Genomic DNA, 140856 nt, shown 5'->3' on the forward strand with positions numbered 1-140856 from the left:
CAAGACCCCCCCAATAAAGGAGTGTTTCTGCAGGTGGGGACCACACTTCTCAGTTCCTGTGCTTCCTGGCTGATGTTTTGGCGGTGCTTTCACTCTAGTGGTAGCCTGAGACGGAGTCTACAACCCACACAAGTGGCTCAGGTAGTGCAGCTCATCCAGGATGGCACATCAATGCGAGCTGTGGCAAAAAGGTTTGCTGTGTCTGTCAGCGTAGCATCCAGAGCACGGAGGCGCTACCAGGAGACAGGCCAGTACATCAGGAGACGTGGAGGAGGCCGTAGGAGGGCAACAACCCAGCAGCAGGACTGCTACCTCCTCCTTTGTGCAAGGAGGAGCAGGAGGAGCAGGAGGAGCACTGCCTGAGCCCTGCAAAATGACCTCCAGCAGGCCACAAATGTACATGTGTCTGCTCAAACGGTCAGAAACAGACTCCATGAGGGTGGTACGAGGGCCCGACGTGCACAGGTGGGGGTTGTGCTTACAGCCCAACACTGTGCAGGACGTTTGGCATTTGCCAGAGAACACCAAGATTGGCAAATTCGCCACTGTGCTCTTCACAGATGAAAGCAGGTTCACACTGAGCACGTGTGACAGACGTGACAGAGTCTGGAGACGCCGTGGAGAACGTTCTGCTGCCTGCAACATCCTCCAGCATGACCGGTTTGGCGGTGGGTCAGTAATGGTGTGCGGTGGCATTTCTTTGGGAGGCTGCACAGCCCTCCATGTGCTCGCCAGAGGTAGCCTGACTGCCATTAGGTACAGATCTTCAGACCCCTTGTGAGACCATATGCTGGTGCGGTCGGCCCTGGGTTCCTCCTAATGCAACACAATGCTAGACCTCATGGGGCTGGAGTTTGTCTATGGACCGGCCCGCCTGTTCCCCAGACCTGAATCCAACTGAGCACATCTGGGACATCATGTCTCGCTCCATCCACCAACGCCACGTTGCACCACAGACTGTCCAGGAGTTGGCGGATGCTTTAGTCCAGGTCTGGGAGGAGATCCCTCAGGAGACCATCCGCCACCTCATCAGGAGCCCAGGCGTTGTAGGGAGGTCATACAGGCACGTGGAGGCCACACACACTACTGAGCCTCATTTTGACTTGTTTTAAGGACATTACATCAAAGTTGGATCGGCCTGTAGTGTTTTCCACTTTGATTTTGAGTGTGACTCCAAATCCAGACCTCCATGGGTTGATACATTTTTGTGTGATTTTGTTGTCAGCACATTCAACTATGTAAAGAAAGGAGTATTTAGAGATTATTTCATTCATTCAGATTTAGGATGTGTTATTTTAGTGTCCCCTTTATTTTTTTGTGCGTCCGTGTGTCCGTCAATCTGCAATAACATCCCCAAACGCTAGTCGGCAGTAGCGCCACAGCGTCCGCTGTGTTGACTTTTACCAGCCAAGCAGGCTAACTTCCGGTTTAGCGCTCCGCTAACGTGAATAGGGGTAAAATTGTGAACGTGCGGCTGGTGTAGCCTTTTCAAATGTTATCGACCGAGTGGATCACAGTCATTTCGCTCGGGTTGTGACGGTCAAATATATCGATCCACCGTGTTACATCTGCTGTTTTGGCCACTAGTAAATATTACTTCAAAGCACGAGGCACTTCCTGTCGGCTTGGAGGCTTTGCTAGGCTACTCAGCCGACCAATCACAGAGCTTACGGGCTGCGTCGACTTGACATGTAGTTACGTTTTTGAGGAGGTGCACGTCAGGCTACACCATAGGTGATGGCGTAGGGTAGGGGGCTACGCAGAGGCTACGCCATCGATTTGACGCAGAAGTGCACTTTACCCCGTTAAACCTTCAGTAACCCCTCCGCTGGGTGTTTGGCTTGTTGTGTTGAAGTATCCTGACACACACACACACACACATATATATATATACACACTACTGTCTTCAATACCAGACCATGACTGTCCCCTACTTGTCCTCGGTGACATGAACATCCACTTAGACAATTTGAACTCAGCAGACTTCCTGTCTCTGATTCAGTCCTTTGATCTAGAATAGAATAGAATAGAATAAATTCACTCGTTGCATCAACTCCAGTACAAAAACAGAAGCAAACAGTAGACAACTAAAATAGACATTAAATTACTATAAAAGAAGTAAAATTGGAGTATATATGTACGCTATTTACAGATGCAGGACCGGGGTTAAACATTGCACAGATTGTGCTAGATAAAGTGCAGTAGTGGTGATGAGTATTGCAGTTGGTGTATAGCAGACAAGCATACAATACTAAACAGTAGTGCAATATGATGGTCACATTGTGTTGCTTCCGAGTTAAAAAGTCTGACTGCAGCTGGAATGAAGGACCTGCGGTAGCGCTCCCTCTTGCACTTTGGGTGCAGCAGTCTGCTGCTGAAGGAGCTGCTTAAAGACACCACTGTCTCATGCAGGGGGTGGGAGCTGTTGTCCCTGATGGACTTCAGCTCGACTAGCATCCTCCTCCCACCCACCTGCTCTGTGGTGTCCAGAGGACAGTCCAGGACAGAGCTAGCCCTCTTAACCAGTTTATTCAGTCTTTTCCTGTCCCTCTCTGTGCTGCCGACTCCCCAGCAGACGACGGCGTTGAAGATCGCAAATGCCACCACAGTGTCAAACGTCTTTAACAGTGTCCTGCACACACCGAAGGACCTCTTTGTCCCTTCTTGTACAGGACATCTGTGTTGGTGGACCAGTCCAGTTTAGTGTTGATGTGAACCCCCAGGTATTTGGGTTGTGGTGGCAGCCTGGCTGACGGTTAGTGTCCTGTTTTTTCTCCTTTTCATCAGTTATTCTGCTTTTTCCTTGGTTTTCTCTGTCCCCTGCCTGCCTCCCTGTGTTTCCTCCCCTGTGTGCACTCTCTCCCTCTGCTCCTGAGCCCAGCCTACAACCCGCACCTGCACCTCATCAGCCACCTCGTCAGCCTGCCACACCTGCCAGTAATCAACCTCATGCCTGCCTGTATTTCAAACCCGGTTCTCCACACCATCCTTGCTTGATCGTCGTTGCTCCACACCCGGTGCCACCTCTGCATTCAGGTTCTCATGTTTTTTGATTTCTCTCAATTTCCCTGTGCTTTGTCGCCTCTGTCACTAACCCTGTCTCTTTGTCTGCTTTCCACCCAGGTTCACTCACCCTCGTCCTCCGTTCAGTCGGCTGGGCTCATCCTCCGGTCTTCTCCTCCTTGGACTTCCCCCACAGCGTCCTCCCAGTTCTCCTCCGCTTCCTCTGCCCCAGTGTTCCTCGGCCCTCTGGTCCCAGTCTCCTCGGTTCCCCTGTGTTTCCCCGGCATCCACCTCTCCCTCGACTCCAGTCCCTCACCCCCTTTTCCCAATAAAACCTGTCAAAACTGAACGTTGCATTTGGGTCCACTCCACATTTTGTCCCCACACCACACCACCCATAACAATTTGTATGACTCCACCGTGTCAATGTCCACACCCTGGATGTTCACTGGTGTAATCTGAGGGCGCGTCCTGCTGAGGTCAACCACCATCTCCCTTGTTTTGCTGGCGTTGATGTGGAGGCGGTTTAACCCACACCAATCAACAAAGTCAGCGATGACGTCCCGGTATTCCTGATCGTTCTCCTCTGAAAAACCCGCCCAACAATGGCAGTATCATCGGAGAACTTCTGCAGGTGATCGCTGATTGTGTATCTGAAGTCCGATGTGTAAAGGGTGAAGAGGAAGGGAGTGAGCACTGTCCCCTGTGGTGCTCCTGTGCTGCAGACTACCACATCAGACATGCAGCCTAGGAGCCTCAAATACTGTGGTCTGTCTGTGACGTAGTTGAGTGAGAGTCAGCTCCAGCTCTGAGTAGCTTCCCCCTGAGTAGTGATGGTTGAATTGTGTTGAAAGCACTGCAGAAGTCAAAGAACACGACCCTCACAGTGCTTCCGGTGCTCTCCAGATGTGAATAGAGTCTGCATTAGGTAGGTGACAGCGTCATCCACCCAATGCCCGGCTGGTAAGCAAACTGAAGGGGGTCCAGCTCTGAGCTCACCAGGTGTCTCAGGTGTTTAAGTATGATCCTCTCCATGGTCTTCGTCAGGGCTACTGGTCTGAAGTGGTTGGGCTCCCTGGGGTGTGCGCTTTTGGGTACTGGAACCACACAGGAAGTCTTCCATAGGACTGGGACTCGCTCCAGACTGAGACTCAGGTTGAAGATTTGCCGGATGATCTCACTGAGCTGATCTGTCCTTCAGCAGTCTGGAGCTGATGCCATCTGGACCCGTAGCCTTTCTCACTTTGATCTTTTTAAGTTCCCTCTGCACCTGTCAGATAGACAGAGAGAGAGAGTTTGCATGGGGGAGTTGTGGTGACCCATGAAGCAGGAGACGGGGGAGGGTTGGGGGTCTGACACCTCTATGTCAATGGAGTGGACAGTGGTGGAGAGGTGTGAAGAGGGTGATGCTAGTGACCCATCTGCTCTGATGGGGAGGGGGAGGATGTGTGTCGGCTGAGGAGGGAAAGGTTGAGTCACCGACAGGTCTGAAAGCTGGTTGGAGGTGGAGGGAGGGGGAGCAGATTCAAATTTATTGAAAAACAGATTTAATTCATTTGTCCTGTCTCTGTTACCAGAAACCGCCCCCCCCTACACTGTCTCTGGCATGTCCAGAGATAGTTTTCAGTCCCCTCCAGACCTCCCTTGAGTTGTTTTTTTCCGGAGGTGCTCCTCCAGCTTCCTCCTGTAGCTGTCCTTTCCTTTCCTTATCTCCCATCTGAGTTACCTCTGCACCCTCCTCAGCTCTTCTTTATCCCCAGATCTGAAAAGTCTTTCCATTCAGCAGGGCTTTGAGATCAGCAGTCACCCAGGGTTTGTTGTTGGAGGAACACCGAACCTTTTTCTAGGGCGAATGCTAACAGTTAGCAGCTCAATGTCTTTAGCTCATTGCTGTTCTTTTACATTAATGTGGCCCAGGTTACACCATCTGTTGTTAACAAACATCGCTACTCCCCCACCCTTCCTCTTACCACTTTCGTTTGCTCTCCTGTCCGCTCTAACAAGCTGAAAACCTTCTAGTGAAACCAAAGAGTCTGGGGTCAGTTCATTCAGCCACGTCTCCGTGTAGCACATGATGCTACACTCACGATACTCCCTCTGCAGCCTGTTTAGCGCCATTAGCTGTTCCATCTTATTGGGGAGAGATCTCACATTCCCCACTTTATCCGAACTCCTGACCCATAGCCGTCCAACTACATGCCCACTGGACCCGATTCCTACGAATCTCCTCCAAGCCATATCTCCTACTGTGGTCCCGGCAATCACTCATGTGATAAATACTTCTCTGGCTTCAGGAACCTTCCCGACCACTTTCAAAAGGGCTCAGGTTACACCCTTGCTCAAAAAGCCCTCACTCGACCCAACTCAAGTTGAGAACTATTGGCCAGTGTCTCTTCTACCATTTTTATCCAAAACTATTGAACGGGCAGTCTTCAAACAGGTCTCAGATTTCCTCTCAGGGAATGACTTCCTAGATCCATATCAGTCTGGTTTTAAGAGTGCCCACTCTACTAAAATGGCTCTTCTGTCTGTAACAGAAGCCCTAAGGTCAATTACCCTCCTCCCACTGCCTCCTCTTATCAGTTCCTGCAGGTTTTCTGGCTCTGGAGCTGTGGAGTCTGGATCTGTGGTTGCGGGTCACCTGCTGCCCCCGTGTTCCTGCTGGACACCCTCAGCTGCAACGACTATTGTTACTAGTCCTATTATTATTATTGTTATTATAATCATTAACATTACGACTGTTATCATTAACACTACTATAAATATCTGTACCATTTTTCATTTAGTCTATAGCAACATTACCTTTACTGTCTGTACCTCTGTGTGGATATTGTGTAGGCTGCCTCCCTCCCCTCTCTCTCCTTATATCCCTCTCTTTTTCTCTCTGTTCCTCTCCTGCCCTCTCTCTCTCTCTCCCTCTCTTGCTCTCTCTCTCTCCCTCTCTCTCTCTCCCTCTCTTGCTCTCTCTCTCTCCCTCTCTCTCTCTCTCTCCCTCTCTCCCCCCCCCTTCTCTCTCTGTCCCTCTCTGCCCACCCTGAGTCATGGTTCTGCTCGAGGTTTCTGCCTCTTAAAGGAAGTTTTTCCTTGCCTCTGTCTCCTAGTGCTTCTTTGGGCTTCTGTAAATAACATAGAGTACGGTCTAGACCTGCTCTTTATGAAAAGCTTTATTGAAAGCTAAAGCTGCAGCCCAATCCTCAGTTCTTATCCTGCTTGACCTATCAGCTGCCTTTGACACAGTCAACCACAGCATCCTGCTATCCGCTCTCTCAGCAACGGGCATCTTGAGTAAAGCACTCCTGTGGGTTGAATCCTACCTCTCGGGGCGTTCCTATAATGTTTTGTGGCAAGGACAATTATCCTCCTCCCACTGCCTCTCCACAGGGGGGCCCCAAGGCTCAGTGCTTGGGCCCCTTCTCTTCTCAATTTACACCACCTCACTGGGGCCGATCATTCACTCGCACGGCTTCTCTTACCACTGCTACCTATCCTTCCCACCAGGCGACCCCACCATTTTTGCGCGGAACACGGACTGTCTATCGGACATATCTGCATGGATGAATAATCTATCCACCACAACATCAAACTACAAATTGGCTCCTCAACCATCACTCCAACCAAGGTGGTGAGAAACTTGGGTGTCATGATTGATGACCAGCTGTCCTTTTCAGACCATGTTGCTACTGTCTCTCGGTCGTGCCGCTTTTCTCTATACAACATAAGGAAAATCAGGCCCTACCTCACTCAGTACGCCACCCAGCTTCTGGTACAGGCCATGGTTATCTCTCGCATTGACTATTGCAATGCCCTCCTAGCAGGTCTTCCAGCTTGTGCGGTGAAACCCCTACAAATGGTTCAGAGCACAGCAGCGCGTCTGGTTTTTAATCAGCCCAAAAGGACTCATGTCACTCCATTACTCAGTGACCTCCACTGGCTCCCCGTGGCCTCCAGAATCAGGTTCAAGTCACTAATGCTGCATACAGAGTGACTACTGGGTCTGCACCCATCTACCTAAACTCCATAATACAAACTTACGTTCCTTCTCGGCCGCTACGCTCCTCCAACGAACGCCGCCTGGCTCTGCCGTCCCTTCACACAAAGCAATCCCAGTCCCGGCTGTTCTCATCTGTGACACCACGATGGTGGAACGAGCTACCGCACGCCATCAGAGCAGGGGCGTCCCTCTCTAACTTCAAGAAGCTCTTGAAAACTCATCTCTTCCGAGAACACTTCCACTGATAACACCTAACATGCACTTCCTGTGCTCTTCTTCTTCTATCCTCTTACAATTGTCTTGTATTAATAGCACTTTTTTGTTAACTCTTACTTCCTTCCTACTAGGTATTTACCCCATTGATGTGATATGTACTGTGAGCTCTTACTAGTGTTTATTGCTGCTCTTACTAGTATGTATTGTCAGTTGTAGATCTGTAGTTGATGCTCTGTTGATGATTGTATGTTGTTCCTCAAATGTAATTTGCTTTGGATAAAAGCGTCTGCCAAATGAGTAAATGTAAATGTAAATGTCTCAGACAATCTTTGAGTTCAGCTCAGGATGAATGGGGGCAAAAACAAAAGTGTTGTGTTTTACGTTTAACGTAGTATAATTTCATTAACAGTAAGATTAGAACAGCTCTGTAATTTCACTTTTTAATATTAGCACACAGATGTTTCAGAAAAGACGCCTTTCTTTGGCAGGGCCGAGCCGGGACGACTGAAACACTTTAAACCTCCTTTTAAATGATAACATTAAAGACAGAAACTGTTTTTCGTTCTGATCAATAACTCACACGTGTGTTCGATCAATCCCAGGTGCTGTTCTGTATAAATGTGAAACCACCACACCTGCTGCTGCTTCAAAAGCATAATTCAACCCAACCTCCAACCTGTTATTTCAACATACTCACTTTATTCACAAACAACACCTCCCACCGCCAACCTCACTGACCTCAACAGGAAAGCGATTTTAAAAAAGAAAGCACACACCATCAGTCATCCTCCACTCATCAGGACGTAGAGACAGATCTATGTAGCAGGAGCTTTATCTCCTCTGCCAGAGCACTGCTCGCTGAGTTAGAAAGTGCATCTGATTGGTGTACAAATGTCCTGTCGGATGTAAGCTATATGTTTTTAGGTGTGTTCATGTTGTTTATATCTGAGGCTATTTATGTCTAGATGGTGAAAACAAATTCCCTGAAATAAAGAATGGAATCTAAAACAACTTCAGTTTAATTTGACTTAGAACGGAAGGTCAGCATCGTTTCTCCTGTCTAGATCTGCCGAGATGGATCTGTATAAATTTAAAATGTTTGTTTTTCTTTTTGTTATTTAAAATGCAAAAACAGTGTTCTATAATAATAATAAAATATCAACATCAAACAATCAATGCGGATTTGGATTTCTTTCAGACCTATGCAGATCGGCCTAAGTGGATTTGTTTAGTTAAATGTATTTATGACTTTATGAATATTATAAATGTTGATGCAGGAAATGAATTGTGTGGTGGTGTGTTGTGGCCGACACTTCTCTGGGGCTCTTGGCTGCCGTTTGTATGTGCAACCTGTTGGGCTGGTCCACTTTGAAGACCTTGTTATCTGGCTGCCAGGATCCTGGTGGTCTAGCCTGTAGCCAGGTGGACTCTTGATTTTATTTTTATGAGGTATTGCAGTTTGGGTAAAAGACGGTGCCTCTGACCTGATACAAACAAGCTCAGTGGCTCCGCACGCTGGATGTCCATCCACACCGGAGCAGGAAGTTTGGATCAAATTGGCGTGTGCAGTCTGTCAGCCTAAAGCTATGGTCTAGAGTTGATACAGATTTCCCAGCCTTCTGCTGAAAGTTTGTACCCTAACTGATTGCGTGTAAGGCATATTTAAGTAGTGTTGAAGATGTGTCGTTGTTAATGTAATATTTCAAAGGTTTAATGTGTCTTTGTTTATTTTTAGTTTTGTGGTGCTTGATGGAAAATAAAGATAAAATATTGCACCGGTTTAACTCTACGCAGGTTTATTGATGCCAAGGACCTGCTACAGTAAGTACTGGGTTCCATCAGTACTGGGTTCCATAATACTGGGTTCTGTACCTGCTGAGGTAGTTTGGCAGATCAGACTTGTGCGGATTCGAAGGAAACTTCTGTGTTTTATTCGTCCCGTGTTTCTATCTTCCTGCCACTCCCCTATATTTTGAAATACTTAATAAATTGACACATTATATTTCTACACTGTGGTATTTCTACGTTTACTTAAGTTCTTCCAGCACTCGACTGCATTTCATTTGTACTTCCCCTTAGTGCTCGATGTTACGTTACAAACGAGAGAAAGTGGTGCAGAGCTTCAAATGACTGTAGTTCTGGTGCTGCAACAATCACCTGAGCCAGAACCACAGCAGCTTCCTGTCCCCACTGAGTTTCAGCCGACCCCTGAACAAGCAGGAAGCTTCTGGTCTGAGAAGCGAAGTGAACGCAGAAACACCTTAAACCTGCATCCTCTCTAGCAGCCAGCAGGGGGCGACTCCGCCGGCTGCAGAAAGAAGTGTGATTGTATAGAAGTCTGAGAAAATGTTTCTGCTTCTCAGCTGATTTATTCCCTCAGTAAACACTTTCCTGATGAGTTTATGGTCTCAGTCGCTAGTTTCAAGTCTTCTTCAACACAGCATGATGTTCATTTAGTAAATTATGGTCCCATTTAGAGGAACAGAGACCAGGAAGCAGGGGAGGCTTTAGGGCGGGGCTACAAGCTGATTGGCTACAATCAGAATAGAGGCGACTCGTATCCGCTGCTCTGTGTACATTTAACCAACGCTCAGGAGACAGCTGTTCATTTTTCAGTAAGTAAGTTTTGTTTTAAGCCTGTTTGTCGCTAGCCAAAATTAGCATCCAAGCTAATATCACAGTTAATGTGAATTACTGATGCACCTGCTAACCAAGCTAGCTAGCTCCACACGGAGCCATTGGCTCCATCGTCTCTTCCGGTGGTTGCAAAAAATCAACATGGCGGCACCCTAATGGTCAAACTCAATGGGTGACGTCACCATGACTATGTCCTCTTCTTTTATACAGTCTGTGCCACTCACACTGCTGAGTGAAAGTGCAGCGTCTTCCTGTCCTTGCTGAGTTTCAAACAACCCTGCTGAGTTACGGAACCCCCCCCTGACGCATCCATACATCAGCCACAGAACTGCATCAACCTTTGTTTGTCCCTGATGTGGTTCACCTGCTGGTTCACCCGGCCTGTCCTGTCTTCACCAGAGCGGCTTCCATTCATTCTGTTCCTCTTCTGTGGGTGGATTTACATGTCATGCTCTGTCGTATTTGGATTCTTGCTTTGTTTTGTCAGTGGACTTCGGGACATTTACCTGAATCACCTTGTTCTGTTCGGACCTCCTTGGTTGTAAGTGTTCACGTTGTGTTCCGGGTCGGGTCCTAAAACCAGTTTCAACCCTGACAGTTTTTTATTTCAGTTTAGTTCTCACACTCTGAATCCAAACAATAACAATACCCAGATCTTAATCACACCTTTATTAGTGTATTACAGTGTGTAATGATTATTGCTTTGATTGACAGAATAGAGGTTTCAGATATTATAACACATTACTGCCGTGATTTCACTTCCTGTTCTGACTGCAGCGGCTTCATTCACATCTAATTAAAAATCTAAGGTCAAACATCTGAGTTTATTGATTAAAACTCATTTTAAATAGATTTAAATGTTAGAAACTGTCATTATTCTCACTAAAATGAATTTTCACAGATGCACAGAAAAACGATTCAGCAGTCTGATTGGTTGAGGTTCAGTCCAGCTGTCATTGGCTTCGTAGGATTGGTCAGAGGATGTTAAGTCCAGTCCCTTCTGCTTCCTTGAGATCTTTTAAAGCCACACCTTCAGTTGAGACCACGCCCCCATCATCAGGTGCCCTGCCTTCTTTCAAGGATACACCTTCTTCCTGTTGGGGGGCGGGGCTTTCTCCAGCCCTTCACACAGATATTTTTCAGTTAGATATTCATTGATTAGTTATTAATCAGGTTTTAATAACCAAGACCAGCAATGTAACTAGCATTAGAAATACTAATGAAAGCTTCTAATGAAGCTAAAGAACTAGTTATTCACATAATTTCAGTGGGGAATGCTAATGACGCTAATGCTGCTAACATTAGCCGTCAATCAAGTTAGTCATTAGCTCACCATTTGATCTCCACATCCTCAATGGTGTCGGGCAGTGGCCTGTTCAGCGTCTCTGGCAGGAAGCAGGCAAAGCACCCGGCCAACACAGCCGCTCCCCCATACACTATACTGGGGAGAGCAGGGAGTACCTGGGAAATGCAGTCCATCAGTAACAGCATGGTTATTCAGTAACTTCTAAAACTAAATCAGATAAAATGTCTGCTGAAGGTTTGACCATCGATGAAGAATAAGATCCACCACTATGCCAACGATGTGATGTTATATATCCAAAGCTGCAGCTTTGGACCTCACATTTACCACAGACTGCTCTTCATCAGCTCTTATAGATACTGTAACACAGCTGTGTCTCTGGCTGTCAGTGTTGAACTATTGTTCAGTCTGTGATTAAACTAAAAATCATGATCAAGACAGAATTACATGTTTATGAAGAACTCTGTTTAAAATGTTTAAAAGACCTACACAGATGGAAACAGAGCCCAATAATTTTGATGGATCATGTAACCACCATCCATTTGAAGGTTTCTCACTTTTCATTTTATAGACATGTGTAAAAAGTATCAGAGCTCAGATTCAGTGCGGACCTAAATGAAGATCAGTTAATTTGTATTTATGTCTTTATTCTTTGATAGGTTGACCTTTCATAATTATGTAACCACGTCATTGTGTTTAGATTGATGACACGGGTTATATGAATAAAAGTATAAAAACACAAATGATTAATTCATGAAGAAGGTTAATATGTAATTTTGATCACCTCGTCCAGGATGAGGACAGCGGGGGCCGCCATGCTGCCGACTCTCGCCAAGGTGGAGACGAAGCCCATTCCTGTCTGCCTGAATGCACAGCACACATACACCATGTGATCAAAACACTCACAGATCAATATACAGTATCATCTGATAATCACGGTGTGACTATAGTGACATCAATTGAAGTGTTTTTCACATTAAAGGTCTGAATTCTATTTTCATCTTGAATTCAAAGTAAAAAAAACTGGTCTTCATCCATCAAATGAACAAAATGATTAAATTGTGAAATAAAATGATTATTAAATGATTAATTAAGCAACTACAGACCAGACGATAACCAGACTTACAGCGGGTGAAATAAGTATTGAACACGTCACCATTTTTCTCAGTAAATATATTTAAAAAGGAGCTATTGACATGAAATTTTCACCAGATGTTGGTAACAACCCAAGTAATCCATACATACAAAGAAACCAAAACAAAGAAGTTCAGAAATAAAGTTATGTGTAATAATGTGAAATGACACAGGGAAAAAGTATTGAACACGCTTACTGATATTTATTCAATACTTTGTACAAAAGCCTTTGTTGGTAATGACAGCTTCAAGACGCCTCCTGTATGGAGAAACTAGTTGCATGCATTGCTCTGGTGTGATTTTGGCCCATTCTTCCACACAAACAGTCTTCAAATCTTGAAGGTTCTGTGGGCCTCTTCTATGAATCTTGATCTTCAGTTCTTTCCATAGATTTTCAATGGGATTTAAGTCAGGTGATTGGCTGGGCCATTCTAGCAGCTTTATTTTCTTTCTTTGAAACGAGTTGAGAGTTTCCTTGGCTGTGTGTTTGGGATCATTGTCTTGCTGAAATGTCCACCCTCGTTTCATCTTCATCATCCTGGTAAATGGCAGCAAATTTCTGTCAAGAATGTCTCTGTAAATTTGCCCGTTCATCCTTCCTTCAATTATGTGAAGTTTGCCAGTACCATTTGCTGAAAAGCAGCCCCACACCATGATGATCCCACCTCCAAACTTCACTGTTGGTATGGTGTTTTTAGGGTGATGTGCAGTGCCATTTCTCCTCCAAACATGGTGTGTATTATGGCATCCAAACAGTTCAATTTTGCTCTCATCTGACCACATTATATTCCCAGTATTTCACTGGCTTTTCCAAATGCTGTGCAGCAAACTTTAAACGAGCTTCAACATGTTTTTTCTTCAGCAATGGAGTCTTGTGTGGTGACCCTGCATACAGGCCATGGCGGTGGAGTGCATTACTTACTGTTTTCTCTGAGACAACAGTACCTGCTAATTGCAGGTCTTTTTGAAGCTCTCCACAAGTGGTCCTTGGCTCTTGGACAACTCTTCTGATTATTCTTTTCACTCCTCTGTCAGAAATCATGCGAGGAGCACCTGGTCGAAACAAATTTATGGTGAAATGATTGCCTTTGCACTTCCGTATTATGGCCCCAACAGTGCTCACTGGAACATTCAGAAGTTTAGAAATGCGCCTATAACCAATGCCATCATTGTGTTTTGCAACAATTAGGTTGCGAAGGTCCTGAGACAGCTCTATGCTTTTACCCATCATGGGATGTGTCTTGTGTGACACCTTGGCAAAGAGACCTTTTGGTATGCCATCAGTTGCCATCAGTTGGGACTGAACCAGCTGATATTAATTTGCACTGACAAGGGTCTGGATTGCTTTTTAATTACTGATAGTTTTCAGCTGTTGTCTTGGCTTTCCATGCCTTTTTGCACATCCCTTTCTTCATGTGTTCAATACTTTTTCCCTGTGTCATTTCACATTATTATTTCTGAACTTCTTTGTTTTGGTTTCTTTGTATGTATGGATTACTTACTGAGAAAAATGGTGAGGTGTTCAATACTTATTTCACCCGCTGTATGAAGAAATGTCAGGTTTCGGACGATAATTATCAGAACTTCTCTGTATGATTTGATTTTTGGAATGGACTGTCGGATTGTTTTTACCATCTGAGGAATCTTGTTCTGATCTGTTCATTTCTGAGCTTTACACACTGAATCTGAAATCTCTTTTATTTTTTGACTGTCTCCAGTAAGTTGCTGTCTATTTTAACAAAGATTCTTAAAGTGGTGAAGACAGGCTTTTCAAAAGTACTTGTATGTATTGTATATGTTAAAACAGTACTGCATAAATACTGTGCAAACTTTTTTGATGACTTTGGTGAACTGCTGTCTATAATCTGTATTGACTTTGACTGTGTGGTTATTGTTGCTGATTTTAACATCCATGTTGACAACCCCCAGGACAGAGGGACTAAAGAACTGTGTTGTGTTCTTGATAATTATGGACTGACTCAACATGTGACGAGGCCCACGCACAATAAGGGGCACAGTTTGGACTTGGTCATCTCCAAGGGTCTGGACATTTCCAAGGTTGTGCTGACTGATGTTGCTCTCTCTGATCATTCCTGTGTTTTCTTTGAGAGTGCTATCTGCGTGCACACAAATGTTAAAACAGAGGTGATCACAAAACGGCATATCACTGAAAACACCCGCCCTCTCACGGGTCTCAGTCAATGAGCTTGTAGATAATTTCAGTTCTAAAATTACAAATGTTATTGATGCCGTTGCACCAGCCAAGGTGAAGGTGGTCTCTGGTAAGAGAAGATCTCCATGGAGAACCACGCTCGTTAGAACTCAAAAAAGAGAGTGTCGAAAAGCTGAACGCAGGTGGCGGAAAACAAATCTCCAGGTTCATTATGACATCTATAAAGAGACTTCGCATTTATAATTTAGAGCTGAGAAATGCAAGGCGGTCCTTCTTCTCTGACATCATCACCAAAAACACTTATAATTTACGTGCCCTGTTTGCTACTGTGGACAGGCTAACCAACCCTCCTGTGTCTGCAGCCTCTGACCTTCTATCCACCAGGGCCTGCAATGAATCTGCCTCCTTCTTCACAGACAAAATTCAAACAATTAGACAAGCAATCAGTGCCTCCAAAGCAGTAACAGGATATGTCTTGTCCCTGAGTCCACTTTAAAACAATTTATATAGCATGAGACAATTTGATTCTATTAACCATAAAAACCTGGAGGACATAAAACAACATCTGAAATTCTCCTCATGCTGCCTTGATATTCTGCCAACAGGTTTTTTCAAATATGTGTCTAAATGCATGGCTTCAGATTTACTACAAATTGTCAACATGTTTCTCCTCTCAGGTTTTTTCCCACAGGCCCTGAAAACTGCAGTCATTAAGCCACTCTTAAAAAAGAGCAATCTAGACAGGTCACTAATGAACAATAATAGGCCCATATCCAATCTCCCCTTTCTAAGTAAAATCATTGAGGCTGTTTTTCAACAGCTTAGTGCTTTCTTGGCACTAAATAACTGTTTTGATGTCTTCCAGTCAGGTTTTCGACCACACCACAGCACTGAGACGGCTCTTGTTAAGGTCTTCAATGACAGAATTTCAGTCTTAGTATTATTGGATCTCAGTGCTGCATTCGACACGGTCGACCACAATGTATTACTAGACAGACTTGAAAACTAGGTTGGACTTTCTGGCACAGTACTAAACTGGGTTGAATCCTACTTAAAGGACGGGGACTACTTTGTGTCTATAGGTAATTACACATCTGAGCTGACAAAAATGACATGTGGAGTTCCCCAAGGCTCCATTCTGGAAACTCTTTTGTTTAACATTTACATGCTTCCACTGGCTCAGATTATGAAAAACAACAAAATATGTTACCATAATTATGCAGATGACACACAGATTTACATAACCATTTCACCAGGGGACTATGATCCCATACAGGCGCTGAGTAACTGTATTGAGCAGGTCAACGATTGGATGTGCCAGAATTTTCTTCAATTAAACAAAGAGAAAACTGAAGTTATTGTTTTTGGAGCCAGGGAGGAACGACTGAAAGTCAGCGCTCGACTTCAATCTGTAATGTTAAGAACCACAAATCAAGCCAGAAATCTTGGTGTAGTCATGGACTCAGACCTGAATTTGAGGAGCCACATTAAGACAATTACAAAGTCAGCCTACTATCACCTGAAGAATATATCACGGATTAAAGGACTTATGTGTCAGCAGGACCTGGAAAAGCTTATCCTTGCATTTATCTTCAGTCGACTCGACTACTGTAACGGTGTCCTTACAGGGCTCCCTAAGAAATCCATCAGACAGCTGCAGCTGATTCAGAACGCTGCTGCTCGAGTCCTCACTAAGACCAAAAAGGTGGATCACATCAGTCCAGTTCTGAGGTCTTTACATTGGCTTCCTGTATGTCAAAGAATTGATTTCAAAATCCTGCTGTTAGTTTATAAAGCACTAAATGGTTTAGGGCCAAAATACATTTCCGATCTTCTGCTTCGTTACGAACCATCCAGACCTCTCAGGTCGTCTGGGATCAGGTCTGCTTTCTGTCCCCAGAGTCAAAACTAAACAAGGAGAAGCAGCGTTCAGTTATTATGCTCCGTATATCTGGAACAAACTCCCAGATAACTGCAGGTCAGCTGAAACAGTCAGTTCTTTTAAATTAAGACTGAAGACTTTTCTTTTTACCACTGTCTTTAACTAGTAGATTGATAACTTACACTGCACTGTAACTGTTACTGTCCTGTTTTCTTTTTCTTTGTTTTTAGCTTTGTATTATTTTCCATTTAACTCTTTTAACACTGATTGTAACACTGTAACTTTTATTATATTTTATGTTGCTTTTAAACTTTTATATATTTCCCTGTTGCTTTTATGTTTTATGTAAAGCACTTTGAATTACCTTGTTGTTAAATTGTGCTATACAAATAAACTTGCCTTGCCTTGCCTTGCATATATGTGATGTTTTCATAGAATGAAAACAAAGTGCAGACTGGTGAACATGTTAACCAAAGATAGTTTGAAGGGGTCAAGACGGCAGATGTCAAACATTTACTTTAAACCTTTTTCCTTATTTTTACAGAGAACAGACCTCACCCAAACCCTAAATCATTTCACTGAAGAGCTCCAGATGTTTTCGATGATATCAGACGGACAGCGTGTAACATTCTGCCTGTCAGCCATGTCTAATGTGCACTTTATCTCTTATTTAGTCTGTTGTGTTTTGGTTTTCAGTCTTGTCTGTCTGTGGTCTTGTATTTAGTCTTCTTGGTATCTGCCTTAGTTCTTGTTCTGTTCCATGTTTAGTCGGGGCGGCTGTGGCTCAGGAGGTAGAGCAGGTTGCCCGTTAATCGGAAGGTCGGCAGTTCAATCCCTGGCTGCATGTCGAAGTGTCCTTGGGCAAGATACTGAACCCCGAATTGCCCCTGGCGCCTGTTCCGCCAGTGTATGAGTGCGTGTGAGTGTACTTAGTTTCCGTTTGAGCACTTAGGCTCAGCGTATGACTGGTGAATGCAGATGTAGTGTAAAAGGCGCTATACAAGTACAGAGCATTTAGTGTTGTCCTGACTTCTGAAGGAGGCGCCGCTCAGGGCAGCCATGGTATTTTATTGCTCTCTGTTTGTTTTGTTTACGTTCGTTAACTTTGCATTCTGCTGTGTTACCCGGAGCCCTTTCACCAGAGAAGAGCTCATAAACATCAGGGGAACAACGCCAGTGAATTCCAACTTTTCTTGTGTCATCAGTGGAATTATTGGACATTCTGCTCAAGGCTTCACTTTCCGCTGTTCATGTGGTGAGACGCCGGAGGAGGGGGAGGAGGTCCGGTACGCTGGTGAGACTATGCCGAAGAGGACACCGCACGCCGCTACCGGGAATATTTCTCTCCAACGTGCACTCACTGCGCAATAAAATGGACGAACTTCGGCTACTGGTGGGGAAAAACAGAGACTTTTATTCATCTTCTGTTCTGTGCTTCACGGGGACGTGGCTGTCTGGATCAGGACTCCGTGCTGCAGCTTGCTGGCTTCCAGGTCTACAGTGCGGACCGCAACATGGAAGTCTGGCAAAACAAAAGGTGGAGGTGTCTGTTTTTACATTAACAGTGGCTGGTGTAACGATGTGACAGTGATTCAGTAGCACTGTTTTAAGCCATTCTACTCCCCCCGTGAGTCTGGTACGCTGCTGCCACTGCCAGGGACAAGGGCAGGCTGCAGCACATCATTCGCTCTGCAGAGAAGGTGATTGGCTGCAATCTTCCTTCTCTTCAGAACCTGTACGCCTCCAGGACTCTGAGGCGAGCAGGAAAGATTGCAGCTGACTCCTCCCACCCCGGACACAAACTGTGTCAGACTCTCCCCTCTGGCAGGAGGCTGCGGTCCATCATGACCAAAACCTCTCGCCAACAGTTTTTTTCCGATGGCAGTGGGCTTCCTCAACAGGGTCCGGGACGCCACTGTCAGTGACTCTCATGCCCACCCACCTAAACTCACAAACACTCATACACTCTCCTGACCCCACACTTTACAACAACGCTCATCTGTGCTTTATGCTCATGTTGCCAACTTTTGTTCTGGGTTAACTGTCTCTCTGCCGGCCTGCCTCTCTGTCACCCCCGGTTGTCTCTGCCTTCCTCGTTAACCTGATCCCGGTCACCTGTGTTTCTCCCTCCCAGCTCGTTAACCCGTGTGTGCATGTATACTTGTTTGTTTCCTCAGTCTGTGTCTGGTCATTGTGGTGTGTTACACTCAGTCGTGTTCGAGGGGAAGGGTGTTCTGTCAGCCTGTTGGATTTTCCCGTCTACTGCCTGTAAGCCTGCTAACCTGTTTTTCATTTGGAATAAAAACTGTGAACTGTATCACTGCTTCAGTGTCTTGAGTTTGGGCTCATCTCCTCTGCGCTCACCCACGGAATCCTGACACGGCGAGCGTTCACTATCAGGAAAGGACCTCAGTAAAAATGATGGAAGGTTCCTGTTGTTGGGTTAGGGACCCAACTTTTAATGTCTGGATGGCGATGGGAGAGACCTGGGTTTGATTCCCACTGCGACACATCCAGCGATGTGTCCCTGAGCAGGACACTTTTCCCGTCTGACATATCCAGCAGCTGTAGGTCTCTTTGGATCAAATGAGTAAACGTTAACGTCTCCTGTTCCTGGAACCAGCAGCCTCACCTGATGACGGTGGGGTAGAGTTCTCCGGTGTACAGGTAGACGGTGGTGAAGGAGGCCGAGGTGAAACCTTTACCAAGACACGCCAACGTGGTCCTGAGGGTCTGCATGTCTGGAGGGGCAGTTTAGATTAGTGTGTGTTAGTGTGTGTGTGTGTGTGTGTGTGTGTGTGTGTGTGTATTGGTGTGTGTGTGTGCGTGTGTGTGTATTGGTGTGTGTGTGTGTGTGTGTGTGTGTGTATTGGTGTGTGTGTGTGTGTGTGTGTGTATTGGTGTGTGTGTGTGTGTGTGTGTGTATTGGTGTGTGTGTGTGTGTTGGTGTGTGTATTGGTGTGTGTGTGTGTGTGTGTGTGTATTGGTGTGTGTGTGTGTGTGTTGGTGTGTGTGTGTGTATTGGTGTGTGTGTGTGGTGTGTGTGTGTGTGTGTGTATTGTGTGTGTGTGTGTGTGTGTATTGGTGTGTGTGTGTGTGTGTGTGTGTGTTGGTGTGTGTGTTTGTGTGTGTGTATTGGTGTGTGTGTGTGTGTGTGTGTGTATTGGTGTGTGTGTGTGTGTGTGTGTATTGGTGTGTGTGTGTGTGTGTGTGTGTGTGTGTGTATTGGTGTGTGTGTGTGTGTGTGTGTGTATTGTTGTGAGTGTGTTACCTGTGGGGACGAAGATGTTGGCGAAGATGATGATAGCCGACAGGAAGAGACAGGTCGCCTGGGAGACCCTCCTCCCCAGGTAACTGAGCATGCCCACAGCCAACAGTTTGGCGGGAAAATCAACGGCTCCAAAGATGATCTGCATCAGGTAAATACTCACCTGGAATAACCAACAGCCAATGTGAGGAGAGCTCAGTGTGAACCAGCCAATAGGAGGAGAAGAAGGGTTTAACCCGACCGGTAGACGTTTAAACTGGTAGACGGGTAAACTGGCACAAAGGTAAACTGGTACACAGGTAAATTGGTAGACGGGTAAACTGTGGCCTGTACTACAAAGCGAGTTTTGGCTTATCCAGGTAACTTCAGATGTTTAATGAATTTTTTGATTGACCCGTACTACGAAAGGTGGACAGGTGTTACCCAAGGTCTGTTGCCATGGCAATTTACGCTGCATCTGTAAACTGCTCCAAGCAGGTTTCGTTCGTGGTTAACTCTAGGTTACCTTGTATGGACTACACACCGTATCTGTACTCAGTGTAACTGAGGTGAAGTATTAATACACACCGTATCTGTACTCAGTGTTACTAACGGTATACGGGTAAACTTGTAAATGAGTAAACTGTCAGATGGGTAAACTGGTAAACGAGTACCCTGGTAGACGAGTACCCAGGTCGACGGGTAAATAGGTCGACGGGTAAACTGGTAGACGGGCAAACACGTAGACGGGTAAACTGGTAGACAGGTAACCACGTGAACGGGTAAACCTGTAGACAGGTAAACCTGTAGACATAAACTGATAGAGGGGTAAACTGTCAGATGGGTAAACTGGTAGACGGGTACACAGGTAGACGGGTAAACTGGTAGATGGGTAAACTGGTACAGTGGATAGAAAAAGTCAACACACCCCTGTTAAAATGCCAGGTTCTTATGATGTAAAATAATGGTCAGAACCTTTTCCACCTTTAATGTGACGTATAATGTGAACAATTCAATAGAAAACAAAATGAAATCTTTGAGGGGGAAAAATGAAAAATAAAAACCCTCAAATAACCTGGTTGCATAAGTGTGCATACCCTTAGACTAATACTTTGTTGAAGCACCTTTTGATTTTATTACAGCAGTCAGTCTTTTTGGGTAGGAGTCACATCTTGACGTGGCAATATTTGCCCACTCTTCTTTGCAAAAGCGCTCCAAATCTGTCAGATTGCGAGGACATCGCCTGTGCACAGCCCTCTTCAGATCACCACACAGATGTTCAATTGGATTCAGATCTGAAAAATCGGCCCCAAAGCATGATGCTGCCACCACCATGCTTCACTGTGGGTATGCTGTTACTTGGGTGATGTGCATTGTTGTTTTTGCGCCAAACACTTTTTGGAATTAGGGCCTAAAAGTTCTACCTTGGTTTCATCAGACCATAACCAATTTTCCCACATGCTTTTGGGGGACTTGATGTTTGTTTTTGGTGTGCTTGGATGTTTTTCTTTGTAAGAAAAGGCTTCAGTTTTGCCACCCTACCCCATAGCCTATTTATATGAAGAATACAGGAGACAGTTGTCACATGTACCATACAGCCAGTACTTGCCAGAAATTCCTGCAGTTCCATTAATGTTGCTGTAGGCCTCTTGGAAGGCTCCCTGACCAGTTTTCTTTTTGTCTTTTCATCAATTTTGGAGGGACGTCCAGTTCTTGGTAAAGTCACAGTTGTGCCATATTTTCTCCACTTGATGATGACTGTCTTCACTGTGTTCCGTGGTATATCTAATGCTTTGGAAATTCTTCTGTACCCGTCTCCTGACTTATGTCTTTCAACAATGAGATCTCTCGCTTTGAAAACTCTCTGCGGACCATGGCTTTTGCTTGGAGATGCAACTAAGAAAATATCAGGAAAATCATAATAGAACAGCTGAACTTTATTTGTGATTAATCAGTCACTTTAAATAATGGCAAGTGTGTAATGACTTCTAGTTAACCTGAGTTTGAATGTGATTGGTTAATTCTGAACACAGCCACATCCCCAGTTATAAGAGGGTGTGCACACTTATGCAACCAGGTTATTGTAAGGTTTGTATTTTTCATTTTTCCCCCTCAATGATTTCATTTTTTTTTTCTATTGAATTGTTTACATTATAGGTCACATTAAAGGTGGAAAAAGTTCTGACATGATTTATCTTTGTCTCATTATTTTACATCTTAAGAACCTGGCATTTTAACAGGGGTGTGTAGACTTTTTCTGTCCACTGTAGATGGGTAAAGGTGACTGACCCCAAACTTCTGCAGGTCCATTGCCAAACCGTAGTACGCAAAACTGGTGGAGAACCTGCAGAAAAAGACAGACAGGTTGGCAGGTCCAGGTGGAACATGGAAGACTATTCTATGATCTATTGTGGTCTGGATTGAACCTCTTTCGCTGTCTCTGATTAAATGAATAAGTCAATTAACGAATATGAGGAAATCCAGGTGAATGAACACAGATATGGTAAGGGTAAAGCAGGTGTATTGTCTGACCATACGGCCATCAGACAGATGGAGATCCGTCTCATCACTCTGGTCCTCAGCAGGTCGTATGCCGTGAACGTTGAACGGCTCGACTCGATCTCCTTATTCATGTGAGAGTTCAGCACCTGCAGATCACATGGGACTGACCTCAGCTTCTGACACACTTCTATGTACCAGACAGACGGGTAGTCAGACAGACAGTCAGACAGGTTACCTCCAGTGTTAACTTGACAGTCAGACGGGTAGTCAGAAAGTCAGACCACTAGTCAGACAGTCAGAAAGGTAGTCAGACAGACAGAGAGACAGTCAGACAGGTAGACAGACAGACAGTCAGACAGGTAGTCAGGTAGTCAGGCAGGTAATCAGACAGTCAGACGGATAGTCAGACAGACAGTCAGACAGTTAGACAGGTAGTCAGACAGACAGAGAGACAGTCAGACAGGTAGTCAGAAAGACAGAAAGACAGAGAGACAGTCAGACAGGTAGACAGACAGTCAGACAGTCAGACAGACAGTCAGACAGTTAGACAGGTAGTCAGACAGACAGAGAGACAGTCAGACAGGTAGTCAGAAAGACAGAGAGACAGTCAGACAGGTAGACAGACAGTCAGACAGGTAGACAGACAGTCAGACAGTTAGACAGGTAGTCAGACAGACAGAGAGACAGTCAGACAGGTAGTCAGGTAGTCAGACAGACAGTCAGATAGGTAGTCAGACAGTCAGACGGGTAGTCAGACGGGTAGTCAGACAGATAGTCAGATAGGTAGTCAGACAGTCAGACAGGTAGTCAGACAGACAGTCAGATAGGTAGTCAGACAGACAGAGAGACACTCAGACAGTCAGACAGTTAGACAGGTAGTCAGAAAGACAGAGAGACAGTCAGACAGGTAGTCAGACAGTCAGACAGGTAGTCAGACAGACAGTTAGTCAGACAGTCAGACAGGTAGTCAGACAGACAGATAGTCAGACAGTCAGACAGGTAGTCAGACAGACAGATTGACAGTCAGACAGTCAGACAGCTAGTCAGAAAGGCAGTCAGATGGGTAGACAGACAGAAAGAGAGACAGTCGGACAGTCAGACAGACAGTTAGTCAGACAGGTTACCTCCAGTGTTAACTTGACAGTCAGACGGGTAGTCAGACAGTCAGACCACTATTCAGACAGTCAGACGGATAGTCAGACAGACAGTTAGTTAGACAGGTAGTCAGACAGACAGATTGACAGTCAGACAAGTAGACAGACAGAGAGACAGGTAGTCAGACAGACAGTTAGTCAGACAGTCAGACAGGTAGTCAGACAGTCAGACGGATAGTCAGTCAGACAGGTAGTCAGACAGACAGTTAGTCAGACAGTCAGACAGTCAGACAGGTAGTCAGACAGTCAGACGGATAGTCAGACAGACAGTCAGACAGTCAGACAGACAGAGAGACAGTCAGACAGGTAGTCCGACAGACAGTCAGATAGGTAGTCAGACAGTCAGACGGGTAGTCAGACAGACAGAGAGAGTCAGACAGACAGTTAGTCAGACAGTCAGAAAGGTAGTCACACAGACAGTCAGACAGGTAGTCAGACAGACAGAGAGACAGTCGGACAGTCAGACAGCTAGTCAGAAAGGCAGTCAGACAGTCAGATGGGTAGACAGACAGAAAGAGAGACAGTCAGACAGACAGTTAGTCAGACAGGTTACCTCCAGTGTTAACTTGACAGTCAGACGGGTAGTCAGACAGTCAGACCACTAGTCAGACAGTCAGACAGGTAGTCAGAAAGACAGAGAGACAGTCAGACAGGTAGTCAGGTAGTCAGGCAGACAGATAGGTAGTCAGACAGTCAGACGGGTAGTCAGACAGTCAGACGGGTAGTCAGACAGACAGACAGACAGTCAGACAGTCAGTCAGACAGAGAGACACTCAGACAGTCAGACAGGTAGTCAGACAGTTAGACAGGTAGTCAGAAAGACAGAGAGACAGTCAGACAGGTAGTCAGACAGACAGACAGTCAGACAGGTAGTCAGACCACTATTCAGACAGTCAGACAGGTAGTCAGACAGACACTCAGACAGGTAAATGTAAATGCTCCGTATTCTCCATCCTTTTCGACCACTCAAAGCGCTTTTTACACTACATCTGCATTCACCAGTCATACACTGAGCCTAAGTGCTCAAACGAAACAGCCACCAGGGGCAATTCGGGGTTCAGTATCTTGCCCAAGGACACTTCGACATGCAACCAGGGGGAGCCAGGGATTGAACCGCTGAACTTCCGATTAATGGCCACCCCGCAGACAGTTAGTTAGACAGGTAGTCAGACAGACAGATTGACAGTCAGACAGGTAGACAGACAGAGAGACAGGTAGTCAGACAGACAGTTATTCAGACAGTCAGACAGGTAGTCAGACAGTCAGACGGATAGTCAGTCAGACAGTCAGACAGGTAGTCAGACAGACAGTTAGTCAGACAGTCAGACAGGTAGTCAGACAGTCAGACGGATAGTCAGACAGACAGTCAGACAGTCAGACAGACAGACAGAGAGACAGTCAGACAGGTAGTCCGACAGACAGTCAGATAGGTAGTCAGACAGTCAGACGGGTAGTCAGACAGACAGAGAGAGTCAGACAGACAGTTAGTCAGACAGTCAGAAAGGTAGTCAGACAGACAGTCAGATGGGTAGTCACACAGACAGTCAGACAGCTAGTCAGAAAGGCAGTCAGACAGTCAGATGGGTAGACAGACAGAAAGAGAGACAGTCAGACAGACAGTTAGTCAGACAGGTTACCTCCAGTGTTAACTTGACAGTCAGACGGGTAGTCAGACAGTCAGACCACTAGTCAGACAGTCAGACAGGTAGTCAGAAAGACAGAGAACAGTCAGACAGGTAGTCAGGCAGACAGTCAGATAGGTAGTCAGACAGTCAGACGGGTAGTCAGACAGACAGACAGACAGTCAGACAGTCAGTCAGACAGAGAGACACTCAGACAGTCAGACAGGTAGTCAGACAGTTAGACAGGTAGTCAGAAAGACAGAGAGACAGTCAGACAGGTAGTCAGACCACTATTCAGACAGTCAGACAGACAGGTAAATGTAAATGCTCCGTATTCTCCGTCCTTTTCGACCACTCAAAGCGCTTTTTACACTACATCTGCATTCACCAGTCATACACTGAGCCTAAGTGCTCAAACGAAACAGCCACCAGGGGCAATTCGGGGTTCAGTATCTTGCCCAAGGACACTTCGACATGCAACCAGGGGGAGCCAGGGATTGAACCGCTGAACTTCTGATTAATGGCCACCCCGCTCTACCTCCTGAGCCACAGCTGCCCCAGGTAGACAGGTAGTCAGACAGGCAGTCAGACAGATAGTCAGACAGTCAGATGGGTAGACAGACAGAAAGAGAGACAGTCAGACAGACAGTTAGTCAGACAGGTTACCTCCAGTGTTAACTTGACAGTCAGACAGACACTCAGACAGTCAGACCACTATTCAGACAGTCAGACGGGTAGTCAGACAGACAGAGAGACAGTCAGACAGGTAGTCAGACAGTCAGACGGGTAGTCAGACAGTCAGACCACTAGTCAGACAGTCAGACAGGTAGTCAGAAAGACAGTCAGATGGGTAGTCAGACAGACAGAGAGGCAGTCAGACAGTCAGACAGCTAGTCAGAAAGGAAGTCAGACAGTCAGACAGGTAGTCAGACAGACAGATTGACAGTCAGACAGGTAGTCAGACAGACAGAGAGAAAGTCAGACAGGTAGTCAGACAGAGAGACAGTCAGACAGAGAGAGAGACAGTCAGACAGGCAGTCAGACAGGTAGTCAGACAGACAGTTAGTCAGACAGTCAGACAGGCAGTCAGACAGGTAGTCAGACAGACAGATTGACAGTCAGACAGTCAGACAGGTAGTCAGACAGAGAGACAGTCAGACAGGTAGTCAGACAGGCAGTCAGACAGACAGTTAGTCAGACAGTCAGACAGGTTACCTCCAGTGTTAATTTGTCAATTATCTCTGACTTTCTGTTGATTCGAGCGACTCGGTGGAGACACTTTAACGCCTCCTCAGACCGACGGTTCAGAACCAGCCAACGAGCTGACTCTGAGAACCACCTGACCAATCAGAGAACAGAAAGATCAGAACCAACTGACCAATCAGATCATTAAAGACATTTGTTTTGAATGTCTACACTGACCAGCAGTAGGTGAAGAATAGGAACAGGGGGGCACAGGCGACCAGCTGGAGCTTCCTCCAATCTCTCAGCCAATAGGCGAGCCCCGCCAGGATCATCTGACCAAAGGTGAAGAAGAAGGAGGTGAGCGTGCCCACTAACGTCCTCTCTTTGGTCGGGATCCACTCCACCTCTGAGACAGACAGGTTGATCAACCTCAGAGGACACACCATCAGTTTGTTTCCACAGAAGAATAAAGCAACAGAGACAATGACACACAGACAGACAGACAGGTAGACAGAAAGTAGACAGGTAGACAGACAGGTAGAGAGGTAGACAGTCAGACAGACAGACAGGTAGACAGACAGACAGACAGGTAGACAGACAGACAGACAGACAGACAGACAGACAGACAGGTAGACAGGTAGACAGACAGGTAGACAGATACTCAGTGAGACTCCATTCAGGATGATTCCGGACACCGCCATCCCACTCAGAAATCTAAAAATACAATAGGCAGAGTAGGAAGGAGAGAGGGCAGAGCTACAACCGAGCACGCTCAGCTGCAGGTATGACCAAATAAGGACAGACCGCCTCCCAAACCTGAGAGAGAGGGACAGAGAGAAACATTCTGATTGGTCTCATTTTAGTGCACACCTATGACAGGTGCATAGATATTACGAACCAAGAAAATGTAACATGAACACTGTCACATTAATGAAACCATTAATGACCCAGCAGGGGCTCTATGGAAAACACCAAGCTTTAATGGTTATATGTATGTGACCAGTGTGACCAGCTCACCTGTCCGACAGGCCGCCGAAGATGATGGCTCCTGTTAAAACTCCGCCCATATAGATGGTTTGAATCATTTGTTTCAGAGGACGCAGAGAACAGACCAGCTCCCACTGACAGAGAGACGGGGAGAGAGACACTGTGATCAAGGACCACTGCTGGTCACCACCACTACCAATACATCCTTCTCACTACTAAGGATCACTACTGCCTCTTAAAGGATCACTACAACCTACTAAAGGATCCCTACAATTTTCTAAAGGATCACTACTGCCATCTAAAGGATCACTACTGCCTTCTAAAGGATCAGTACTGCCTTCTAAGGTATCACTACTGCCTTCTTAAGGGATCACTACAATTTTCTGAAGGATCACTACTGCCTTCTAAAAGATCCCTACAATTTTCTAAAGGATCACTACTGCCTCTTAAAGGATCATTGCAACATACTAAAGGATCACTACTGCCTTCTAAAGGATCATTACAACATACTAAAGGATCACTACTGCCTTCTAAAGGATCCCTACAATTTTCTAAAGGATCCCTTCTGCCTCATAAAGGATCACTACTGCCTCTTAAAGGATCATTGCAACATACTAAATGATCACTACTGCCTTCTAAAGGATCATTACAACATACTAAAGGATCACTACTGCCTTCAAAAGGATCCCTACAATTTTCTAAAGGATCACTACTGCCTTCAAAAGGATCCCTACAATTTTCTAAAGGATCACTACTGCCTTCTAAAGGATCATTGCAACATACTAAAGGATCACTACTGCCTCTTAAAGTATCATTACAACATACTACAGGATCACTACTGCCTTCAAAAGGATCACTACAATTTTCTAAAGGATCACTACTGCCTTCAAAAGGATCCCTACAATTTTCTAAAGGATCCCTTCTGCCTCATAAAGGATCACTACTGCCTCTTAAAGGATCATTGCAACATACTAAAGGATCACTACTGCCTTCTAAAGGATCCCTACAATTTTCTAAAGGATCACTACTGCCTTCAAAAGGATCACTACTGCCTCTTAAAGGATCATTACAACATACTAAAGGATCACTACTGCCTTCTAAAGGATCCCTACAATTTTCTAAAGGATCACTACTGCCTTCTAAAGGATCCCTACAATTTTCTAAAGGATCACTACTGCCTCTTAAAGGATCATTGCAACATACTAAAGGATCACTACTGCCTTCTAAAGGATCATTGCAACATACTAAAGGATCACTACTGCCTCTTAAAGGATCATTACAACATACTAAAGGATCACTACTGCCTTCAAAAGGATCCCTACAATTTTCTAAAGGATCACTACTGCCTTCAAAAGGATCCCTACAATTTTCTAAAGGATCCCTTCTGCCTCATAAAGGATCACTACTGCCTCTTAAAGGATCATTGCAACATACTAAAGGATCACTACTGCCTTCTAAAGGATCCCTACAATTTTCTAAAGGATCCCTTCTGCTTCATAAAGGATCACTACTGCCTCTTAAAGGATCATTACAACATACTAAAGGATCACTACTGCCTCTCAAAGGATCATTACAACATACTAAAGGATCACTACTGCCTTCTAAAGGATCCCTACAATTTTCTAAAGGATCACTACTGCCTTCTAAAGGATCCATACAATTTTCTAAAGGATCCCTTCTGCCTCATAAAGGATCACTACTGCCTTTTAAAGGATCATTGCAACATACTAAAGGATCACTACTGCTTTCTAAAGGATCCCTACAATTTTCTAAAGGATCACTACTGCCTTCAAAAGGATCCCTACAATTTTCTAAAGGATCCCTTCTGCCTCATAAAGGATCACTACTGCCTCTTAAAGGATCATTGCAACATACTAAATGATCACTACTGCCTTTTAAAGGATCATTACAACATACTAAAGGATCACTACTGCCTTCTAAAGGATCCCTACAATTTTCTAAAGGATCACTACTGCCTTCAAAAGGATCCCTACAATTTTCTAAAGGATCACTACTGCCTTCTAAAGGATCCATACAATTTTCTAAAGGATCACTACTTCCTTCTAAAGGATCCCTACAATTTTCTAAAGGATCCCTTCTGCCTCATAAAGGATCACTACTGTCTCTTAAAGGATCATTGCAACATACTAAAGGATCACTACTGCCTTCTAAAGGATCCCTACAATTTTCTAAAGGATCCCTTCTGCCTCTTAAAGGATCATTGCAACATACTAAAGGATCACTACTGCCTTCTAAAGGATCCCTACAATTTTCTAAAGGATCACTACTGCCTTCTAAAGGATCATTGCAACAAACTAAAGGATCACTACTGCCTCTTAAAGTATCATTACAACATACTACAGGATCACTACTGCCTTCAAAAGGATCCCTACAATTTTCTAAAGGATCACTACTGCCTTCAAAAGGATCCCTACAATTTTCTAAAGGATCCCTTCTGCCTCATAAAGGATCACTACTGCCTCTTAAAGGATCATTGCAACATACTAAAGGATCACTACTGCCTTCTAAAGGATCCCTACAATTTTCTAAAGGATCACTACTTCCTCTTAAAGGATCATTGCAACATACTAAAGGATCACTACTGCCTTCTAAAGGATCATTACAACATACTAAAGGATCACTACTGCCTTCTAAAGGATCCCTACAATTTTCTAAAGGATCCCTTCTGCCTCATAAAGGATCACTACTGCCTCTTAAAGGATCATTACAACATACTAAAGGATCACTACTGCCTCTTAAAGGATCATTACAACATACTAAAGGATCACTACTGCCTTCTAAAGGATCCCTACAATTTTCTAAAGGATCACTACTGCCTTCTAAAGGATCCCTACAATTTTCTAAAGGATCCCTTCTGCCTCATAAAGGATCACTACTGCCTCTTAAAGGATCATTGCAACATACTAAAGGATCACTACTGCTTTCTAAAGGATCCCTACAATTTTCTAAAGGATCACTACTGCCTTCAAAAGGATCCCTACAATTTTCTAAAGGATCCCTTCTGCCTCATAAAGGATCACTACTGCCTCTTAAAGGATCATTGCAACATACTAAAGGATCACTACTGCCTTTTAAAGGATCATTACAACATACTAAAGGATCACTACTGCCTTCTAAAGGATCCCTACAATTTTCTAAAGGATCACTACTGCCTTCTAAAGGATCCCTACAATTTTCTAAAGGATCACTACTGCCTTCTAAAGGATCCCTACAATTTTCTAAAGGATCACTACTGCCTTCTAAAAGATCACTACAATTTTCTAAAGGATCACTTCTGCCTCATAAAGGATCACTACTGCCTCTTAAAGGATCATTGCAACATACTAAAGGATCACTACTGCCTTCTAAAGGATCCCTACAATTTTCTAAAGGATCACTACTGCCTTCTAAAGGATCACTACTGCCTCATAAAGGATCACTACTGCCTCTTAAAGGATCATTACAACATACTAAAGGATCACTACTGCCTCCTAAAGGATCACTACAATTTACTAAAGGATCACTACTGCCTTCTAAAGGATCCCTACAATTTTCTAAAGGATCACTACTGCCTTCTAAAGGATCCCTACAATTTTCTAAAGGATCACTACTGCCTCTTAAAGGATCATTGCAACATACTAAAGGATCACTACTGCTTTCTAAAGGATCCCTACAATTTTCTAAAGGATCACTACTGCCTTCAAAAGGATCCCTACAATTTTCTAAAGGATCCCTTCTGCCTCATAAAGGATCACTACTGCCTCTTAAAGGATCATTGCAACATACTAAATGATCACTACTGCCTTCTAAAGGATCATTACAACATACTAAAGGATCACTACTGCCTTCTAAAGGATCCCTACAATTTTCTAAAGGATCACTACTGCCTTCTAAAGGATCCATACAATTTCTAAAGGATCACTACTTCCTTCTAAAGGATCCCTACAATTTTCTAAAGGATCCCTTCTGCCTCATAAAGGATCACTACTGTCTCTTAAAGGATCATTGCAACATACTAAAGGATCACTACTGCCTTCTAAAGGATCCCTACAATTTTCTAAAGGATCACTACTGCCTTCTAAAGGATCATTGCAACATACTAAAGGATCACTACTGCCTTCTAAAGGATCCATACAATTTTCTAAAGGATCCCTTCTGCCTCATAAAAGATCCCTACAATTTTCTAAAGGATCACTACTGCCTCTTAAAGGATCATTGCAACATACTAAAGGATCACTACTGCCTTCTAAAGGATCCCTATAATTTTCTAAAGGATCCCTTCTGCCTCATAAAGGATCACTACTGCCTCTTAAAGGATCATTGCAACATACTAAAGGATCCCTTCTGCCTTCTAAAGGATCCCTACAATTTTCTAAAGGATCACTACTGCCTTCTAAAGGATCACTACAATTTTCTAAAGGATCACTACTGCCTCTTAAAGGATCATTGCAACATACTAAAGGAACACTACTGCCTCTTAATGGATCATTACAACATACTAAAGGATCACTACTGCCTTCAAAAGGATCCCTACAATTTTCTAAAGGATCACTACTGCCTTCAAAAGGATCCCTACAATTTTCTAAAGGATCCCTTCTGCCTCATAAAGGATCACTACTGCCTCTTAAAGGATCATTGCAACATACTAAAGGATCACTACTGCCTTCTAAAGGATCCCTACAATTTTCTAAAGGATCCCTTCTGCTTCATAAAGGATCACTACTGCCTCTTAAAGGATCATTACAACATACTAAAGGATCACTACTGCCTCTCAAAGGATCATCACAACATACTAAAGGATCACTACTGCCTTCTAAAGGATCCCTACAATTTTCTAAAGGATCACTACTGCCTTCTAAAGGATCCCTTCTGCCTCATAAAGGATCACTACTGCCTCTTAAAGGATCATTACAACATACTAAAGGATCACTACTGCCTCTCAAAGGATCATTACAACATACTAAAGGATCACTACTGCCTTCTAAAGGATCCCTACAATTTTCTAAAGGATCACTACTGCCTTCTAAAGGATCCATACAATTTTCTAAAGGATCCCTTCTGCCTCATAAAGGATCACTACTGCCTCTTAAAGGATCATTGCAACATACTAAAGGATCACTACTGCTTTCTAAAGGATCCCTACAATTTTCTAAAGGATCACTACTGCCTTCAAAAGGATCCCTACAATTTTCTAAAGGATCCCTTCTGCCTCATAAAGGATCACTACTGCCTCTTAAAGGATCATTGCAACATACTAAATGATCACTACTGCCTTCTAAAGGATCATTACAACATACTAAAGGATCACTACTGCCTTCTAAAGGATCCCTACAATTTTCTAAAGGATCACTACTGCCTTCTAAAGGATCCATACAATTTCTAAAGGATCACTACTTCCTTCTAAAGGATCCCTACAATTTTCTAAAGGATCCCTTCTGCCTCATAAAGGATCACTACTGTCTCTTAAAGGATCATTGCAACATACTAAAGGATCACTACTGCCTTCTAAAGGATCCCTACAATTTTCTAAAGGATCACTACTGCCTTCTAAAGGATCATTGCAACATACTAAAGGATCACTACTGCCTTCTAAAGGATCCATACAATTTTCTAAAGGATCCCTTCTGCCTCATAAAAGATCACTACAATTTTCTAAAGGATCACTACTGCCTTCTAAAGGATCCCTTCTGCCTCATAAAGGATCACTACTGCCTATTAAAGGATCATTACAACATACTAAAGGATCACTACATCCTCTCAAAGGATCATTACAACATACTAAAGGATCACTACTGCCTTCTAAAGGATCCCTACAATTTTCTAAAGGATCACTACTGCCTTCTAAAGGATCCCTACAATTTTCTAAAGGATCCCTTCTGCCTCATAAAGGATCCCTTCTGCCTCTTAAAGGATCATTGCAACATACTAAAGGATCACTACTGCCTTCTAAAGGATCCCTACAATTTTCTAAAGGATCACTACTGCCTTCTAAAGGATCCCTACAATTTTCTAAAGGATCCCTTCTGCCTCTTAAAGGATCATTGCAACATACTAAAGGATCACTACTGCCTTCAAAAGGATCCCTACAATTTTCTAAAGGATCCCTTCTGTCTCATAAAGGATCACTACTGCCTCTTAAAGGATCATTGCAACATACTAAATGATCACTACTGCCTTCTAAAGGATCATTACAACATACTGAAGGATCACTACTGCCTTCAAAAGGATCCCTACAATTTTCTAAAGGATCCCTTCTGCCTCATAAAAGATCACGACAATTTTCTAAAGGATCACTACTGCCTTCTAAAGGATCCCTTCTGCCTCATAAAGGATCACTACTGCCTCTTAAAGGATCATTACAACATACTAAAGGATCACTACTGCCTCTTAAAGGATCATTACAACATACTAAAGGATCACGACTGCCTTCTAAAGGACCACTACTACATACTGAAGGATCACTACTGCCTTCTAAAGGATCCCTACAATTTTCTAAAGGATCCCTTCTGCCTCCTAAAGGATTACTACTTCCTCCCAAAGGGTCACTACTGCGTCTTGTCTGCCTCATTACCTCGGAGACAGTGGTGGCGAGGAACTCGGAGCGGTCGAATGTCCATCCGTCCAAACATCCTTCCGTCTGTAACTGGCTAATGTTAGCTGAGCTGTTAGCAGCTAAGAGCTGCCACTGAGGCTCCACATACCTGAAGTGGAACAGGAAGTGATGTCAGAGGGGATGTCGTCATAAGTGCAAAGCAACACGGAGACCATGTTTAAAAGGAACCACTTTTACCTCCGGCAGCGGTCCAGTCTATTTCCTGAAGAGTCCGGAGGGATGAACGCTTTCAGCAGCTGCTTCTCATCCACCTGAAACAACCAATCATGTTCATCCAACCAACCCAACCAATCACATCCACCCGTCAGAGCAGTGTGCTCAGTAAACCTGACAGACAGACGGGTTACCTGGTAGTGAGACAGGTTGTGGAGGCTGTAATTGATTGGCAGACTGCAGTGGTGGGCAGGGATTCCTGAGACGAAGTTGTTCATCAGGTTCTGACTCGCCATCATCAAACCAGGTAAACTGATCAGAGTCACGTGGATCCACTGGTACCTGCCGAACCCGCCCACCTCACCAGGAAACACATGTTACACACCTGCATCACACCTGGTCTACCTGCACAGGTGTGTTCATCCTCACAGTAATCAGATTACAGTAGTAGTTCAGTAAACAGTGACTCACCTCCTCCAGCAGCTCACCGAATCCCATCTCTTCGAGTCTGATTGAGTTTCAGGTCGTTTCAGTGTTTTTGGTTCCAAATGTAAACTTTTAAAATATTTTCTAAGATTGATTGTTCATGTTTTTAGCTGCTCTCCAGGTTACAACACGGGCCTCACTCATCAATAACAACAACAATAATAATAAGAGATATCTTGTGTGTCCAGGAACCTGAGAACAAAAAAATACACAGACAGTTTCTGTTTTAAATGTGAACTTTTAAACTCCAGGAATGTGTTTGAATGTTCATGTCAAAGGTCAAACTGTTAAAAACTAAAACTCTACCAAGCTGTCGCAACCTTTTCTGCATTTCACTGCACGTGTGCCAGTCTTCCATAGAACATCATACAGTAGTATATTTGGAATTTTTATTGTGTAAATTCTAACAGAAGTTAACTCAGGGCACTTTTCATAGAGCAGGTCCAAACAGTACTCTTCATAATATGAACAGTGTCCTGATGATAACGCGTCACAACTCAGTAGAAGAGAGGCAGCGGTGTTTTTACAGCGTACTCTAAAAAGGTGAAATATTTGTATGGAGTCTGGTGAGAGTTCTTAAAGGATTACTGTAGCTGCATCTGAATGGAAACAGTACGAAAAGAGGATTTTCTCTGTAAATCAGTGAAAAACGTACTTACAGTCTGCAGGCTGACGGACGACTGGAGGGCTGAGAGACGGGTGGAGAGGTGGGGGAGAGGGGGGGTGCTGAGAGAGGGGAGAGAGAGAGATGGGTGAGAGAGAGAGGGGAGAGAGAGTAGCAGAAACTACATGACTGAACCTTAAGTAACTTAAAGAACAAAAGTCAGCACCAACTCTCCCCCCCACCCCCCCCCACCTCCCTCGTCTTCTTGTCTGTTCATTGGTTGAGAGACACTATAACATAACTAACCTCTCGCTGTGTTTTTGTTGGTTTAACAATTGTTTGTTTTTCAGTTAATGGCTGAGAGTATTATCTCTCTCTCTCTTCAGGCTTCAGTCTGATTTTAAAGATCAAAAATAGATAAATCAATAAAAAAACTTAAATGATCATTTAAATCATTTTTCAAAGTAAAACATCTCAAATCTTTCTAGTTTCAGCTTCTCAAATGTGAACCATAGTAAAGAAAATATTTCAGATCCTTTTATTAAGTCCAGACGTTATTATGAACATGTTCAACGTTTGAGATGTTTCTTAATCGAGACAATAACTGGCAGATGAACCAAGTCTTAATCGGCTGGTTGTGATCAGAGAAAATAAAACTCCAGTCGGTAAAGTTTGAACATGTTTAAATGCTTGTTGGACCTCGTCTCACGTTGGACTTACTGTCACTAGAAAACTCTCCTCTCAGTTTGTTTTCGTGTCCTCGCGTCTCGCTGAGTTTTTCTCTCCTGGAATTCATCCGACTGAGTTTCAGTCAACAAACGTCTCAGCTGGTTTCAGATGCAGATGACACGACAAGGATGAACAAACTCAACACATGCGACACATGAAACATTCAGTTAATCAATTTAGTGAAATCAATAAATCAACTACCAAACACATCCATGCATATAAAAACAAATTTAACTGTAGAAAACACTCTAAAATGTACAGAAAACACACATGCAGTGTGTGTAAATATATACACATGTACTGGGGTTAGGGTTACATATATATATAAATATATATATACACACACACTGGGGTTAGGGTTATTTATACACTCTTGAACAAAATCTTAAGACCGGGGGAAACATTGCAAGTACTCGCATTTCACGCTGGTGGATCATAACCGGATTGTAAGTACTGCTTCAAAATGCCAAAAGAAGAAACAGGAGCAAGAGACAAAAAATAGAGAGTGGGCAATTTATTGAAAACTGCATTTAAACTCAAACAGGCTGTTCATCAGCTGATCAAAGGTTTAAGACCATAGGCATAAAAAGGTCTTCAAAGGCCACGTCTCCTCCCACGCCACAAACTTGCCCGTTTGGAATTTGCAAGGGAGCACAGTCCTGATGGCTTCCAACGTTACTGGCATGATAAGGAGATCCCACCGGAGATGTTTTCTACGCGGCACAGTGGAGGAGGCTCCATCATGATTTGGGGTGCTTTTTCCTTCAATGGGAAAATGGAGCTTCAGGTTGTCCAGGGGCGTCAAACGGCGACTGGCTATGTGGACATGTTGCAGGGGGCATCCCTCTTGACTGAGGGCCCCCGTCTGTGCGGTAATGCACAACGCCCGCCTGACGAAGGACTTCTTCCAGGAGAATAACGTTGCTCTTTTGGACCATCCTGAGTGTTCTCCTGATCTAAATCCCATTGAGAACATTTGGGGATGAATGGCAAGGGAAGTTTACAAAAACGGATGTCAGTTCCAGACCGTGGATGCCCTTCATGAAGCCATCTTCACCACATGGAGCAACGTTCCCAGCAGCCTCCTGGGAACAGTCGCATCAAGCATGCCGAAACAAGTGTTCGAAGTGATCAACAAGAACGGTGGGGCTACTCACTACTGAGTCCTTTTTTGACACTTTAGTTCTGTTGTAGTTTTATTTTTGGGCTATGGTCTTAAACCTTTGATCAGCTGATGAACAGCCTCTTAGAGTTTAAATGCAGTTTTCAATAAATTGCCTACTCTCTATTTTTTGTCTCTTGCTCCTGTTTCTTCTTTTGGCATTTTGAAGCAGTACTTACAACCCGGTTATGATCCACCAGCGTGAAATGCGAGTACTTGCAATGTTTCCCCCGGTCTTAAGATTTTGTTCAAGAGTGTATAAATAACCGCAGTATTTACATCTGTTCATGTTTCAACACTGAAGAAATGACCTTGTGCTCCAGTGTAAAGTAGTGACTGTGCAGCTTGTATAACAGTGTAAAGTCGTGAGCGTACAGCTTGTATAGCGTGCAGCTTGTATAACAGTGTAAAGTAGTGAGCGTGCAGCTTGTATAACAGTGTAAAGTAGCGAGCGTGCAGCTTGTATAGCGTACAGCTTGTATAACAGTGTAAAGTAGTGAGCGTGCAGCTTGTATAGCGTACAGCTTGTATAACAGTGTAAAGTAGTGAGTGTGCAGTTTGTATAGCGTACAGCTTGTATAACAGTGTAAAGTAGTGAGTGTGCAGTTTGTATAGCGTACAGCTTGTATAATTCAATTCAATTTTCAATTCAATTTTATTTATATAGCGCCAAATCACAACAACAGTTATCTCACAGCGCTTTTCATAAAAGAGCAGGTCTAGACCGTACTCTGTGATGCTATTTACAGAAGCCCAACAGTTCCCACCAAGAGCAGCACTAGGAGACAGAGGCAAGGAAAAACTTCCTTTAAGAGGCAGAAACCTCGAGCAGAACCATGACTCAGGGTGGGCGGCCATCTGCCTCGACCGGTTGAGGTGAAGGAGAGAGAGAGAGAGAGAGAGAGAGAGAGAGAGGGGAGGGAGGCAGCCTACACAATATCCACACAGAGGTACAGACAGTAAAGGTGATGTTGCTATAGACTAAATGAAAAATGGTACAGATATTTATAGTAGTGTTAATGATAACAATCGTAATGTTAATGATTATAATAATAATAATAACAATAAGACTAGCAACAATAGTCGTTGCAGCAGAGGGTGTCGAGCAGGAACACGGGGGCAGCAGGTGACCCGCAACCACAGATCCAGACTCCACAGCTCCAGAGCCAGAAAACCTGCAGGAAGTGATAGGAGGAGAGAGGAGAGAGACGAGAAAGCACAAGACTACCAGAAAGGGGAGAAGTTGTGTTAGTAACATGCAATAATGGGATGAGGTTGCATACAGAGGGAGAGAAAGTAGAGGAGAGAGGAGCTCAGTGCATCATGGGAAATCCCCCGGCAGTCTTGGCCTATAGCAGCATAACTAAGGGATGGTTCAGGACTCACCTGAGCCAGCCCTAACTATAAGCTTTATCAAAGAGGAAAGTCTTAAGCCTACTCTTAAATGTGGAGATGGTGTCTGCCTCCTGAACCCAAACTGGAACCTGGTTCCACAGGAGAGGAGCTTGATAGCTGAACGCTCTGGCTCCTAGTCTACTTTTGGAGACTCTAGGAACCACAAGTAACCCTGCATTCTGGGAGCGCAGTGCTCTGGTGGGGTAGTAAGGTACTATGAGCTCTTTAAGATAAGATGGTGCCTGACCATTAAGAGCTTTGTAGGTAAGAAGAATGATTTTAAATTCTATTCTGGATTTTACTGGAAGCCAATGCAAAGAAGCTAAAACAGGAGAAATGTGATCTCTTTTCCTGGTTCCTGTCAGAACACGTGCTGCAGCTTTCTAAATCAACTGAAGAGTCTTAACGGACTTTTTCGAGCAGCCTGATAATAAGGAATTGCAATAATCCAGCCTAGAAGTAACAAATGCATGGACTAGTTTTTCTGCATCATTTTTAGACAGGATGTTCCTGATTTTCGCAATATTACGGAGGTGAAAAAAGGCGGTCCTTGAAATTTGCTTAATGTGAGACTTAAACGACATGTCCTGATCAAAGATAACTCCAAGATTCCTCACAGTGGTGCTGGAGGCCAGGGCGATGCCATCCAGGGAAACTATATCTTTAGATAATGCGTCGCGGAGGTGCTTAGGCCCCAGAGCAATAACTTCAGTTTTATCTGAGTTTAACATGAGAAAATTACAGGTCATCCAGGTTTTAACATCCTGAAGGCACATTTGAAGTTTAGCTAACTGATGAGTTTCATCTGGCTTGATCGATAGATATAACTGAGTATCATCTGCATAACAATGAAAGCTTATGGAATATTTCCTGATAATATTGCCTAAAGGAAGCATATATAAAGTGAAGAGGATTGGTCCGAGGACAGATCCTTGAGGAACTCCATGACTAACTTTGGCATGCATGGAGGACTCATCGTTAACATGTACAAACTGAAATCGATCTGATAAATAGGACTTAAACCAGCTTAGAGCGGTTCCTTTAATGCCAATGAAATATTCCAGTCTCTGCAATAGGATCTGATGGTCAATGGTATCAAATGCAGCACTAAGATCTAATAAAACCAGTACAGAGACAAGTCCTTTGTCTGATGCAATAAGGAGGTAGTAATTTTCACCAGTGCTGTCTCTGTGCTATGATGAGCTCTAAATCCTGACTGAAAATCCTCAAATAAACTATTGCTCTGTAGAAAGTCACACAGCTGTTTAGCAACTGCTTTCTCCAGAACCTTAGAGAGAAATGGAAGGTTAGATATAGGTCTATAGTTGGCTAAAACATCCGGATCAAGTTTGGGCTTTTTCAGAAGAGGTTTAATTACAGCTACTTTAAAGTACTGTGGTACATAGCCTGTTGATAAAGATAGATTGATCATATCTAGTATAGAGGTGCTGACTAAGGGTAAAACATCTTTAAGCAGCCTAGTCGGGATGGGGTCTAAGAGGCAGGTTGATGGTTTAGATGAAGAAATTATTGAAGTTAGTTGGTAAAGATTGAGGGAAGCAAAACAGTCTAAACATGTATCTGGTTCTACAGCTGTTTCTAAGGTTCCTGAGTTAAGAGATAAGTCGGTGCCAGTTGAGGGCAGGTCTTGGTGAATTTTGTCTCTAATAGCTAGAATTCTATCATTAAAGAAGCTCATGAAGTCGTAACTACTGAGAGCTATGGGAATACTTGGCTCAGTAGAGCTGTGACTCTCTGTCAGCCTGGCTACAGTGCTGAAAAGAAACCTGGGGTTGTTCCTATTTTCCTCTATTAATGACGAGTAGTACGCTGCTCTGGCATTACGGAGGGCCTTCCTATAAGTTTTAAGACTATCATGCCAAATTAAACGAGAATTTTCCACTTTGGTGGAACGCCAATTCCTCTCAAGTTTCCGCGATATTTGCTTTAATTTGCGAGTTTCAGTATTATACCATGGAGCTAACCGTCTTTGTTTTAGTATTTTCTTTTTTAGAGGGGCTACAGAGTCCAGTGTCATTCGCAGCGAGCCTGCAGCACTATCAACAAGATGATCGATTTGGGAGGGACTGAAATTAGCATAGGAGTCCTCCGTTACTTTGTGACTAGATAATGTATTTAGAGCTGATGGAATCGCATCCTTAAATTTAGCTACAGCACTATCAGACAGACATCTTGTATAGAAATTTTTGCCCAATGGCGAGTAGTTCAGCAATACTGTGCTTGGTACACTATAACGAAGAGAATTGGTTGCAGTGATTTCCAACTTGGGTGCAAAAGACTAAGAACAAGACTTTCAAATGAGTTATAGTTTTGTTTAGGTTTAGAGCTGATTAGTAGGCTAGAGTCGAAGATAGCTGCAACTCCACCTCCTCGGCCTGTGCCTCGAGGAATGTGAGTATTAATATGACTGGGAGGGGTGGATTCATTTAGGCTAACATATTCTCCATCACCCAGCCAGGTTTCAGTAAAACAAAATAAATCAATATCATAATCTGATATTAGTTCATTTACTAGTACACCTTTAGAAGAGAGAGATCTGATGTTTAAGAGTCCACATTTAACTCTCCTATTCGTTTGCACTATTGCTCTTGTGGTTTTAATTTTTATGAGGTTTTTATGCACAGCTCCTCTTCTGTTTACCTTTTTAAATAATTTCGATGGTCGGGGGGCAGACACCGTCACTATAGGATTTTCACTAAGTAACTCCTGAAATGGAGGAGCAGAGAAGTGTATTAGACTGCGACTCTGCCTCCTGGTCTCAACTCTGGGTTGTCATGGATTTGGTCCACTAATAAACTTGGCCAGATTTCTAGAAATGAGAGCTGCTCCTTCCCAAGTGGGATGGATGCCGTCTCTCCGGATCAGACCAGGTCTTCCCCAGAAAGTCTGCCAATGATCAACAAAGCCCACATCGTTTGCTGGACACCACCTCGACAACCAGCGGCGGAATGACGACATGCGGCTATACATGTCATCACTGGTCAGATTTGGCAGGGGTCCAGAGAAAACTACGGTGTCCGACATTGTTTTTGCATATGTACACACCGACCCAACATTAATCTTAGTGACCTCCGATTGGCGTAACCGGGAGTCATTACCGCCGACGTGAATAACAATCTTACTGTATTTACGTTTATCCTTAGCCAGCAGTTTCAAATAAGACTCAATGTCGCCCGCTCTGGCCCCTGGCCGCTGAGTGGGGAAAATCTGTTAGAAACGTGAACAGGTTGATGATGCCCCGTGGACTTTGAATGCTTACGACTATTCCTCCTTCGCCTCCATGTCTATAAATAAACTACACTTATTACACGTACCATTACCGCTAAAGGAGGCAGAGGAGTAACTGAACATCTGACACACCGAGCAGGAGAAAGTAGGAGAGAGAGAGGGAGGAGGAGACGCCATCGCTAGCTGCTAAGCTAAAGTCGCTAACGGCTAAGCTAAAGTACTGTAGCGTCAGTTACCAAAACTTTAGAACAACTATGAGATTGAACAGCAGTCACTAAAAGATGGAAAGAACTGTGAGTGCTTAGGCAAAATTACTGTAAAGAATAAGTGTTTAGCGGACAGTTGGCCGCTGTAATCAAACAAATGTAACTGATATTTAGCGAGAGCAGCGCAACACGGTACCAACACACAGGCACCGGAAACGGAAATGAGTCGACACGCTTACCGCAATACGTCAGCAGTACGTCAGCCAAGACCAGTCAAGCTCCAACAACCTCAAGTATAGTATATATACTACTTTACACTGTTATACTGTGTAAAGTAGTGACTGTACAGCTTGTATAACAGTGTAAAGTAGTGAGCGTGCAGCTTGTATAATAGTGTAAAGTAGTGAGTGTGCAGCTTCTATAACAGTGTAAAGTAGTGAGCGTGCAGCTTGTATAACAGTGTAAAGTAGTGTGTGCAGCTTCTATAACAGTGTAAAGTAGTGAGCGTACAGCTTGTGTAACAGTGTAAAGTAGTGAGTGTGCAGCTTCTATAACAGTGTAAAGTAGTGAGCGTGCAGCTTGTATAACAGTGTAAAGTAGTGTGTGCAGCTTCTATAACAGTGTAAAGTAGTGAGCGTACAGCTTGTGTAACAGTGTAAAGTAGTGAGCGTGCAGCTTGTATGACAGTGTAAAGTAGTGAGTGTGCAGCTTGTGTAAAGTAGTGAGCGTGCAGCTTGTATGACAGTGTAAAGTAGTGAGTGTACAGCTTGTGTAAAGTAGTGAGCGTGCAGCTTGTATAACAGTGTAAAGTAGTGAGCGTGCAGCTTGTATAGCGTACAGCTTGTATAACAGTGTAAAGTAGTGAGCGTGCAGCTTGTATAACAGTGTAAAGTAGTGAGTGTGCAGCTTCTATAACAGTGTAAAGTAGTGAGCGTACAGCTTGTATAACAGTGTAAAGTAGTGAGTGTGCAGCTTCTATAACAGTGTAAAGTAGTGAGCGTACAGCTTGTGTAACAGTGTAAAGTAGTGAGCGTGCAGCTTGTATGACAGTGTAAAGTAGTGAGTGTGCAGCTTGTGTAAAGTAGTGAGCGTGCAGCTTGTATGACAGTGTAAAGTAGTGAGTGTACAGCTTGTGTAAAGTAGTGAGCGTGCAGCTTGTATAACAGTGTAAAGTAGTGAGTGTGCAGCTTCTATAACAGTGTAAAGTAGTGAGCGTACAGCTTGTATAACAGTGTAAAGTAGTGAGTGTGCAGCTTCTATAACAGTGTAAAGTAGTGAGCGTACAGCTTGTGTAACAGTGTAAAGTAGTGAGCGTGCAGCTTGTATGACAGTGTAAAGTAGTGAGTGTGCAGCTTGTGTAAAGTAGTGAGCGTGCAGCTTGTATGACAGTGTAAAGTAGTGAGTGTACAGCTTGTGTAAAGTAGTGAGCGTGCAGCTTGTATAACAGTGTAAAGTAGTGAGTGTGCAGCTTGTGTAAAGTAGTGAGCGTGCAGCTTGTATGACAGTGTAAAGTAGTGAGTGTACAGCTTGTGTAAAGTAGTGAGCGTGCAGCTTGTATAACAGTGTAAAGTAGTGAGCGTGCAGCTTGTATAGCGTACAGCTTGTATAACAGTGTAAAGTAGTGAGCGTGCAGTTTGTATAGCGTACAGCTTGTATAACAGTGTAAAGTAGTGAGTGTGCAGCTTCTATAACAGTGTAAAGTAGTGAGCGTACAGCTTGTATAACAGTGTAAAGTAGTGAGTGTGCAGCTTCTATAACAGTGTAAAGTAGTGAGCGTACAGCTTGTGTAACAGTGTAAAGTAGTGAGCGTGCAGCTTGTATGACAGTGTAAAGTAGTGAGTGTGCAGCTTGTGTAAAGTAGTGAGCGTGCAGCTTGTATGACAGTGTAAAGTAGTGAGTGTACAGCTTGTGTAAAGTAGTGAGCGTGCAGCTTGTATAACAGTGTAATGTAGTGAGTGTGCAGCTTGTATGACAGTGTAAAGTAGTGAGCGTACAGCTTGTATGACAGTGTATGACAGTGTAAAGTAGTGAGCGTGCAGCTTGTATGACAGTGTAAAGTAGTGAGCGTACAGCTTGTGTAAAGTAGTGAGCGTGCCGCTTGTGTAAAGTAGTGAGCGTGCAGCTTGTATAACAGTGTAAAGTAGTGAGCGTACAGCTTGTGTAAAGTAGTGAGCGTGCAGCTTGTATAACAGTGTAAAGTAGTGAGTGTGCAGCTTGTGTAAAGTAGTGAGCGTGCAGCTTGTATAACAGTGTAAAGTAGTGAGTGTGCAGCTTGTGTAAAGTAGTGAGCGTACAGCTTGTGTAAAGTAGTGAGTGTGCAGCTTCTATAACAGTGTAAAGTAGTGAGCGTGCAGCTTGTATGACAGTGTAAAGTAGTGAGTGTACAGCTTGTGTAAAGTAGTGAGCGTGCAGCTTGTATAACAGTGTAATGTAGTGAGTGTGCAGCTTGTATGACAGTGTAAAGTAGTGAGCGTACAGCTTGTGTAACAGTGTAAAGTAGTGAGCGTGCAGCTTGTATAACAGTGTAGAGTAGTGAGCGTGCAGCTTGTATGACAGTGTAAAGTAGTGAGCGTACAGCTTGTGTAAAGTAGTGAGCGTGCCGCTTGTGTAAAGTAGTGAGCGTGCAGCTTGTATAACAGTGTAAAGTAGTGAGCGTACAGCTTGTGTAAAGTAGTGAGCGTGCAGCTTGTATAACAGTGTAAAGTAGTGAGCGTACAGCTTGTGTAAAGTAGTGAGCGTACAGCTTGTATAACAGTGTAAAGTAGTGAGCGTGCATCTTGTAGAACAGTGTAAAGTAGTGTGCGTGCAGCTTGTGTAAAGTAGTGAGCGTACAGCTTGTATAACAGTGTAAAGTAGTGAGTGTGCAGCTTGTATGACAGTGTAAAGTAGTGAGCGTAGAGCTTGTGTAACAGTGTAAAGTAGTGAGCGTACAGCTTGTGTAAAGTAGTGAGCGTACAGCTTATGTAACAGTGTAAAGTAGTGAGCGTACAGCTTGTATAACAGTGTAAAGTAGTGAGCGTGCATCTTGTAGAACAGTGTAAAGTAGTGAGCGTACAGCTTGTGTAAAGTAGTGAGCGTACAGCTTGTGTAAAGTAGTGAGCGTGCATCTTGTAGAACAGTGTAAAGTAGTGAGCGTACAGCTTGTGTAAAGTAGTGAGCGTACAGCTTGTAGAACAGTGTAAAGTAGTGAGCGTGCATCTTGTAGAACAGTGTAAAGTAGTGAGCGTACAGCTTGTGTAAAGTAGTGAGCGTACAGCTTGTGTAAAGTAGTGAGTGTGGATCTTGTAGAACAGTGTAATGTAGTGAGCGTACAGCTTGTATAACAGTGTAAATTTGCTGTCCCCTCAAAATAACACATCACACAGCCATTAATCTCTCAACAAAAGTGAGGACACCCCTCAGTGAAAATGTCCACATTGGGTCCAATCAGCCATTTTCCCTCCCCGGTGTCATGTTTTTAAACTCGCGTCAGTATGGACTCGTCGTTAACATCAGTTAGATTCTCCAGAGTTCCATCGATCAGAAACAACGAGCACCAAAGTACCGTTCGGTGGTGAGGAGACGGTGCGCCGGGGCATTTACAGATTTATTCTTTAGGTATCGACATTTGGTACTACGTGATATTTTTGGACACTTGTCAGTATCGAAGCATTTCAATCGGAGCCATAAAAGAATGGAAGTCCGGTCCCGGCCTGAGTGCTGGTAGCCAGACCCAGACTTCCTTCAACGGTAGATTTACTTTTACAACCGATGGCCGTGACCAGTAGACCAGACCGGACCCCCTCGGCCCTGAGAGGAGGTGGTCTCGGTTTGTTTGTGGTTGGAGTGTGATCCGACCCAAACTACCAGAAACTACTTTCACCATGTGAGGCTTAGTGAACATGTGTTGGCGGTTAGCATGCTCAGTTAGCTCCTTGTTCTGCTGTGATGTTTTTATAACGACCCGTTCCTCTTGATTGAAGCAGGTGGAACGCAGTAGGTCCATTTTGTGCAGAAGAGTCACATGGCGCGTCAGAGCCTGATGAAGAAACGCCGCAGCGAAACCCAATGTCTGTGGCGGGGGTCTGAGGTTTGGTCAGCTGATGATTCATTTACCTGCTGACGGCGAGACATTTATGGACCGTGCGACCCCGCAGAAGTCAAAGATCACCGTGTTCACCTGTCACTCATTAATCTTATCTCCACCCTGCAGGGGAAACCTCACATCTCCAGACTCCTGAAGACTTCCACGTTTTAAAAAATTAAATATAAAAACATGCGTTCAGCAACCGTGGGACGTTTCAGTGCTGCCGGGTGTAAAGGAACCGGTGGACTCATCACGACTCCACCTGCGAGTGTGTGTCTTAGTGTGTGTTTGTGTGTTAATGCGTGTGAAACACGGTGTCAAGTCACGGTGAACAAAGGAACACGGAGTTTAAATGTTGAAAATTAACACACCTGTTAAACTCTACAATCATTGTCAGCCGCTGTTAGCACAGATGTCCTCTACTGTGACCTGCAGACTGACCACTGATTGGTTGTCAGTGTGACATCACAGCTGGTGTCTCAGATGTTATTTGTTTGTACACCAACACTCACCCCCTGAGGGTCTGACAAAACGTAGTACAAAAACATCACTGCCACCTGCTGGTCATTATTATTAAACCCCTGAAGCTGACAAAGTACTGCATCAGTACATGTTCAGAATACTGTAATACTGTTCCAGTACACAGCGTACTACATGTAGTACATGTACTACCCGGATGTTTCTGCAGCTGTTTATGCTACAGATTCATTTTAAAACAACAAAGTCTGAACAAAAATAAAAAGCTTTTACTCGTTTTACAGTCTGAGTTTCTTTATTCAAACATATTTACAGAGAAAAACCTCCAACTGTCCCTAAAGGCATCATGGTGAGTTCACTGATACCTCACTGTCAGGACAAACAAGCACTTTGCCTCCGAGGAGAGATGATTCAGACTGAAGCATAAATATCAAAGCTAATTCCAGTAAATACACTCACGATGCCTTCACTGACTCTCTGACTGTCAGAGCTGCTGCAGAGAACATTCCAGCATTTATCTACAAAAATACAAGAGTAAAAATATACAGGAGGTGAGGTGGAGCTGGGCCGTCCAATCAGATCAACCCACCGCTCCATCCTGAGCTGTGATTGGTGGATGGCGTTCTACAGCGTGGTAAGGAACTCTCGGACCTGCGGGAGAAACAGAGTCCAGATCAGACCAAAAAATACAGAACTCTTCAGAACGCCAGTAGGAAATGACAGGAACCTTGTTGATGACGGCTTCCTGTTTGATCCGATCGTTCTTGAAGTCGTCGTTGACGTCCAGAACGAGAACGGGGAGATCGTTCAGGTACTCAAAGTCCAACCTGAACACACACAGACAGGTTAATGTGACCTTGAACGCAGCACTGCTTTCAATCACAGATCTAGAACACTAATCTAACATGTTCTGAGCGTGCTCAGTGGCGTCTCACCTGAGGGTCCTGTTAAAGAGCCAGGCCTCATGTTTGAAGTGAAGCTGTTCGAGGTACTCCAGAGGAATCCCCTCCTCCTCCTCCCTGCCCCGGTGGAGCAGCCGCTGCATACAGCGCTGAAATATACAGACAAACACGTGAGCCTGAAGGCGGCGCTGAAACACACGGCACAAACAAGTGAGCCTGAAGGCGGCGCTACTCTTCAGCAGCAGTTTACCTGCGGCTGAGCTCTCAGGTAGATGATGGCGTCGAGGGCGATGTCCGGTTCGAACTGGTTCAGTAACCAGGTGTGCCAGTCCTGAAAAACACTCCACTCCGTTTCTGTCAGGCTCCCGCACTCAAACAGGTTGGACGCAAACACGTACCTGTACACACAGTACACAGGGTTATACTGCAGTACCCTAACCCTGCCTCAGGTGGGTGGGGGGGTGTGTGGTCACCTGTTTTCACCTGTGTGAAAACCATTCTAGAGCAGTACCAGAGATCCCCACCCAGTGCCTCAGTCTGTCTAACATGATGCTGTGATCAATGGTGTCAAAAGCAGCGCTAAGGTCCAGGAGTACCAGGACTGAGCACATGCCTTCATCAGCAGACATTAAAAGGTCATTGGTGACTTTAAGCAGTCTCAGTGCTGTGGTACTTCCTGAAACCAGACTGAAACTTTTCAAATAATTTGTTATTTTCCAGCACAGTGAGCAGCTGTTTGGACACAATTCTTTCTAGAATCTTTGCAATAAAAGGCAGTTTTGAAATTGGTCTAAAATTATGTGGGAGGGAGGGATCTAAACCAGGTTTCTTTAAAAGTGGGTTCATGCAAGCCGTTTTAAAATAATCAGGGACACAACCAGTAGATAGGGAGCTGTTGAAAACAGAGATCAAATGTTGGAATCAGACAGGTGTTGGCTTTGGCTCTGAAAGAATGTGCAAAACTTTAAAACACTTTGTTCATTAAAGATGCGAGAACACACAGAGCTCGGTGAGGCGGCATTAGTAACAGGCGAATCGCAGCTAAAAACAATACATCTGTGGTCAGATATGGTCATGTCCACTAATTCCACAGAGGAAATGCTGACACCCAGGGTAAAAACCAAGTCCAGTGTATGACCACGGTTATGTGTTTGCCCTTTGACATGTTGTCTGAAGTTAAAAGAAGTGGCCATATTTAAAAAGTCAGTTGCATTAACATTGTTGGGGTCATCAACATGAATATTAAAATCGCCACAAAGAACAATTCTGTCATAATTTAAAACCAGAGTAGATTCAGGAAGTTCTGATAAAAATCCTGCTGGCTGTTTTGGGGGGCGATAAATTATAACAAATATGAGGTGGTTGCAGCCCTCCAACTTTAAGAGTGAGAACTTCAAAGGAGTTAAACTCATCACAGCGTACTTGATGACATTTAAAATTTTTCCTATACACGCTCACTAGCCCACCACCACGACCACTGACCCTCGGTTGACTAAAGCAATCATATTGAGGCGGACACACACTGGTCTATGCGTGATGATGACAGGAATAGAAGTCTGTGGAACAGCGCTGGGAGCAGACGGCTTTACATGCCAGCAGGTGGAGACAGTTGTTTGTGGCAGTGAGCCAGAGATCTGTTCAGTGAGCGGCGGTGCGTCCAGGTGTGCTGCATGAATGATTAGTCATTCACGTAAGTCATGTGTGTGTGGGGTCACCTGTCTCAGGTGGGGGTGGGGTCACCTGTCTCAGGTGGGGCTGGTTACCTGTCTGAGTAGACGGAGCGCTCGTAGAACTGAACGGGGTTTTCGGCCTGCTGAAGTTTGAGAGACGGAGGCTGAAGCTGAGAGCGAACTCTGCTCAGACTGGCGTAGCTCTACAGAGAGAGACACAGGTGAGTTTCACTGAAGCACCTGCTGCTGCTGAGTGGGCGGAGTCAGGTGTAGTTACCTGGAAGGTGTACGACCAGCGGCTCGGTTTATCGTATAACATCTGCAGCAGGTTTCCTCCACTCTTCTGAGAGGAGCTCAGCTCCTGCACACAGGTAAACAGGTAAACAGGTGAGATGTGGCCCTGCATGTGTAGGACTCTACAGAGGAGCCTGCAACGTAACAGCGTGTTGTGTTCAGGTGCTGCATGTTCACCTGGTAAATGTCGCTGTCGTTCTGGACGTTACACCATTTCCCGATGGGTTCAGGAATCACCTCCCAGTCCTCCGACGCCTCCTGAAGGAGGCGCACCAAGGTGGACTTTCCTGCAGCTGAGACACAGACAGAGACAGGTTAGAGATAGACAGACAAAGACAGACAGACGGAGACAGAGACAGGTTAGAGACAGACAGACAGAGACAGAGACAGGTTAGAGACAGACAGACAGACAGAGACAGGTTAGAGACAGACAGACGGAGACAGAGACAGGTTAGAGACAGACAGACAGAGACAGACAGACGGAGACAGAGACAGGTTAGAGACAGAGACAGGTTAGAGACAGGTTAGAGACAGACAGGTTAGAGACAGACAGACGGAGACAGAGACAGGTTAGAGACAGACAGACAGAGACAGACAGACGGAGACAGAGACAGGTTAGAGACAGAGACAGGTTAGAGACAGACAGACGGAGACAGGTTAGAGACAGACAGACGGAGACAGGTTAGAGACAGACAGACAGAGACAGACAGGTTAGAGACAGACAGACGGAGACAGAGACAGGTTAGAGACAGACAGACAGAGACAGGTTAGAGACAGACAGACAGAGACAGACAGACGGAGACAGACAGACGGTGACAGACAGGTTAGAGACAGGTTAGAGACAGAGACAGGTTAGAGACAGACAGACGGAGACAGGTTAGAGATAGACAGACAGAGACAGACAGACAGAGACAGGTTAGAGATAGACAGACGGAGACAGACAGACGGAGACAGAGACAGACAGACAGACGGAGACAGGTTAGAGATAGACAGACAGAGACAGGTTAGAGACAGACAGACGGAGACAGACAGACGGAGACAGGTTAGAGATAGACAGACAGAGACAGACAGGTTAGAGATAGACAGGTTAGAGATAGACAGACAGAGACAGACAGGTTAGAGATAGACAGGTTAGAGATAGACAGACAGAGACAGACAGGTTAGAGATAGACAGATTAGAGATAGACAGACAGAGACAGACAGACAGAGACAGACAGGTTAGAGACAGACAGGTTAGAGACAGACAGGTTAGAGACAGACAGACAGAGACAGACAGGTTAGAGACAGACAGATGGAGACAGACAGACGGAGACAGACAGACAGGTTAGAGACAGACAGACAGAGACAGACAGACGGAGACAGACAGAGACAGACAGGCAGAGACAGACAGGTCAGAGACAGACAGGTTAGAGACAGACAGGTTAGAGACAGACAGAGACAGGTTAAACCCGGCAGGTTCAGGTACACAGAGGTTTTCCAGGTGCTCATAAAGGGATGATGATTTTACTAATACTACAATACATTTCATACTGTACTTACTGTAAATACAGCATGTTTTTAGACACATACAATCAAAACATAAAGTATTGCTGTAGATTAAACTAGTAAGCAGTATTATTAAGTAGTTAAACAATAAATACCACATTTACATTCCTCTTACACACATAATATACTAATATACTACTGTATAATGAGTACTTTTACTTTTGGTATATTTAGTTAACACTTCTGTAACGTTACTTCACCCGAAGTAAGAATACGCAGGACTTTCTCCTGTTCTAACAGAGTATTTGTACACAGAGGTAGTAACGTTACTACGCATCTCAACACTTTATCCACCCAGCACGTTCACACGCGAACCGGAAGCCCAAGTTTCACCGATTATTGATTACTGATCAGTTTCATTTGGCGCCAAACGGCTCGTGAAGGCGGGAGGACAGACCGGCCATCAGCCGCCCGGTGTTCACCGGGAGGACCGGCTGACACTCGGTCACCGGGCCGGGACTAAATGCCGCGGTTTCAGAACTCACCGATGTTGCCCTCGATGGAGATCTTCTTCTCTCGGCGGGAGAAGCTGCCGTCCAGCGGCGGACTGGCGGGAACACGGCACGATCTCTTCGGTGGAGTCGCCATGTTGAAAACAACCTGCTCGCGCTGCTTTGTCCTTAAAGTTAGTTGTTTGTTTGTTTGTTTGTTTGTTTGTTTGTTTGTTTGCGTTGTCCGCGCGGAGAGTGGCTGACTGACTGACCGCGCGCTGTTTCTTGAATTAAATCCCGCGCGCGGAGAGTTCCGTTTCCGGGGCGGGGCTAAAGCGGAGCTGAGATGTTTTACTCGAACAGCGTGAGAAGATGTCTCACTCCGTTTCTAGCAGAGGAAATAAAGTCTGCGATACAGAACCTCACAGATAAAAAGTTAAAGACATTCACACACCTTTATCTAAAATTAAGGTGACCAGATTTCTGAAAGGAAAACTGGGGACATTTTTGGTTTGGTGGTCAGTAGGTCATTAAACATTATAATGTTAATATAGGATCACTGAGATCTTGTCTTTATTTTATACAGAAGTCAGCAGTAAGTCATGTTAATCAGAGGCTACAGTCTGTTTTCCACATATGAACAAGGATATTAGACATCCTCCCACCAAACACATCCTCCATCAGCAGCAACAGGCTTCTGTCATTGGCTACAGTCACTAAGCGTCCGGCCTGGTTACTCTGGAAACTGCAAACTGTAAAGTTTCACAAAGACAAACACACGGGGACATTTCTGGGGACAGGCCCCCAAAACCGGGACGGTCCCCGGAAGAAGAAACTTTGATGATCCAGACTCAGAGGGGTTAATGATTCTCTTCAGTTTATTATTAATAACAGCATGACTGTAGAGTCCTGATCTCGACTCCACCGGCTCCACATCAAGAAGCAGCAGCAGCAGATCCTCCTCTGCCTCTGATTGGCTCAGCCTGACCATGACGCGCAAACAGGAGGGATCGATAAAAGGCAGCAGGGGGCAGCGGTCGCCATCTTGGCTGGACCCAGAGGAGAAGAAGAAGCAGACATGCGCAGTGCGGACGTGGATGACTGCAGGAGAAGATGGCTGCGCCCATAGACCTGGAGCTGAAGAAGGTAACTTCATCTCACCTGCTCACGCGCTCTCTGGGTTTTACCGCGAACGGCAACCGACCCGACGCACGCGACGCGCCGTTACACCCGTTTAACAAGCGGCCGGTTAGCAGCTCTGAAGCTAACACCGGAGCTAACGTTAGCACGAGCAGCTAACACCGATCACACGCGCGCGCGAGCGTCAGAAAAATAAAAACGCCAATTTACACATCTAACAGCAGAGAAGAAGGTAGCTCAGGCGGCTCGTGCTGTCGGTTGTCATAGTGACACAGGTACAGTCAGGTGATGACTGACACCTGAGATGTTTCAGAGACCAGATAGACTGTAGACCAGAACCCGGAGCTGCTCAGGACGAGGTTAGGTTCAACAGACTGAGGGTTTCTGTTGTCCTGCAGAGCCTGAACGCAACACACTGCTTCAGACACTGAGCCATTTACTGAGGGCCACGTTACCGCAGGCTTCACTGAGACGTTTACTGAGGGCCACGTTACCGCGGGCCTCACTGAGACGTTTACTGAGGGCCACGTTACCGCAGGCTTCACTGAGACGTTTACTGAGGGCCACGTTACCGCGGGCCTCACTGAGACGTTTACTGAGGGCCACGTTACCGCGGGCTTCACTGAGACGTTTACTGAGGGCCACGTTACCGCGGGCTTCACTGAGACGTTTACTGAGGGCCACGTTACCGCGGGCTTCACTGAGACGTTTACTGAGGGCCACGTTACCGCGGGCCTCACTGAGACGTTTACTGAGGGCCACGTTACCGCGGGCCTCACTGAGACGTTTACTGAGGGCCACGTTACCGCGGGCTTCACTGAGACGTTTACTGAGGGCCACGTTACCGCGGGCTTCACTGAGACGTTTACTGAGGGCCACGTTACCGCGGGCCTCACTGAGACGTTTACTGAGGGCCACGTTACCGCAGGCTTCACTGAGACGTTTACTGGGGGCCACGTTACCGCAGGCTTCACTGAGACGTTTACTGGGGGCCACGTTACCGCAGGCTTCACTGAGACATTTACTGGGGGCCACGTTACCGCAGGCTTCACTGAGACATTTACTGGGGGCCACGTTACCGCAGGCTTCACTGAAGGCCACTGAGACATTTACTGGGGGCCACGGTACCGCAGGCTTCACTGAGGGCCACTGAGACGTTTACTGAGGGCCACGTTACCGCAGGCTTCACTGAGGGCCACTGAGACATTTACTGGGGGCCACGTTACCGCAGGCTTCACTGAGGGCCACTGAGACATTTACTGGGGGCCACGTTACCGCAGGCTTCACTAAGACATTTACTGGGGGCCACGTTACCGCAGGCTTCACTAAGACATTTACTGGGGGCCACGTTACCGCAGGCTTCACTGAGACGTTTACTGAGGGCCACGTTACCGCAGGCTTCACTGAGGGCCACTGAGACGTTTACTGAGGGCCACGTTACCGCAGGCTTCACTGAGGGCCACTGAGACATTTACTGGGGGCCACGTTACCGCAGGCTTCACTGAGACATCTACTGGGGGCCACGTTACCGCTCCGGGACACACCTGTCCTATGGGTCAGGATCACCTGAAGGCCGTCACTGTTCGTGTAGGACTGTGTCTGTGACTGGTTTCCATGGTAACCTCTCATCAGGCGTTCAGGTGGGAGTGACGCCTCTCTCGTCTCCCGCAGGCGTTCTCTGAGCTGCAGGTGAAGATGATCGACACGCAGCAGAAGGTGAAGCTGGCCGACCTGCAGATCGATCAGCTGACCCGGGTCCAGAAACACGCCAAGCTGACGCACGCCGAGATCACCACGCTGCCCGACAACACGCGGCTGTACGAGGGCGTCGGACGCATGTGAGTCTCTCTGGTCCACCGGGACAGGTTGCACTGACAGGAGCCATGACATCACTCAGGTGTGTTTACCTGTGTGTGTGTGTGTTTCAGGTTCATCCTCCAGTCGAAGGAGGACATCAACAATCAGCTGACCGACAAACAAAAGACAGCTGACGAGAAAATCAAAGAGCTCGAGGTACAAATACACAACGGAATACTGTCGGGGGGTCCTCGTGTGTGTTCGGTGCTCTGACTCTGTGTGTTGTGTGATTTCCAGCAGAAGAAGGTGTACCTTGAACGCAGCGTGAAAGAAGCAGAAGACAACATCAGAGAGATGCTGCTGTCCAGGAGAGCCCAGTGACCCACACCTGGAGCGTGCACACGCACACACTGATCACACACTGATCACACACTGATCACACACTGATCACGTCAGTAACTGTTACTAATAAAGGGTTGAACCTTCAGTCTGTGTGTGTTAATGGAAACGTGTTGGTGGTGAACAGTGAGCTCAGCTGCGGCTTTGACAGGGGATCCACCTGAAGCAGAGAGACCTGAACAGTCCTCCTCCTCTGTGTGGTCCTGATGAAGTACAGATCAAATCAGTCCCGAGTCCAGGTTTTCACACCTGCAGGATTCAGGTCCTCATCAAACTTCCCTTCATCAGTTCTTAGAGTCGGAGGTTCAGGAGACGCTTCAGTCCGAGTGAAACATTCATACTGTTCACCGTTACGCCGTGCACGCCGTTTAGAACAGACTGCCGATACGCCGTGTATAATGCACTTGTGCTAATATTTCCTGCTGGAAAGAAATTCAAAGTGAACCCCGTACACGGGGTCTTTAACGGGTCTGACCTGCAGCATCAGTTACCATGGATACCAGAGAGTCTGCTGCTTCACAAAGAAACCAAACAGGAAACAAATCAGTTTTATTTTCCTCTGAACACAAACAGGTTTATCTACATGTCACTGCACTGGCGGCTGTGATGACGTCACTGCACTGGCGGCTGTGATGACGTCACTGCACTGGCTGTGATGTCATCTGTTGTTGTTGTTTGGGTTCTGGACGAAGTTGATGGAGTAGGAGCCGGTGTCTGCATCCTGGTTCACCTGGAAGTTGTTGGTGGAGAGTCCGAAAGGCCTCAGGACCAGGTTCCCCAGGTCCTTCAGTTTGCCTGCAGCAGGAAGTGTTTCAGATCAGTAAGGAGACGTCTGCTGGAACACAGCTGACCTGAGAACAGCTACACATGTTGATCACTGAAGCTAAAACATAATGAACAGTGTGCCGTTCCTTTAACGTGGTGTGTTTAGGTGCAGTACGTACTCATCATCTCCTCCTTCAACTTCTCGTTTCTCTCCTGAATCTGCTGAGGTAACCTCTGAAACACAGACAGGTAGAGAGAGACGGGTTAGAGACAGAGAGACAGGTAGAGATACAGACAGGTAGAGAGAGTTAGAGACAGAGACACAGGTAGAGAGAGACAGACAGGTTAGAGACAGAGAGACAGGTAGAGATACAGACAGGTTAGAGACAGAGAGACAGGTAGAGAGAGACAGACAGGTTAGAGACAGAGAGACAGGTAGAGATACAGACAGGTTAGAGATAGAGAGACACAGGTAGAGAGAGACAGAGACAGGTTAGAGACAGGTAGAGAGAGACAGAGACAGGTTAGAGACAGAGACACAGGTAGAGGGAGACAGAGACAGGTTAGAGACAGAGACACAGGTAGAGAGAGACAGAGACAGGTTAGAGACAGAGACACAGGTAGAGAGAGACAGAGACAGGTTAGAGACAGTTCAATGTTCCTGCTTCACTGGTAAAGAACCTTCCTGTAACAGCAGCTCAGTGGGTCCAGGTCTTCAGCGGGTCCAGGTCTTCATCAGTGCGCCTACACTTGCTCCTATTTTATTTTGAAGGCTGGCCCTCAGTGGACAGAATCCCTTCATTTCTTAACAAGACTCTTATTGTGAAACATTTGCTGCTGCCTTCTGGTGGCTTCGTGCGTTACTACATCACACAGTTCGCTCAGACAGCAGGGGCCTCATGAAGAAACCCCTGGGGCCCTGGGGCCCTCATGTACAAACAGGTTACGTGTGCTGTCACGAGTCACAGAGCGCCGCTCGGCCGGCTGCAGGGGGACCGGGGCCCCGCTGATGTCGGAGAATTACAGAGCTTCTCTGACTCGGGTTTATTCTCGTTGGCCAACTTTTGAATTATTTCTTTGCTCGCTGGGATCCAGAAGAGGAGGTTTCAGTTGAGAGACGGACTCTTGTGGAGATCTGGGCTGAGACAAGGACTCGTTCTTTGGTGGTTGGACTGTGGGGTTTGCTACTGAACAACACGGTGGTGAACGTACTTCTCCTGGTGGTCTGCAGGCCGACCTGATCATGTTATTTCAGATTATTTCACGCCATCACTTGAGGGCCTGAGCGCCTGGGGCCGGGTCCGGGCCTTAGCGCCTGGGGCCGGGACCCTACCCCGCCGTCCTTCCTAGCACGCCGGTCCTGCTCCGTGTTGGATGGCCGACTCGTGAACACCACATGAAGTAATCGAACGGTCTGAGCAGAGGATCTTTCATCATGTGATTGGCTGTCATCTAAATGAAACCTGATCTCCGACATAAACAACAGGCCAGCTGCGCCCTCCTGTTTCTGTCACTAACAGACCCGTGTGATGTCCCAGCAGTCAGTGAACTCACCATGCAGGCCTGCCTGGCGCTGGTCTGGTTCGGGTCTCGGTCCAGAACCTTCTTGTAGTCCTCCAGCGCCTCGTCCAGCTTCTCCGTCTGCTCGTAAAGCTCCGCCCTCCTCAGCAGCGCCCGCACGTAGTCAGGATTCAACTCTATCGCTACGGCAACAAGACGACCAATCAGTACACAGATCGATCGGTGACCCCCTGCTGCCGTTAGCCTACAGAACGATGTCATCACTCACCTCTGGTGCAGTCTGAGATCGCCAGGTCCTTCAGACCCTGACAGGGAGACAGACGCGGTTACAGCTCCGCCCAGCGACATCAATCAATCAAAATGTATTTACTGAGCACAATCAGTGCTGTACAGAGATATAAAAAAAGCAAACATCAATTTACCGGTTATCACATACACGTAACGTACACCGTTAAAACACTAACAAATGAGTTCCTCCAAGGGTCAAAGGTCAAAAGCCAGATGAAGAGATGGGTTTGAAGACAAGTTTTAAAATCAGACAGGAAGCGGGTCTGATGGTAACAGGCAACGGTCCCTTTAAGTTTGCAAGGGGTTTTAGGCGCTCTCAGGAGAAGTTTGTCAGCTGACCTGAGCGAACGGGCAGGTGATTAAGGATAAAGCAGCTCAGATAAATAAGGGGGGGCACATTAAAGAGCGACGGGCCGAGAGTTTGATCATCAATAACTAAAATAGGAACTCTGGAGCCACACATTCAGTCGCATAAAACAGAAAATGATTCACGAACACAGATCGCGTGTTGTTGCCGTGTTGTTGCCGTGTTGGTGCAATGTTGGATGTTGGCGTGTTATTAGCGTGATGTCGGCATATTGTTGGCGTATTATTGGCATGATGTCGCCGTGATGTTGGCGTATTATTGGCGTGATGTTGGCCTATTATTGGCGTCATGTTGCCGTATTATTGGCGTCATGTTGCCGAGATGTTGGCGTGTTGGATGTTGGCGTATTATTGGCGTGATGTTGGCATATTGTTGGCGTATTATTGGCGTGATTTCGCTGTGATGTTGCCGAGATGTCAGCGTATTATTGGCGTGATGTTGGCGTATTATTGGCGTGATGTCGGCGTATTGTTGGTGTGATGTCGGCGTATTGTTGGTGTGATGTCTGCGTATTGTTGGTGTGATGTTGGCGTATTATTGGCGTGATGTTGGCGTATTATTGGCGTGATGTCGGCGTATTATTGGCGTGATGTCGGCGTATTGTTGGTGTGATGTCGGCGTATTGTTGGTGTGATGTCGGCGTATTATTGACGTGATGTTGGCGTATTGTTGGTGTGATGTCGGCGTATTATTGACGTGATGTTGCCGTATTATTGGCGTTATGTTGCCGAGATGTTGGCATGTTGGTGCGATGTTGGATGTTGGTGTATTATTGGCGTGATGTTGGCATATTGTTGGCGTATTATTGGCGTGATGTTGGCATATTGTTGGCGTATTATTGGGGTGATGTCGGCGTGATGTTGCCGAGATGTCGCCGTATTATTGCCGTGATGTTGGCCTATTATTGCCGTGATGTTGGCCTATTATTGCCGTGATGTTGGCCTATTATTGCCGTGATGTTGGCCTATTATTGCCGTGATGTTGGCCTATTATTGCCGTGATGTCGCCGAGATGTCGGCGTATTTTGGCGTGATGTTGGCGTGATGTTGGTGTATTATTGGCCTATTATAGGCGTGATGTTGGTGTATTATTGGCCTATTATTGGCGTGATGTTGGCGTGATGTTGCCGAGATGTCGCCGTATTATTGCCGTGATGTTGGCCTATTATTGCCGTGATGTTGGCCTATTATTGCCGTGATGTCGCCGAGATGTCGGCGTATTATTGGCGTGATGTTGGCGTGATGTTGGTGTATTATTGGCCTATTATAGGCGTGATGTTGGTGTATTATTGGCCTATTATTGGCGTGATGTTGGCGAGACGTTGCTATATTATTGGCGTGATGTTAGCGAGATGTTGCCCTATTATTGGCGTGATGTTGGCGAGATGTTGCCATATTACTGGCGTGATGTTGGCGTGATGTTGGCGTATTATTGGCCTATTATTGCCGTGATGTTGGCCTATTATTGGCGTGATGTTGCCGTATTATTGCCGTGATGTTGGCCTATTATTGGCCTATTATTGGTGTGATGTCGCCGTGATGTTGCCATATTACTGGTGTGATGTTGGCATATTGTTGTCGTATTATTGGCCTATTATTGGCGTGATGTTGGCGTATTATTGGCGTGATGTTGCCATATTATTGCCGTGATGTTGCCGTATTATTGTCGTGATGTCACCGTGATGTTGGCGAGATGTTGCCGTATTATTGGCGTGATGTTGCAGAGATGTTGCCGTATTATTGGCGAGATGTTGCCGTATTATTGGCGTGATGTTGCCGTATTATTGGCGTGATGTTGGCGAGATGTTGCCGTATTATTGGCGTGATTATTGCCGTATTATTGGCGTGATGTTGGCCTATTATTGGCGTGATGTTGCCGAGATGTCGCCGTATTATTGGCGTGATGTTGGCGTATTATTGGCGTGATGTTGGCCTATTATTGGCCTATTATTAGCGTGATGTTGCCGAGATGTCGGCGTATTATTGGCATGATGGCGTATTATTGGTCTATTATTGGCGTGATGTTGGCGTATTATTGGCGTGTTGTTGGCATGTTGTTGGCCTATTATTGGCGTGATGTTGCAGAGATGTCGCCGTATTATTGGCGTGTAGTTGGCATGATGGCGTATTATTGGCGTGATATTGCCGTATTATTGGCCTATTATTGGCGTGATGTTGGCGTATTATTGGCGTGATGTTGGCCTATTATTGGCCTATTATTAGCGTGATGTTGCCGAGATGTCGGCGTATTATTGGCATGATGGCGTATTATTGGTCTATTATTGGTGTGATGTTGGCGTATTATTGGCGTGTAGTTGGCATATTATTGGCCTATTATTGGCGTGATGTTGGCGTATTATTGGCGTGTTGTTGGCCTATTATTGGCCTATTATTGGCGTGATGTTGCCGAGATGTCGGCGTATTATTGGCGTGATGTTGGCGTATTATTGGCGTGTAGTTGGCATATTATTGGCCTATTATTGGCATGATGTCGGCGTGATGTTGCCGAGATGTCGCCGTATTATTGCTGTATTGTTGGCATGATGGCGTATTATTGGCGTGATATTGCCGTATTATTGGCCTATTATTGGCGTGATTTCGCCGTGATGTTGGCGTATTATTGGCGTGATGTTGCCATATTGTTGGCATGAAGGTGTATTGTTGGTGTGATGTTGCCGTAATGTTGGTGTGATGTTGGCATGTAGCTTGTTACCAGGTGCAGTCTTGCAGCAGCTCTGTTGGAGAACAGCACGGCTCGCTCTCTGCTGAAACAAACCGGACATAAAACCAGCGCCTCCTTGTAGCTCCGCTCCGCCTCCAGCCAGTCTGCAGGAAGATGGACTGGTTTTACTGGTCTGTCCTGGCGTCTCATTTATAGAACTGTGCGTAGAATCCTCACTAAAAGTGTCCTTGCTCCCAAAAGCCAAAAATGGCGTACACCAAAAAATATTCAGACTTATAAAACCTGTCAGCAAGTTCTCTTTATAAATCACAATCAACTTGAAATGTGGCCCCTGTGAGGGAGCGCCATGTCCGGCCCTCCAAACGCTCAGTGAAGCTCATTAATATTAATGCCTCCTGACTGCAGGAAGAAAAGGAGGCAGACTCTGAATCTAACTCAGGGACTCTCACGTTCCTTTTGCTGAAGCTGTTTGGTGGGAAAAATACGCACTTAATAATAATAATAATAAAAGCTGTGTTAACGTGCAGTAAAATAATTGTCTGTGTTAATTCATTAATGCGTTACTGTGATAATAAGAGGCGACACAAACAGTCGGCTCACTGAGCGAGGCTGCTGACGAGTTAAAATAAATACCACTTGTTGGAAATGACAATAAAAGAGTTTTATTTTCCATAACCTGTTTTTACAGGCAGCGCATCACATCCACACGCTGGCGCTCAGTGATTGGCTCCATAAGAACATCTGACAATAATATATGAAACTCTGCTCTCTACCTGCTGGACTGACGCACTGAAAACAGCGAGTTTAAACGTCATTTGTCTCCTGTTCACCTGATTTAGGAGAATAAATAAAGTATTAATTAATCTGACTCCTGATTAAACATGTTGTGTTTATGATCCTGAATCTGGATCTTTTTGTGGCTGCAAATGATCTTAAATCATGTTTCTTATTGTTTCTTCAGAAAGGCTTTAAGCCTGGAATACTGGATTTATTTCACACAGCAGTCGCCTCTTCATTTCAAAGCGTTTCATCCTTCTGCCATGTGAGGCGCCGTTTCTCCTCTTTATGAGTTCACTTCCAGGGCGCACAGTCTCCCTCAGGGCAACCTGTGCTTGGGAAGTGGCGTCCGCACGTTTCCAGCCCTGTTGTGGACGTACGCAGCGTTTAGAAACGAGGCCCCAGGTTTGGTCTGTGCTGACCCGTCCTGCTTTATACTGGTCTGTGCTGGTCTGTGCTGACCCGTCCTGCTTTATACTGGTCTGTGCTGGTCTGTCCTGGTCTGTCCTGACCCGTCCTGCTTTATACTGGTCTGTGCTGGTCTGTCCTGGTCTGTGCTGACCTGTCCTGCTTTATACTGGTCTGTGCTGGTCTGTGCTGACCTGTCCTGCTTTATACTGGTCTGTGCTGGTCTGTGCTGGTCTGTGCTGACCTGTCCTGCTTTATACTGGTCTGTGCTGGTCTGTGCTGACCTGTCCTGCTTTATACTGGTCTATGCTGGTCTATGCTGGTCTGTCCTGACCCGTCCTGCTTTATACTGGTCTGTGCTGGTCTGTGCTGACCTGTCCTGCTTTATACTGGTCTGTGCTGGTCTGTGCTGACCTGTCCTGCTTTATACTGGTCTGTGCTGGTCTGTGCTGGTCTGTGCTGACCCGTCCTGCTTTATACTGGTCTGTGCTGGTCTGTCCTGACCCGTCCTGCTTTATACTGGTCTGTGCTGGTCTGTGCTGACCCGTCCTGCTTTATACTGGTCTGTGCTGGTCTGTGCTGACCTGTCCTGCTTTATACTGGTCTGTGCTGGTCTGTCCTGACCCGTCCTGCTTTATACTGGTCTATGCTGGTCTGTCCTGACCTGTCCTGCTTTATACTGGTCTGTGCTGGTCTATGCTGGTCTGTCCTGACCCGTCCTGCTTTATACTGGTCTGTGCTGGTCTGTGCTGACCTGTCCTGCTTTATACTGGTCTGTGCTGGTCTGTGCTGACCTGTCCTGCTTTATACTGGTCTGTGCTGGTCTGTGCTGACCTGTCCTGCTTTATACTGGTCTGTGCTGACCTGTGCTGACCTGTCCTGCTTTATACTGGTCTGTGCTGGTCTGTGCTGACCTGTCCTGCTTTATACTGGTCTGTGCTGGTCTGTGCTGGTCTGTCCTGACCCGTCCTGCTTTATACTGGTCTGTGCTGGTCTGTGCTGACCTGTCCTGCTTTATACTGGTCTGTGCTGGTCTGTGCTGACCTGTCCTGCTTTATACTGGTCTGTGCTGGTCTGTGCTGACCTGTCCTGCTTTATACTGGTCTGTGCTGGTCTGTGCTGACCTGTCCTGCTTTATACTGGTCTGTGCTGGTCTGTGCTGACCTGTCCTGCTTTATACTGGTCTGTGCTGGTCTGTCCTGACCCGTCCTGCTTTATACTGGTCTGTGCTGGTCTGTCCTGACCCGTCCTGCTTTATACTGGTCTGTGCTGGTCTGTGCTGACCTGTCCTGCTTTATACTGGTCTGTGCTGGTCTGTGCTGACCCGTCCTGCTTTATACTGGTCTGTGCTGGTCTGTGCTGGTCTGTGCTGCTTTATACTGGTCTGTGCTGGTCTGTGCTGACCTGTCCTGCTTTATACTGGTCTATGCTGGTCTATGCTGGTCTGTCCTGCAGGTCCTGCTTTATACTGGTCTGTGCTGGTCTGTGCTGACCTGTCCTGCTTTATACTGGTCTGTGCTGGTCTGTGCTGGTCTGTGCTGACCTGTCCTGCTTTATACTGGTCTGTGCTGGTCTGTGCTGACCTGTCCTGCTTTATACTGGTCTATGCTGGTCTATGCTGGTCTGTCCTGCAGGTCCTGCTTTATACTGGTCTGTGCTGGTCTGTCCTGACCGGTCCTGCTTTATACTGGTCTGTGCTGGTCTGTGCTGGTCTGTGCTGACCTGTCCTGCTTTATACTGGTCTGTGCTGGTCTGTGCTGACCTGTCCTGCTTTATACTGGTCTGTGCTGGTCTGTGCTGACCTGTCCTGCTTTATACTGGTCTGTGCTGGTCTGTCCTGACCTGTCCTGCTTTATACTGGTCTGTGCTGGTCTGTGCTGACCTGTCCTGCTTTATACTGGTCTATGCTGGTCTATGCTGGTCTGTCCTGCAGGTCCTGCTTTATACTGGTCTGTGCTGGTCTGTGCTGACCTGTCCTGCTTTATACTGGTCTGTGCTGGTCTGTCCTGACCCGTCCTGCTTTATACTGGTCTGTCCTGGTCTGTCCTGACCCGTCCTGCTTTATACTGGTCTATACTGGTCTGTCCTGACCCGTCCTGCTTTATACTGGTCTGTGCTGGTCTATGCTGGTCTGTCCTGACCGGTCCTGCTTTATACTGGTCTGTGCTGGTCTGTGCTGACCTGTCCTGCTTTATACTGGTCTGTGCTGGTCTGTGCTCACCTGTCCTGCTTTATACTGGTCTGTGCTGGTCTGTGCTCACCTGTCCTGCTTTATACTGGTCTGTGCTGGTCTGTGCTGACCGGTCCTGCTTTATACTGGTCTGTGCTGGTCTGTGCTGACCTGTCCTGCTTTATACTGGTCTGTGCTGGTCTGTGCTCACCTGACCTGCTTTATACTGGTCTGTGCTGGTCTGTGCTCACCTGTCCTGCTTTATACTGGTCTGTGCTGGTCTGTGCTGACCTGTGCTGACCTGTCCTGCTTTATACTGGTCTGTGCTGGTCTGTGCTGACCGGTCCTGCTTTATACTGGTCTGTGCTGGTCTATGCTGGTCTGTCCTGACCCGTCCTGCTTTATACTGGTCTGTGCTGGTCTGTGCTGACCTGTCCTGCTTTATACTGGTCTGTGCTGGTCTGTGCTGACCTGTCCTGCTTTATACTGGTCTGTGCTGGTCTGTGCTGACCTGTCCTGCTTTATACTGGTCTGTGCTGGTCTGTGCTGACCTGTCCTGCTTTATACTGGTCTGTGCTGGTCTGTGCTGACCTGTCCTGCTTTATACTGGTCTGTGCTGGTCTGTCCTGACCCGTCCTGCTTTATACTGGTCTGTGCTGGTCTGTCCTGACCCGTCCTGCTTTATACTGGTCTGTGCTGGTCTGTGCTGACCTGTCCTGCTTTATACTGGTCTGTGCTGGTCTGTCCTGACCCGTCCTGCTTTATACTGGTCTGTGCTGGTCTGTGCTGGTCTGTCCTGACCCATCCTGCTTTATACTGGTCTGTGCTGGTCTGTGCTGACCTGTCCTGCTTTATACTGGTCTATGCTGGTCTATGCTGGTCTGTCCTGCAGGTCCTGCTTTATACTGGTCTGTGCTGGTCTGTGCTGACCTGTCCTGCTTTATACTGGTCTGTGCTGGTCTGTGCTGACCTGTCCTGCTTTATACTGGTCTGTGCTGGTCTGTGCTGACCTGTCCTGCTTTATACTGGTCTATGCTGGTCTATGCTGGTCTGTCCTGCAGGTCCTGCTTTATACTGGTCTGTGCTGGTCTGTCCTGACCGGTCCTGCTTTATACTGGTCTGTGCTGGTCTGTGCTCACCTGTCCTGCTTTATACTGGTCTGTGCTGGTCTGTGCTGGTCTGTCCTGACCCGTCCTGCTTTATACTGGTCTGTGCTGGTCTGTGCTGACCGGTCCTGCTTTATACTGGTCTGTGCTGGTCTGTGCTGGTCTGTGCTGACCCGTCCTGCTTTATACTGGTCTGTGCTGGTCTGTGCTGACCTGTCCTGCTTTATACTGGTCTGTGCTGGTCTGTGCTGACCTGTCCTGCTTTATACTGGTCTGTGCTGGTCTGTGCTGACCTGTCCTGCTTTATACTGGTCTGTGCTGGTCTGTGCTGGTCTGTGCTGACCTGTCCTGCTTTATACTGGTCTGTGCTGGTCTGTGCTGACCTGTCCTGCTTTATACTGGTCTGTGCTGGTCTGTGCTGACCTGTCCTGCTTTATACTGGTCTGTGCTGGTCTGTGCTGACCTGTCCTGCTTTATACTGGTCTGTGCTGGTCTGTGCTGGTCTGTGCTGACCTGTCCTGCTTTATACTGGTCTGTGCTGGTCTGTGCTGACCTGTCCTGCTTTATACTGGTCTGTGCTGGTCTGTGCTGACCCGTCCTGCTTTATACTGGTCTGTGCTGGTCTGTGCTGGTCTGTCCTGACCCGTCCTGCTTTATACTGGTCTGTGCTGGTCTGTGCTGACCTGTCCTGCTTTATACTGGTCTGTGCTGGTCTGTGCTGACCTGTCCTGCTTTATACTGGTCTGTGCTGGTCTGTCCTGACCCGTCCTGCTTTATACTGGTCTGTGCTGGTCTGTGCTGACCTGTCCTGCTTTATACTGGTCTGTGCTGGTCTGTGCTGACCTGTCCTGCTTTATACTGGTCTATGCTGGTCTGTGCTGGTCTGTCCTGACCCGTCCTGCTTTATACTGGTCTGTGCTGGTCTGTGCTGACCTGTCCTGCTTTATACTGGTCTGTGCTGGTCTGTCCTGACCCGTCCTGCTTTATACTGGTCTGTGCTGGTCTGTCCTGACCCGTCCTGCTTTATACTGGTCTGTGCTGGTCTGTGCTGACCTGTCCTGCTTTATACTGGTCTGTGCTGGTCTGTCCTGACCCGTCCTGCTTTATACTGGTCTGTGCTGGTCTGTCCTGACCCGTCCTGCTTTATACTGGTCTGTGCTGGTCTGTGCTGACCTGTCCTGCTTTATACTGGTCTATGCTGGTCTATGCTGGTCTGTCCTGCAGGTCCTGCTTTATACTGGTCTGTGCTGGTCTGTGCTGACCTGTCCTGCTTTATACTGGTCTGTGCTGGTCTGTGCTGACCTGTCCTGCTTTATACTGGTCTGTGCTGGTCTGTGCTGACCTGTCCTGCTTTATACTGGTCTATGCTGGTCTATGCTGGTCTGTCCTGACCCGTCCTGCTTTATACTGGTCTGTGCTGGTCTATGCTGGTCTGTGCTGACCTGTCCTGCTTTATACTGGTCTGTGCTGGTCTGTGCTGACCTGTCCTGCTTTATACTGGTCTGTGCTGGTCTGTGCTGACCTGTCCTGCTTTATACTGGTCTGTGCTGGTCTGTGCTGACCGGTCCTGCTTTATACTGGTCAGTGCTGGTCTGTACTGACCCATCCTGCTTTATACTGGTCTGTCCTGGTCTGTGCTGACCTGTCCTGCTTTATACTGGTCTGTGCTGGTCTGTGCTGACCTGTCCTGCTTTATACTGGTCTGTGCTGGTCTGTGCTGACCTGTCCTGCTTTATACTGGTCTGTGCTGGTCTGTGCTGGTCTGTCCTGACCCGTCCTGCTTTATACTGGTCTATGCTGGTCTGTGCTGACCTGTCCTGCTTTATACTGGTCTATGCTGGTCTGTGCTGACCTGTCCTGCTTTATACTGGTCTATGCTGGTCTGTGCTGACCTGTCCTGCTTTATACTGGTCTATGCTGGTCTGTGCTGACCTGTCCTGCTTTATACTGGTCTATGCTGGTCTATGCTGGTCTGTCCTGACCCGTCCTGCTTTATACTGGTCTGTGCTGGTCTGTGCTGACCTGTCCTGCTTTATACTGGTCTGTGCTGGTCTGTCCTGACCGGTCCTGCTTTATACTGGTCTGTGCTGGTCTGTCCTGACCCGTCCTGCTTTATACTGGTCTGTGCTGGTCTGTGCTGACCTGTCCTGCTTTATACTGGTCTGTGCTGGTCTGTCCTGACCCGTCCTGCTTTATACTGGTCTATGCTGGTCTGTGCTGGTCTGTCCTGACCCGTCCTGCTTTATACTGGTCTGTGCTGGTCTGTGCTGACCTGTCCTGCTTTATACTGGTCTATGCTGGTCTATGCTGGTCTGTCCTGCAGGTCCTGCTTTATACTGGTCTGTGCTGGTCTGTGCTGACCTGTCCTGCTTTATACTGGTCTATGCTGGTCTGTGCTGGTCTGTGCTGACCTGTCCTGCTTTATACTGGTCTGTGCTGGTCTGTGCTGACCTGTCCTGCTTTATACTGGTCTATGCTGGTCTATGCTGGTCTGTCCTGCAGGTCCTGCTTTATACTGGTCTGTGCTGGTCTGTGCTGACCTGTCCTGCTTTATACTGGTCTGTGCTGGTCTGTGCTGACCTGTCCTGCTTTATACTGGTCTGTGCTGGTCTGTGCTGACCTGTCCTGCTTTATACTGGTCTGTGCTGGTCTGTGCTGACCTGTCCTGCTTTATACTGGTCTGTGCTGACCTGTCCTGCTTTATACTGGTCTGTGCTGGTCTGTGCTGACCTGTCCTGCTTTATACTGGTCTATGCTGGTCTATGCTGGTCTGTCCTGACCCGTCCTGCTTTATACTGGTCTGTGCTGGTCTGTGCTGGTCTGTGCTGACCTGTCCTGCTTTATACTGGTCTGTGCTGGTCTGTGCTGACCTGTCCTGCTTTATACTGGTCTGTGCTGGTCTGTGCTGACCTGTCCTGCTTTATACTGGTCTGTGCTGACCTGTCCTGCTTTATACTGGTCTGTGCTGGTCTGTGCTGACCTGTCCTGCTTTATACTGGTCTGTGCTGGTCTGTGCTGACCTGTCCTGCTTTATACTGGTCTGTGCTGGTCTGTGCTGACCTGTCCTGCTTTATACTGGTCTGTGCTGGTCTGTCCTGGTCTGTCCTGCTTTATACTGGTCTGTGCTGGTCTGTCCTGGTCTGTCCTGACCTGTCCTGCTTTATACTGGTCTGTGCTGGTCTGTCCTGGTCTGTCCTGACCTGTCCTGCTTTATACTGGTCTGTGCTGGTCTGTGCTGACCTGTCCTGCTTTATACTGGTCTGTGCTGGTCTGTGCTGACCTGTCCTGCTTTATACTGGTCTGTGCTGGTCTGTCCTGACCCGTCCTGCTTTATACTGGTCTGTGCTGGTCTGTGCTGACCTGTCCTGCTTTATACTGGTCTGTGCTGGTCTGTGCTGACCTGTCCTGCTTTATACTGGTCTGTGCTGGTCTGTGCTGACCTGTCCTGCTTTATACTGGTCTGTGCTGGTCTGTCCTGGTCTGTCCTGACCCGTCCTGCTTTATACTGGTCTGTGCTGGTCTGTCCTGACCCGTCCTGCTTTATACTGGTCTGTGCTGGTCTGTGCTGACCTGTCCTGCTTTATACTGGTCTATGCTGGTCTGTCCTGACCCGTCCTGCTTTATACTGGTCTGTGCTGGTCTGTGCTGGTCTGTCCTGACCCGTCCTGCTTTATACTGGTCTGTGCTGGTCTGTGCTGACCTGTCCTGCTTTATACTGGTCTATGCTGGTCTATGCTGGTCTGTCCTGCAGGTCCTGCTTTATACTGGTCTGTGCTGGTCTGTGCTGACCTGTCCTGCTTTATACTGGTCTATGCTGGTCTGTGCTGACCTGTCCTGCTTTATACTGGTCTATGCTGGTCTGTGCTGACCTGTCCTGCTTTATACTGGTCTATGCTGGTCTGTGCTGACCTGTCCTGCTTTATACTGGTCTGTGCTGGTCTGTGCTGACCCGTCCTGCTTTATACTGGTCTATGCTGGTCTGTGCTGACCTGTCCTGCTTTATACTGGTCTATGCTGGTCTATGCTGGTCTGTCCTGCAGGTCCTGCTTTATACTGGTCTGTGCTGGTCTGTGCTGACCTGTCCTGCTTTATACTGGTCTGTGCTGGTCTGTGCTGACCTGTCCTGCTTTATACTGGTCTGTGCTGGTCTGTGCTGACCGGTCCTGCTTTATACTGGTCTGTGCTGGTCTGTGCTGACCTGTCCTGCTTTATACTGGTCTGTGCTAGTCTGTCCTGGTCTGTCCTGCTTTATACTGGTCTGTGCTAGTCTGTCCTGGTCTGTCCTGACCTGTCCTGCTTTATACTGGTCTGTGCTGGTCTGTCCTGGTCTGTGCTGACCTGTCCTGCTTTATACTGGTCTGTGCTGGTCTGTGCTGACCTGTCCTGCTTTATACTGGTCTGTGCTGGTCTGTGCTGGTCTGTCCTGACCTGTCCTGCTTTATACTGGTCTGTGCTGGTCTGTGCTGACCTGTCCTGCTTTATACTGGTCTGTGCTGGTCTGTGCTGACCTGTCCTGCTTTATACTGGTCTGTGCTGGTCTGTGCTGGTCTGTGCTGACCTGTCCTGCTTTATACTGGTCTGTGCTGGTCTGTCCTGGTCTGTCCTGACCCGTCCTGCTTTATACTGGTCTGTGCTGGTCTGTGCTGACCCGTCCTGCTTTATACTGGTCTGTGCTGGTCTGTGCTGACCCGTCCTGCTTTATACTGGTCTGTGCTGGTCTGTGCTGACCTGTCCTGCTTTATACTGGTCTGTGCTGGTCTGTCCTGGCCTGTCCTGCTTTATACTGGTCTGTGCTAGTCTGTCCTGGTCTGTCCTGACCCGTCCTGCTTTATACTGGTCTGTGCTGGTCTGTCCTGGTCTGTCCTGACCGGTCCTGCTTTATACTGGTCTGTGCTGGTCTGTGCTGGTCTGTCCTGACCCGTCCTGCTTTATACTGGTCTGTGCTGGTCTGTGCTGACCTGTCCTGCTTTATACTGGTCTGTGCTGGTCTGTGCTGACCTGTCCTGCTTTATACTGGTCTGTGCTGGTCTGTGCTGACCTGTCCTGCTTTATACTGGTCTGTGCTGGTCTGTCCTGACCCGTCCTGCTTTATACTGGTCTGTGCTGGTCTTTCCTGGTCTGTCCTGACCCGTCCTGCTTTATACTGGTCTGTGAAGGTCTACATGGACATGAGGACTCACCTCCAGCTTTAAAGAGGCCGTTGCCGTTCTCCTTCAGAGACAAACTTTGTTGCCGTCGACTCTGAAAAAGAAGGAAGCTGCAGTTTAACGTCGGTGACCAGCAGAACTGGGATTTACAGCATCACTCCGGACACCTGAACGCCTCCTCTGCTCAGTTCGCAAAGAGTCAGATGACAGAACGACATTCAGGTTGTTCTTGTTAAAGTTTCTCTGTGTCCCACGTTCTCAGGAGCCTCGTCTGAACTTTAGATCATCTCTGGTCCCCGTTGGTCAGAGAGGATTAAAAAGGGTCCTACAGACCCGGTCCGGGAGTGCTCAGGAGACCGGCTCAGACCTCTCTGATCCCAGCTGATGGGTTACTGATCTGAGCAGCTGCTCTCTCATTAAGAATAGTTTCTAATCCACCATGTGACGGACTTACCTCCTTCTCCTCCTCTGTCAGCTCCTTCTCCACCTCCCTCAGGTAGTCATCGTCAAACTCCACCTCCTGGCTCCTCTCCTCCTTCATCTCTGAATCTGAGTCCTCCTCCTGCAGCCCGTCGCCCTGCGCCTCCTCCTGCAGCCCGTCGCCCTGCGCCTCCTCCTGCGTCTCGTCGCCCTGCGCCTCCTCCTGTCCTCCTCCTCCCTCAGTCTCTGTGACGTCTCCTCTATGAGTCAGTCTGTCAGTTTTAGTGTGAAAGTCCTCCGGCCCTCTTTCATCCTGCCGGAACTCCTCGTCTCTTGGGGCCGGAGGTTCCAGACTCTCCTGGCAGTCGTAGAAGTGCTCCTCCTCCTTCTCCTCCTGCTCTCTGGGTTCTCCAGAGGCTCCTCTGCTGCTCATACTGAAGCTCTGCGACACAAAGTGAAGTTAAAGTCAGGAGCTGGTACTGCTCTTGAGGGCCACTCTCTGGGGCCCCTCACGGGCCTTTATGTTGTTGTTAGCATGTTAGCATCTATCAGAGTAGCAACAGCATGTCCCACAGAGGAAACCAGACTTCACTGCGGCTGTGCAGCGTTAAAGGGAAGTTAAACTAACTGAGCTCCTGTCACTAAATCTCTAAATTTCTTTATCTTAATAACCACTTTTACTTCTTCTTCATCTCTTGTTATCATATAACCGCAGCGGTTTAGCTCAGTGAGCTCAGCCCGCGGCTGTTTGCTTCTCTGTGGCAGATCTAGAAGCTTCCAGCTGCGGCCTCTTAAATCAGCAGTTTTTCAAGGGGACTTCTGAACGGGCTGTGAAGCGCTGCTCAATAATCAGCTAACAGCTAACAGGCAGCTCCGGGCTGTTAGCATGACGTCACCCGTCTGATAATAATAAACAATAAAAACATCATTACTTATAATAAATTATAAGTAAACAGCTGTTTATGTTTGTACCTGCTAACACCTGCTAACGCCGGTTAGCCTCCCGAGGGCTCTCGCTGTCACTTCCGGGACGATGATGACCCTCTTCTTCTCCTTCTGCTTCTTTTTTTCCCTCCTTGTTCCTAGCGCTGACCCGGCTCCGCTCTGGGTCCGGGTCTCTCTCAGACCCGGTCCATCAGCTGTTAGTAGAACCAGACTGAAACAGAAACGCTAGCTCCTCTTCTTCTTCTGGTGGTTTGAGTCCGTTCCGGATCACTTCCGCCCCCTGCTGGATCCAATCGGATCTGACGTCACTCATATAGATAAAGAAACAATAAAAATCAATAAATCGCGCAGGCTAACATGGGGTCACCCCCCCACTGAACTAAAACTTCCTCTCAATGTTTGAAGTTATTTGATCAAAGCCATTTTTTTGGGGTCATTTAAAATAAGCTGTAATTTTTTCATTGTGTTCAGTTTATATCTAAATGAATATTTACATCACGGGGAGCCTGAAGATAAGTAAGATTTTTATAGTTTTTGGTTAAAGTAGTAAAATGCTAGATTAGTATGTTTGGGGTAAGACGCCCCCCCAGTCGCTGTGGTTTGTAAGTTAGATGTTATTTAGACTCTGGACGCCCGTCAGCCAACCAGCATCTTCACCCTGACCTGTCTGACCCTCTCTCAGAATCACAGGGGGGTCAGAGGAGCCTGAAGATGATCTGCAGGGATGTTTTCAATAAACCAGACATTAAGCCGGCGATGTGGTCTTTCATTGTGGAAAAAGTACCTCACGTATTTTTGGCTCCTGTTGACCTGAGTCGGCCATTTCTTCCTCCTCAGCTGGGAAACGTTCATCCTCCTTTCTCAGCGTCTGCTGTAGACTGACGCAGATCACAAACCACTAAACACGCTGAGTTTATTCACTGATGAATACGGGGGGCGATGGTGCAGTGGACAAGACGCATGCCTTTGGTGGGTTCAATCTCCACTGTGTCCCTGCGCGAGACACTTACCGCTCGCTGCTCCAGAGGCGTGCGACCTCTGACGTGCACAGCAGCTGCAGTTTGGATGAAGGCGTCAGCTAAATGAGTAAATGCTCGTCACCCGAAGATCACATTAGTCGTTCAGATCAATTAACCCGGATTACCGAAGGACTGTTTTAAAACATTGTGTTTTCAAGAGGAACACTTTCCAATGTGAGGTTAGCCAAAAACATGCCAACAAGGTGGGACACTGGAGCTGTCAAACAAATGTCTCACGCCTCAGTGTGCCGTACGAACGCCGTGCATCAACGCATTTATTGTAGAAATGACCAGAAATCACTTAAAATCACCGTTTTGCCTGTCCAGGACTTCGGGGATTTTGGACTGAACTCCCTCTCTACAGGGCTCTGCTCTGGAGGTGCCATCTCTTCCCAGAATGCAGCAGGGCGGACAGGCTGGGCGGGTTCTGTCCTTTAGGACCTCACACGTTACAGAATGTATTAAAATATCTTCTATCCCATCAGGAGGCATTTATCTGCAATATGACGAAAACACACGAGTCGTACATTTTTTATTAAATCCAGGAAAAAACTTTATTTTGATAAACCGTTCTGTAAATCATTGAACATGTGATTTATTATCAGGACAAAACCAAAAACATCCACCCGACTCCTGTCAGTGTGTCAGATCAGCTGATCTGAGATCAGCAGCATGGAGATGTGAGACGTCCATGTGGGGTTCTCTGGAGCTGATTCACCTCTGGTTCACCTGTTCCTCCTCAGCTCCTCCTCAGCTCCTCCTCAGCTCCTCCTCAGCTCCTCCTCAGCTCCTCCTCAGCTCCTCCTCCTGCTCCTCCTCCTGCTCCTCCTCAGCTCCACTGATGCAGACAGGAGTGTTGTCGCCTCCTTGGTTCTGCGGGCGTTGAGCAACAGGTTGCTCTCTCTCTCAGTGTCTCTCAGTGTCTCTCGTCCTCACCAGAGAAACACTCAGATATTTGTACAACCGCGTTGCTACAACCCATAATTACGTTTCCTGTGGCTCCGCCCTCTAGTGGCGTACAACAGCAGCTGCAGAGGATGTCAGGTGACGTGTCTGTATAAGGAGGTTGGACGGGTCAAAACTGGACTTTCACTCAGGAGGCCGGCATTCGGTTCCCGTGTGAAACAAGATCGATTAAGGTTTTTAATTATGTTACGTAAGTTGTGCATCCTACATAAGTTACGTATTAGCATTAGCGTTAGCTAGCTAAAGTGTGTAGCTAGCGAGTTAAAGCCCCTTAGCCTAACCTTCACAGGGGAGGGAGGTCAGCGGCTTCATGGATGTCGACTGGTTGACCTCCTTTGTGTTGTGTCATGTGACTTATGTTCATTACGTTGGGAAACAGAGTTTGAAATTGCTGTTGTGGACAAAGCTGACTTAAGAAAAGCTCAGGTGGGTCTGGTTAATACGGGGGGGGGGGGGGGGGGGGTCATCTCATCACTCTACGGATTAAAGTTGGAGGAGGAGGAGGAGGAGGAGCGTCTGGTCTGAGCGATCCAGGAGGTGAAGGCAGAAACCCGGGCGTAGACTCCAGGTCTCTGAGGACGCCCGCAGCCTTTCCCAAACGATGTCACACCTGCACAGGAACCAGAACACATCAGATCTCACCTGCACCAGGTGCCCCCCTCTGTGTGTGTGTGTGTGTGTGTGTGTGTGAGACTGACCAATCACAGTCCAGTGTCTATCGTCCAGACACATCAGTGGGCCTCCAGAGTCGCCCTGGAAACAACACGGACTTTATTAACACATGACAGACCAACAGTGTGTGTCCAGGACCAGAACCAGATCAGAGTCTGAGGCTGGGCCGACCGCCGACTCCAGGTGAGCAGTTACCTGACAGGAGTCGACCCCCCCCTCTGGGTATCCGGCACACAGCATGCTGGAGGTGATGGTGTACTCAGGTAACTGAAGCTGACACTGATCCTGAACCAGCACCGGAACCTCAGCCTCCTGGAGAACATTTGTGGGAGAACCTGAGGGAGACACACCAGGAGGAGGTCACCAGGAGGAGGAGAACTGTAGGACAAAACCAGGAGGACGAAACCAGGAGGAGGAGAACTGGAGGACAAAACCAGGAGGACAAATCCAGGAGGTGGAGAACTGGAGGACAAAACCAGGAGGAGGTCACCAGGAGGAGGAGAACTGTAGGACAAAACCAGGAGGACGAAACCAGGAGGAGGAGAACTGGAGGACAAAACCAGGAGGACAAATCCAGGAGGTGGAGAACTGGAGGAGGAGAACTGGAGGACAAAACCAGGAGGAGGAAAACTGGAGGAGAAAACCAGGAGGAGAAGACCAGGTGGAGAAGACCAGGAGGAGAAAACCAGGAGGAGAACACCAGGTGGAGAAGACCAGGAGGAGAAAACCAGGAGGAGAACACCAGGTGGAGAAGACCAGGTGGAGAACACCAGGTGGAGACAACCAGGTGGAGAACACCAGGAGGAGGAGAACTGGATGAGAAAACCAGGTGGAGAACACCAGGCGGAGAAAACCAGGAGGAGAAAACCCAGGAGGAGAAAACCAGGAGGAGAAAACCCAGGAGGAGAAAACCAGGTGGAGAACACCAGGCGGAGAAAACCAGGAGGAGAAAACCCAGGAGGAGAAAACCAGGTGGAGAACACCAGAAGGAGGAGAAAACCAGGTGGAGAACACCAGGTGGAGAAAACCGGGTGGAGAAAACCAGGTGGAGAACACCAGGTGGAGAAAACCGGGTGGAGAAAACCAGGTGGGGAACACCAGGTGGAGAACACCAGGTGGAGAACACCAGGTGGGGAACACCAGGTGGAGAACACCAGGAGGAGGAGAAAACCAGGTGGAGAACACCAGGTGGAGAACACCAGGAGGAGGAGAAAACCAGGTGGAGAAAACCGGGTGGAGAAAACCAGGTGGAGAAAATCAGGTGGGGAACACCAAGTGGAGAACACCAGAAGGAGGAGAAAACCAGGTGGAGAACACCAGGTGGAGAAAACCAGGTGGAGAAAACCAGGTGGAGAACACCAGGAGGAGGAGAAAACCAGGTGGAGAAAACCAGGTGGGGAACACCAGGAGGAGGAGAAAACCAGGTGGAGAAAACCAGGTGGAGAACACCAGAAGGAGGAGAAAACCAGGTGGGGAAAACCAGGTGGAGAAAACCAGGTGGAGAACACCAGGAGGAGAACACCAGGTGGGGAACACCAGGTGGAGAACACCAGGAGGAGGAGAAAACCAGGTGGAGAAAACCAGGTGGGGAACACCAGGAGGAGGAGAAAACCAGGTGGAGAAAACCAGGTGGAGAACACCAGAAGGAGGAGAAAACCAGGTGGGGAAAACCAGGTGGGGAACACCAGGTGGAGAACACCAGGAGGAGGAGAAAACCAGGTGGAGAACACCAGGTGGAGAACACCAGGTGGAGAACACCAGGTGGAGAAAACCAGGTGGAGAAAACCGGGTGGAGAAAACCAGGTGGAGAAAACCAGGATGAGAAAACCAGGTGGAGAACACCAGGAGGAGAACACCAGGTAGAGAACACCAGGAGGAGAACACCAGGTGGGGAACACCAGGTGGGGAACACCAGGTGGAGAACACCAGCTGGGGAACACCTGGTGGAGAACACCAGGTGGAGAAAACCAGGTGGAGAACACCAGGTGGAGAAAACCGGGTGGAGAAAACCAGGTGGAGAAAATCAGGTGGAGAAAACCAGGTGGAGAAAACCAGGTGGAGAACACCAGGAGGAGAAAACCAGGTGGAGAACACCAGGTGGGGAACACCAGGTGGGGAACACCAGGTGGAGAACACCAGCTGGGGAACACCCGGTGGAGAACACCAGGTGGGGAACACCAGGTGGGGAACACCAGGTGGGGAACACCAGGTGGAGAACACCAGGTGGAGAAAATCAGGTGGGGAACACCAAGTGGAGAACACCAGAAGGAGGAGAAAACCAGGTGGGGAACACCAAGTGGAGAACACCAGAAGGAGGAGAAAACCAGGTGGGGAACACCAGGTGGAGAACACCAGGTGGAGAAAACCAGGTGGAGAACACCAGGTGGAGAAAACCAGGTGGGGAACACCAGGTGGAGAACACCAGGAGGAGGAGAAAACCAGGTGGAGAACACCAGGTGGAGAAAACCGGGTGGAGAAAACCAGGTGGAGAAAACCAGGTGGAGAAAACCAGGAGGAGGAGAAAACCAGGTGGAGAAAACCAGGTGGGGAACACCAGGAGGAGGAGAAAACCAGGTGGAGAACACCAGAAGGAGGAGAAAACCAGGTGGGGAACACCAGGTGGAGAACACCAGGTGGAGAACACCAGGTGGAGAAAACCAGGTGGGGAACACCAGGTGGAGAACACCAGGAGGAGGAGAAAACCAGGTGGAGAACACCAGGTGGAGAAAACCGGGTGGAGAAAACCAGGTGGAGAAAACCAGGTGGAGAACACCAGGAGGAGGAGAAAACCAGGTGGAGAAAACCAGGTGGGGAACACCAGGAGGAGGAGAAAACCAGGTGGAGAAAACCAGGTGGAGAACACCAGAAGGAGGAGAAAACCAGGTGGGGAACACCAGGTGGAGAACACCAGGAGGAGGAGAACACCAGGTGGAGAACACCAGGTGGAGAAAACCAGGAGGAGGAGAACACCAGGTGGAGAACACCAGGTGGAGAACACCAGGAGGAGGAGAAAACCAGGTGGAGAACACCAGGTGGAGAAAACCGGGTGGAGAAAACCAGGTGGAGAAAACCAGGTGGAGAACACCAGGAGGAGGAGAAAACCAGGTGGAGAAAACCAGGTGGGGAACACCAGGAGGAGGAGAAAACCAGGTGGAGAAAACCAGGTGGAGAACACCAGAAGGAGGAGAAAACCAGGTGGGGAACACCAGGTGGAGAAAACCAGGTGGAGAACACCAGGTAGAGAAAACCAGGTGGGGAACACCAGGTGGAGAACACCAGGAGGAGGAGAAAACCAGGTGGAGAACACCAGGTGGAGAAAACCGGGTGGAGAAAACCAGGTGGAGAAAACCAGGTGGAGAACACCAGGAGGAGGAGAAAACCAGGTGGAGAAAACCAGGTGGGGAACACCAGGAGGAGGAGAAAACCAGGTGGAGAAAACCAGGTGGAGAACACCAGAAGGAGGAGAAAACCAGGTGGGGAACACCAGGTGGAGAACACCAGGAGGAGGAGAACACCAGGTGGAGAACACCAGGTGGAGAAAACCAGGAGGAGGAGAACACCAGGTGGAGAACACCAGGTGGAGAAAACCAGGTGGAGAAAACCGGGCGGAGAAAACCAGGTGGAGAAAACCAGGATGAGAAAACCAGGTGGAGAAAACCGGGTGGAGAAAACCAGGTGGAGAAAATCAGGTGGAGAAAACCAGGTGGAGAACACCAGGAGGAGAAAACCAGGTGGAGAACACCAGGTGGGGAACACCAGGTGGGGAACACCAGGTGGAGAACACCAGCTGGGGAACACCCGGTGGAGAACACCAGGTGGGGAACACCAGGTGGGGAACACCAGGTGGGGAACACCAGGTGGAGAACACCAGGTGGAGAAAACCGGGTGGAGAAAACCAGGTGGAGAAAACCAGGTGGAGAAAATCAGGTGGGGAACACCAGGTGGAGAACACCAGAAGGAGGAGAAAACCAGGTGGGGAACACCAGGTGGAGAAAACCGGGTGGAGAACACCAGGTGGAGAAAACCAGGATGAGAAAACCAGGTGGAGAACACCAGGAGGAGAACACCAGGTGGGGAACACCAGATGGAGAACACCGGGTGGAGAAAACCAGGTGGAGAAAACCTGGTGGAGAACACCAGCTGGGGAACACCTGGTGGAGAACACCAGGTGGAGAACACCAGGTGGAGAACACCAGGTGGAGAAAACCGGGTGGAGAAAACCAGGTGGAGAAAACCAGGTGGGGAACACCAGGTGGAGAACACCAGGTGGAGAAAACCAGGTGGAGAACACCAGGTGGAGAAAACCGGGTGGAGAACACCAGGAGGAGGAGAAAACCAGGTGGAGAACACCAGGAGGAGAAAACCAGGTGGAGAACACCAGGTGGGGAACACCAGGTGGGGAACACCAGGTGGAGAACACCAGCTGGGGAACACCCGGTGGAGAACACCAGGTGGGGAACACCAGGTGGGGAACACCAGGTGGGGAACACCAGGTGGAGAACACCAGGTGGAGAAAACCGGGTGGAGAAAACCAGGTGGAGAAAACCAGGTGGAGAAAATCAGGTGGGGAACACCAGGTGGAGAACACCAGAAGGAGGAGAAAACCAGGTGGGGAACACCAGGTGGAGAAAACCGGGTGGAGAACACCAGGTGGAGAAAACCAGGATGAGAAAACCAGGTGGAGAACACCAGGAGGAGAACACCAGGTGGGGAACACCAGGTGGAGAACACCGGGTGGAGAAAACCAGGTGGAGAAAACCTGGTGGAGAACACCAGCTGGGGAACACCTGGTGGAGAATACCAGGTGGAGAACACCAGGTGGAGAACACCAGGTGGAGAAAACCGGGTGGAGAAAACCAGGTGGAGAAAATCAGGTGGAGAAAACCAGGTGGAGAAAACCAGGTGGAGAACACCAGGAGGAGAAAACCAGGTGGAGAACACCAGGTGGGGAACACCAGGTGGGGAACACCAGGTGGAGAACACCAGCTGGGGAACACCCGGTGGAGAACACCAGGTGGGGAACACCAGGTGGGGAACACCAGGTGGGGAACACCAGGTGGGGAACACCAGGTGGAGAACACCAGGTGGAGAAAACCGGGTGGAGAAAACCAGGTGGAGAAAACCAGGTGGAGAAAATCAGGTGGGGAACACCAGGTGGAGAACACCAGAAGGAGGAGAAAACCAGGTGGGGAACACCAGGTGGAGAAAACCAGGTGGAGAAAACCAGGTGGAGAAAATCAGGTGGGGAACACCAGGTGGAGAACACCAGAAGGAGGAGAAAACCAGGTGGGGAACACCAGGTGGAGAACACCAGGTGGAGAAAACCAGGTGGAGAACACCAGGTGGAGAAAACCAGGTGGAGAACACCAGGAGGAGGAGAAAACCAGGTGGAGAAAACCAGGTGGGGAACACCAGGAGGAGGAGAAAACCAGGTGGAGAAAACCAGGTGGGGAACACCAGGTGGAGAACACCAGGTGGAGAACACCAGGTGGAGAAAACCAGGTGGAGAAAACCGGGTGGAGAAAACCAGGTGGAGAAAACCAGGTGGGGAACACCAGGTGGAGAAAACCAGGTGGAGAAAACCAGGTGGAGAACACCAGGTGGAGAACACCAGGTGGAGAACACCAGGAGGAGGAGAAAACCAGGTGGAGAAAACCGGGTGGAGAAAACCAGGTGGAGAAAACCAGGTGGGGAACACCAGGTGGAGAACACCAGGTGGAGAACACCAGGAGGAGGAGAAAACCAGGTGGAGAAAACCAGGTGGGGAACACCAGGTGGAGAACACCAGGAGGAGGAGAAAACCAGGTGGAGAACACCAGGTGGAGAACACCAGGTGGGGAACACCAGGTGGAGAAAACCAGGTGGAGAAAACCAGGTGGAGAAAACCAGGTGGGGAACACCAGGTGGAGAACACCAGGAGGAGGAGAACACCAGGTGGAGAACACCAGGTGGAGAAAACCAGGAGGAGGAGAACACCAGGTGGAGAACACCAGGTGGAGAAAACCAGGTGGAGAAAACCAGGTGGGGAACACCAGGTGGAGAACACCAGGAGGAGGAGAACACCAGGTGGAGAAAACCAGGAGGAGCAGCAAACAGCAGATTCAGTCTGTAAACGAGTAGAGGCTAAAACTCTCTTGGCTCAGCTGAAGGTGTTTCTGAGTAATATAATAAAATCATGAAAAATAAAGACGTCCAACTGTTAGTCTGCGTCCTGAAGGTTCTCACCCTGCTCAGCGTCTCGTCCCCATCCTGCGATGAAACATCTTGTTCCTGCTGCGACGTCCTGACCTTCAGGAGGTAAACACACCGGCTGCACCAGCTCTGGGAACATCAGACAGTTTATCCGCTGAAGCTCTTTAAACTCTCAAACAACCCGACATCGTGTTTGTTCATCTTCTGTGCACAAGCTGCTTCTTAGTGACAGCTCAGAGCTATTGTTGATGAAGTTATTAGAACTCTGGAAAGTCTTTCTTTCATTGTCCTCGCTCAGCTGATTGAAAATCATTTAAAGGAGTTTCAAATGCTCTTAATTTGCATAAAATTTAATTCAATCATTTTTATTCCTGAACACTTTTATTTGAATTATGTTTGACTGTAGAACACTTTCTATGAAGGTCATTGCTGTGATGACTTATCAGAACACGATGTAACAGCTGGTAAACTCAAACATGCATCAGGTTGTATAACTAAACACCAGTTCATATCCAATATCGGCCAACAATCTCACAACATGCTGTGTGAAAATGTCCTGAACTATTTAAAATAATGTAAGTGGGCATGAATGATGAAACTGATGTTAAATATCCTCCTCTGCCAGGATTAATTCCTTTTTAAATGTTCTTTAAGATGTCTTGTGGAGCCGTTTCCACAAAGTCTCCAAATGGCCACTGTAAATCTCTGCCGTGCTGGTTCCTCGTGTTCTGCTGTGAGGACCCAATAAATGTCTTTTATGCTAAATGTTGAAATCCTGCAGCTATCGACGGCTCGCCGTTCATCGGAGACAAAGTCTGAGTCTCTTCTGACATGATGTAATGTGTGATGTGGAGAATCACTTTCCTTCATGTAATTAAGTTATGTGCAAAATGTTCAGAAAGTGAAGAAACATAAAGAAAAGGGTTTTCCTAAAAGGAAAATTTGTCTCTTATTAAAATTGTTTTATGTCCACCTGTAATATTTTATATACACTCACCTAAAGGATTATTAGGAACACCATACTAATACTGTGTTTGACCCCCTTTCGCCTTCAGAACTGCCTTAATTCTACGTGGCGTTGATTCAACAAGGTGCTGAAAGCATTCTTTAGAAATGTTGGCCCATATTGATGGATAGCATCTTGCAGTTGATGGAGATTTGTGGGATGCACATCCAGGGCACGAAGCTCCCGTTCCACCACATCCCAAAGATGCTCTATTGGGTTGAGATCTGGTGACTGTGGGGGCCATTTTAGTACAGTGAACTCATTGTCATGTTCAAGAAACCAATTTGAAATGATTGGAGCTTTGTGACATGGTGCATTATCCTGCTGGAAGTAGCCATCAGAGGATGGGTACATGGTGGCCATAAAGGGATGGACATGGTCAGAAACAATGCTCAAGTAGGCCGTGGCATTTAAACCATGCCCAATTGGCACTAAGGGGCCTAAAGTGTGCCAAGAAAACATCCCCACACCATTACACCACCACCAGCAGCCTGCACAGTGGTAACAAGGCATGATGGATCCATGTTCTCATTCTGTTTACGCCAAATTCTGACTCTACCATCTGAATGTCTCAACAGAAATCGAGACTCATCAGACCAGGCAACATTTTTCCAGTCTTCAACTGTCCAATTTTGGTGAGCTCTTGCAAATTGTAGCCTCTTTTTCCTATTTGTAGTGGAGATGAGTGGTACCCAGTGGGGTCTTCTGCTGTTGTAGCCCATCCGCCTCAAGGTTGTGCGTGTTGTGGCTTCACAAATGCTTTGCCGCATACCTCGGTTGTAATGAGTGGTTATTTCAGTCAAAGTTGCTCTTCTATCAGCTTGAATCAGTCGGCCCATTCTCCTCTGACCTCTAGCATCAACGAGGCATTTTCGCCCACAGGACTGCCGCATACTGGATGTTTTTCCCCTTTTCACATCATTCTTTGTAAACCCTAGAAATGGTTGTGCATGAAAATCCCAGTAACTGAGCAGATTGTGAAATACTCAGACCGGCCCGTCTGGCACCAACAACCATGCCACACTCAAAATTGCTTAAATCACCTTTCTTTCCCATTCTGACATTCAGTTTGGAGTTCAGGAGATTGTCTTGACCAGGACCGCACCCCTAAATGCATTGAAGCACCTGCCATGTGATTGGTTGATTAGATAATTGCATTAATGAGAAATTGAACAGGTGTTCCTAATAATCCTTTAGGTGAGTGTATATAAACATTTCAATACTTTAAACCAACAAAGACGTGCTGGATTACATTAAACATCACCAGGAGGAGGTTTTATTCCATTTTTCATAAATTGTTGAAATCATCTCAGTGTGTGTTTCTAACTCGGCAGAGTCACTGTGGAACGTGTTCTCTCAGATACTCTGTGATGTTAACTGGTGTTTAGTTATAAAACATAAAGCCCATGATGCTTTATGACGTTGGCACTGACCGGTGAAGCTGATTGGCTGCTGCAGGTGCATCATGGCAATGTCGGCCTGTTTGGTCTGTTTGTTGTATTGCCTGTTGATGACGATGCGATCGACTTGTCGGGTCTGAACGTCCACAGAGTTTAAGTCACTTTGAGAGTGAAGACCGAAAACAGCCGACCACGACATCAGGTGGACGTTCTTCCTGTGGAACAAGTTCATACGAGAGCAAGAGAACTTTTAAACTTCATGTCTGTAGAAATGAAACTGATATTCTCAGACAGGCTGATAGTTTCTGTCCTTGTTTTTATGATATGAACATTAGTGTAAGCTGTAACATTAAAGCTCTGGCGCCGTCCAGCTAATGAGAGGCTGAGCAGAGACATTTCTGCCTTCGTCCTCTGATGAAGACGTGTTTCTGATGTGTGTCTCAGAGTTGTGTTTTGTTTTATGTTAAGTTCTAAGGAGGAGCTGAATATCTCGCAGTATCTCCACCATGTTATTATTTCTATTATTACTGTTATTAATGCTGCAGGGGTCGTCATTAAGTTCGGGTTCCCAGTCAGTAGTGCACAGGCCTTCCAAGTGAATGGTTGTGTGTTTGGTTCACCCTTGAGTGAATATATTTATTTCCCTCTTTAACAAAATAACTATAAAGAGACTGTTTCACATGCTTACAGACACATGCGTGGTAGTGTGACGTATGCAGTGACGCATGTGTGGTAGTAGTGCATGTGTGGTAGTAGTGATGTATGTGTGGTAATAGTGATGCATGCGTGGTAGTAGTGACGCATGCGTGGTAGTAGTGACGCATGCAGTGACGCATGTGTGGTAGTAGTGATGTATGTGTGGTAATAGTGACGCATCCGTGGTAGTAGTGACGCATGCAGTGACGCATGTGTGGTAGTAGTGATGTATGTGTGGTAGTAGTGATGTATGTGTGGTAATAGTGATGGATGCGTGGTAGTAGTGACACATGCAGTGACGCATGTGTGGTAGTAGTGATGCATTTGTGGTAATAGTGACGGATGCGTGGTAGTAGTGATGCATGCAGTGACGCATGTGTGGTAGTAGTGATGTATGTGTGGTAATAGTGACGCATGCGTGGTAGTAGTGACGCATGCAGTGACGCATGTGTGGTAGTAGTGACGTATGTGTGGTAATAGTGATGGATGCGTGGTAGTAGTGACGCATGCATGGTAGTAGTGACGCATGCAGTGACGCATGTGTGGTAGTAGTGATGTATGTGTGGTAATAGTGATGGATGCGTGGTAGTAGTGACGCATGCATGGTAGTAGTGACGCATGCAGTGACGCATGTGTGGTAGTAGTGATGTATGTGTGGTAATAGTGACGCATGTGTGGTAGTAGTGACGCATGCAGTGACGCATGTGTGGTAGTAGTGATGTATGTGTGGTAATAGTGATGGATGCGTGGTAGTAGTGACGCATGCATGGTAGTAGTGATGCATTCAGTGATGCATGTGTGGTAGTAGTGATGTATGTGTGGTAATAGTGACGCATGTGTGGTAGTAGTGATGTATGTGTGGTAATAGTGAGGGATGCGTGGTAGTAGTGACGCATGCAGTGACGCATGTGTGGTAGTAGTGATGTATGTGTGGTAATAGTGAGGGATGCGTGGTAGTAGTGGCGCATGCAGTGACGCATGTGTGGTAGTAGTGATGCATGTGTGGTAATAGTGAAGGATGCGTGGTAGTAGTGAGGCATGCAGTGACGCATGTGTGGTAGTAGTGATGTATGTGTGGTAATAGTGACGCATGCGTGGTAGTAGTGACGCATACAGTGACGCATGTGTGGTAGTAGTGATGCATGTGTGGTAATAGTGATGGATGCGTGGTAGTAGTGACGCATGCAGTGACGCATGTGTGGCAGTAGTGATGTATGTGTGGTAATAGTGACGCATGCGTGGTAGTAGTGACGCATGCAGTGACGCATGTGTGGTAGTAGTGATGCATGTGTGGTAGACCCTACCATAAGTGGAGCCGGACAAATGGTTGAATAGGTTTCCCGGCTCGGTCTTTACCTATAGAGATGTACTGAGGATTCTTTCGGTGTCTCCTCTTAAAACCTCTCTGGTTTAAGTTTAATAATTCACTAAAATGAAAAACTTGAACCCCTGACTAAATATAATCAACATCAAATATTTCTCACCTGCAGGTCAATAAGGAAATATCTGAGTCAGATATCAAATATATATGTATAGTATATAGTATATAGTATAGTAAAGTATTTGTGTAATGAGTAATTGAGTGTCACCCGTAGACGCAGTGTGCAGCGGTCAGCAGCCAATCTCTGCCAATCAATGAGGCTCCACAGACATGACGCCCCCTCCAATGCAAAGACACAATCCATGGCCACGCCCCCTTCACCGTGTCAACCCCGCCCACCACTCTAACCACACCTGGCAGGTGACAACAAACACAGACTACAGTCAGACTGAAAAAAATTAAGATCAACAGGAAGAGGTCAAACAGATTCAGTCTTACCTTGACCAGGTATCCTCTCTGCTGATTGGTTGGTCTCCCTCGTGTTGTTGGTGATCTGTCGAACGCCACAAGCTAAAACACGCAGAGGCTCAGTTAAGCTCCACATAGAGTGCAGGTGTTGTTTTAACAGACAGTGTTTATGAGTGTACTCACGTTGGTTGTCACACTTCAGTGAAATCACTTTCTCACTGCTGCATGTTTCACTGTAAAAAACAACCATTTTTTTCCTTCAGTACAACTCAGGTTCTAGTTCTGGTTTTAGTTTTAATTCTGGTCCTGATCACTTGCTCCTGACTGTTAGCTTCAAGGCTCTGTTTCTGTCTGGTTTTATTTCCAGTTCTGGTACTGGTCCAAGTTCTGGTCTTCAGTACCTGATCCTGGTATCCAGTTTTCCATCGCTGGTGACTGTGACCGTTGTAAACGGGGAATCCTGAGGCAGAGCCGGCAGCAGTGTGGCCTCCCCGGACCTGCAGAGGGAGAAAGAAGACAGACAGGTGAGAGTTACCTGTATCCCACAGAGTAACAGGTGTGGACAGACAGGTGTGAGTTACCTGTATCCCAAGTAGTAACAGGTGAGGACAGACAGGTGAGAGTTACCTGTATCCCAAGTAGTAACAGGTGAAGACAGACAGGTGTGAGTTACCTGTATCCCAAGTAGTAACAGGTGAGGACAGACAGGTGAGAGTTACCTGTATCCCAAGTAGTAACAGGTGAAGACAGACAGGTGTGAGTTACCTGTATCCCAAGTAGTAACAGGTGAAGACAGACAGGTGTGAGTTACCTGTATCCCAAGTAGTAACAGGTGAGGACAGACAGGTGTGAGTTACCTGTATCCCAAGTAGTAACAGGTGAGGACAGACAGGTGAGAGTTACCTGTATCCCAAGTAGTAACAGGTGAAGACAGACAGGTGAGAGTTACCTGTATCCCAAGTAGTAACAGGTGAAGACAGACAGGTGTGAGTTACCTGCATCCCAGGTACTGACAGGTGAAGACAGACAGGTGTGAGTTACCTGTATCCCAAGTAGTAACAGGTGAAGACAGACAGGTGAGAGTTACCTGTATCCCAAGTAGTAACAGGTGAAGACAGACAGGTGTGAGTTACCTGTATCCCAAGTAGTAACAGGTGAGGACAGACAGGTGAGAGTTACCTGTATCCCAAGTAGTAACAGGTGAAGACAGACAGGTGTGAGTTACCTGTATCCCAAGTAGTAACAGGTGAAGACAGACAGGTGTGAGTTACCTGTATCCCAAGTAGTAACAGGTGAGGACAGACAGGTGTGAGTTACCTGTATCCCAAGTAGTAACAGGTGAGGACAGACAGGTGAGAGTTACCTGTATCCCAAGTAGTAACAGGTGAAGACAGACAGGTGTGAGTTACCTGTATCCCAAGTAGTAACAGGTGAAGACAGACAGGTGTGAGTTACCTGTATCCCAAGTAGTAACAGGTGAGGACAGACAGGTGTGAGTTACCTGTATCCCAAGTAGTAACAGGTGAGGACAGACAGGTGTGAGTTACCTGTATCCCAGGTACTGACAGGTGAAGACAGACAGGTGTGAGTTACCTGTATCCCAAGTAGTAACAGGTGAAGACAGACAGGTGAGAGTTACCTGTATCCCAAGTAGTAACAGGTGAAGACAGACAGGTGAGAGTTACCTGTATCCCAAGTAGTAACAGGTGAAGACAGACAGGTGTGAGTTACCTGTATCCCAGGTACTGACAGGTGAAGACAGACAGGTGTGAGTTACCTGTATCCCAGGTACTGACAGGTGAGGACAGACAGGTGAGAGATACCTGTATCCCAAGTAGTAACAGGTGAAGACAGACAGGTGTGAGTTACCTGTATCCCAGGTACTGACAGGTGAAGACAGACAGGTGTGAGTTACCTGTATCCCAGGTACTGACAGGTGAAGACAGACAGGTGTGAGTTACCTGTATCCCAGGTACTGACAGGTGAAGTCAGACAGGTGAGAGTTACCTGTATCCCAAGTAGGAACAGGTGAAGACAGACAGGTGAGAGTTACCTGTATCCCAGGCACTGACAGGTGAGGACAGACAGGTGAGAGTTACCTGTATCCCAAGTAGGAACAGGTGAAGACAGACAGGTGAGAGTTACCTGTATCCCAGGTACTGACAGGTGAGGACAGACAGGTGTGAGTTACCTGTATCCCAAGTAGTAACAGGTGAAGACAGACAGGTGTGAGTTACCTGTATCCCAAGTAGTAACAGGTGAAGACAGACAGGTGAGAGTTACCTGTATCCCAGGCACTGACAGGTGAGGACAGACAGGTGAGAGTTACCTGTATCCCAAGTAGGAACAGGTGAAGACAGACAGGTGAGAGTTACCTGTATCCCAAGTAGGAACAGGTGAAGACAGACAGGTGAGAGTTACCTGTATCCCAGGTACTGACAGGTGAGGACAGACAGGTGTGAGTTACCTGTATCCCAAGTAGTAACAGGTGAAGACAGACAGGTGAGAGTTACCTGTATCCCACAGAGTAACAGGTGAGGACAGACAGGTGAGAGATACCTGTATCCCAGGTACTGACAGGTGAGGACAGACAGGTGTGAGTTACCTGTATCCCAGGTACTGACAGGTGAAGTCAGACAGGTGAAAGTTCCAGTTGTCAGCACACACAGTGTACAGAGAGGAGATGAGCTGAAACTGAAGCCGACTGGAACCGTTCACCTGCAGCACAACTGGAACACACACACACCTGTGTAGGTCAGTCACTTTGAAGGTGGTGTTACTCTCTGTGACATCAGTATTGATCCTTGTATTGATCATGACCTGATCGACTCACCGCAGCCAGCTTCATCAGAGGCGTTGGGACAGTCGACCACGCTGTCACACTGATAGTCACCACGAATACATCTTCCTGTCTGACACTGGAACTGACCGACCGCACACGGAGCTGTTCACAAACAAACACCATACAATCATCCTGCTGTTCACTTTGACACAAACTGCTTCCACCCTCTGACCTTTGAACCTGAGCTCACCTGGGGACCCCAGGTTGACCCCGGAGGTGAAGTTGGCACTGAATCCTCGGCCGTGACCCGATTCGTCTGTAAAGAACCACACTGTCACCTGATTGGTTGTTGAGAAGAGGTCGTGGGCGGGGCCATCCCTGCCAGTGAGGACAGCTGGAAACAAAACACATTCACACTTGAAGCAGGCATTCTGCTGAGGACACAACTGAAAAGGATTCTGGGTAAAACACGTCCTCACCTAGTAAGGTGGACTTTGACCCCGCCCCGTCCCGCACCTCCACGACATCATAGGTCGATTCAACTTCAAAGTCCAGGAAGTGTAGCTGGATGTTCTGACCTTCGCTGGCATGAAGAGTCCACAGACCTGCAGCAGAAGAGGATCATGGGTAAAATGAGGTACAAACATTAAGTAAACATAGTGGACATGTTCAGGTAAAGTCCGGGATCTTAAGGACCACATAGTTTTTCATAGAAGGACTGACACTGAGGACCATGGACCTGAGGACCATGGACCTGAGGAACATGGACCTGAGAGACATGGACCTGAGGACAGTGGACCTGAGAGACATGGACCTGAGGAACATGGACCTAAGGAACATGGACCTAAGGACCATGGACCTGAGGAACATGGACCTGAGGATAATGGATGTGAGAACCATGGACCTAAGGAACATGGACCTGAGAAACATGGACCTGAGAGACATGGACCTGAGGACAGTGGACCTGAGAGACATGGACCTGAAGAACATGGACCTGAGGATAATGGATGTGAGAACCATGGACCTGAGGATAATGGATGTGAAAACCATGGACCTGAGAACCGTGGTCCTAACTACTGCTGACCTGAGGAACATGGACCTGAGGAACATGGCCCTAAGGACCATGGAGCTGAGGATAATGGACCTGAGAGACATGGACCTGAGAACCGTGGTCCTAACTACTGCTGACCTGAGGAACATGGACCTGAGGAACATGGCCCTAAGGATAATGGATGTGAGGACAATGGATGTGAGGAACATGGACCTTAAGAACATGGACCTGAGAGACAAGGACCTAAGGAACATGGACCTGAGGAACATGGACCTCAGGATAATGGATGTGAGGAACATGGACCTGAGGAACATGGACCTAAGGAACATGGACCTGAGAGACATGGACCTAAGGACTATGGTCCTAAGGAACATGGACCTGAGAGACATGGACCTAAGGACTATGGTCCTAAGGACCATGGACCTGAGGATAATGGATGTGAGGAACATGGACCTAAGGAACATGGACCTGAGAGACATGGACCTGAGGAACATGGACCTCAGGATAATGGACCTGAGGAACATGGACCTGAGGAACATGGACCTGAGGATAATGGATGTGAGAACCATGGACCTGAGAACCGTGGTCCTAACTACTGCGGACCTGAGGACCATGGACCTGAGGATAATGGATGTGAGAACCATGGACCTGAAAACTGTGGTCCTAACTACTGCGGACCTGAGGACCATGGACCTGAGAATAATGGATGTGAGGAACATGGACCTAAGGAACATGGACCTGAGAGACATGGACCTGAGGAACATGGACCTCAGGATAATGGACGTGAGGAACATGGACCTGAGGATAATGGATGTGAGAACCCTGGGCCTGAGAACCGTGGTCCTAACTACTGCTGACCTGAGGAACATGGACCTGAGGATAATGGATGTGAGAACCCTGGGCCTGAGGATAATGGATGTGAGAACCATGGACCTGAGAACCGTGGTCCTAACTACTGCGGACCTGAGGACCATGGACCTGAGGATAATGGATGTGAGAACCATGGACCTGAGGATAATGGATGTGAAAACCATGGACCTGAGAACCGTGGTCCTAACTACTGCTGACCTGAGGAACATGGACCTGAGGAACATGGCCCTAAGGACCATGGAGCTGAGGATAATGGACCTGAGAGACATGGACCTGAGAACCGTGGTCCTAACTACTGCGGACCTGAGGAACATGGACCTGAGAGACATGGACCTGAGGATAATGGATGTGAGGACAATGGATGTGAGGAACATGGACCTAAGGAACATGGACCTGAGAGACATGGACCTAAGGAACATGGACCTGAGGAACATGGACCTGAGGATAATGGATGTGAGGAACATGGACCTGAGGAACATGGACCTAAGGAACATGGACCTGAGAGACATGGACCTAAGGACTATGGTCCTAAGGACCATGGACCTGAGGATAATGGATGTGAGAACCATGGACCTAAGGAACATGGACCTGAGAGACATGGACCTAAGGACTATGGTCCTAAGGAACATGGACCTGAGAGACATGGACCTAAGGACTATGGTCCTAAGGACCATGGGCCTGAGGATAATGGATGTGAGGAACATGGACCTGAGAGACATGGACCTAAGGACTATGGTCCTAAGGACCATGGACCTGAGGATAATGGATGTGAGGAACATGGACCTAAGGAACATGGACCTGAGAGACATGGACCTGAGGAACATGGACCTCAGGATAATGGACCTGAGGAACATGGACCTGAGGATAATGGATGTGAGAACCATGGACCTGAGAACCGTGGTCCTAACTACTGCGGACCTGAGGACCATGGACCTGAGGATAATGGATGTGAGAACCATGGACCTGAAAACTGTGGTCCTAACTACTGCGGACCTGAGGACCATGGACCTGAGAATAATGGATGTGAGGAACATGGACCTAAGGAACATGGACCTGAGAGACATGGACCTGAGGAACATGGACCTCAGGATAATGGACGTGAGGAACATGGACCTGAGGAACATGGACCTGAGGATAATGGATGTGAGAACCCTGGGCCTGAGAACCGTGGTCCTAACTACTGCTGACCTGAGGAACATGGACCTGAGGATAATGGATGTGAGAACCATGGACCTGAGAACCGTGGTCCTAACTACTGCGGACCTGAGGACCATGGACCTGAGGATAATGGATGTGAGAACCCTGGGCCTGAGGATAATGGATGTGAGAACCATGGACCTGAGAACCGTGGTCCTAACTACTGCGGACCTGAGGACCATGGACCTGAGGATAATGGATGTGAGAACCATGGACCTGAGAACTGTGGTCCTAACTACTGCGGACCTGAGGACAATGGACCTGAGGATAATGGACCTGAGGACCGTGGACTGTCCTGAGTACAGGCCTTAGTATAGCCTGAACAGACAGGTGTACTCACACGTAGCCTTGTTGCCATAGGATTGCGGGTAATTTGGCGAGCTGAAGGTGGAGTTTGGCTCCCAGAGGTCAAAGGGTCCTCCGCAGTCAGCTGGACCAATCAGAGCAGAGGGGGCGGAGTCACAGGTGTGTGAATACTGACATGTATTGTTTCATTGTTACAGGCTGTCTTGTGTAATAATATATTAATAATTAAATCAAAACGTAAACATTTTAACGAGTTTGTGAGAGAGAGTTACCACAGAATGAGAAGAACTGATCATGTTTTAGTTTTTAGTTTTTATTATCAGTGATAATGATTAATAATCTACAATAATACACTTCAACAGCAGGCGGCGTGGCTCACCTGGCATGGGGGGAGGGGTTGGTGGAGGCGGGACATTGGTTGGTTCAGGGGGGGCGGGGCCACAGGCATCAGAGGTAAGTGTGATGTCATCCAAAGCGATGTCGTTCAGCATCCCTCCTTTTTTCAGAGCTTCAAACACCACCTGCACAGGTCACATATGTCAGTTACTGATCACAATGATTGATCAGTCGCTGGACTTCCTGTGTGATGTCACTGACCGTGGTCTTCGTGGTCATGTCTAGGGTCACCTGGCCGTAGTTCCAGTTGTCGCCATAGTTACCGTCTCTCTGGAACGCCACAGTAGCGGCGGCTTCGGACAGCAGCAGGACTCTGAGATGGTCGACATCTTCTCCAAACATGTGGTACCTGCAGGACGACCACTTCCTGTTTACTTGTTTATGTTTTGTATGTGTGTGTTTACATGCAATCACCTCTAACTCATTTGTTTACATGTTTTTTTTTCCATGTTTACGTGTTTATCTTCTGTCGTCAAGTTATGTGAACGGCACGACCATCGGCCGACACTGAAGGTCGTGTAGTCTGCATGAGCCTTTAGTATAACTTGTAGCACTCGGTGATGTTTGTGTTAGTAAAGCAGCTGTCTGGTTATTGGTCTGATGTTAATGTTAATGTTTTTATTCTCCTGTTGTTTATTTGCTGTTGTTTTCATTATTTTCATTTCATTTATTTGTTTATTTGACAGAGACAGTGCTCATTAATTAACAGTAAAATAACTGTAAATGAGCCAGAGTTACCTCAACAAGCTAATTTTCATCTGTTGTCCTTGATCACACAGATTGTTTATTTGGTGATGTTTACATGTTTATTTTGTGTTGTGTACATGTTTATTTGGTGTTGTCTACTTGTTATTTGGTGTTGTTTATGTGTTCATTTGGTGTTGTTTACATATTTATTTGGTGTTGTTTATGTGTTATTTGGTGTTGTTTACGTGTTCATTTGGTGTTGTTTACGTGTTCATTTGGTGCTGTTTACGTGTTCATTTGGTGGTGTTTACGTGTTTATTTGGTGTTGTTTACGTGTTCATTTGGTGGTGTTTATGTGTTATTTATGTGTTATTTGGTGGTGTTTACGTGTTATTTGGTGTTGTTTACGTGTTTATTTGGTGTTTACGTGCTATTTGGTGTTATTTACGTGTTATTTGGTGTTGTTTATGTGTTTATTTGGTGATGTTTATGTGTTATTTGGTGTTGTTTATGTGTTATTTGGTGTTGTTTACGTGTTATTTGGTGTTGTTTATGTGTTATTTGGTGTTGTTTACATGTTATTTAGTGTTGTTAACGTGTTATTTAGTGTTGTTTACGTGTTTATTTGGTGATGTTTGTGTGTTATTTGGTGTTGTTTACGTGTTATTTGGTGTTGTTTACGTGTTATTTGGTGATGTTTATGTGTTATTTGGTGTTGTTTACGTGTTTATTTGGTGATGTTTGTGTGTTATTTGGTGTTGTTTACGTGTTTATTTGGTGATGTTTATGTGTTATTTGGTGATGTTTGTGTGTTATTTGGTGTTGTTTACGTGTTATTTGGTGATGTTTATGTGTTATTTGGTGTTGTTTACGTGTTATTTGGTGTTGTTTACATGTTATTTAGTGTTGTTAACGTGTTATTTAGTGTTGTTTACGTGTTTATTTGGTGATGTTTGTGTGTTATTTGGTGTTGTTTACGTGTTTATTTGGTGAGGTTTACGTGTTATTTGGTGTTGTTTACGTGTTATTTGGTGATGTTTATGTGCTATTTGGTGTTGTTTACGTGTTTATTTGGTGATGTTTGTGTGTTATTTGGTGTTGTTTACGTGTTTATTTGGTGATGTTTATGTGCTATTTGGTGTTGTTTACGTGTTTATTTGGTGTTGTTTACGTGTTATTTGGTGATGTTTATGTGCTATTTGATGTTGTTTACGTGTTTATTTGGTGTTGTTTACGTGTTATTTGGTGATGTTTATGTGCTATTTGGTGTTGTTTACGTGTTTATTTGGTGTTGTTTACGTGTTATTTGGTGATGTTTATGTGCTATTTGGTGTTGTTTACGTGTTTATTTGGTGATGTTTATGTTTTATTTGGTGTTGTTTATGTTTTATTTGGTGTTGTTTATGTGTTATTTTGTGTTGTTTACGTGTTTATTTGGTGTTGTTTACGTGTTTATTTGGTTATGTTTACGTGTTATTTGGTGTTGTTTACGTGTTATTTGGTGTTGTTTACGTGTTATTTGGTGTTGTTTATGTGCTATTTGGTGTTGTTTATGTGTTATTTGGTGTTGTTTACGTGTTATTTGGTGTTGTTTACGTGTTTATTTGGTTATGTTTACGTGTTATTTGGTGTTGTTTACGTGTTATTTGGTGATGTTTATGTGCTATTTGGTGTTGTTTATGTGTTATTTGGTGTTGTTTACGTGTTATTTGGTGTTGTTTACGTGTTTATTTGCGGTTGTTTACCAGAAGCTCAGGCACATGGGATGTGTGGGCGCAGTCAGAGGGAGGCTGTAGATCCTGAATCTCTTCAGAAATTGGCTGGGACTCAGAGGAGTGACGATGTAGAAACCTGACAGGTTGACACCAGATGATCAATACCACTGATAACAATACTAATACTACTGACATTACTACAAACAACGAATACTAATATTGTTCGGACTGTATTGACAAAACTGTTTCCATGGTCACATGTTGGACCCACCTGAGCCGTCGGCGAGCGTGTGGTCAACACTCGGGCCGGTCAGCGGAGGAAACGTGGGGCCCCTGGTTCGAATCCAATCTCCATCATCGTCCTGCTGCTGCCTCCAGAAACACATGCCCTGCTCAAAGGAGCAGCTCAGCTTCTGCTGGTCTGAACACACCAAAGGTCCATCATTGGACCTCATGAGCTCCACCTGCAGTGCCTGGACCTGTCTGTCTCTGATCCTCACGCTGTCTTCTCTTCTATCCCCTCCAAACTCCCAACGTACTAAACGTACTATTAAATCAGCAGTACACCTGCTCTACCAACCTATTAGCCACCCACCTGGCCTCCAAACAAACGCCCTGGCAGCCCACCACACCTGCTCTGTCTCACAGCTTTGATTCTTCTTCACCTGTTGAGCTCCTCTGTACACCACCGAACTCCGTGGCCCTTAGTCACCCCTATCCTCAAGAGGTCAGGGTTGGATCTGGAGGAACAACTACTCTAACCTACTATCTCCAACCTTCGGTTCCTCAGTAAAATTCTGGAAAGGTCCACCATCATAAGTCTAACCATGATCTCTAAGAGCCCCTTCAGCCAGGATTCAGATTTCACCAAAGCACAGAGACCGCCCACTCACCCCTGCTGACTCCAGACAAATCACCATCCAAATCCTCCTTCACCTCTGCGCAGCCTCCGACACCGTCTACCTTTCTTATGGACCTTGGTGTCCCGGCACAGCTCTCTCCTGGTTTCAGGCTTACTTCTCACACAGGAAGCAGTTTGTCACCGTTGGCAAATCCCGCTCCCACCCAGCTCTGGTCAGCCAAGGTGCCTTGAGGGTCTGTGCTTGGACCCAGCATCTTCATCATCTAGTTGCCAACCCTTGGTCAGATTACCCGCCAACATGGTCTCAGCTTCACCTACTATGCCGCTGATTCTCAGGACCAAATCGTCCGCTCAGCATCCTGGATGTTGACGGATGCTCCATCATCCACCCTCTCTTTCCAGCCTCATGTCAGATCACCAAATCTGCCTTGTTCCATCTCACAAACTTCTCTAGACTCGGGCCATCACGCTCTGACTCCGTGGCAGAAGTCTGACAGACTTTAATAACTGGACTACTGTAAGGGAGACCTGTCACCAGGGTTCTCCACCAAGACCTGGCATCACCGAAACCCTCATCCACTTTCACCGGCTCTCAATCTAGTCCCGCATCAGCTACAAAATCCTGCTTCTCACCTACAAATCCGTCCACGCCCAGGCCGGCTCTCGTTTCCCAGAGACAGAGGGTTCAGTACTGCAGCCAGACCCTCCTTCATCCCTGCAAACTCCCTTAGTGCTGCTCTCCCGGCACCTGAAAAGGTCATGATGCACTTCCTGTTCACAGGTGTGGTGAAGTTACCTGAGAGGGTGGAGGTGTTGGCGGCGCTGTAGGTGGCGTTGAATCCTGACAGGTTGTTGACCTCATCAGAAGTAAACTCCACCGTTGATTGGTCGGTCAGCAGCCACACAGTCCCGGGAGGGGCGGAGCCTGAGAGCTCAGCTGCCAATCATATTGAAATTGTTACAACACACACACACACATTCTCAACACTTCAGGCCTGTGTGTGTTACCTGCCAGGTGTGTGTGTGTGTGTGTGTTACCTGCCAGGTGTGTGTGTGTGTGTGTGTTACCTGCCAGGTGTGTGTGTGTGTGTGTGTGTGTGTGTGTGTGTGTGTGTGTGTGTGTTACCTGCCAGGTGTGTGTGTGTGTGTGTGTGTGTGTTACCTGCCAGGTGTGTGTGTGTGTGTGTGTGTGTGTGTGTGTGTGTGTTACCTGCCAGGTGTGTGTGTGTGTGTGTGTGTGTGTGTGTTACCTGCCAGGTGTGTGTGTGTGTGTGTGTGTGTGTGTGTTACCTGCCAGGTGTGTGTGTGTGTGTGTGTGTGTGTTACCTGCCAGGTGTGTGTGTGTGTGTGTGTGTGTGTGTGTGTTACCTGCCAGGTGTGTGTGTGTGTGTGTGTGTGTTACCTGCCAGGTGTGTGTGTGTGTGTGTGTGTGTGTGTGTGTTACCTGCCAGGTGTGTGTGTGTGTGTGTGTGTGTGTGTTACCTGCCAGGTGTGTGTGTGTGTGTGTGTGTGTGTGTGTGTGTTACCTGCCAGGTGTGTGTGTGTGTGTGTGTTACCTGCCAGGTGTGTGTGTGTGTGTGTGTGTGTGTGTGTGTGTGTGTGTGTGTGTTACCTGCCAGGTGTGTGTGTGTGTGTGTGTGTTTGTGTGTGTGTGTGTGTGTTACCTGCCAGGTGTGTGTGTGTTACCTGCCAGGTGTGTGTGTGTGTGTGTGTGTGTGTGTGTGTTACCTGCCAGGTGTGTGTGTGTGTGTTTTACCTGCCAGGTGTGTGTGTGTGTGTGTTACCTGCCAGGTGTGTGTGTGTGTGTGTGTTGTGTGTGTGTGTGTGTGTTACCTGCCAGGTGTGTGTGTGTGTGTGTGTGTGTGTGTGTGTGTTTGTGAGTGTGTGTGTGTTACCTGCCAGGTGTGTGTGTGTGTGTTACCTGCCAGGTGTGTGTGTGTGTGTGTGTGTGTGTGTTTGTGTGTGTGTGTGTGTGTGTTACCTGCCAGGTGTGTGTGTGTGTGTGTTTTACCTGCCAGGTGTGTGTGTGTGTGTGTTTACCTGCCAGGTGTGTGTGTGTGTGTGTGTGTTTGTGTGTGTGTGTGTTTGTGTGTGTGTGTGTGTGTTACCTGCCAGGTGTGTGTGTGTGTGTGTGTGTGTGTTTGTGTGTGTGTGTGTGTTACCTGCCAGGTGTGTGTGTGTGTGTGTTACCTGCCAGGTGTGTGTGTGTGTGTGTGTTACCTGCCAGGTGTGTGTGTGTGTGTGTGTGTGTGTACCTGCCAGGTGTGTGTGTGTGTGTGTGTGTGTTACCTGCCAGGTGTGTGTGTGTGTTACCTGCCAGGTGTTTGTCCTCCCCGACTCCTTCATAGAGCCTCAGCATGTCGATGTTTTCTTCTGTTTCAAACTGCTGGAAGCTGATCTGAACAGAAAGGCCTCTGTCCACCCTGAGAATGTGGAAATCCTTAATCAACTTCCTGTTTCACTGATTATTGGTTATTACTGATGAGACAGTCACATGATCAGTGACGCTGGCTTAAATACACGTAAAAAGTATTGATCAGAGAGGGATTCATCAGCACAGAGACGGGTTGTACCTGATGATCCAGCGGCAGAAGCTGCTGCTGTCGTACGTCTCCGAGTCACCTGATGAACTGAACGACCCGCTCGGCCCGGTCAGCACAAACTGTCCGTCACACGCTGTCGCTGTGGAGACGAGAGTGATGTCGTAAGAGGAAGGTTTATTAGTAACACCGGTCCTGTCTGAAACTGTCTGATCCTCATTAATCAATAGTTCCTGCAGCTAAAGCAGATATTCAAACATCACCGACCACAGCGAGCAGCGTCCTCATCAGAGCCGTCAGGACAGTCGTCCACTCCGTCACAGAACCGATCGATCAGAACACACGTCGATTCATCAGCACACGAAGCGTGATGGGGAGGACACGTTACTGCGGACACAAAGAGACCAGCATGACTTTAATCTGATGTCACCCCGTCAGCCTCCATAGAGCGGCCGTTTCAACGAAGCCTCCTCACCTGCTGTAGGTGTGACGATCGTCGGTGAAGCCGTCGTCTTGTCTTCTTTCTCTGCAGAAAAACAGGACTTGATGGTTCACATCAAACTGAACAGAAACTGGTTTCTGGACTCGATGGCTCACATTAGCTTAACAGAAACCGGTTTCTGGACTCGATGGCTCACATTAGCTTAACAGAAACCGGTTTCTGGACTCGATGGTTCACATTAGCTTAACAGAAACCGGTTTCTGGACTCGATGGTTCACATTAGACTGAACAGTAACTGGTGTCTGAACTCGATGGCTCACATTAGACTGAACAGTAACTGGTGTCTGAACTCGATGGCTCACATTAGCTTAATAGAAACCGGTTTCTGGACTCGATGGTTCACATTAGCTTAACAGAAACTGGTTTCTGGACTCGATTGTTCATATCAAACTGAACAGAAACCGGTTTCTGGACTCGATGGTTCACATTAGACTGAACAGAAACCGGTTTCTGGACTCAATGGTTCACATTAGCTTAATAGAAACCGGTTTCTGGACTCGATGGTTCACATTAGCTTAACAGAAACTGGTTTCTGGACTCGATGGTTCACATTAGACTGAACAGAAACCGGTTTCTGAACTCAATGGTTCACATTAGCTTAACAGAAACCGGTTTCTGGACTCGATGGTTCACGTTAGCTTAATAGAAACCGGTTTCTGGACTCGATGGTTCACATTAGCTTAACAGAAACCGGTTTCTGGACTCGATGGTTCACATTAGACTGAACAGAAACCGGTTTCTGGACTCAATGGTTCACATTAGCTTAACAGAAACCGGTTTCTGGACTCGATGGTTCACATTAGCTTAATAGAAACCGGTTTCTGGACTCGATGGTTCACATTAGCTTAATAGAAACTGGTTTCTGGACTCGATGGTTCCCATTAGCCTAGCAGAAACCGGTTTCTGGACTCGATGGTTCACATTAGACTGAACAGAAAGTGTTTTCTGGACTCAATGGTTCACATTAGCTTAACAGAAACCGGTTTCTGGACTCGATGGTTCACATTAGCTTAATAGAAACTGGTTTCTGGACTCAATGGTTCACATTAGCTTAACAGAAACTGGTTTCTGGACTCGATGGTTCACATTAGACTGGACAGAAACCAGTTTCTGGACTCGATGGTTCCCATTAGCCTAGCAGAAACCGGTTTCTGGACTCGATGGTTCACATTAGCTTAATAGAAACTGGTTTCTGGACTCAATGGTTCACATTAGCTTAACAGAAACTGGTTTCTGGACTCGATGGTTCACATTAGACTGGACAGAAACCAGTTTCTGGACTCGATGGTTCCCATTAGCCTAGCAGAAACCGGTTTCTGGACTCGATGGTTCACATTAGACTGAACAGAAAGTGTTTTCTGGACTCGATGGTTCACATTAGCTTAACAGACACTGGTTTCTGGACTCGATGGTTCACATTAGACTGAACAGAAAGCGTTTTCTGGACTCGATGGTTCCCATTAGCTTAACAGAAACCGGTTTCTGGACTCGATGGTTCACATTAGACTGAACAGAAACCGGTTTCTGGACTCAATGGTTCACATTAGCTTAACAGAAACCGGTTTCTGGACTCGATGGTTCACATTAGCTTAATAGAAACCGGTTTCTGGACTCGATGGTTCACATTAGCTTAATAGAAACTGGTTTCTGGACTCGATGGTTCCCATTAGCCTAGCAGAAACCGGTTTCTGGACTCGATGGTTCACATTAGACTGAACAGAAAGTGTTTTCTGGACTCAATGGTTCACATTAGCTTAACAGAAACCGGTTTCTGGACTCGATGGTTCACATTAGCTTAATAGAAACCGGTTTCTGGACTCGATGGTTCCCATTAGCTTAACAGAAACCGGTTTCTGGACTCGATGGTTCACATTAGACTGAACAGAAACCAGTTTCTGGACTCGATGGTTCACATTAGCTTAACAGAAACCGGTTTCTGGACTCGATGGTTCACATTAGACTGAACAGAAAGTGTTTTCTGGACTCGATGGTTCACATTAGCTTAACAGACACTGGTTTCTGGACTCGATGGTTCACATTAGACTGAACAGAAAGCGTTTTCTGGACTCGATGGTTCCCATTAGCTTAACAGAAACCGGTTTCTGGACCCGATGGTTCACATTAGCTTAACAGAAACCGGTTTCTGGACTCGATGGTTCCCATTAGCTTAACAGAAACCAGTTTCTGGACTCGATGGTTCACATTAGACTGAACAGTAACTGGTGTCTGAACTCGATGGCTCACATTAGACTGAACAGTAACTGGTGTCTGAACTCGATGGCTCACATTAGCTTAATAGAAACCGGTTTCTGGACTCGATGGTTCACATTAGCTTAACAGAAACTGGTTTCTGGACTCGATTGTTCATATCAAACTGAACAGAAACCGGTTTCTGGACTCGATGGTTCACATTAGACTGAACAGAAACCGGTTTCTGGACTCAATGGTTCACATTAGCTTAATAGAAACCGGTTTCTGGACTCGATGGTTCACATTAGCTTAACAGAAACTGGTTTCTGGACTCGATGGTTCACATTAGACTGAACAGAAACCGGTTTCTGAACTCAATGGTTCACATTAGCCTAGCAGAAACCGGTTTCTGGACTCGATGGTTCACATTAGACTGAACAGAAAGTGTTTTCTGGACTCAATGGTTCACATTAGCTTAACAGAAACCGGTTTCTGGACTCGATGGTTCACATTAGCTTAATAGAAACTGGTTTCTGGACTCAATGGTTCACATTAGCTTAACAGAAACTGGTTTCTGGACTCGATGGTTCACATTAGACTGGACAGAAACCAGTTTCTGGACTCGATGGTTCCCATTAGCCTAGCAGAAACCGGTTTCTGGACTCGATGGTTCACATTAGCTTAATAGAAACTGGTTTCTGGACTCAATGGTTCACATTAGCTTAACAGAAACTGGTTTCTGGACTCGATGGTTCACATTAGACTGGACAGAAACCAGTTTCTGGACTCGATGGTTCCCATTAGCCTAGCAGAAACCGGTTTCTGGACTCGATGGTTCACATTAGACTGAACAGAAAGTGTTTTCTGGACTCGATGGTTCACATTAGCTTAACAGACACTGGTTTCTGGACTCGATGGTTCACATTAGACTGAACAGAAAGCGTTTTCTGGACTCGATGGTTCCCATTAGCTTAACAGAAACCGGTTTCTGGACTCGATGGTTCACATTAGACTGAACAGAAACCGGTTTCTGGACTCAATGGTTCACATTAGCTTAACAGAAACCGGTTTCTGGACTCGATGGTTCACATTAGCTTAATAGAAACCGGTTTCTGGACTCGATGGTTCACATTAGCTTAATAGAAACCGGTTTCTGGACTCGATGGTTCCCATTAGCCTAGCAGAAACCGGTTTCTGGACTCGATGGTTCACATTAGACTGGACAGAAACCGGTTTCTGGACTCGATGGTTCACATTAGCCTAGCAGAAACCGGTTTCTGGACTCGATGGTTCACATTAGCTTAATAGAAACCGGTTTCTGGACTCGATGGTTCCCATTAGCCTAGCAGAAACCGGTTTCTGGACTCGATGGTTCACATTAGACTGGACAGAAACCAGTTTCTGGACTCGATGGTTCACATTAGCCTAGCAGAAACCGGTTTCTGGACTCGATGGTTCACATTAGACTGAACAGAAAGTGTTTTCTGGACTCGATGGTTCACATTAGCTTAACAGACACTGGTTTCTGGACTCGATGGTTCACATTAGACTGAACAGAAAGCGTTTTCTGGACTCGATGGTTCCCATTAGCTTAACAGAAACCGGTTTCTGGACCCGATGGTTCACATTAGCTTAACAGAAACTGGTTTCTGGACTCGATGGTTCCCATTAGCTTAACAGAAACTGGTTTCTGGACTCGATGGTTCCCATTAGCTTAACAGAAACCAGTTTCTGGACTCGATGGTTCACATTAGAACAGCAGAGACTGCTCCGTTGCTGCATCTCCAAACTCCAAATAATGTTGCATTCAAACAAATTGGGAAGCACTGCCACAGCGTCCCCTGTGACCTCACAGCGTCATCTGTGATCTCACAGCGTCCCCTGTGACCTCGCAGCGTCACCTGTAATCTGGATGCGGCTTCTGTCGATCACCAATCCCGTAGACCCGACTTCCTGAAGCCCCGCCGCCAGCTGCTGCTCCGCCTCCTTCACATCAATCATCTGATTGAACCAGAGGTCAAAGGTCACCGCCACACTGCCCCGACTGAGGACACACAGATCAATAAAATTCAAAAGTCCGATAATCAATCGATTAATCAGAACGTTTGTTACTGAGAGAATCTGTTCAGATCAACGTGTTTTATCAGCTTGTGATCAATGAGTTTGAATCAGACAATCTGCTGCTGATTAGTTAATCATCACTGATCAGTGAGCGATTGATCCGGTATCTGACCTGAAGTATAAAACCTGACAGGACTTGAAGAGACGTCTGAGCTCGCTGTGACTGAATGCCTCAGACACCTGTCAACCAATCAGAGGTCAGAAAGTGATCAGGGGACACCTGCAGACAGACTGTCACTCACACCTGGCAACACTGAGCAGATCACTACTGATCAAACTTACAGAGCATAGTGTATGCCTTGGTGTGTACCCCCTATGAAGTATAGGGTGTACTTTATAGTACGTACTTTTAGGTTAGGTACTTGACAGGTATACTTCATAGTGTGTACTTTATGGTACGTACTTTTAGTTTAGGTACTTGGCCGGTATACTTTGTAGTGTGTACTTTATGGTACGTACTTTTAGTTTAGGTACTTGGCCGGTATACTTTATAGTGTGTACTTTATGGTACGTACTTTTGTATATGTACTTGGCAGGTATACTTTGTAGTGTGTACTTTATGGTACGTACTTTTAGTTTAGGTACTTGGCTGGTATACTTTATAGTGTGTACTTTATGGTACGTACTTTAAGCTTATGTACTTGGCTGGTATACTTTATAGGGTGTACTTTATGGTACGTACTTTTAGTATATGTACGTGGCCGGTATACTTTTTAGTGTGTACTTTATGGTACGTACTTTTAGTTTAGGTACTTGGCCGGTATACTTTATAGTGTGTACTTTATGGTACGTACTTTTGTATATGTACTTGGCAGGTATACTTTGTAGTGTGTACTTTATGGTACGTACTTTTAGTTTAGGTACTTGGCTGGTATACTTTATAGTGTGTACTTTATGGTACATACTTTTAGTTTAGGTACTTGGCTGGTATACTTTATAGTGTGTACTTTATGGTACGTACTTTTAGTTTAGGTACTTGGCTGGTATACTTTATAGTGTGTACTTTATGGTACGTACTTTAAGCTTATGTACTTGGCCGGTATACTTTATAGGGTGTACTTTACGGTACATACTTTTTGTTAAAAAGTGAAATACTTTGCAGTAAGAGGTGAAGCTTTGGACCCGAATCCACCAACACCGTGCTCTCGTACAGGTTGGGGGTTAAAGCTACCTGTTACTTTCAAAATAAAAGCCTGTGGTCTCACCAGGGTTTGGACGTCGAAGGCCAGAGCTTTAAAGAGCAGACTGCTGGAGTTGTTCAGCTCTTCGGAGAAAACGGCTCCCTGCGTGATCACCATCCGAGCCGTCAGCACCGCTGGCTCCTCGCCATCTCGGCACACAAACAACAACAACATCACAATAAAATCTGCTGACACCTATTCAGCTCTTCAAACCCAGAGTCTGCATTTACCTTCAGGCTTCAGGCTGATCCAGGAAACCACGATCAGTCCGACACAACAGACCAGAAGAAGAGAGGACACGCAGCTGAGGAGAAGCTCCAGAGACGACAGGCGTTTCATCCTGACAGCTGCAGGCGGACCATCCACATAAAGTGTTACAATGTTCTTTACCTTCTCTGTTGGTGAGCTGATGTCTGTCGGAGCTCTCCTTTAGCCCTCAGGATGTAGGACCATCTTATTTTATAAAGTGTTGCCTTTCTCTGGCCTCGCTGTCGTCACCTGTTCTCTACAGGAGGATTCCCTTCCTGTTCCAAGCACGCTTTCTGTCAGGGTTTACAGCCTTGTACTGAGACGGCTCTGGTCTCTAACGACCACTAATGTTCTCTGATGCAGGTGAGTACTCTGTGCTGGTACTTCCAGACCTCAGCTCTACGTTTCAGACAACAGACCATCGTCTCCTGATAAGAGGTGGCCTGGGGGCCTCAGGATTAGACTGGTTTACATCCTGTCTCTATTGGAGACATGATGTCTGAGTCTGTTTCCTGTGGTGTCCCCCAGGGCTCGGTCCTGGGGCCCCTGTTATTCTCTTTATGTCTGCTGCCGTTCGAACAGATCGTAGATATGCCAACGACATCCAAGTCTTTCTTTCGAACCCAGGGATGCCTCTGGATTATCTGGGCTCCTAAACTGTCTAAACACTATCAGATAAATCTCCATAAACTGAGATCTGTAGTCTCAACAGCTGAACTAGATGTTTGGACAAGCTACTGTTCTCCCCACTTAGCGTGTCTGCTCGTGGTTGCCTGCAGGTAATCGATAAACGGTCTCACATCACCATCACCACTACACTAAGACCTCTTCTCTGGATCCCTGTTCCGTACAGGATCCACTTTTACCCACAAAGCAATGCACATCAGGCTGCTGCAGGTGTACACCCTTACCTCAGATTAATGTCAGATTATCTTCACAATAACTTCAGATTAACCTTAGATTAACGTTAGAATGTCAGATTAATCTGATAGATAATTTCAGATTAATATCAGATAAACTTAATCTTTAGACTATACTGGTCCACAGGAGGAGGACTGTGGATCAGGAACGTGTTCTGACTTGTTCAGTCCAGAATGAACAGAACCAATACAGAAAGGAACCCGGTTCCAGAGTTCATCTGAACCCGAATGTTCTGTGATGTCGTCCTTTAACCCAGATTTATTTCCACTCCAACAGACACCAACCTCATTAGTGTTTCTATAATCAATAGTCTGAAAAGTAATCACTTTCTAAAGAATGAAATATTCAAACAAGTTCAAATTAGAAAAAAAACATCAGACGTGATCGGACCTTCAGGGAAGAAAAAGAACCAGACTCACCTGAGTTAGTACACCTGCAGCAGACGTCAGGTCTGTTTGGTTAAATCTGAAGTCACAAACTGACTGTTGTCCTCCGAGACTCTGAATCTGATCTGTGATCAGCTTTTATTGAGCTGACTCATTATCAATAAAGCAGCTAATAATCATTAACACTGTCTCTGCAGAGTCGAATATTGTTGACCCAATATTTATATTAGAAAATATCCTGAAAGAGATTTATTCTACTTTGAAATGAAAACATCACTCTGTCGTCATGCTGATTAAAATATTAAGAAACTATTGGTTACAAGATTATTATTATTAGATTGATTTAAATGATTAAATGATTAATTAAATATCAAATAAAGTGTTTAATGATCTTTGTGATGATTTAAGAAGAATCAGAGTCTGAGTGACGACCTGTCAGAGCTGCCAATCAAACTTTAAATAAATCTCAATAATCAATAGTTAAAAAACAAGCGGATCAAATGTCGCCTACCCAACTGTTCAATAAAGATTAATGATGTCACATTTACGAGCTCACCTAGTTTATCAGAATCTAAAGTCCGGCAGCAGTAAACCTGTCAGGTAATCTGCTTTACTGTGGCCCCGCCCCCTCTGCACGCACCTGACAGGTAACGAGTTCCACCCGACCAGCCAACCTGTTCTCCTTTTCCTCCATTATACTAAAAAAAACAACACTTAAATCAGACGTCAGACCTCCATGGAGTTCTAAATCTTCTTGTTAAGAACTGGTTTCACAGCAGGACATGGATACAGTGAATCATTGTGAAACATCTTGAAACACTGTGAAACACAGTGAATCATTGTGAATCATCTTGAAACACAGTGAAACATTGTGAAACACAGTGAATCATTGTGAAACATCTTGACACACAGTGAAACATTGTGAAACACTGTGAAACACATTGAATCATTGTGAATCATCTTGACACACAGTGAAACATCGTGAAACATCTTGAAACACAGTGAAACATCGTGAAACATTGTGAAACACTGTGAAACACATTGAATCATTGTGAATCATCTTGACACACAGTGAAACATCGTGAAACATCTTGAAACACAGTGAATCATTGTGAAACACAGTGAATCATCGTGAAACATCGTGAAACATCGTGAAACATCTTGAAACAGTGAATCATCGTGAAACACTGAATCATTGTGAATCATTGTAAAACATCTTGAAACACAGTGAATCATTGTGAAACATCTTGAATCATTGTGAATCATTGTGAAACATCTTGAAACATCGTGAAACATCTTGAAACACAGTGACTCATTGTGAATCATTGTGAAACATCTTGAAACACAGTGAAACACAGTGAATCATTGTGAAACATCTTGAATCATTGTGAATCATTGTGAAACATCTTGAAACATCGTGAAACATCGTGAAACATCGTGAAACATCGTGAAACATCTTGAAACACAGTGACTCATTGTGAATCATTGTGAAACATCTTGAAACACAGTGAAACATCGTGAATCATTGTGAATCATTGTGAAACATCTTGAAACACAGTGAAACATCGTGAATCATTGTGAATCATTGTGAAACATCTTGAAACACTGTGAAACATCGTGAAACACAGTGAAACATCGTGAATCATTGTGAAACACAGTGAAACATCTTGAAACACAGTGAATCATTGTGAAACATCTTGAAACACAGTGAAACATCTTGAAGCACAGTGAATCATTGTGAAACATCTTGAAACACAGTGAAACATTGTGAAACATCTTGAAACACAGTGAAACATTGTGAAACACAGTGAATCATTGTGAAACATCTTGACACACAGTGAAACATCGTGAAACATCTTGAAACACTGTGAAACACAGTGAATCATTGTGAAACATCTTGAAACACAGTGAATCATCGTGAATCATCTTGACACACAGTGAATCATTGTGAAACATCTTGAAACACAGTGAATCATTGTGAATCATCTTGACACACAGTGAATCATTGTGAATCATTGTGAAACATCTTGAAACACAGTGAAACACAGTGAAACACAGTGAAACACAGTGAATCATCTTGACACACAGTGAAACATCGTGAAACATCTTGAAACACAGTGAATCATTGTGAAACACAGTGAATCATCGTGAAACATCGTGAAACATCTTGAAACAGTGAATCATCGTGAAACACTGAATCATTGTGAATTATTGTAAAACATCTTGAAACACAGTGAATCATTGTGAAACATCTTGAAACACAGTGAAACATCGTGAATCATTGTGAATCATTGTGAAACATCGTGAAACATTGTGAAACACAGTGACTCATTGTGAAACATCTTGAAACACAGTGAAACATCTTGAAACATTGTGAATCATTGTGAAACATCTTGAAACATTGTGAAACACAGTGAAACATCGTGAATCATTGTGAATCATTGTGAAACATCTTGAAACACAGTGAAACATCGTGAAACATCGTGAAACACAGTGAAACACAGTGAAACACCGTGAATCATTGTGAATCATTGTGAAACATCTTGAAACACAGTGAAACATCTTGAAACACAGTGAAACATCGTGAAACACAGTGAAACATCGTGAAACACAGTGAATCATCGTGAATCATTGTAAAACATCTTGAAACACAGTGAATCATCGTGAAACATCTTGAAACACAGTGAAACATCGTGAATCATTGTGAATCATTGTGAAACATCTTGAAACACAGTGAAACATCGTGAAACACAGTGACTCATTGTGAATCATTGTGAAACATCTTGAAACACAGTGAAACATCGTGAATCATTGTGAATCATTGTGAAACATCTTGAAACACAGTGAAACATCGTGAAACACAGTGAAACATCTTGAAACACAGTGAATCATTGTGAAACATCTTGAAACACAGTGAAACATCTTGAAACACAGTGAATCATTGTGAATCATTGTGAAACATCTTGAAACACAGTGAATCATTGTGAATCATTGTGAAACATCTTGAAACACAGTGAATCATTGTGAATCATTGTGAAACATCTTGAAACACAGTGAAACATCTTGAAACACAGTGAATCATTGTGAATCATTGTGAAACATCTTGAAACACAGTGAAACATCTTGAAACACAGTGAATCATTGTGAAACATCTTGAAACACAGTGAAACATCTTGAAACACAGTGAATCATTGTGAAACATCTTGAAACACAGTGAAACATCTTGAAACACAGTGAATCATTGTGAATCATTGTGAAACATCTTGAAACACAGTGAATCATTGTGAATCATTGTGAAACATCTTGAAACACAGTGAAACATCGTGAATCATTGTGAATCATTGTGAAACATCTTAAAACACAGTGAAACATCGTGAAACATCATGAAACATCGTGAAACACAGTGAGACATCGTGAAACACAGTGAAACATCGTGAAACATCGTGAAACATCGTGAAACATCGTGAAACATCGTGAAACATCGTGAAACACAGTGACTCATTGTGAATCATTGTGAAACATCTTGAAACACAGTGAAACATCGTGAATCATTGTGAATCATTGTGAAACATCTTGAAACACAGTGAAACATCGTGAAACACAGTGAAACATCTTGAAACACAGTGAATCATTGTGAAACATCTTGAAACACAGTGAATCATTGTGAATCATTGTGAATCATTGTGAAACATCTTGAAACACAGTGAATCATTGTGAATCATTGTGAATCATCGTGAATCATCGTGAAACACAGTGAAACATCTTGAAACACAGTGAATCATTGTGAAACATCGTGAATCGTTGTGAAACATTGTGTGTGACGGCCCCTGTGTGATCACTCTCTGTGGGAGTGACACCTCACCACTGTTAACCATCTTTGTTCTGTTGAGGTGATTGCTGATCGGGTGCACCTGGGACCTGTGAGCCAGGGGAGCTAAAGCTCCACTTGGTCAAACTACTTTCTATTCTGCCTTCTCTGCAATCCAGACGTCACCCATTGCCTGACCACCCCAACTACCACATCTTGCTTTGAGTTTATGTTAGAGAGACACATGATGGCTTCTCCTTCTCCCTCTCTCTCTCCTACATTCTCCTGCTCGGTGTGTCAGATGTTCAGTTACTCCTCTGCCTCCTTTAGCGGTAATGGTACGTGTAATAAGTATAGTTTATTTATAGACATGGAGGCGAGGCTCAGTGATTTAGAAGTCCGGCTCTGCACCTTGGTAGATCAGTCTTTAGCTACTGTAGCTAGCCAGTCCCCGGTAGTCGGTGCGGAACGGCCTGAGTTAGCCTCTGGTAGCCGTCCTCCGGCATCTCCTGTGCAGCCAGGAAGGAGGGGGGGCTGGGTGACTGTCTGAAGGAGGAATAGTCGTAAGCATTCAAAGTCCACGGGGCATCACCAACCTGTTCACGTTTCTAACAGATTTTCCCCACTCAGCGACACACCCGCTGAGAAACCAACTCTGATCATTGGCAGCTCCATTTTGAGAAACGTGAAGTTAGCGAAGCCAGCGGCCATAGTTAAGTGCATCCCTGGGGCCAGAGCGGGCGACATTGAGTCTTATTTGAAACTGCTGGCTAAGGATAAACGTAAATACAGTAAGATTGTTATTCACGTCGGCGGTAATGACTCCCGGTTACGCCAATCGGAGGTCACTAAGATTAATGTTGAGTCGGTGTGTACATATGCAAAAACAATGTCGGACACCGTAGTTTTCTCTGGACCCCTGCCAAATCTGACCAGTGATGACATGTATAGCCGCATGTCGTCATTCCACCGCTGGTTGTGGAGGTGGTGTCCAGCAAACGATGTGGGCTTTGTAGATCATTGGCAGACCTTCTGGGGAAGACCTGGTCTGATCCGGAGAGACGGCATCCATCCCACTTGGGAAGGAGCAGCTCTCATTTCTAGAAATCTGGCCAAGTTTATTAGTAGACCAAATCCATGACAACCCAGAGTTGAGACCAGGAGGCAGAGTCGCAGTCTAACACACTTCTCTGCCCTTCTTTTTCAGCAGTTACCCACCCAAAACCCTACGCAGAGTCGCAGTCTAACACACTTCTCTGCTCCTCCATTTCAGGAATTACTTAGTGAAAACCCTATAGTGACGGTGTCTGCCCCCCGACCATCGAAATTATTTAAAAAGGTAAACAGAAGAGGAGCTGTGCATAAAAACCTCATAAAAATTAAAACCACAAGAGCAATAGTGCAAACGAATAGGAAAGTAAATGAACTAATATCAGATTATAATATTGATTTATTTTGTCTTACTGAAACCTGGCTGGGTGATGGAGAATATGTTAGCCTAAATGAATCCACCCCTCCCAGTCATATTAATACTCACATTCCTCGAGGCACAGGCCGAGGAGGTGGAGTTGCAGCTATCTTCGACTCTAGCCTACTAATCAGCTCTAAACCTAAACCAAACTATAACTCATTTGAAAGCCTTGTTCTTAGTCTTTTGCACCCAAGTTGGAAATCACTGCAACCAATTCTCTTCGTTATAGTTTACCGAGCACCTGGTCCGTCCTCTGAATTCTTATCTGAATTTGCAGAGTTTTTGTCAACTTTAGTCCTTAAAACGGACAAAGTTATTATTGTAGGAGATTTTAATATTCATGTGGACGTTGAGAATGACAGCTTCGGTACTGCGTTTATCTCTCTGTTAGATTCCTTTGGCTTCTCTCAGAGTGTTCATGAACCGACTCACTGTTTTAACCACACCCTCGACCTTGTTTTGGTGTATGGTATTGAAATTGAACATTTAGTGGTGTTCCCACAGAATCCCTCTTTGTCCGACCACTGTTTGATAACTTTTGAGTTTGTATTGCTGAACTACACGCCATTGGGCAAAAATTTCTATACAAGATGTCTGTCTGATAGTGCTGTAGCTAAATTTAAGGATGCGATTCCATCAGCTCTAAATACATTATCTAGTCACAAAGTAACGGAGGACTCCTATGCTAGTTTCAGTCCCTCCCAAATCGATCATCTTGTTGATAGTGCTGCAGGCTCGCTGCGAATGACACTGGACTCTGTAGCCCCTCTAAAAAAGAAAATACTAAAACAAAGACGGTTAGCTCCACGGTATAATACTGAAACTCGCAAATTAAAGCAAATATTGCGGAAACTTGAGAGGAATTGGCGTTCCACCAAAGTGGAAAATTCTCGTTTAATTTGGCAAGATAGTCTTAAAACTTATAGGAAGGCCCTCCGTAATGCCAGAGCAGCGTACTACTCGTCATTAATAGAGGAAAATAGGAACAACCCCAGGTTTCTTTTCAGCACTGTAGCCAGGCTGACAGAGAGTCACAGCTCTATTGAGCCAAGTATTCCCATAGCTCTCAGTAGTTACGACTTCATGAGCTTCTTTAATGATAAAATTCTAACTATTAGAAACAAAATTCACCAAGACCTGCCCTCAACTGGCACCGACTTATCTCTAAACTCAGGAACCTTAGAAACAGCTGTAGAACCAGATATATGTTTAGACTGCTTTGCTTCCCTCAGGAAATATTCCATAAGCTTTCATTGTTATGCAGATGATACTCAGTTATATCTATCAATCAAACCAGATGAAACTCATCAGTTAGCTAAACTTCAAATGTGCCTTCAGGATGTTAAAACCTGGATGACCTGTAATTTTCTAATGTTAAACTCAGATAAAACTGAAGTTATTGTTCTGGGGCCTAAGCACCTCAGACCTCAGGTCTGATATCTAAAGATATAGTTTCCCTTGATGGCATCGCCCTGGCCTCCAGCACCACTGTGACACGTGAAACACTTTAAACACCACCATCTGTTATCTAGCTCCCGGCCTGACTTCAGAGTTCAGAAGGGAGAGGTGGTGAGCCTGAATCTGTTGCTCTTTACAGGGGCCAGGAGGGGGGACCAGAACCTGTACGTGGGGCTGTCTGACAGGACTGATCCTCCACACCACCTGTCCACCGGTCAGTGAGGTTCCTCTGATGGATCTGACTTTACCTGTTAGAGAGAAGTTTTGGTCTTGACGCTATAAAGTGTTGCCTTTCTTTACAGAACATGTTGACAGACTGTCATATCTGTAAAAAAAAAACATGGAACTTCATGAAGGCAGAACAGTTCTTGTTGACCTTTGTTACAAAGCATCTCTGCGTTGGAGCTAAAATTCACCTCAGTGTCAAACTCTAGCTCCTACCTCCTGCGCCCTGATGGTGGCGCTCTGACCAGCTGAGAGCTTGAGCCTTATATCAATGAGCGTGTCCTCTGTCTTAATCTACGATTAACTGAAGGAATACCGGATGAGAGTCCAGAACCACCGACAGCAGACGTCCTCTCAGACTGAGCAGCTGCAGTTCAGATGGTCGACCAGCAGGAGGCAGCAACACACAGAGACAGCACACAACACTACTAAATACTCCTGACTTTAAAGCCATAAATAATGTTTATATTTATTTAGAGTGTGTGTCTCTCTGTCCATGTGTGTGCGTCCCATCATGCAGCAGTGTCTCTCCCTGGGGACTGTGGGTAAAAGGTAAAAGAGGTTTGCAGGGGGGTTGAACAGCGTGAGGTCTGACCTCCTGTTTGTAAAGTCTGGAGAAGCTTCTAGGTTCTTCCTGCAGACACCAACACCTGGACGCAGAAAGACCACACCTTCAAAGGAACATCAGGACCAATCAGCAGTCGTGATGTGAAGTTAGTGAAAACTTACACCAGATTCTGCACTGACCTTCAAGTCAGGTCTTCAGCACGCCGGACGCCGATCAGTAGAGAGGTTACTGGAGGTCATCCACAGGTTTACAAATCACCTCCAGTTTATTGTCTCAGAATAACGTGGCGTGAAGCTCACTCTGATGTTGGACCCTTCGTCAGCACGCCGTCTCTGCAGGAACATTCAACACAGATCTCACGACCTTTAAAGGTGCACTGCGGAGTTTTTAAAATGAACTGAAATGTATTTATCAGACTGGCCCGTGTGTGTACAGGCTGTAACCTCAACTAACTGGTTCTGGCCTGGTTCTGTGTGAATGACCCGTCCGTTAACATTTAAATCATGTGAAACACCGATTTTATAAATATGGGATCTGAAACCTAGAAGCCACTAACCCTTCAACTGGACTTTGATTGACAGACAGCAGAAGAGTCTTGGTGAGACCTCAATGGAGCTTCAGGTCAGCAGGAGCTGAAGAGGAGACAGCGGTTGTCTGAACCCCGCCCACAGGTCTGAATCCCGCTCAGAGGTCCGAACCCCATCCCCAGGACTGAAGCCCACTCAGAGGACTGAACCCCATCCCCAGGACTGAAGCCCGCTCAGAGCACGGAACCCCGCCCACAGGTCTGAAGCCCGCTCAGAGGACGGAACCCCGCCCACAGGTCTGAACCCCGCTCAGAGGACGGAACCCCGCCCACAGGTCTGAAGCCCGCTCAGAGGTCCGAACCCCATCCGCAGGTCTGAAGCCTGCTCAGAGGACGGAACCCCATCCCCAGGACTGAAGCCCGCTCAGAGGTCCGAACCCCATCCGCAGGACTGAAGCCCGCTCAGAGGTCTGAACCCTGCTCATCCCCAGGTCTGAAGCCCGCTCAGAGGTCCGAACCCTGCTCATCCCCAGGTCTGAAGCCCGCTCAGAGGTCCGAACCCCATCCGCAGGTCTGAAGCCCGCTCAGAGGTCTGAACCCTGCTCATCCCCAGGTCTGAAGCCCGCTCAGAGGACGGAACCCCATCCCCAGGACTGAAGCCCGCTCAGAGGTCTGAACCCCATCCGCAGGACTGAAGCCCGCTCAGAGGTCTGAACCCTGCTCATCCCCAGGTCTGAAGCCCGCTCAGAGGTCCGAACCCCATCCCCAGGTCTGAAGCCCGCTCAGAGGTCCGAACCCCATCCCCAGGTCTGAAGCCCGCTCAGAGGTCCGAACCCCATCCGCAGGTCTGAAGCCCGCTCAGAGGTCTGAACCCTGCTCATCCCCAGGTCTGAAGCCCGCTCAGAGGTCTGAACCCTGCTCATCCCCAGGTCTGAAGCCCGCTCAGAGGTCCGAACCCCATCCCCAGGTCTGAAGCCCGCTCAGAGGTCCGAACCCCATCCCCAGGACTGAAGCCCGCTCAGAGGTCTGAACCCCATCCCCAGGACTGAAGCCCGCTCAGAGGTCTGAACCCTGCTCATCCCCAGGTCTGAAGCCCGCTCAGAGGTCCGAACCCCATCCCCAGGTCTGAAGCCCGCTCAGAGGTCCGAACCCCATCCGCAGGTCTGAAGCCCGCTCAGAGGTCCGAACCCCATCCCCAGGTCTGAAGCCCGCTCAGAGGTCTGAACCCTGCTCATCCCCAGGTCTGAAGCCCGCTCAGAGGTCCGAACCCCATCCCCAGGTCTGAAGCCCGCTCAGAGGTCTGAACCCTGCTCATCCCCAGGTCTGAAGCCCGCTCAGAGGTCTGAACCCTGCTCATCCCCAGGTCTGAAGCCCGCTCAGAGGTCTGAACCCTGCTCATCCCCAGGTCTGAAGCCCGCTCAGAGGTCTGAACCCTGCTCATCCCCAGGTCTGAAGCCCGCTCAGAGGTCTGAACCCTGCTCATCCCCAGGTCTGAAGCCCGCTCAGAGGTCTGAACCCTGCTCATCCACAGGTCTGAAGCCTGGACCTTCTTGTTTGAATAGTGATGAATAATCGGAGAGGACAGCAGAGTTCACGTTGACACTTTAATGTTTGACAGATTTAAATACGACAGAAGCTGAAATGACACAAATTATAAAAGACGATCAATGAAGGTAACTTTAACCCACAATGCACTGCAGGAGCTTTTGGCTTCTATGGAAGGTTTGTTTGTTTGTAAAGTTTCTATCTGTTACTCCTCAGGATGAAAGATCTGCTGCTCCTCTGGCGCCTCCTCCTTCGCCTCCTCCTCCTCTCCTGCTCCGTCCTTGTCCTCCTCCTCTCCTGTGGTGGAGGAGGAGGTGTTGTCTCCGTCGTAGATGATGTCTTCAGGGTTGGGAGCAGGAGGACAGAACTCCTCCTCAGGGAGGACCTTCTGGAAGATGGCCTGGGCCTGAACAGAAGGAGGTGAAGTGAGCAGGAGGAGCAGCTCAGACTCCGTACAGCTGCTTAAACTGGTTCAGGGTCAGTTACAGGATTAAAAAGGATACAATAAAGACTTTAACGTCCATCTTTAAAACATTTTCACTTCACGTCAACAGATCCTGTCTATCGTCACACACTCTGACCTCTGTGCCACATCACCTGTGTAACCATGGCAACCAGCCGACCAGCAGCAGCCAATCAGCAGTGAGCGGAGCGCTCTGCCAGGTGTGTGAGTCTCACCTGACGGACGGCGTGTTCGTGTCCCAGATCGCCGTCCGGGCCAGAGCACACGTACACGTTAGATGGGAGGTCGTGACCTTCGACCTCCAGCCCAGAACCGTCGGCCATGTTGAAGTAGAGACACCAGAGGACGGAAGGGCGGTCCTCTGCAGAGAGACAGGTAGACAGACAGGTAGGTGTCCAGTTATTTACTTGCTTTATTAAAGACATGAAAACATTTCACATCAATCAGACAAAAGAGCAGCTGTTGTCAGAGAGGCATTAGCCCCGCCCCCTGCATGTGCTGATGTACCTGTTGTACCTTTAATAAGTGCTTCCATATATTCTCAGACACAGTGAGACGTCTTCACACCTGTTATTGACTTTGATTCTCAGGTTCTGAAACTAATCTGAACTGGTTTATGAAGATGGAGGACGTCGCCCCCCCTGCAGGTGTAAACCCCGCCCCCTGCAGGTAGGGGTCATCAGCTGGACATCCAGAATGGACAGGAGGAGGAACCAGCTCACATCGTCACACTGCGTCACATGACCGCTGAAGCGACCTGATGTCGGCTCAGTGAGATCAAACAGGAAGGAACGAAATGTCAGATTAACACACACACATATGTCAGTATTTGATTTGCCATCTGCTGGGACCCGATGACCAGGATTTCTGTTTTGTCTGAGTTCAGCTGGAGGAAATTATTTGACATCCATTTTTTAACTTCACAAAGGCAGTTGTTAAGTGAACTCAGCAATATTTTGTTATTTTCCAGCACAGTGAGCAGCTGTTTGGACACAATTCTTTCTAGAATCTTTGCAATAAAAGGCAGTTTTGAAATTGGTCTAAAATTATGTGGGAGGGAGGGATCTAAACCAGGTTTCTTTAAAAGTGGGTTCACGCAAGCCGTTTTAAAATAATCAGGGACACAACCAGTAGATAGGGAGCTGTTGAAAACAGAGATCAAATGGGGCCCAACAGAATCTATTACTTTTAGTAAAAACTGTGTAGGTATTACATCAAGTGGGCTGGAGGACACTCTCATTTGTGATACTGTTTTTAAAAGCTCAGACAAGTCGATGGGATAAAACTGGTTAAAACTCTCTTGTTGCTGGTGAGGAACCTCTGAGTAAGAGGCCGCGGGGGTAATAGAGGCTCTGATTGACACCACCTTATTGGTAAAATAAGATAAAAACAATTCACAGTCATCATTACTTCCAGCTGAGGCACAAGGAGGGGTTGGGTTTACCAGCTGATCCACAGTCTTAAACAGAAACCTGGGATTGTGTTTATGTAGTAATGAGTTCAGAAAAATAGTGTGTTCTCGCATCCTTAACCATGTTATTGTAGTTAATTAATAAATCCTTCAGACTGAGGTAATGGACTTGGAGACTGGATTTTTTTCCTGCATTCCCTTTTTAGGCTGCGAATGCTGTCATTTATCCAGGGTTGCTTACTAGCTTTAGACGTAGGCCTAACCTTTAGAGGAGCAGTAATATTTAGTGACGACAAGCAGATATGATTGAAGTGATCGACCAGATTGTTGGTGTTGGAATCAGACAGGTGTTGGCTTTGGCTCTGAAAGAATGTGCAAAACTTTGAAACACTTTGTTCATTAAAGATGCGAGAACTCACAGAGCTTGGTGAGGCGGCATGAGTAACAGGCGAATCGCAGCTAAAAACAATACATCTGTGGTCAGATATGGTCATGTCCACTAATTCCTAATTCCGATAAATTATAACAAATATGAGGTTGCAGCCCTCCAACTTTAAGAGTGAGAACTTCAAAGGAGTTAAATTCATCACAGCGTACTTGATGACATTTTAAATTTTTCCTATACACGCTCACTAGCCCACCACCACGACCACTGACCCTCGGTTGACTAAAGCAATCATATTGAGGCGGACACACACTGGTCTATGCGTGATGATGACAGGAATAGAAGTCTGTGGAACAGCGCTGGGAGCAGACGGCTTTACATGCCAGCAGGTGGAGACAGTTGTTTGTGGCAGTGAGCCAGAGATCTGTTCAGTGAGCGGCGGTGTGTCCAGGTGTGCTGCATGAATGATTAGTCATTCACGTAAGTCATGTGTGTAAAGCAGTGCACCTGAGTACGACACTCTGAGTTCAGAGAAGACGTGATGAACAGTTTTAGGAATGGAGGAATAATCCCCTGAGAAAAATATCAAATATATAATATATAATTATAGAATATATTATATTACAGAAACCTGACGGAGAAGGTTTTCTCCTCCTTCATCACCTGATGAATCTCTTACACCTGAACCCATCCATCCTCAGGTATGTGTGTGAGAGAGTGTTATAACACCGTGAAATAATTAAAAGCAAAGAAGAAGATGATGAACGAGTTAAAGACAAAGAGCCGAGGTCAGAGAGGAGAGAAAGTTTACAACACAGAGAGAGAGAGAGTTACCTGGGTCATGTGACTCTGGCGTGCAGAACATCCTGGTAACCAGCGGCGACAGGTCCTCGTAGGCGGAGCCAACAGACTGACAGGTGAGGTGGACCAAATCTACAGAGAGAGAACACCTCGTTAAACACCTGCACCTGAGGTCAGTTTGTTCTTGGGTGTTTAAAGGGGCCCCTGTTCCTGAGCTTTCTACTGTTTGTCCTGTTTCCTCTTCATAAAAACTTGGGGGGGGTCTAGTCCTGATGATGCAGACAAGACTGAGGTCACGTACTTCATCTCCTTTATCTCACAGACCTCATCGCAGGAAGTCTGAACATCTGGGTGGACAAAACGCCGCCCAGGGGAGATGATCTGAAGAGCAGCCAGGCCAGGTAGCAGAGGAGGAGGAGTTACAGTAACCCCTCCTCCTCCTCTGATGACCACAGCAGAGTCCGAAGGCGTCGGTACTTCCTGTCAGACATCTTGTCTCACAACAGGAGGACGTTTAGGATCTGAGGTGTCTCAGAAACATGTTTCCTGACTGCGTTCAGGAAGGAACCAGGTCTCTGATCTCAGGAGAGGACTTGTCCTGACTGAAGACCTCCTGAACCAGGACCCCACAGATCTACATTCAGTATCACAGATCTGGTCTGGGTGGAAAACCAAAACATTACAAGCGGAAGCCTCAAACCGCATGGCAAGGCTGTAAAGCTCCGGGTCCTTGAATTGACAGGATTCATTGTGAATTCGATGGACGTGCTGCATTACACCTTGATCTTGGTCTTAGTCTTGTCCTTGGTCTCGTTCTTGGTCTTGTCCTTGTCCTTGGTCTCTCTTTGGTCTTGGTCTTAGTCTCGTCCTTGGTCTTGGTCTCGTTCTTGGTCTCTTCCTTGGCCTTGGTCTTAGTCTCATCCTTGGTCTCAGTCTCGTCCGTGTCTTTGGCCTCGTCCTTGGTCTTAGTCTTGGCCTCGCCTTTGGCCTTGGTCTTAGTCTTGTCCTTGGTCTTAGTCTCATCCTTGGTCTCAGTCTCGTCCTTGGTCTTAGTCTTGTCATTGGACTCATCCTTGGCCTTGGTCTTAGTCTTGTCCTTGGTCTTAGTCTTAGTCTCGTCCTTGGTCTTGGTCTTGTCGTTGTCTCATCCTTGGCCTTGGTCTTAGTCTTGTCCTTGGTTTCGGTCTCTTCGTTGGCCTTAATCTTGGCCTTGGTCTCATCTTTGGCCTTGGTTTTAGTCTCGTCCTTGGTCTCAGTCTCGTCCTTGGTCTCAGTCTCGTCCTTGGTCGTAGTTTTGGCCTTGGTTTTAGTCTCGTCCTTGGTCTCAGTCTCGTCCTTGGTCTTAGTCTTGTCCTTGGACTCATCCTTGGCCTTGGTCTTAGTCTCGTCCTTGGTCTTAGTCTTGTCCTTGGTCTTAGTCTCGTCCTTGGTCTTAGTCTTGTCCTTGGTCTTAGTCTTAGTCTCGTCCTTGGCCTTGGTCTTAGTCTCGTCCTTGGTCTTAGTCTTGTCCTTGGTCTCATCTTTGGCCTTGGTTTTAGTCTCTTCCTTGGTCTTAGTCTCGGCCTTGGTTTTAGTCTTGTCCTTGGTCTTAGTCTCATCCTTGGTCTCAGTCTCGTCCTTGGTCTTAGTCTTGTCGTTGGACTCATCCTTGGCCTTGGTCTTAGTCTCGTCCTTGGTCTTAGTCTTAGTCTCGTCCTTGGTCTTGGTCTTGTCGTTGGTCTCGTCCTTGGCCTTGGTCTTAGTCTCGTCCTTGGTCTTAGTCTCATCCTTGGTCTCAGTCTCGTCCTTGGTCTTAGTCTTGGACTCATCCTTGGTCTCAGTCTCGTCCTTGGTCTTAGTCTTGTCGTTGGACTCATCGTTGGCCTTGGTCTTAGTCTTAGTCTCGTCCTTGGTCTTAGTCTTGTCCTTGGTCTTAGTCTCGTCCTTGGCCTTGGTCTTAGTCTCGGCCTTGGTCTTGGTCTTAGTCTTAGTCTTGTCCTTGGTCTCGTCCTGGTCTTGGTCAGTGCAGCAGAACGTGAACGGCCATTAAAGCAGACTGCCAGAGTCAAGTGAGACAGCCGCCTTCGATCCAGTCTACAGCTGTAGTCAGACACCAGGTCTGAGACAGAGGTCAGATGTGTTTCTTGGCCCGGGGTCAGTCAGGTGGTCTGAATGGGATCTGCCATACAAGCAGAGTGCATGGTGGGTAATATCTCTCTGACCTCTGACCCGTGTGTGTGAGACCTTTATAACTGAGTCCAAAAACAGGGATTCCACTTTACCTGTGTTGACCCACAAGTCTAAAGGGGGTGTTTGAGGTCAGGACCTGGTTTCAGAGGTAGAACTGGGTTTAGGTTGGGAACCAGAGAGGGGCCCCACAAAGATAGGGCCACAAAGCTGTGTGTGTTTTGAGATAAATGATGTTTTGTTTTAAAGGTGTTCAAGCCGACTGACTCCGTAACCAATCACACTGCAGCAGCAGCAGCAGCAGATCCCCCCCGTGTGTCATTAATCAGTGTTTGTGTCGCTGCATTCATCAGTTTCTCTTCAAGGACACTGAGTTTCAGCTACAGACACACTGATCATCTCCTCCTGCTCCACACCTCATGTCTTTATTACAGGACCTCAAAACCCTCCTCAAGGAGCTCAATACCTCCTCAAGGAGCCCATCACCCTCTTCAAGGAGCTCAAACCCTCCTCAAGGAGCTCAATACCTCCTCAAGGAGCCCATAACCCTCCCCAAGGAGCTCAAACCCTCCTCAAGGAGCTCAAACCCTCCTCAAGGAGCCCATCACCCTCCTCAAGGAGCTCAATACCTCCTCAAGGAGCCCATAACCCTCCCCAAGGAGCTCAAACCCTCCTCAAGGAGCTCAAACCCTCCTCAAGGAGCCCATCACCCTCCTCAAGGAGCCCATAACCCTCCTCAAGGAGCTCAATACCTCCTCAAGGAGCCCATCACCCTCCTCAAGGAGCTCAATACCTCCTCAAGGAGCTCAAACCCTCCTCAAGGAGCCCATAACCCTCCTCAAGGAGCCCATAACCCTCCTCAAGGAGCTCAATACCTCCTCAAGGAGCCCATAACCCTCCTCAAGGAGCTCAATACCTCCTCAAGGAGCCCAAAACCCTCCTCAAGGAGCTCAAACCCTCCTCAAGGAGCCCATAACCCTCCTCAAGGAGCTCAAAACCCTCCTCAAGGAGCTCAAACCCTCCTGAAGGAGCCCAAATCCCTCCTCAAAGAGCTCAAAAGCCACCTCAAAGAGATCAATACCTCCTCACGGAGCTCATACCCTCCTCAAGGAGCCCAAAACCCTCCTCAAGAAGCTCAAACCCTCCTCAAGGAGCCCAAAACCCTCCTCAAGAAGCTCAAACCCTCCTCAAGGAGCCCAAAACCCTCCTCAAGGAGCTCAAAACCCTCCGCAAGGAGCTCAAAACCCTACGCAAGGAGCTCAAAACCCTCCTGAAGCACCCTTGAATAACAGCGTAGCATTTTCAGTGTTCTAAGAAAAAGACCCAGGAACATGAAGACGGCGAGGAGCGGCGAGGCTTTAGATGTTCAGTACAAAGATGACAGACAACAGAACCGAGAGGCTGAGAGCTGAAGTTGATCCAGAGACGATCTGAGAGGAGACACAACCATGGTTTCATCAGGATCGGGTCAGCTGAGAGGTGTCGGCACCCACGTCTTCTCTCGGACCACAGAGGGAAAACATCCAGTTTGTCTTCCTGCAGGTTGTCTGGAGGTTTCTCCTGAAAGGTGGCGATTGGTTCAGACGCGACATGTGATGTGCTCGGACACTTCCTGGTTTAGCCGTCTGCAGGTCAGACTGTTGTTTGAGACATAATGTTGTTGATAATAGGCTGTTCCTTCCTGACTGTACCCTGAAGGTTTGTTCAGAAATCCTTCACAGCCGGGATTATGGAACACTTTATTACCAGAACAGGTCCGTGACTGCGTTGTCTGGTTTATGAAATAATAAAGAGAAATCCAGGCTCCGTCTGATGTGTCGACAAAATAAAACAATCATTTTGAACCCGACTTCATCCAGAGTTCACATTTCACTTCTTGAAATATATGCAAATTAGCACATATTTCATTAAATACTGCCTCATTTGCATAATTCAACAAAATAATATTGTCTTAACGTGAGTAATCAACAAAGTTGGTATCTGTTAGTTAACCCTGTAACGCTGTAACAGCATAAAGGCAATTATAATAATTACAATTATCATTTCAGTTGTGAGCTTATTAGATGGTGATGATTAATGTTGTTGTTGTTATTCACTGGAGGACAGAGAGAGACGCCGAGACGTCGTATATAAACCGTCTCACATGTTCCAGGCATGCAGGTCATCGTGGACGGACACAGCTCCACCATCTTCACCGCCGGGCTCCCTGCTGCTATTGGAGGAACCGTTACCATGGAGACCTGACGAGACACACAGGTAGAACGTCTTTAATGAAGGAAAAACCTCCTCAGAGATTAACTCCATCTTATTACGGAGCACTGCAGGCCTACACACACACACAGCAGAAGATCTATGAAGCATCATAATTCTCCGACCAAACTTAATTCAATACTTCAATATTTAACTCCGACCTCATTAGTGAGCTGTGTGTTACTGTGTGTGATGAAGATGAAGACTCTTTTTTGACTTCATGTCTCCTCTGATCTGTTTCCTTCCCATAATTCCCTGGGGCTGAAGGACACGCTGACCTCTGGCCTGAAGCTTCAACTTCCTGATCAGACCTCTGACCAGCTCATTAGCACTACTAGCATTGTGAGCTAACTCTCTAAAGAACAGCAAACCAAAGTTTTAAGTCACTGTGGGACCAAAGAAGAGGAGTTCACACCTGAGCTTCACCTGAGTCTCACCTGAGCTTCACCTGAGCTTCACCTGAGTCTTGCTTGAGCTTCACCTGAGTCTCGCTTGAGCTTCACCTGAGTCTCACCTGAGCTTCACCTGAGTCTCACCTGAGCTTCACCTGAGTCTCGCTTGAGCTTCACCTGAGTCTCGCTTGAGCTTCACCTGAGTCTCGCTTGAGCTTCACCTGAGTCTCACCTGAGCTTCACCTGAGTCTCACCTGAGTCTCGCCTGAGCTTCACCTGAGTCTCGCCTGAGCTTCACCTGAGTCTCACCTGAGCTTCACCTGAGTCTCACCTGAGTCTCCACCTGAGTCTCCACCTGAGCTTCACCTGAGTCTCACCTGAGCTTCACCTGAGTCTCACCTGAGTCTCGCCTGAGTCTCGCCTGAGCTTCACCTGAGCTTCACCTGAGTCTCACCTGAGTCTCGCCTGAGCTTCACCTGAGCTTCACCTGAGCTTCACCTGAGCTTCACCTGAACTTCACCTGAGTCTCACCTGAGCTTCACCTGAGCTTCACCTGAGTCTCACCTGAGTCTCGCTTGAGCTTCACCTGAGCTTCACCTGAGTCTCACCTGAGCTTCACCTGAGCTTCACCTGAGTCTCGCCTGAGCTTCACCTGAGCTTCACCAGCGAGGTGGATCTTAAAACCACACAGAGCTGCTGCTGCTCACCTGGAAGGTTTCAAATAAAGATTGAACAAAAGTTTAATTATGATGATTTACCTGTTGGTCTGAGTTACTGGGCAGAACGGAGCTGTCTGTTATCAGAACCGCTCTGGAGAGGAACCTGAGAGACAGACATGTAGACAGACATGTAGACAGACATGTAGACAGACAGACAGGTAGACAGACAGGTAGACAGACAGGTAGACAGACAGGTAGACAGACAGACATGTAGACAGACAGACAGGTTAGCATCAGACCCTCCTCTGTATCGAGAGCTCAGGTTGGTAAATGGCTAATGATGGTCGGTGCTTCCTGTGTAGCTGCTAAGTTAAACAGTTTCCTGGTTGGTGATTGGTTGGTCCTGACCTGGCAGGTGTGGCCATCCTCTTCCGCTCCGCCCCCACGTAGCTGTCCTCCACCACAAAATGGCTGCAGCTGATTCGCTGTCCTCGACTGTCTATCACCGCCTTACACCTGAAAGAAGGGGAATGATGTCACTGATGAAGAGAAGATCAACAGGTACGCAGATCCAGACGGAACTTTAACCGACAACAAGGGCGTTCTTGTTTGTCCAGCTCAAGGCTGGATTACCACCTGGTGGCCCCGGGCCACAGGCTTTCAGGGGCCTTGAGGGCCACATGTTTATTGTATGTGGGACTGCATGATGTGTTTGGGGATCAGCAGGGTGTCAATCAGCACCTCATAGAAACTTCACACCTCCTTTCAGCTTCAATACAACCCGCTCACAAATTCCAGCATCAAACCCAGCGACCGTGTCGTAGTATTTTTCAAGGTATTTTATTGAAGTTAGAAATTCCAGTATTGTGACAACACTAGTCACAACAACAGACAAACACAGTCTGCTTAGACTAATACCACACACACATTATTTGTTTTTACTGAACACACCGCGTTAACAGTCACAGTGCAGGGTGGAAACAGGATGGGAACCCCTCGGCTAATGACTTCTCTAAAAGCTAAATGGAGTCAGGAGTCAGCCAATCAGTGAGATGAGATTACTGGTGTTGGTTAGAGCTGCCCTATAAAAAACAAACACTAAACAAGAAGCACAGCACACCAACATCAAAACTTCATCCCACCTGTGAGGTATGGTGGAGGGGGCATCATGGTCAGGGCCTGGAAGGGTTGCTGTCATCAATGGAAACATGAATTCCAAAGTTTATAAGAAATTTTGCAGGAGAATTTGAGGCCCTCAGCCCACCAACTGAAGCTCAACATAAGATGGGTGATGCAACAGGACAAGAAGTAAATCAACAACAGAACAGCTTCAGCAGAACAAAGTCCGCGTTCTGGAGTGGCCCAGTCAGAGTCCTGACCTCAACCCGATTGAGATGCTGTGGCAAGAGAGCGGTTCACACCAGACCTCCCAAGAATACTGCTGAACTGAAACAGATTTGTAAAGAGGGACGGTCCAAACTTCCTAATGACCGTTGTTCAGGTCGGATCTGCAGCTACAGGAAACGTTTGGTTGAGGTTATTACAGTTATTCCATGCAAGGGTTCACATCCTGTTTCCAGCCTGCACTGTGACCATTTCCACGGTGTGTTCAATAAAAACATGGAAACATATAATTGTTTGTGGTATTAAGACTGTGTTTGTCTGTTGCTGGGACTCAGATCACTTTATATGACCAATTTAAGCAGAAATCCAGGTGGTTCCAAAGGTTCACATACTTTATCCTGCGGCTGCATGTGACTGGACGGTGGTGACCACGGAGGAGCTGAGGTTAGTAAAGCAAACAAACGAAGTGCTTAGTAACGTTAATTCTACAGAAGGGAGGTGCAAAAGAAATTGCTTCACCTACACTGCTACAATAATTATTTTACCTGCTGATCCCATTATTCTTCTGATTAATATCCGATATATATATATATATATATACATACATACACACATACATACGCACACATACATAATGTTCATCTCCGTTTCAGTTCGAGACATTCAGTTCACTGAGAAAAAAGACTGAGGAAACAACATTTACTTTAGAGAAACTTGAACCATTTATCACAAGTGTTGCTGATATACGTGTTTCTACTGAGCTGCAGCTGACTTTAGATCTCATCGGCTTCCTGCAGTCAGTCAAACTGAGTTCCTTTTTTTCCGATCTGAGGATCACTATTAAATCTTTATTTCAATGTGAAAGTGATTGATCTAGAAACCACAGCCTCCAAGGGTGTCTGACACACACACACACACACACACACACACACACACACACAAACTGAAGCGCTGCTGAAACCTATTATTGGGAATAATGATGCGCACTAAAGCTCATCCATAACCTCTGACACACACTGTGCACCAGCAGCACTAGAAGGTCACACACACACATAAACATCTCACACACACACACACACAGCGAGCGGTCCTCGTGTGTCTCACTGCTGCTTTAGCATCGTTAGCATTTCCAAATACAGGAGCAGCTAACGGGAGCAGCTAACGGGAGCAGCTAACGGGAGCGGCTAATGGGAGCGGCTAACAGAAGCAGTCAAAGGGAGCCGCTAACGGGAGCTGCTAACGGGAGCTGCTAACGGGAGCTGCTAACGGGAGCCGCTAACGGGAGCCGCTAACAGTGGCTAGTGAATGCTCAAAGTCCGTCAGCCACTCAGAAGATTACCACTGTTTGTTGGCTAGTGATGAGGTAAATCTGCCAGCTGGTGCTAACTTTGGACCCTGGGTCTACCACACACGTGTAGCAGAAGTATAACCTGCGGGGAAGAACACTTTTTAAACCTTATTTTAGGGCAAAGTCATCAAACCGTTTCAGGTTTTCCTGCTGATTCATGCAGGTTTCATGTCCTGTTGACCAGTGAAAGAGCAGTTCTATGTCTCTGCCCATTCATTTAGAGACAGACCTGATTCTGCTGGTCCCAGATAACCAACAGGAGGCCTTACCAAGATGGCTGCTGAGCGGCAGGACCTGGTGTTACTCAGGTCACTAAGTGTCAGAGTGGAGACTCCAGGAAATACATGCAAGTCTATGCGATGTCCTCAGAAGTGATGGCAACACCTGAGTGTGTGTGTGTGTGTGTGTGTGTGTGTGCGCGCTTGTGTGCAATCAATCAGTCATTTAATCAGGAAACTGACAAGGCAGCAAATAATGACAGAGAGACACTGACTGACAGAGAGAGAGAGAGAGTCATCTATCAGAGGAGGAGGAGGTTAAATTATGATGTTAATTTCCTCTCCATAAATTGAATATTTTACTGGTCATAAATTATCGTCCAATCAGGGCTCAGGAAGGTCACACCTGTCTGCTGGGTTTAATAATAATAATAATAATAAATTGAATTTGTATAGCGCTTTTCACGAACTCAGTCGCTTTACAGAGCAGATAAAGAAACATGACAAAAACAAACAAAAAATAAAACAGCTAGGGATAGGCAGAGGAGAAGAGATGGGTCTTAAGGCGGGACTGGAAAATGGTGAGGGACTCAGAGGTGTGGATCTCATGGGGGAGGGAGTTCCAGAGCCTGGGAGCTGCCCTGGAAAAGGCTCTTTCCCCAAGACTGCTGAGCTTGGACTTGGGGACGTAGAGGAGACCGGCTGAGGTGAATCTGAGGGACCGTGAGGGTTGGTAGGGGGAGAGGAGGACAGTGAGGTATGAAGTGGCCTGGTGGTGAATGGCTTTGTAGGTAAGGACCAGGATTTTGGATGTGATCCGGTGAGAAATGGGAAGCCAGTGTAGTTGTTTTAGGACTGGAGTGATGTGGTGCCAGGATTTGGAGCAGGTGATGAGTCGTGGGGCAGAGTTCTGGACCAGTTGGAGTCTTTTTATGTAGATTGAGTTGATACCAAGGAATAGTGAGTTGCAATAGTCCAGCCGTGAGGATGTGAAGGTGTGAATGAGTCTTTCAGCAGCAGAGGGTGTGAGTGAGGGTCTGATTTTGGCAATATTTCGAAGGTGAAATAAGGAGGTTTTAATGACATGACAGATGTGGGGCTCAAGGGAGAGGGTTGAATCAAAGATCACACCAAGGTTGAAGGCCTGGGGAGATGGGGAGACAATGGTGCCGTCGATGGTGAGAGTGGGGTTATTGGCTTTGCTGAGAGTGGATTTGGAGCCTATGAGGAGGAATTCTGTTTTATTGCTGTTTAGTTTGAGGAAGTTGTTTTGCATCCAGGTTTTAATCGCTAACAGACAGGAGTTGATGTGGGAGAGAGAGGGATTGTGGGGGGATTTGGTGCTGAGGTAGATCTGGGTGTCATCGGCATAACAGTGGAAGTTCAGGTTGAAGTGGTGGAGTATCTGACCAAGGGGGAGGATGTAGATGATGAAGAGAAGGGGGCCGAGTACGGAGCCTTGGGGAACGCCTTGGGGGACTGTGACTGTAGCAGAGGTGTGGTTATGAAGAGAGATGAAGTGGGATCTGTTGGAAAGGTAGGAACGGAGCCAGGTGAGTGCAGTACCTTCGATACCAAGGTCTTGGAGTCTGGTGAGCAGGATGTTATGGCTCACAGTATCGAAGGCTGCACTCAGGTCAAGAAGAATAAGGATGTTGAGGGAACCAGTGTCAGCAGAAGTGAGGAGGTCATTGAAGACTTTGAGGAGAGCATTTTCTGTGCTGTGGAGGGGGCGAAAACCAGATTGGAAGTGTTCAAATTGGTTATTGGCATGGAGATGAGTTTGTAATTGTGAGGCGATTATACGTTCGAGGGTTTTAGACAGAAAGGGGAGGTTGGATATTGGGCGGTAGTTATTAAGGGAAGTGGGATCCAGACCAGGTTTTTTAAGGACTGGGGTTGACAAATGGTGAATGGTGAATTCTGATGACAGCTTGCAGGTGGGGGAGTCTATATGTCAATGTTCATGTCAACGAGGACGAGTAACGGACAGTCATGATCTAGGACTGAAGACAGCAGTGTGTCTAGCTCGTCCACAAAGTTTACTGCTGCAGTCTCTTACCTGCCCAAAGGTGTCCTGTGTTTAAGATGACCAGGCAGACAGGTTACTGTAGTAACACCAGTACTCTGAACAGCAGCATCAGTACTATGAACAGCAGTATCAGTACTCTGAACAGCAGTATCAGTACTCTGAACAGCAGTATCAGTACTCTGAACAGCAGCATCAGTACTCTGAACAGCAGCATCAGTACTCTGAACAGCAGCATTAGTACTCTGAACAGCAGCATTAGTACTCTGAACAGCAGTATCAGTACTCTGAACAGCAGCATTAGTACTCTGAACAGCAGCATTAGTACTCTGAACAGCAGTATCAGTACTCTGAACAGCAGCATTAGTACTCTGAACAGCAGTATCAGTACTCTGAACAGCAGCATTAGTACTCTGAACAGCAGCATTAGTACTCTGAACAGCAGTATCAGTACTCTGAACAGCAGCATTAGTACTCTGAACAGCAGTATCAGTACTCTGAACAGCAGTATCAGTACTCTGAACAGCAGTATCAGTACTCTGAACAGCAGCATTAGTACTCTGAACAGCAGTATCAGTACTCTGAACAGCAGCATTAGTACTCTGAACAGCAGTATCAGTACTCTGAACAGCAGCATTAGTACTCTGAACAGCAGCATTAGTACTCTGAACAGCAGTATCAGTACTCTGAACAGCAGCATTAGTACTCTGAACAGCAGCATTAGTACTCTGAACAGCAGTATCAGTACTCTGAACAGCAGCATTAGTACTCTGAACAGCAGTATCAGTACTCTGAACAGCAGTATCAGTACTCTGAACAGCAGTATCAGTACTCTGAACAGCAGTATCAGTACTCTGAACAGCAGTACACTCTCATTACATTTGACTCATTTAGCTTTAGTCCTCGCTCTGATGAAAAACACATTTTTTAAAGAGCAGCGAGGGGCTAAGTTAAGGGGCTCAGGGACACATTGGTGGAGGTGTTGCAGTGGGAATCGAACCTGGGTCTCGTACACCAAAGGCATGTGTCTTATCCACTGTTCCATCACCACCCCTCATCAGTACTATAGTGAGTAGTATTTGTACCTGTTGGTGTCCTTGTCGACCAGCAGACAGTTGATCGAGTGTCTCAGACAGTAGATTCCTCCGAACACAGCACACATCCTGAAACACACAGCAACAGGAATCAGCCAATCAGCAATAGGCGAGTCAGAGTACCATCCAATAAGCAACAGGTGTGTCATACTTTTGGCCATGGGTGTGAATGTTAAATCAGCTGTTATGTGAGTGCAGATTTTCAGAATGAAAGTTCTATTAAAAAGATACTGAGTGGGGTTAAAGAGGTGGTGTTCTGCTCACTCTCAGGTTCAGAATCTTATTTAGAGGTTGTTTCAGAGCAGGTTTCCATGGTTATATTTTTGTCCTACTGCACATTGCTGCAGCTCCTCTTTCCAGCCTGTGTTGAAGGCTTCGTTTTAGCTATGGAGTGATACATCTTGTCTCTAAATGATCTTTGTTGGGAGTTGCACATGCTCAGTTCCTAATTAAGGACTACTAGCCAATCAGAAGCAGAGAAGGGCGGGTCGGCGAGAAGCCGGTAAACGGCTCGGGTTCAGCCGTACGTGTTGCCGACCGGCTCGGTCTATTGTTGCTATTGTTATTATTGTTATTATAATCATTAACATTACGATTGTTATCATTAACACTATTATAAATATCTGTACCATTTTTCATTTAGTCTATAGCAACATCACCTTTACTGTCTGTACCTCTGTGTGGATATTGTGTAGGCTGCCTCCCTCCCCTCTCTCTCTCTCGCCCTCTCTCTCTCTCTCTCTCCCTCCCCTCTCCCTCTCCCTCCCCTCTCCCTCTCTCTCTCTCCTCTCTCTCTCCCTCTCCCTCTCTCTCTCTCCCTCTCTCTCTCCCTCTCCCTCCCTCTCTCCCTCTCCCTCCCCTCTCCCTCCCCTCTCCCTCTCTCTCTCTCCCTCTCTCTCTCCCTCTCTCTCTCCCTCTCTCTCCCCCTCTCCCTCCCCTCCCTCCCTCTCCCCTCTCCCTCCCTCTCCCCTCTCCCTCCCTCTCTCCCCTCTCTCTCCCTCTCCCTCTCTCCCTCCCCTCTCTCCCTCTCCCTCCCTCTCCCTCCCTTCTCCCTCCCTCTCCCTCCCTTCTCCCTCCCCCTCCCTTCTCCCTCCCTCTCTCTCTCCTCTCCCTCCCTCTCTCTCTCCCTCCCCCTCTCTCTCTCCCTCCCCTCTCTCTCCCTCCCCCTCTCTCTCCCTCCCCCTCTCTCTCCCTCTCTCTCTCCCTCCCCTCTCTCTCTCCCTCCCCTCTCTCTCTCCCTCCCTCTCTCCCTCCCTCCCTCTCTCCCCTCTCGGGAGGTTAATAACTCAATAAAGGAGAGGGAAAAAGCCAAAAAGCATAACACCACCTCTTTAATGGCTGCCTTAATTGACAGATGTTTCAGCCAATCACAGTCAGCTGTGGTTCCCCCCCCCCTACTTAATAACATAATGAAATTTCAGCTCACTTCATAAATCACAGTCTCACACACACTGATGACATACAGCGATCTGTCTTCGTGTGTTAATTACAGTGTGTGTCCTTGGTGAAAAGAAAACAAAGCATTAACTGTAGAGACAAAGGGAAATTACAACACACACACGTGTGTCCACGTCAGGTCAGGTCAGGTGTGTGTGTGTCCACATCAGGTCAGGTGTGTGTGTGTCCACGTCAGGTCAGGTCAGGTGTGTGTGTGTCCACGTCAGGTCAGGTGTGTGTGTGTCCACGTCAGGTCAGGTCAGGTGTGTGTGTGTCCACGTCAGGTCAGGTGTGTGTGTGTCCACGTCAGGTCAGGTCAGGTGTGTGTGTCCACGTCAGGTCAGGTCAGGTCAGGTGTGTGTGTCCACGTCAGGTCAGGTCAGGTCAGGTGTGTGTGTGTCCACGTCAGGTCAGGTCAGGTGTGTGTGTCCACGTCAGGTCAGGTGTGTGTGTGTCCACGTCAGGTCAGGTCAGGTCAGGTGTGTGTGTCCACGTCAGGTCAGGTCAGGTCAGGTGTGTGTGTCCACGTCAGGTCAGGTCAGGTGTGTGTGTCCACGTCAGGTCAGGTCAGGTGTGTGTGTCCACGTCAGGTCAGGTCAGGTGTGTGTGTGTCCACGTCAGGTCAGGTCAGGTGTGTGTGTCCACGTCAGGTCAGGTCAAGTGTGTGTGTCCACGTCAGGTCAGGTCAAGTGTGTGTGTCCACGTCAGGTCAGGTCAGGTGTGTGTGTCCACGTCAGGTCAGGTCAGGTCAGGTGTGTGTGTGTCCACGTCAGGTCAGGTCAGGTGTGTGTGTCCACGTCAGGTCAGGTCAGGTCAGGTGTGTGTGTCCACGTCAGGTCAGGTCAGGTGTGTGTGTCCACGTCACGTCAGGTCAGGTGTGTGTGTCCACGTCAGGTCAGGTCAGGTGTGTGTGTCCACGTCAGGTCAGGTCAGGTCAGGTGTGTGTGTGTCCACGTCAGGTCAGGTCAGGTGTGTGTGTGTCCACGTCAGGTCAGGTCAGGTGTGTGTGTGTCCACGTCAGGTCAGGTCAGGTCAGGTGTGTGTGTCCACGTCAGGTCAGGTCAGGTGTGTGTGTGTCCACGTCAGGTCAGGTCAGGTGTGTGTGTGTCCACGTCAGGTCAGGTCAGGTGTGTGTGTCCACGTCAGGTCAGGTCAGGTGTGTGTCCACGTCAGGTCAGGTCAGGTGTGTGTGTGTCCACGTCAGGTCAGGTCAGGTGTGTGTGTGTCCACGTCAGGTCAGGTCAGGTCAGGTGTGTGTGTCCACGTCAGGTCAGGTCAGGTGTGTGTGTCCACGTCAGGTCAGGTCAGGTCAGGTGTGTGTGTCCACGTCAGGTCAGGTCAGGTCAGGTGTGTGTGTCCACGTCAGGTCAGGTCAGGTGTGTGTGTCCACGTCAGGTCAGGTCAGGTGTGTGTGTGTCCACGTCACGTCAGGTCAGGTGTGTGTGTCTACGTCAGGTCAGGTGTGTGTGTCCACGTCAGGTCAGGTCAGGTGTGTGTCCACGTCAGGTCAGGTGTGTGTGTGTCCACATCAGGTCAGGTGTGTGTGTCTACGTCAGGTCAGGTGTGTGTGTCCACGTCAGGTCAGGTCAGGTGTGTGTCCACGTCAGGTCAGGTGTGTGTGTCCACGTCAGGTCAGGTGTGTGTGTGTCCACGTCAGGTCAGGTCAGGTCAGGTGTGTGTGTGTCCACGTCAGGTCAGGTCAGGTGTGTGTGTCCACGTCAGGTCAGGTGTGTGTGTCCACGTCAGGTCAGGTCAGGTTTGTGTGTCCACATCAGGTCAGGTGTGTGTGTGTCCACGTCAGGTCAGGTGTGTGTGTCCACGTCAGGTCAGGTCAGGTGTGTGTCCACGTCAGGTCAGGTGTGTGTGTGTCCACGTCAGGTCAGGTGTGTGTGTCCACGTCAGGTCAGGTCAGGTCAGGTGTGTGTGTCCACGTCAGGTCAGGTCAGGTAAGGTGTGTGTGTGTCCACGTCACGTCAGGTCAGGTGTGTGTGTCCACATCAGGTCAGGTGTGTGTGTCCACGTCAGGTCAGGTGTGTGTGTCCACGTCAGGTCAGGTCAGGTGTGTGTGTGTCCACGTCACGTCAGGTCAGGTGTGTGTGTCCACATCAGGTCAGGTGTGTGTGTCCACGTCAGGTCAGGTCAGGTGTGTGTGTCCACGTCAGGTCAGGTAAGGTGTGTGTGTGTCCACGTCACGTCAGGTCAGGTGTGTGTGTCCACTTCAAAGGTGTGCGTGTCCACATCAGGTCAGGTCAGGTGTGTGTGTCCACGTCAGGTCAGGTCAGGTGTGTGTGTCCACGTCAGATCAGGTCAGGTAAGGTGTGTGTGTGTCCACGTCACGTCAGGTCAGGTGTGTGTGTCCACATCAGGTCAGGTGTGTGTGTCCACGTCAGGTCAGGTCAGGTGTGTGTGTCCACGTCAGGTCAGGTCAGGTGTGTGTGTCTACGTCAGGTCAGGTCAGGTGTGTGTGTCTACGTCAGGTCAGGTCAGGTGTGTGTGTCCACGTCAGGTCAGGTGTGTGTGTCCACGTCAGGTCAGGTGTGCGTGTCCACATCAGGTCAGGTGTGTGTGTCTACGTCAGGTCAGGTCAGGTGTGTGTGTCTACGTCAGGTCAGGTCAGGTGTGTGTGTCCACGTCAGGTCAGGTGTGTGTGCAGAAGTTTCTGTCCCGTGAGATTGAACAGCAGCCCCTCCCGGCAGCTCTTCCAGCTTGTGCAGTGAAACTGGTTCAGAACGCAGCAGCACGGTTTCTGATCAGCTCAAAAGGTGTGTGTGTGTTAGCGTGTGTGTGTTAGCGTGTCTCAGCTGAGCAGTAATATCCGCTGAGTATCATCTAATATGTAAATGAGACGAGCCCTGGGCGACACCCTCCACATTAATATTCATGATCAGGTCTGATGAGACAGTAGCGGTCACCATGACAACCAACTGATCTGCCTCTGGAAACTACAGACGTCAACGAGTGGCTGGTGGTACTTCATGAAGTACTACTGCAGTACATTCAGCTGGGGTACTAATGCAGTACTGACATATAGGAATTGAAGTAGTAGCGGCACAACATGTATATGCATATTCCGTATTTGTGTAGTCTTTTCGACCACTCAAAGCACTTTTACTACATTGCATTCACCAATCACACACATTCATGCACTGATCCTAAGATTCATACACTGGTGGAACAGCCACCAGGTCAATTTGGAGTGTCTTGCCAGGGATTGAACCGCCAACCTTCCGATTAACCGACAACCCGCTCTACCTCTTGAGCCGCCCACAACAGTACACAGTAGTAATACAGTGGTAGTTTGAGCAGCACTACTTGTAGCAGTAGTAACAGCAGTAGTAGTAGTTGTAGAAGTACTAGACACAGTAGTAGCATAAAACAGTACTATCAGTAGTAAGGTTGTAGTGATATCCCTGCAGCAGATCAACATTATACTGCTGAGGAACAAACATGTGAACGTTTATTTAAACCAGAAAACACTCATTTCCACATCCAGCTCTGTGAACTCCTTCTGTCACTGAAGGACGTGAACACTTCCTGTAGTTAAACAACACAGCTACCTGCTGTTATTACTACATTTAAGTCCACACCTCACATTTCTGTAAATATCTGATTCTATCTTTCCATGTTTCAACACTGAAGAAATTACAATTTGCTCCAGTGTAAAGTAGTGAGCGTACAGCTTGTATAACAGTGTAAAGTAGTGAGCATACAGCTTGTATAACAGTGTAAAGTAGTGAGCGTACAGCTTGTATAACAGTGTAAAGTAGCGAGCGTACAGCTTGTATAACAGTGTAAAGTAGCGAGCGTGCAGCTTGTATAACAGTGTAAAGTAGCGAGCGTACAGCTTGTATAACAGTGTAAAGTAGCGAGCGTACAGCTTGTATAACAGTGTAAAGTAGCGAGCGTGCAGCTTGTATAACAGTGTAAAGTAGCGAGCGTACAGCTTGTATAACAGTGTAAAGTAGCGAGCGTGCAGCTTGTATAACAGTGTAAAGTAGCGAGCGTACAGCTTGTATAACAGTGTAAAGTAGTGAGCGTACAGCTTGTATAACAGTGTAAAGTAGTGAGCGTACAGCTTGTATAACAGTGTAAAGTAGTGAGCGTGCAGCTTGTATAACAGTGTAAAGTAGTGAGCGTGCAGCTTGTATAACAGTGTAAAGTAGCGAGCGTGCAGCTTGTATAACAGTGTAAAGTAGCGAGCGTACAGCTTGTATAACAGTGTAAAGTAGTGAGCGTACAGCTTGTATAACAGTGTAAAGTAGTGAGCGTACAGCTTGTATAACAGTGTAAAGTAGTGAGCGTGCAGCTTGTATAACAGTGTAAAGTAGCGAGCGTGCAGCTTGTATAACAGTGTAAAGTAGTGAGCGTACAGCTTGTATAACAGTGTAAAGTAGTGAGCGTGCAGCTTGTATAACAGTGTAAAGTAGTGAGCGTACAGCTTGTATAACAGTGTAAAGTAGTGAGCGTACAGCTTGTATAACAGTGTAAAGTAGTGAGCGTGCAGCTTGTATAACAGTGTAAAGTAGTGCAGCTTGTATAACAGTGTAAAGTAGTGAGCGTGTAGCTTGTATAACAGCGTAAAGTAGTGAGCGTGCAGCTTGTATAACAGTGTAAAGTAGTGAGCGTACAGCTTGTATAACAGCGTAAAGTAGTGAGCGTGCAGCTTGTATAACAGTGTAAAGTAGTGAGCGTACAGCTTGTATAACAGTGTAATGTAGTGAGCGTACAGCTTGTATAACAGTGTAAAGTAGTGCAGCTTGTATAACAGTGTAAAGTAGTGAGCGTACAGCTTGTATAACAGTGTAAAGTAGTGAGCGTACAGCTTGTATAACAGTGTAAAGTAGTGAGCGTACAGCTTGTATAACAGTGTAAAGTAGTGAGCGTGCAGCTTGTATAACAGTGTAAAGTAGTGAGCGTGCAGCTTGTATAACAGTGTAAAGTAGTGAGCGTGCAGCTTGTATAACAGTGTAAAGTAGTGAGCGTACAGCTTGTATAACAGTGTAAAGTAGTGAGCGTACAGCTTGTATAACAGTGTAATGTAGTGAGCGTGCAGCTTGTATAACAGTGTAAAGTAGTGCAGCTTGTATAACAGTGTAAAGTAGTGAGCGTACAGCTTGTATAACAGTGTAAAGTAGTGAGCGTACAGCTTGTATAACAGTGTAAAGTAGCGAGCGTACAGCTTGTATAACAGTGTAATGTAGTGAGCATACAGCTTGTATAACAGTGTAAAGTAGTGAGCGTACAGCTTGTATAACAGTGTAAAGTAGTGAGCGTACAGCTTGTATAACAGTGTAAAGTAGCGAGCGTACAGCATGTATAACGGTGTAAAATAGTGAGCGTGCAGCTTGTATAACAGTGTAAAGTAGTGAGCGTACAGCTTGTATAACAGTGTAAAGTAGTGAGCGTGCAGCTTGTATAACAGTGTAAAGTAGTGCAGCTTGTATAACAGTGTAAAGTAGTGAGCGTACAGCTTGTATAACAGTGTAAAGTAGTGAGCGTACAGCTTGTATAACAGTGTAAAGTAGTGAGCGTGCAGCTTGTATAACAGTGTAAAGTAGTGCAGCTTGTATAACAGTGTAAAGTAGTGAGCGTACAGCTTGTATAACAGTGTAAAGTAGTGAGCGTACAGCTTGTATAACAGTGTAAAGTAGCGAGCGTACAGCTTGTATAACAGTGTAAAGTAGTGAGCGTGCAGCTTGTATAACAGCGTAAAGTAGTGAGCGTGCAGCTTGTATAACAGTGTAAAGTAGTGAGAGTACAGCTTGTATAACAGTGTAAAGTAGTGAGCGTACAGCTTGTATAACAGTGTAAAGTAGTGAGCGTACAGCTTGTATAACAGTGTAATGTAGTGAGCGTGCAGCTTGTATAACAGTGTAAAGTAGTGCAGCTTGTATAACAGTGTAAAGTAGTGAGCGTACAGCTTGTATAACAGTGTAAAGTAGTGAGCGTACAGCTTGTATAACAGTGTAAAGTAGCGAGCGTACAGCTTGTATAACAGTGTAATGTAGTGAGCATACAGCTTGTATAACAGTGTAAAGTAGTGAGCGTACAGCTTGTATAACAGTGTAAAGTAGTGAGCGTACAGCTTGTATAACAGTGTAAAGTAGCGAGCGTACAGCATGTATAACGGTGTAAAATAGTGAGCGTGCAGCTTGTATAACAGTGTAAAGTAGTGCAGCTTGTATAACAGTGTAAAGTAGTGAGCGTACAGCTTGTATAACAGTGTAATGTAGTGCAGCTTGTATAACAGTGTAAAGTAGTGCAGCTTGTATAACAGTGTAAAGTAGTGAGCGTACAGCTTGTATAACAGTGTAATGTAGTGAGCGTGCAGCTTGTATAACAGTGTAAAGTAGTGCAGCTTGTATAACAGTGTAAAGTAGTGAGCGTACAGTGAGCGTACAGCTTGTATAACAGTGTAAAGTAGTGAGCGTACAGCTTGTATAACAGTGTAAAGTAGTGAGCGTGCAGCTTGTATAACAGTGTAAAGTAGCGAGCGTGCAGCTTGTATAACAGTGTAAAGTAGCGAGCGTACAGCATGTATAACGGTGTAAAGTAGTGAGCGTGCAGCTTGTATAACAGTGTAAAGTAGTGCAGCTTGTATAACAGTGTAAAGTAGTGAGCGTACAGCTTGTATAACAGTGTAAAGTAGTGCAGCTTGTATAACAGTGTAAAGTAGTGCAGCTTGTATAACAGTGTAAAGTAGTGAGCGTACAGCTTGTATAACAGTGTAAAGTAGTGAGCGTGCAGCTTGTATAACAGTGTAAAGTAGTGCAGCTTGTATAACAGTGTAAAGTAGTGAGCGTACAGCTTGTATAACAGTGTAAAGTAGTGAGCGTACAGCTTGTATAACAGTGTAAAGTAGCGAGCGTACAGCATGTATAACGGTGTAAAGTAGTGAGCGTGCAGCTTGTATAACAGTGTAAAGTAGTGCAGCTTGTATAACAGTGTAAATCTGCTGTCTCCTCAAAATAACACATCACACAGCCATTAATGTCTAAACCGTTGGCAACTAAAGTGAGGACACCCCTCAGTGAAAATGTCCAAATTGGGCCCAAACTGCACACTCACTACTTTACATTGGAGCAAAGGGTAATTTCTTCTGTGTTGAAACATGAAAAGATATAATCAGATATTTACAAAGATGTGAGGGGTGAACTCTGAGAGACACTGTAGGCAGGTAGACAGACAGACAGGTAAGACAGGTCCTCACCTACAGAAACACTGGGGTATCTCTCCGAGGCCGTAGACAGGAAACAGGAAGGGTGTGTTGCCATAGCGACCCAGGCAGCGCAAAAAGTGACGTGTGGAGGCGAGGCCCACCTCTGTGGGCGTGTCTTCTGTTACCATGGCAATGGAGTGAAGCAGGAAGTGCTGCAGGTTGTCACCAAGCTGCTGGTCACACAGGAATTCCAAATATGGCCGACCGTTGTAGGCTGGAGGGATAAAGGACTTCATTACCCACAATGCACAGCGAGGCCTGATAGATTATGTTAAATATGTAGGTGGGGACAGGTGTCTCAACTGATGATGTCTGCAGGTGTCTCACCCCGCTGCTCCTCCGTCTCCTCTACACAGGAAGTGAGGAAACGCATCAACTTCCTCTTTTCTACCATCGACAGCTGACGACTCGCAAACACATCCGCTCTGCTGCAGGGCACCTGAGAGAAAGACAGGTGAGGGAGAGAGAGACAGGTCAACAGAGAGACAGACAGGTGAGGGAGAGACAGGTAAACAGACAGGTGAGGGAGAGAGAGACAGGTCAACAGAGAGAAAGACAGGTGAGGAGGGAGAGAGACAGGTAAACAGACAGGTGAGGGAGAGAGAGACAGGTCAACAGAGAGAAAGACAGGTGAGGGAGAGAGACAGGTAAACAGACAGGTGAGGGAGAGAGAGACAGGTAAACAGACAGGTGAGGGAGAGACAGGTAAACAGACAGGTGAGGGAGAGAGAGACAGGTCAACAGAGAGACAGACAGGTGAGGGAGAGAGAGACAGGTCAACAGAGAGAAAGACAGGTGAGGGAGAGACAGGTAAACAGACGGGTGAGGGAGAGAGAGACAGGTCAACAGAGAGACAGACAGGTGAGGGAGAGAGACAGGTAAACAGACAGGTGAGGGAGAGAGACAGGTCAACAGAGAGACAGACAGGTGAGGGAGAGACAGGTAAACAGACAGGTGAGGGAGAGAGAGACAGGTCAACAGAGAGACAGACAGGTGAGGAGGGAGAGAGAGGTAAACAAACAGGTCAACAGAGAAACAGACAGGTGAGGGAGAGAGAGACAGGTCAACAGAGAGACAGACAGGTGAGGGAGAGAGACAGGTCAACAGACAGACAGGTGAGGGGGAGAGACAGACAGGTGAGAGAGACAGGTAAACAGAGAGACAGACAGGTGAGGGAGAGAGACAAGTAAACAGACAGGTCAACAGAGAGACACACAGGTGAGGGAGAGAGAGACAGGTCAACAGAGAGACAGACAGGTGAGGAGGGAGAGAGACAGGTAAACAGAGAGACAGACAGGTGAGGGAGAGACAGGTAAACAGACAGGTGAGGGAGAGAGAGACAGGTCAACAGAGAGAAAGACAGGTGAGGGAGAGACAGGTAAACAGACAGGTGAGGGAGAGAGAGACAGGTCAACAGAGAGAAAGACAGGTGAGGAGGGAGAGAGACAGGTAAACAGACAGGTGAGGGAGAGACAGGTAAACAGACAGGTGAGGGAGAGAGAGACAGGTCAACAGAGAGACAGACAGGTGAGGGAGAGACAGGTAAACAGACAGGTGAGGGAGAGAGAGACAGGTCAACAGAGAGAAAGACAGGTGAGGGAGAGAGACAGGTAAACAGACAGGTGAGGGAGAGAGAGACAGGTCAACAGAGAGACAGACAGGTGAGGGAGAGAGACAGGTAAACAGAGAGAAAGACAGGTGAGGGAGAGAGACAGGTAAACAGACAGGTGAGGGAGAGACAGGTAAACAGACAGGTGAGGGAGAGACAGGTAAACAGACAGGTGAGGGAGAGAGAGACAGGTCAACAGAGAGACAGACAGGTGAGGGAGAGACAGGTAAACAGACAGGTAAACAGAGAGACAGACAGGTGAGGGAGAGACAGGTAAACAGACAGGTCAACAGAGAGACAGACAGGTGAGGGAGAGAGAGACAGGTCAACAGAGAGACAGACAGGTCAACAGAGAGACAGACAGGTGAGGGAGAGACAGGTAAACAGACAAGTGAGGAGGGAGAGACAGACAGGTAAACAGAGAGACAGACAGGTAAACAGACAGGTGAGGAGGGAGAGACAGGTCAACAGACAGGTGAGGAGGGAGAGACAGGTCAACAGAGAGACAGGTCAAAAGAGAGACAGACAGGTGAGGGAGAGAGAGACGGGTCAACAGAGAGACAGGTCAACAGAGAGACAGAGAGACGGGTCAACAGAGAGACAGGTCAACAGAGAGACAGACAGGTGAGGAGGGAGAGACAGGTAAACAGACAGGTGAGGAGGGAGAGACAGGTCAACAGAGAGACAGGTCAACAGAGAGACAGACAGGTAAACAGACAGGTCAACAGAGAGACAGACAGGTGAGGGAGAGACAGGTAAACAGACAGGTCAACAGAGAGACAGGTCAACAGAGAGACAGACAGGTGAGGGAGAGACAGGTAAACAGACAGGTCAACATAGAGACAGGTCAACAGAGAGACAGACAGGTAAACAGACAGGTCAACAGAGAGACAGACAGGTGAGGGAGAGACAGGTAAACAGACAGGTCAACAGAGAGACAGACAGGTGAGGGACAGACAGGTAAACAGACAGGTCAACAGAGAGACAGACAGGTGTAAACAGAGGCGGGGTCGTACACACCTGTTCCACCTTCCCGTGACGGTAGGTGAGGATCCTGGTGACGTTCTTGAACTCTGCGTAGCGACTGACGTTTGACTTAATGAGCAGATCGACCAATGAGCCGCGAGAATACATGAGCTGGAAGAAGAAGAAACTCCCAGCTGTTCATCTGATGATGTCGTTTATCGACATCACTTATACCATGTGACGTCATTATGTTACGTAGCAGCACATTATTATGATGACATCACTTATAAACACTAATATAACATGGCGTTACCTTGGAGACCAGGTCGATGTTGAAGCGGCGTCCTTCCTTCACCAGCTGAGCGTAGCTGATCTTCTTCCTGGTTGGCTCCGATTGGCTAAGAGCGGCAGAGGGAGTTGGTTGACCTGCCTCTGGCTCCTCCCCCTCTGTCTGGGAGACCTGTGTGATTGGACGAAAGATCTGTCTGTTATCCGTCACTACCGCAGATTACCCATAATTCAGAGCTGTGATCAGCTGCTGCACATCGTGGGCTAATAAATATTTTGGATGATAACTGATCCTTTATTGATCCTTCCTGCTCACCTGTTGCTCTTCCTCTGGCTCCGCCTCCTTCTCGTCTTCCACTGAATCTGGAATAAAGAAACAGGAAACCATCAGACTAATGTGGCGTTTATTAAATCTGACGGTTTTAGTGAACAATCAAGACCTGATGAGGATCAAGACCTGATCAGATTCTAACCTGCACTTTCTGTCTCCGGAGTTTCTTTGGTGGCGTCTTCTTCAGCTCCTCCTGCTG

General features: G+C 46.8%; 6 protein-coding genes and 1 long non-coding RNA gene across 14 annotated transcripts in view; 2 read left to right on the forward strand and 5 right to left on the reverse strand.

Moving 5' to 3' along the window:
* The first annotated feature begins 2980 nt into the window (after nucleotides 1–2980).
* On the forward strand, nucleotides 2981–3352 carry LOC119894967. Its single transcript, XR_005443009.1, has 2 exons — nucleotides 2981–3036; nucleotides 3124–3352. It is a non-coding gene; the product is annotated as an uncharacterized LOC119894967 (long non-coding RNA).
* A 7149-nt stretch (nucleotides 3353–10501) lies between these two features.
* oatx (organic anion transporter X) lies at nucleotides 10502–35078 on the reverse strand. 2 transcript variants are annotated; one of them, XM_038707691.1, is made up of 16 exons: nucleotides 34948–35078; nucleotides 34274–34480; nucleotides 33997–34161; nucleotides 33827–33900; nucleotides 33608–33737; nucleotides 27067–27170; nucleotides 26711–26865; nucleotides 26287–26455; nucleotides 26080–26203; nucleotides 22119–22234; nucleotides 21876–21930; nucleotides 19611–19770; nucleotides 18972–19080; nucleotides 11935–12013; nucleotides 11181–11308; nucleotides 10502–10969 (listed from the first exon to the last, which is right to left on the reverse strand). In XM_038707691.1, exons 2-16 carry the CDS (start codon nucleotides 34298–34300, stop codon nucleotides 10822–10824), a joined length of 1743 nt encoding a protein of 580 aa, XP_038563619.1. In that variant the 5' UTR covers nucleotides 34301–34480; nucleotides 34948–35078; the 3' UTR covers nucleotides 10502–10821. The 2 variants fall into 2 exon arrangements, with proteins under 2 accessions (XP_038563619.1, XP_038563620.1); XM_038707692.1 differs by having other exon boundaries at nucleotides 34944–34992.
* An 11374-nt stretch (nucleotides 35079–46452) lies between these two features.
* zgc:110540 (deoxynucleoside kinase) lies at nucleotides 46453–51278 on the reverse strand. Its single transcript, XM_038708227.1, has 8 exons — nucleotides 51073–51278; nucleotides 49220–49335; nucleotides 49026–49109; nucleotides 48842–48951; nucleotides 47329–47476; nucleotides 47112–47227; nucleotides 46904–47003; nucleotides 46453–46827 (listed from the first exon to the last, which is right to left on the reverse strand). The coding sequence occupies exons 1-8, from the start codon at nucleotides 51173–51175 to the stop codon at nucleotides 46801–46803; spliced, it is 804 nt and encodes a 267-aa protein (XP_038564155.1). The 5' UTR covers nucleotides 51176–51278; the 3' UTR covers nucleotides 46453–46800.
* A 756-nt stretch (nucleotides 51279–52034) lies between these two features.
* Nucleotides 52035–54442, forward strand: pfdn1 (prefoldin subunit 1). 2 transcript variants are annotated; one of them, XM_038708228.1, is made up of 4 exons: nucleotides 52035–52164; nucleotides 53830–53996; nucleotides 54087–54171; nucleotides 54253–54442. In XM_038708228.1, exons 1-4 carry the CDS (start codon nucleotides 52132–52134, stop codon nucleotides 54334–54336), a joined length of 369 nt encoding a protein of 122 aa, XP_038564156.1. In that variant the 5' UTR covers nucleotides 52035–52131; the 3' UTR covers nucleotides 54337–54442. The 2 variants fall into 2 exon arrangements, with proteins under 2 accessions (XP_038564156.1, XP_038564157.1); XM_038708229.1 differs by having other exon boundaries at nucleotides 54256–54442.
* A 444-nt stretch (nucleotides 54443–54886) lies between these two features.
* On the reverse strand, nucleotides 54887–71192 carry ttc1 (tetratricopeptide repeat domain 1). Its single transcript, XM_038708226.1, has 8 exons — nucleotides 70978–71192; nucleotides 70040–70447; nucleotides 69619–69679; nucleotides 60008–60120; nucleotides 56909–56945; nucleotides 56674–56822; nucleotides 55299–55353; nucleotides 54887–55149 (listed from the first exon to the last, which is right to left on the reverse strand). Exons 2-8 carry the CDS (start codon nucleotides 70436–70438, stop codon nucleotides 55013–55015), a joined length of 951 nt encoding a protein of 316 aa, XP_038564154.1. The 5' UTR covers nucleotides 70439–70447; nucleotides 70978–71192; the 3' UTR covers nucleotides 54887–55012.
* Nucleotides 71077–107515, reverse strand: tmprss15 (transmembrane serine protease 15). 3 transcript variants are annotated; one of them, XM_038708224.1, is made up of 27 exons: nucleotides 103321–107515; nucleotides 103115–103239; nucleotides 102022–102089; nucleotides 101690–101832; nucleotides 97572–97622; nucleotides 97364–97483; nucleotides 97130–97238; nucleotides 96870–96979; nucleotides 95353–95493; nucleotides 93966–94115; nucleotides 93725–93830; nucleotides 91494–91641; nucleotides 91276–91417; nucleotides 90931–91020; nucleotides 87952–88077; nucleotides 87723–87866; nucleotides 87524–87634; nucleotides 87296–87419; nucleotides 85092–85187; nucleotides 84874–84923; nucleotides 84721–84792; nucleotides 84491–84635; nucleotides 82239–82420; nucleotides 79833–79928; nucleotides 73803–73942; nucleotides 73634–73688; nucleotides 71077–73545 (listed from the first exon to the last, which is right to left on the reverse strand). In XM_038708224.1, exons 1-27 carry the CDS (start codon nucleotides 103427–103429, stop codon nucleotides 73412–73414), a joined length of 3087 nt encoding a protein of 1028 aa, XP_038564152.1. In that variant the 5' UTR covers nucleotides 103430–107515; the 3' UTR covers nucleotides 71077–73411. The 3 variants fall into 3 exon arrangements, 2 of the variants coding, with proteins under 2 accessions (XP_038564152.1, XP_038564153.1); XM_038708225.1 differs by lacking the exon at nucleotides 102022–102089 and having other exon boundaries at nucleotides 103321–103332; XR_005443050.1 differs by lacking the exons at nucleotides 71077–73545; nucleotides 73634–73688 and having other exon boundaries at nucleotides 73807–73942; nucleotides 79833–79926.
* Nucleotides 107516–114292: 6777 nt separating this feature from the next.
* The window catches only part of chm (CHM Rab escort protein), a 35145-nt gene continuing 8581 nt past the window's right edge, over nucleotides 114293–140856 (reverse strand). The window contains exons 5-17 of one of the 4 annotated variants that reach the window (XM_038708779.1): nucleotides 140800–140856; nucleotides 140643–140689; nucleotides 140352–140498; nucleotides 140093–140209; nucleotides 137791–137902; nucleotides 137455–137677; nucleotides 128799–128876; nucleotides 123183–123290; nucleotides 122874–122937; nucleotides 121617–121713; nucleotides 117341–117439; nucleotides 114926–115071; nucleotides 114293–114653 (exon numbers count right to left, since the gene is read on the reverse strand). The exon at nucleotides 140800–140856 is cut by the window's right edge and continues 59 nt beyond it. In XM_038708779.1, the coding sequence (XP_038564707.1) occupies nucleotides 114453–114653; nucleotides 114926–115071; nucleotides 117341–117439; nucleotides 121617–121713; nucleotides 122874–122937; nucleotides 123183–123290; nucleotides 128799–128876; nucleotides 137455–137677; nucleotides 137791–137902; nucleotides 140093–140209; nucleotides 140352–140498; nucleotides 140643–140689; nucleotides 140800–140856 (1496 nt within the window). In that variant the 3' untranslated portion in view covers nucleotides 114293–114452. Of the gene's footprint in view, nucleotides 114654–114925; nucleotides 115072–117340; nucleotides 117440–121616; nucleotides 121714–122873; nucleotides 122938–123182; nucleotides 123291–125864; nucleotides 127406–128798; nucleotides 128877–137454; nucleotides 137678–137766; nucleotides 137903–140092; nucleotides 140210–140351; nucleotides 140499–140642; nucleotides 140690–140799 lie in introns of those variants that run through there. The other 3 variants (XM_038708778.1, XM_038708776.1, XM_038708777.1) reach the window with 3 other exon arrangements.

This window comes from Micropterus salmoides, unplaced genomic scaffold, assembly GCF_014851395.1.
Source record: "Micropterus salmoides isolate LMB-PRFRI ecotype aquatic unplaced genomic scaffold, ASM1485139v1 Ms_hic_scaffold_9, whole genome shotgun sequence".
Taxonomy (NCBI): domain Eukaryota; kingdom Metazoa; phylum Chordata; class Actinopteri; order Centrarchiformes; family Centrarchidae; genus Micropterus; species Micropterus salmoides.

Bases quoted from the DNA above. Each gene is read 5' to 3' on its own strand.
- oatx (XM_038707691.1), bottom strand. From the start codon at position 34,300: ATGGGATTCGGTGAGCTGCTGGAGGAG. The intron at 26,866-27,066 runs GTGAGCTGGTCA...CCTCTCTCTCAG, and splicing joins TTCGGCGGCCTGTCGGACAG to GTTTGGGAGGCGGTCTGTCC. The intron at 26,456-26,710 runs GTATCTGTCTAC...TGTCTGTCTCAG, and splicing joins CCTGAATGGAGTCTCACTGA to AGGTGGAGTGGATCCCGACC.
- zgc:110540 (XM_038708227.1), bottom strand. From the start codon at position 51,175: ATGGCGACTCCACCGAAGAGATCGTGCCGTGTTCCCGCCAGTCCGCCG. The intron at 49,336-51,072 runs GTGAGTTCTGAA...TCTGTGTCTCAG, and splicing joins CTCCATCGAGGGCAACATCG to CTGCAGGAAAGTCCACCTTG. The intron at 49,110-49,219 runs GTGAACATGCAG...ACCTGTGTGCAG, and splicing joins ACGACAGCGACATTTACCAG to GAGCTGAGCTCCTCTCAGAA.
- pfdn1 (XM_038708228.1), top strand. From the start codon at position 52,132: ATGGCTGCGCCCATAGACCTGGAGCTGAAGAAG. The intron at 52,165-53,829 runs GTAACTTCATCT...CGTCTCCCGCAG, and splicing joins TAGACCTGGAGCTGAAGAAG to GCGTTCTCTGAGCTGCAGGT. The intron at 54,172-54,252 runs GTACAAATACAC...TGTGATTTCCAG, and splicing joins AGAAAATCAAAGAGCTCGAG to CAGAAGAAGGTGTACCTTGA.
- ttc1 (XM_038708226.1), bottom strand. From the start codon at position 70,438: ATGAGCAGCAGAGGAGCCTCTGGAGAACCCAGAGAGCAGGAGGAGAAG. The intron at 56,946-60,007 runs GTAACAAGCTAC...TCTCCCTGTCAG, and splicing joins CTGCTGCAAGACTGCACCTG to GGTCTGAAGGACCTGGCGAT. The intron at 55,150-55,298 runs GTACGTACTGCA...TTCCTGCTGCAG, and splicing joins GTTGAAGGAGGAGATGATGA to GCAAACTGAAGGACCTGGGG.
- tmprss15 (XM_038708224.1), bottom strand. From the start codon at position 103,429: ATGAAACGCCTGTCGTCTCTGGAGCTTCTCCTCAGCTGCGTGTCCTCT. The intron at 94,116-95,352 runs GTAACTTCACCA...TGGTGTGTTCAG, and splicing joins CAACACCTCCACCCTCTCAG to ACCAGCAGAAGCTGAGCTGC. The intron at 84,636-84,720 runs GTAAGACTGAAT...GTCACCTGCCAG, and splicing joins AGAGAGGATACCTGGTCAAG to GTGTGGTTAGAGTGGTGGGC.